A 109,777-nucleotide genomic window follows, 5' to 3' on the forward strand; every position below is an offset into this window, starting at 1 on the left:
AGCAAGATACAATTGATCCTCAATTCGAGAGGAGGATGAGGATCGATCTCTCCCAAATCTCTAGACGCCGCTAGAGCCCAAAGAAAACCTAAATCTACGAGATCTCAAATTTCAGCCAAATTCAAGATACTCAAACCCTAGAAAAAACATCTATTTAATGCATACAAATCAAAAGGAATTCCCTAAACAATCCCTACAATCAATTTCCCTCCTAAAATCCATTCAAAAACCTTCCTATTCGGGCGTGCGGCTGAATCGGCGGCGTGCGTGCGTGCGGCTTCCGCCTGTTTCGCGATCTTTGGCCCGTGAACCGGTCCCGCCTGGACCGGCTGGACCGGTCTAACAGTTTGAGAGTTGAGACGAGTAGTGCCCAATCGTAATTTTTTGCATCCAATTGAAATAGATGTGATTCTCCTAGTTGTCAGTGTCAAAGACGCTTGTTTGACAGTATCCTCAGCTCAAACAACTTTTTTTGAGATATTCAATGAAAGTAGATTGTCAGGTGGGCTATATATGTAGCCGACCCCACGTAGTGGGATAAAGGCTTGATGTTGTTGTTGTTGTCAGGTGGGCTATTTACTTTCATGATATGATCACCAAATCAATGGCCTAGTTGCCTTAAGATCATCAAAATGCTTGATGGTGTGCTGGGGTGTGGTAAACGGTTTGTTGGAGTTTTATCTCAACAATAAAGTTATTCTAATCTATTTGTTTATGAATTGTTTATAATAGTTGTTAATGTTGAAACTTACAATTTATTGCTGCCGTTTAACCGCTTCGTAGGCTTTGGATTGTGCCGTTGTAAGTTTTCATGAGGGGTATTCTACAATTTGCCGAGACTTCGATTTAAGATGGATGAAGCAATTAAGATTTCGTTTGCGACAGTTTTTTTACTGTTTATTAAAGCAGTTTTAATTTTTGTACTAAAAAACTACTTTAAGAAGCAATAAAAAAACTGTCCCAAATGAAGCCTAAGTTGACACCTTGGGAATTCAATTTGATCCAAAATTGCAGGTTTGTTAGATGAGCGTATTGGACTTGAAGGCCAACTAGATTCTTATTCAATTCAAGTTTATGCTTATGCGTAATTCAATGCTTTTGAATTTGATTTGGTTGGCTTAGTTGACTCGATAGCTATCTGCTAATAACACTCATCCATCCATGTTCATGTAGGTAGAATGTGTACATAAAGCTGAATTGTAGTCAGCCAACTGCAAGTATTATACCTTCAATAGTTCCTTGATGCCATGTCTTTGTTTCCACTGATGAACAAGCAGACCCATAATATTATTTTTTAACTTGCAGGTCAGGCAGACCAAATGGGCAACCCAAGTGGCTTCTTTCTATTATTCCAAATTATCCACTGCTCAATTTCATGTTAACTACCATAATCTATCTATTTGTGAGTAATCTAACCATTTGTTACTAAAACATTTATTCTATTTATCAGTCCATTTACCTCTTAATGAATGCATAAATATGATCAACTATGAGGGATCAAACTGCAGATATCCTATAGGATCTTTGAGCTTACAAACACACTAAAGACTGCTTTCTTACCCACGAAGGACAACAAGCGCCTTCTGCAAAATTTTCTTACTGGAGCTGCCATCTTCATCTGTTTGTATTCCATCTCATTCATTCTCCTGCAGATACCAATACCTGCGGTATGTTTTGAGATTAATTTTCCATTTTTTTCATTCTTTCTAATTACATATTCTCTCTTTTTGTTCTTACATGCTGTAGCTAATCGCAAATTCATTCTTGTTTGACTTAAATTCACAGGCATGACATCAAGGTTGTCATACTTTGATGAAGCTTTCATTTTTTGTGATGCCGATTGAAAATTGACGATGAATAATTTGGTAGATGAATTATTTGTCTGTATTCGCAAGGAACTTAGCACATAAATGAAGTGATTGAAGCTCAAACGCAGATTAATGGTTGGAATATTGGTTCAAGTTAGGCTTAAAATGGGCTTCAAATTTTAGGCGTAAATTATTTCTTGATGGTCATATACCCATATTTCCAAATGCGAATGCATGGTGATGCTAATGGTCAGTACCTCCTGTTTCTGAAACAGAAATCAAATCTATTGTATTCATTTGGTTGTGGCTGTTTAGTTGATATATTTGTTGGTTTCTGTAAAGTTTGCGAGCATCCAGTGTTCTTGAACAAACCTGCTTTCCTTATTTTGAAATGATTATTGTAGTCGTGAACGACTATGGATAAATTTGATGCACAGTTGTTTTCTGAGATTCCTATAAGAATCATCATTTTTTTATGTTACTGTACATTTTTTGCAATTCAGTTTTTTTATTTCTGGGTTGAACTTTTTAAGCCAGATCATTGTATAACATAGAAAAATGAGCTGAAGTAAAACCTGCAGAATAAGGGGATGTGATCCAGCAGGAGTAGCCCAAAAATGTATGGAAGAAAAACATGAAGGCAGCAATGGTACTCAAGTGTTATCATCAGCATTAAAGGTTAAGGTTTTATTTGTGATTGGTTTTCTTACCACTTTCTAAAGTAATTTTTAGATATAAAAATTTTTTGTTCTAGAAATTTTATATTGAAAAGTTACTTTAAAAAGTAATAAGAAAGTTATCTGGTTTCATTTGGGGCAGCTTTCTTACTTCTTTTTAAAGCAATTTTTTTTATTTGAAATTTGCTTTAGAAAATAGTAAGATAGATGTCCCAAATGAGGTCTAAATGCAATGATGTTGTGAATATTAAGAGTTCCCTGAGTAGCAATGATGTTATGAATGTTAAGAGTGCACTGGGATGGGAAGGGAAGGGAAAAGGGAGATTGAGAGTTGAATATCATGAAGTTTGGTTGAAAAACAAAATGATAGTAAATGTAATATAAAGTGAAATAATTTATTTTGAGTGTAAATCAAACTTCTCATATTTTGAGTGAAAATCGTTTATACCACAAGCTTGCTTGATTGTCATTATCGCAGCTGCCAATCATCGTGGCGGTAGCTCGCTGCCACCACGATTGCCCCGTTGCCTCGACCCTACCACCCGCATGCCTCGGTCAACACGACCACAGCACTCGCCAGTTGCTGCTGATCGTCACAATTTAGGACTTTACTATTTATTCTTTCTAATCAACCAAATAAAAAAAAATCATTCACTTGCATTTGTTTTATATTCATCCAAATAATTTAAAAGTATTATTTTTACAATGTATTCTTTTTTCAGCCAACCAAACAAACTCTAAGTGAAATGCACATATATGTTAATGTGATTTAAAATTTAGAATAATATATAAATAAATAATTAAATAAATAAAAAAGTAAAAATCCATAACATATATAAATGTTAGGTTTGTGGGCTGGGGGTTATGGGCCGTGGGCTATGAACATACCATGGACTCTAATGTGAAAAACGGCAGAACTTAGGTAAAAGTCCGCTCAGCTATCCTAGTGCGTCTAATTCCTTCTCCTTGCTTTTTCCTAAATAAAAAACGTAAAAATCAATAACATATATAAATGTTAGGTTTGTGGGCTGGGGGTTATGGGCCGTGGGCTATGAACATACCATGGACTCTAATGTGAAAAACGGCAGAACTTAGGTAAAAGTCCGCTCAGCTATCCTAGTGCGTCTAATTCCTTCTCCTTGCTTTTTCCTCTTTTTGCTGCCCCGCTCATCTTTTTCTCGGAACGACTGATCGGTCTCCAATCGTAAATTCTCTCTCCCAACTTTGTGGACAAGAAAAGGGTAAGTGCAAATCCATCTTGAGTTCCGAGTAACAGGAACAGTTATTAGAGAAACATCTGGTCGTAGGCGAAATCCTGCCTATATCGAGATGTACCGAGTTTTTCCAAAAAAACTCGGTACACCTCGGTATAGGCGGGATTTTGCCTACAACCGGATGTTCCTCTGCATCCTTACACCGGACCAAATAAAAGAGGAAGGAGCAGCTTCGGAAGCTAGGAATTATCTGCTGGAGTTATGAGTTTTCTAACTGATAAGGTGTTCTGGTCTTTTATTTTGTGTTGTTAATATAACAAATAAATTACATAATTATATGATTTCATAATTAATACTTAGCTTACAAAAATAAATAGCTATTCAAATAAGAATTTTTTAACTTAAATAAAAAATTACAAATTCTTGTCTCGATAACTTTTACCAATATAATTTATTATATTTGCACTTTTCATTTCTCATCAAAAAGTAATTTTGAGTATTAAAATCAAGAAAAAATCATAAATTATATGAACTAAAATGATAAAAAAAAACAGCTTGAATTTTAAATAAAATTTATATCATTAGAAATTAGCTTAGTTCGTGTATATCTAGATAAAAATTATATCATTCTACCCAAAAGAATCTTGGAAAAAGACTAAAACTGAACCAATATCTAACATAATATTCATTCCCTCTTCCTTTTCTAAGAAAGTTTTCATAATCAGGTACTTTATTTTATAATCTCATATTCAACAGAATATTACATTTTGTTTAAGGAATTAATATTACCTTCTACATTGTTGGTTTTCAAAACTCTTCAAAGAAATGGTGCATTACTCTTGGTGCGGATTAGAATATACGCGACGATAGAGTTAAAAACTTCCGTCTCAGTGTTGTACAGATATCTAGCACACAAATAAAGGAGAAATAACAACAACAAGATTTTTACGTAAAAAACCCTGAAAGGGGAAAAACCACAGGGCCACGCCCGATTGAAAGAGTTTTACTAGTGTTTGCTTGAAATACAAGAGGCTGACTCGTCCTTAAAATTTGGGACGATCATATTACAATGAATCTCTTCAGGATTGAAAATCAGTTACCACGTCGAGCAGAGTTTTGGCGTCACTTGGAGATCGGGTGGAATTTTGGCGTCCTTCGGAGGTCGGGTAGAATTCTGGCGTCATTTAGAAGTTGGGCAGAATTTCGGCGTCGGACAGAACTCTAGAGTCACTTGAGCGTCGGATAGAACTCCGGCGTCGCTCGGAAGTCCGGCAGGATTCTGGCGTCGGGCAGAACTCTGGCAGTGGTCGAGGAGGAGTTCTTCCCTCCTATCCTTCTCTTCTTCTTGCTTGAATCCCCTCTCATGAGAAATGAGTGGTCTATTTATAGATATTTTGGAGTGGTATGGTTTGTAAATAGGTGAGAGATCGGGGGTAAATAGGGAGTGGTTGGATGGACGGCCGATTTTGAGTCCCTTGATCGTGTACCATTCGTCAGACTTTTGAAGGTTTTAATGATGTCGGAATTTGGGGATCTTGGGCTCGTTGGATTTGTCTCGTTGAGCCGCTCGATTCGACTATAAGAACGTCATATTTAAAAACCGTTTGGTAACTCAAATTAGGATTTGAACTTTCCAACAACACTTTGGGTGCTTGATTTGGACTCATTTGGGCTCGAATTGAGTCGAATTTGGTGTCGTTGAGTTCGTATTTTTGAGACGCTCAGTTTGACTGTAAGTTTGCTGAAATCGAAGTTCAGGTGATTCCGGATTTAATTTTTGAAGTTTCCGGCTCAATTTTGCCTTGAGATTCGTGTCCGGTCAAAATATTTTTTTTTTTTGAGGATATATCAGTTGCCACCTATTTTTGGACGTCGAAGCTCCAGGAGTTCGAAAATAATTCTTATTTCTTCCTTTGCATTTCTTAGCACCATTGAGCTTGAAGTTACTAGTTCATGTTCCTGTGCAGAGTTTACATATGAGATTATATTACTGTTAATTGTTTGGGATTTATGTCACATCAATAATTTTAATGTTTATTTTTTATTTACTTAAAATTTCTATAGTGTGTAACATGCAAAAATGTTACTAACTTTATTTTCCTAAACTTTGTTAAGATTAGCAACATCATTTGCTTTATCCCAAGATCATTACAAAAAATTGCACTTCATATCGAGTTATCGAGCCTATAAACAAGCCGAGTTCGAGCCTCTTACTCGAACTCGAGCTTACGAGCCAAGCTCAAGCCGAAAATATAAAAATCGAGTCGAGTTGGAGCTCGAGTTTGAGCCACTTAAACAGTTGGCGAGGCAAGCTTGAGCTCGTTAGGACTCGAGCTAGACTCGACTAGCTTGCACCCATTTTCTTATCTAATTTATTCTTGGAGCAAGCTGCGCTTGTGTGAGGAAAGAAATAGGATTCTTATAGGAAATTCTTCTCAGAAGTGTACAGGTAAAATTAGATCCAGCTGCGGAGTTAAGACGCCAGTTGGGGCCCTGGCTGTCGTTTTATATTTTTTTTTTTACTGAACTCGATTCCTATTTCCTACCTCAAGCAGGGGAGAGATTATTCTGTGTGGTGTCCAAACACGTCCAGAGGCTAATCCGGATGCGCTACGTCGCCTAATGCATTGTGCATTGGATGATGTGGCATATCTGGATTGACCTCCGGATATGGGTGTCAATATTTGTCACGACATGAAAACACGACCCGGAAAATCCGAGTTGAACCCGACCCAATTTCAAAACGGGTCGGGTTCGGGTTCAAGAAATTGACCCCCGTTTGAACCCGGGTCAGTTCCGGGTTCGACCCGAACCCGACCCGTGACCCGAAATTGACACCCCTACCTCCGGACATGTCCGGACACCGCACGTAATATTTTTTCGAGGCAGGGGATGGACGCAGTCAGTTTCTTACTATTTACTACATGTTATATGTTTTATTTTTATAGGGAGGAGGGGTGATTTATGAATTTTGCAGAGTCAACAGAAATTCTTTTGTTTCTTCTGGCCTTCATGCGGATCTGGTTCCTTTTGGTCGATCTATTGTTCTTTAGCTTTGTTTTTGAAGTCTTTTTAGATTCATTTTTGAGTGAACTATGTTTTTTATAAAGCTCATGAAGCTAATTACCCTTTACATGTAATTTTACTTGCTGTAACCTCTTTTTGGCAATATCTGAGCTTTGTTTTTTATAAGTTATATTTGCTTTGCCACAATTTTTTATTGTTTCTTAAATTAATTTTTTAAAAATTAAAAACTTTAAGAAACATTAAGAAAGTCATGTCTAAGATTTTGTTGGGACAACTATCTTTCTGCTTCTTAAAGCAGCTTTTAAAATGTTTTAACTAAAAAGCTGCTTTAAGAAGCAAAAAGAAAATGGTTCCAAACAATGATTAAGATCTCGTTTGGGACGGTTTTCTTTTTTCTTCTTAAAGCAGCTTTCTTGTACAAAAAATAAAATTTTTGTAATAGAAAACCACTTTATGAAGTAGTAAGAAGCCGTCCCAACCGAAGCCTAAGTCTATAAATTAATAAGCTTATATCCTGCTAAAGATTCTATATTAATTTGCCTGTTTGCTGTTTTTTTTGCACGCGAACTTTATTCAGATATTCATTTTGTTAATATTTTATGAGAATTTAAATAAATTTGTGTACGAGTTTTTATATGAGAAAATGCATTTCATTAAAAAAATAAATATTTAGTATCATATCTATGTCAAATGAAGGCATTTGCCTTGTATTCAAATCTTGGGCCCAGTTTCTCAGTATCCTATTTAGATGATTTATGAAAATTCCATAAATCAGAAAATAAATCACGTGGTTCTTAAAAAAATAATCTAAGGCGCAATCTACATAATAACTATTCATAAATAATAAGATGATTTAATTTAGAATTATAAAAAATAATAATAAGTTGAATATTATCTTCTAATAAAAGTAATATTGTCTTTTGAGCATTGTTGCGTCCATGAGTATTCATGGAGGTAGAGAAATATCATATTTAACGTCTTAGCGTTGTACGAAAATCCGGCACGCAATCAGATAAGTGAGTGTGTAGCATTCATAGAAGACACCATGATTTTTACGTGGAAAACCCCTGAAAAGGGGGAAAAAACCACGGGGCCTAGCCCAATTTGAATGAATCCACTAGTATTGTAGTCGATTACAAATGAGGCCCTTCCTTGAGAGAAGGCCTTAGCTTGATGTCCATTTTATAGAGTACATTACATGATGTGAATACAAAGAATCACTTTTGACATGTTCGTTTGGTCGGGAGGACCATAGTCTGGTGATGGAGGTCAGAATGGACTGTAGTCGGTGGGCGACGTAAGTCAGAAGGACCGTGGTCGGCGGGCGATGGAGGTCGGAAATACTGTAGTCGGTGGGCGACATAAGTCAGGAGAATCGTAGTCGACAGAGGTTGGAATGACTGTGTCTGACGATGAAGGTCAGAAGGACGACGTTAGGTGGAAGTCCAATAATGGAAAGAACTCCATCTTCAGATATACGTCCAGCGAATATCCGATAACCAGTAGAAGTCCGGCCTCGGGTAGAAACTTGGCGAAGAGTGAAGGTCCGGTGTCGGGTAGAAGTTCGACGTCTGTTGGTGGACGAGGAGAACTCTGGCATCACTTTGGTGGAGTTTCGGCGTCAGGGGGGTACTCTGTCGTTAATTGAGAAGAATTTCAGCATCCCGTGGAAGTTAGGCAGAATTCTGGCATTCTCCCGAATATCTGGTAGAATCTTGGCGTGTTCGGGCGGCGGGAAGAACTCCGGCGGTGGTCGAGGAGCTGATTCTCCTTCCCCTTCTTTTCTTCTTCTTCCTTTCTTCTTCTTGCTCCCCCCGTTATGGAGAATGAGAGCTCTATTTATAGTTTTTCTGGAGTGGCTTGGCTTGTAAATAGGCGGGAGATCAGGGGCAAATAGGGAGTGGTCGAATGGACGATTGATATTGAACCCTTTGATCGTGCGCTGTTCGTTGGACATTTGAAGGCCTTAGTGATGTCGGAATTCGGCGATCTTGGGCTCGTTGGATTCGTCTCGTCGAACCCCTCGATTCGACTATAAGTTCGTGAAAACCAAAGACTGTTTGGTAACTCAAATCGTGGTATGAACTTTCCAATAGTGCTTTTGTTGCTCGATTTGGGCTCGGATTGAGTTGAATTTGTTGTCGTTGGGTTTGTATTTTCGAGACGATCAGTTCGAGTATAAGTTTGCTGAAATCGGAGTTCAAATGATCCTAGATCAAATTTTGGAAGTTTCCAACTAGCTTTTTGCCTCGAGATTCGTGCCCGATCAAGATAATTTTATGATGATGTATCAAGCATAATCTTGTAATTTATAAAGATTTGTCTTATATAATTTATAGAAAAAAAATTCAAGTAATTTTTATGCAAATAACTTATTTTCATATATAACCATATTGAATTATTTCTTTAACAAATTTTCATAAAAAATCTTTATAACCACTGAATTGTAATTTAATATTTATATTTGTAAATTTCTATAATTAATATAGGCATTTCATGGGAATTCATTTTTTGAATTTTGTCCTAAAATATGAGCAATTTAAATATTTCAATTATTAAATATATAGCAAATAGAGATACATATATATTCCAATATATCCACCACAAACCTTTAATTTGTAGTTCTTATTGCGCTAAGCTCCGCAATTAACAAAGCCTTCAAACATGAACACTCCCCTTTTACCAATAGCCCCTGCACCCTCACCTTCCACTTCCACCATCATCGCCCGCCTCACCTTCTTTCTCGTCCTCGCCGCCACCTCCCTCTGGGCCAACCACCAATCCTCCAATCTCCCCTTCTCCATCTCGGTCCCCACCAACTCTCCCTCTCGCCGCTTCGACCTCCTCTTCGCCTCCAATGGCCGCGCGTCCGCCGCCATCTTTCGAGCCGCCTCACTCATCGACTCCATCCTCTTCCCCAACCCCCTTCTGTACCCACGCAAACCCGTCCGCCAAATCTCGCTCCAGTTATCCCCCTGCAACATCTCCTCTGTTTCCTTCGATTCCACTGCCGAAAGCTTCACCATTTTCCTCAGCGCTGATATCGCCGCGGAGGCGCTGGCCGCCGCGGTGACGAAAGGGGTGGCGCGGGTTCTGCTATGGGACGGCGGAGGCGAGGCGCCGAGTGAGATGATTGAGGCGTTGGGAAATTATTTGAGCGCGGCGGTTGCTGGAGATTCGTTGGTATTGAGGGAGACTGGGAGAGAGGAGGGAAAGTGTTTGGGGGAGGCGGGGTTTGTGGAGTATTGTGAAAGGCAGATGCCGGGGTTTGTTGCGAGGCTGAATAAGGGAATGAGGGACAGGTGGAGTGAAGAGATGGTGGATGATGCGTTGGGTTTTCCGGCCACGAGAGCGTGCGCGGAGTTTCGCCGGCGGCGAGGTGGGGCCGGCGAAATGGGAGGAGGACGAAGTTGGGCGGCTTCTGATTAATTGTTTAATTTTTGTTTAATTGTATGCATTATCTAATTTGTATTAAATTAGTATCCCTTAATCATGTTTTTAATGGTAATCATTTTCGGGTGGGCCCACATATGTTTAAAGTTGGTTGAGCTCGGTTTTTTATATAGGAATGTCTCTGTTAGTGGTGCTTAAGCGTAATTTTAATCAGCTAAGCTAATCATAAACATTCACCTAATCCTAAGCTTTTATAAATTCAATGAAACCTGTTAGAAATTTACCGTTATGTCCTTCGTTCCAGCTAAGGGCATCTAAAAAAATAAAATTTTATTTATAACATCAAAAAAAAAAAAGAATATGCTGTGTATATTATTTCTCATCTTTATTTTTATATTTGTTGCGGACTGGAACATTTGCGGGGTAGAGAGATGAATTTTAACATTATAATTTTGTACGAAGATCCAACATAGAAACATTTAAAGAGAATGGGAGTAAGAGACATAAGAGACATCATGATTTTTATATGAAAATTGAAAAGTTCTAAAAAGGGGAAAAATCACGGAGCATGGCTATGTTAAAATGATTTTACTAGTGTTTGTAGTCAATTACAAATGGTGCCCTTCCGCGGGGGGAAGACATTGACTTAATGTATCATATATAATACATTACATAGTGGAGTTGGAAGAATCCATTGATAATGAAGCCATTCTCAAGAGAATGTTGTATGTTTATTTGGTTGGTAGAGCTGTATTTGGGATATAGAAATCGGATGGATCGTAGTTGGAGAGTGATGGTGGTCAGAGGGACCGTAGTAGGCGGGCGACAGTGGTCAGAGGGATTGTAGTGGGTGGGTGACGGTAGTTGGAGGGACCATAGTCTACGAGTAACGGTGGTCGAACGGACCATAGACCACAGTCGGCGAGCGGCGGAGGAAGGAGTCCCTGTAGTCGACGGGCGATCGTGGTCAGAGGGACCGTAGCCAGAGAGACACTATCATCGAAGGGACTATAGTGAGCGGACCACGGTGGTCTGAGTGATTGTAGTCGACAAGTGGCAGATGTCGGCAGCCCGGCGACGGTCCGGAGATTGTCGAGAGAAAGTATGGCGACGGTTAGCAGCTAGGTGGAAATTCGGTGGTGGTCGGCGGACATGAGGTAGTCCAATTGTGGTCTGGTAATGGTCGGGTGGAAGTTCAGCAGCGGTCAATGATTGATTGGAAATCTGAAAGTATTCAACGGCCGAGTGGCAGTTCGATCATGGCTGAGCAGAAGTTTGACAGTGGTGGGTAGTCGATGACCGGGTGGAAGTCCGGTGGTTTTCGGTGGCAGGGTAGTGATCTGAAGATGGTCGAGCGGAAGTCTGGTGCTAGTTTGTGATCGTGCTGAAGTTTGGAGGCGGTCTGTAGCTAGATGGTAGTGCAGCGATAGTCGAGCGGATGTCCGTCAGTGATCAATGGCTGGGTAATAATCCGTCAGCGGTCGGAGATTGGGTGGAATTCTGATGGCGATTGATGATTGGGTGGATGTCTGGCAGCGGTTCATGATCATGCGGTGGTCCCGTGACGGTCGACGGGCATTCGCTGGCAATTGTGCTTGAGCTTTTGAGGTCTCAGATCTCTCTTCAATTTGTAGTCAAATGTCCCTCTTAATGTAGAGAATTGGAGTCTATTTAAAGATTTTTTAGAGTGAAATGCTCGATAAATATGGAGAAGATATAGGGCAGATTTGGAGTGCTCCATCAAACAATCCATATTGATCACCTCTGTCATAGAGCGTTTTTCAAGTATTTATGTGCCAAAATGTTGTTATGATTAAGTGATTTTGGGCTCTTTGAGACATTTAATTTGACTACAAGTTTGTAGAAATTGGAGTTCAGATGATCACAAATTTAATTTCAGAAGTTTTTAAACTTTTATATGTGTCTTTCTTAAAATTTAATTATGTTTCTTTATATATAAAAAATATATTTTAATAAAATTTTATTATTGTTTTCTAATAATAATAATTTAATTTGTATATCATCCCAAAAAAAATGTACGACCCCACTAAAAATTAGAGCAAATCTGCCTCCCGACATAAAATTAGTTGTTGATATGAGATTTAAAGGAATTGAAGAGTTGGTAAAAAAAATTGTGGATATTAGAAAACAAATATTTACTTCTTGACATACTAATTTGTGAAGCTTATTATGATATCAATTACAATATCAATAATTAAAATGGTATTCTTTATTATGAAGATTATAATGAAATATTAGTATAATCATTGAAGAGAAATTTCAATAAATATTTATCTAATTATATCTATTGAAAAAATATATTTATTAGTGTTGATAATGATTATACAATAATATAATATGAAAATTTAGATAAAGATATTATGCATGAGTTTTTATTTGTAAATTTTAATTAACATATATTTTATATTTTCATATTAACATTCTAAAAAATAATTATTTTCTTAATGTTTAATAGGCGGAGCATAATTAATAAAAGATTAAGCAAAAGGAGCTAAGTGGAAAAGAAATTATGGGAAGGAGCAAAAACGACAATCTATTTGACACAGTTGAAGGAACATTTGATGTAGTACTGATTAACCTGTAATACCAACAAAAATGACATAACGCACATAGTAGAAAAAGTATAATTTTTTTGTTCAGATTTCCAAAACTAGCATTAATCAACGTCCCAACTTACCCATCAATCAAATATTTCATCGCAGGCATCTACACGAGACATTATTACATTCGGAGTCTGGACACAAAGAACGGTTCAATTTTGTGACTGTGAATAGTAAAAGCGCAATTATTGTTCGCCACTGCGATTCTACTATTCACAGTCACAAAACTAAACAATTTTTTATATTCGGACTCCGCACATAATAATCTCTCCGTCTACACAGCTTTACAGTACTCAGAACTTACAATTTAAATCTCTGCATGCTTGGTTTGGAATCATTTTTTGTCACTTTTTTGATGTTTTCTAGAAATTTATGTGTTAAAAAATTTGCCATAGAAAACAATAAAAAAGTGATCACAAACAAAGACTTCGGCATCGTTTGAGGCGGTTTTAATTTCTTATTGCTTCTTTTTAATTTTTGTACTAAAAATTTTTTTTATGAAACAGTAAAAAGTCGTCCTAAACGAAATGATTGTTTCTTTATATATTATGATGCATATTTTTAGTACATAAATTTTTTGAATTTAAAATATTTATACGAAAAAATTATTGCATAAAGCAATAAAAAAATCATCACAAAATCTTATTTCATCTCTCACTCTCTCAGCATCCATCAATCAATCAACTTTCTAAAAAAAAAAATCAATAAATCAATTTTCTCCATCTCAAGAACGGCCTCAAATTATTTGATAGGATTATGGAGTAAAATAAATGTAATAGTTAATTGATTTGAGTAGGGTTATTAGATACTTGAGATAGATAATTAGTGAATATTGGTTAGCTCTAATATTCTATAAACAGCCTTCATTTGAAGATTTAAATCCGCCGTGATTTGGAGTCGTCGATGAACTCAAATCTGTCATTTATGATTGCAGTCCTTTAGATAGTATAAACATTCAACCTTAGAAGAAAATTACAAGACATAATTGAATTAAAAAATAAATACAATTTACAGAAATAATGCAAACATTGAATTTAAGATAAGATGCACTACATACTTATCATAAACAAATTTAGGAAATATCATCAATGAAGGGAAATAGTTTTATAGTTTGTGTGGAATATGTTTGTGTCAATCAACCGGGTTGTACTGTTGTCTAATAGGAGGGCAAAGCTTCTTTTTCTTGGGTTTCGGGGCCTTGCACATAAAAGTTATAATTTCCTGTAGAAGCGCTGCAACATGGTAGAATGTAGCGCAATGGTGCTATGATGGTCACTTGGAGACAGAGAGTGGAGCTCTAAGGTGCTCCAAAACTCGGAGCAGCGGCACTGTAGGCTGTAGCGCTGTGCCAGGTTCGAAGACAAAGAGCGGAGAGTCACGACGCTCCAAACCTCTGTGCTGCCATGCTACTATTCTGGTTAAGTAATTTTTCTTCCCTCTTTTTTTTTTCACTTGAAGGATTGCATTTTTGGTGTATTGAAAAGTATATACTTATTTAAAAAAAAATGTGTAGAACGTAGAGAGAAGTGAAGAGAAAGAATGAAAGAATGTGAGAGAAATCTGTACAATTTCTCATAATTTTCATAGTTAATTACTTGGTATGATGTGGCTTTGCGATTTTTTTCTCGGTTTCAGATTTTTCACAATAAATCTTGGTTTTTTTGTTGTTGCTAATTTTCTTTTCTTCTTGTTTGATTGTATGATTTACTTCCCAACATGATTTAACATATGAATACTTGCATCATATAATATTGTATTTTGATTCAACTTTAGCTGTTTTATTCCTTCGTTTTATCTTACTTGGTTCTTAGTATTATAAGTAGAGGTTTGAGTTTTCTATAAAGATGGGGCAGCGCTTCTCTTGCTTGGGTTTTGGGGCATAGCACATAAAAGTTACATTTTTCTGCATAAGTGTTGTAGTATAGCATGGTAGAATGCAGCGCAACGGCATTAAAGTGTTCACTTGGAGATAGAGAGTGGAGCTCTACGGTGCTCCAAAGCTCAGAGCAGCGGCACTGTTGACTGCAATGCCATGTCAGATTCAAAGACAGAGAGTGGAGAGTCACAACGCTCCAAACCTCTGTGCTACTAGTCTGGTTAAGCAATTTTTCTTCTATTTTTTTTATTTCACTTAAAGGATTGCGTCCTTTGGTGTATTGAAAAGTTTATACTTAAAAAAAAAAGTGTAGAACATAGAGAGAAGTGAAGAGAGATAATGAAAGAGTGTGAGAGAATTATGTACAATTTCTCATAATTTTTCATAGTGAATTTGTTGGTATGATGTGACTCCAAATTTTTTCTTAGTTTCAGATTTTTCTACATTAAATCCTGATTTTTTTTTCTAATTTTCTTTTCTTTTTGTTTGATTGTGTGATTTACTTCCCAACATGATTTAACATATGCATACTTGCATCATATAATGTTGTATTTTGGTCCAACTTTAACTAATTTATTCCTTTGGTTTATCTTACTTGGTTCTTAGTATTATAAGTAGAGGTTTGAATTTTCTGTACAAAGATGAGGAAAATTGAATAAAGCTTTAAAATGTTTTCCTCCTAAAAATATATTCTCCCCCTCTTCCTTCCCTGCCTCAGTCTCTTCCAAGAAGCTCAAGAAGCTTCCTCCTTAAGAAGAAATTCCAACATACAAAATGGAGCTATGTACAAGAAAGGCTTCCAACGAGCAGGATATATTATTCTTTAAGATCACCAAATTAAATGCATCCATATTACTATCAATTATATGAGAGATTATTTTGTGCGAAATCTGAATGTATTCAAAGATGAATCCAGACGTGCCATATCACCAGATGCACTGGGCCCCAGTGATGTGGCATGCCCGAATTCGCTTCCGAACATGTTCGGATTCCGCACAGAATAATTTTCCCAATTATATACCCTCTTTCAAGTTGATCTTCCTTGTTCTGATGCAAAATAACCACATTCCCAGATCGTAAACGTTCATTAAACCTGCAACAATAACACCTTAAATAAATTAGAATGTAATAATATTTTAGTAGATTGTACTAGTTTTTAAAAAAAAAAAAAAAACTAATAAACTTGCTGCTAAAGGAAATAGTTTTTTCATCTATTTGCACAAATCCCAAAAAATATAATAGAAATTTACATATCTATCATTTAAATTTGTATACTATTTTAGTTTCTTAGTATATCAAAATATAAATATGAAAATATATATTTCGCTTCAAAAAAAATTAATATTAATTATATGTTTGACTCGTGATTAAAACATTTTGATGTTATATAAATAAATATTAAGATTTAAATATTATATATATAAATATATAAAAAATTAGGGGTGTCAATATTGGAAAAGCCGACCTTAACACGACATGGAAATTTCGGGTTCAGGTTAGAGTTTTCGGCCCGTTTCAAAAATCGGGTTGACCTGGAAACACATAAATGACCCGGATTGACCCGCTGACCGAGTTGCCCGCGTGACTGTCGGTGACTGTCACTGCCCGAGGGAAATCACGCGTCACCCCCGCTTTCCTGCGTTAGGCTGCCCGCCACATGACTGCGCCTGCCTGCTCCTGCCCCGCTTGCCCGTATCGTCGTGTGTTGTCGCGTGCTACGTCTAGGTCTCGAGGTCAGCGTCCAAGCCCGCGTGCGAGCGTGCTCAGCTTGCTGCGATTGCCCGCATGCCTGCGTCCAGGTCCAGGCATCCAGGCCACTGGCTTCCTGCCACCCACGTCCGACATCTCGCTTTCGGGTCGTGTCGGGTTGACCCAAACCTGAAGCGGGTCGGATTCGGGTCTAAAAAATCGACCCGTTTGTAAAAATGTGTCGGGTTCGGGTTGACCCGAATAGTGTCGGGGTTGACCCGAATAGTGTCGGGTCAATTTCGGGTTCGACTCGAACCTAACCAGTGACCCGAAATTGACACCCAATAAAAAATTATGTGATATGAATGTAAATCCCTAAAATGTTATAAATGTACAGACTGAAGTCATGAAAGTCCTTTTCGGCGAGGTATAATTTGAAGAGTTAAAGCTCTTTCTCCTACCTGTTGCCTGATGGATTCTTCGCCCCTCGAACTCCCCATTTTGGGGTATTTCATAACTTGAGCAGTGTGTTCAATGATTTCCCAGTTAGAATTTCATCCTACAGCATCCACTTTATTCAGTCAACAAGATCAGTTTATTGTCATGATTCTCTATAATGGATTAAAAAATCTACATGTGTAACATAAATGAGAACACCAAATACCTCATTCTTAAAAATTAAACCATAATCTTACAAATAACAAGCTTGTTAAGTATAATCACTTCTAGAACATAATTAAAATCTCTATTATATACAAAAACAACAACAACAAGCCTTTATCCCACTATGTGGGATCGACTACATGAATTCTTTTTCTCGATTGTATCTTATTAAGAATCAAATTCTCATTTAGATCTAATAAAGAAAGACAAAGTCTTTTCAAGTCTACCTCTATCTTTCTCAACATAGGTTAAATCTAATACATCTACTCTCCTAACTATGTCATCGGAAGGCCGCCATTTTATGTGACAAAACCAGCTAAGGTGACTCTCTCTAATCTTATCTGACACTAGAGCTACTCTAACCTTTTCATGTATATGCTCATTTCGTATATTGTCTCTAAGAGTAAAGTCACTCACCCACCTGAGCATCCTCATATCTGCTACACTTAACCTAATATTGTGCTTCTCTTTTAATGGCCACATTATGCGCCATAAAACATTGCAGGTCTAACCACCATCTTATAGAATTTTTCCTTAAATTTTAATGGTACTTTCTTAGTTTTCTATCACATAACAAGCCCGGTGGATTCCTCCACTTCATCCATCCAGCTTGAATTCTACTATTATATATATAAGAAATTTCATTTGTTCATTTGTTTGTAATTTTCATTTCTAATCAAGAAAGAAAAACAAACTATCTAAACCTTTATAATTAACAGTATCAAGTTAATAGCTTATATATAATTTTTCTTTTGAAATCATTTTTTTTTTTGAACATTTAGGTCAATGAAGGCCTAAATAAAACTCACACACATCATATACGTAAAACCTAAATCTAAGACCTTTTGATTGATAGTCAAAACTTTCGATCAACAGATTAAAGTGAGCTGCGTTTGAAATCAGCTTTGATTAATACCTTTAAAAAGGGATATTATTGCAACTAACCCCATATGATTACGATTCTGTGAAATCAAAGAGCCGACCCTACAAAGGGTTTATGGCCATCCCAATCGCTCTTCCTTTCAGCAAAGTTGGGCTAAGATAAGAACGACAAAGCTAATCTTTTTGGTCTTCAGTCCGGAGAAAGATTATATTGAGAAGCGTAAAGCGACTTCTATTTAAGCTGTAATCATATATACTCGCGAACCAGATATCATTGGAAATTATCTCCACCGAAAGTGTGGTGGGCCTTTATCTTATACAAAGAGTACTGGTTTGTAATGATGATTGTGAGAAAAGAGAGCAAGTAGATAAGTAGATTGATGATGAACAAATTTGGTGCAGCTCCAAAATGCACGAGCAAGCTTTTGTAACAGGCTATGGGATTTATAAATGGATATTTTAATTATTATTTTAACCTTCGTATTCCTAAAAATGTTAGTATTTATGAATGTATTATGAAAGAATATTATGTAAAGAATATTATGTTAGAATACTCAGTAATTGTGGGCTCCGAAAAATTCCAATTTTTTTTAGGGGTGTGTGATCCCGGGGGAATTTTCAGAAGGCATATTGGGTTTTTAGATAAGACACTACCCAGAGATTTCGCCCTCATTTGGTGAGGACTTTTTGATCTGAGTTCTGGTTTCCTATAGGCGCAAGCCCCTATAGTTAATTACCCCTCCCGATAGCGAGAGAGAACTTTCGATTAAGGCCGCCTTCTAATGAGTATTAGCAAAAACACAACAAAATGATAATAAAAGGGTAGCAAATCCGAATGATTCTCGCCGTCCGGTCTTCGCACATAATAATTTCTCCCTCTGATGATCTTGCTGGCTGCCAAACTGGAATGCCATGATTACAGTCATTTTTTGAACTGGACACTGAATTCCTTTGAAATTTCTTTCCCACTGGAGCCAAGGTGATCTGCCAGTACCTAAGGAGTTGCCAATGTTCCAGTTAGATGTAAAACGAGTATAACTTTTTTTTTCTTCTATAATGACTTGTTTTAAATAGCTCACCAAACCAATAATTCAGCACCAAAAAAAACTAAAAAAACACTTTTGATTAACACATTGATGATGACTTCACCAACTAGGCGCAAAGTTCATAGACATCCAACTCCTAATACTTCCTCCATGACCACGCAAGCAGCAAAGCAACCTTAAATTTATAACTAAGTCAAGCCTCGAAAGAGCACAAGCATCTAAGAGACAAGTGCACTCTTTCCACTTTGCTATTTTATATTATAATCAGGATCTAGTGGAGAATTTGGAAAGTGGAATTGAGAAAAGGTTCAGTGCGGCTGTTGTGGCCGTCACTTTTTTTTAATCTCGACTATTTTTAGCTCGTTAAACAGTGGAATACGTACAGAAAAGAGAGAGCTCCTCAGATCAACTATGTGAAAAGTTATGATGGACAAGCATACAGGTAGAGCTCTAGATATTGAACCCGACCCGAAAATTTCAGGTTTGGGTTTACCCGAATCCGAACCAGGTCGGATTTGGGTCTAGAAAACCGACCCGTTTGAAAAACCGGTCGAATTCGGGTTGACCCGGGAATGACCCAGAATGACACATAAACCGGTTTGCCCGTGTCCGGAGTCAGTCCGCGTCCCGCATCCTGCATCCCGCGTCTGCCCGCATTCCGCGTCAGTCCGCATCCTGCGTTCGGCGTCTGCCCGCGTCCGGCGTCTGCCCGCGTCGCACGTCAGTCCATGTCCCGCGTCCGGCGTCAGTTCGGGTCCCCCGTCAATCCGCGTCTCGCGTCAGTCCCGCATCCTGCGTCAGTCTGCGGGTCGGGTTGACCTGAACCCGAAGCGGGTCTGGTTCGGGTCTAGAAAATCAACACGGCGTCCGGCAAGGCGGCAACTGTAGTGGGCAGGCAGCAAGTATTTTTGACTTATGAGTTTTTATTTTTATGTTTTTATTTTTATTTTTTGTGGGGATTCGTTGAATGAATTTATGATTCGTCTAGATGCCCAAACTTTTCTCTGGTTGAATTGAAGCATGCTTTTCTTTATATGGTTAGGGGCAATGATAAATTGATAATTACGTAAGCAGTTTCTTGATCTTTCTTAGCGAAACGTGGGAGTTCAATAATGAGTGGATGATGAGCAACTTTCATGTTAATGTATGGAGGTGAATTACAATTGGATGCAAATTTTAAGCCAATGTATTATGAGGATAGAAATCATCATCTGCAAGGGCCAAAAAACATCAACTTAAAGCAACTTAAGTTAAGGATTATGAGAGCACTCAAGTATGATGCATCTAAGTTTTCTATGAACTTAGTTTGTCCAGCGCCTTTGGGCAATGAGTTTTTTGATACACATGTTGAAGATGGCAAGGTGTGTGAAGTTTTGTTATGCTATGTTGTTGTGGAATTTCTCTTCATGTATGTCGAAGTTTAAGAGATAAGTTTGATGGGAGATAATATTGATCCATGAAATTTCCAAATATATAATTCTTTGAGCCAACGTGAAAGAGTTGATGTGCTTATTGATATTTCAAGGCTCCAACCAAAAGAAGATCCTATTGAACAGCAAGTTCCATATAACACAGTTAATTGTCAAACATATTAATTTTTCATTGATTAATAAATAAAGATGAATGGATTTGAATGTAGTGATATACTGATATTGAGAATCAACAGAGGCAAGAAGATCCTGGCCCTTCAAAATAATCAATCACTTATGTTGATTATGATTACAATACTATGAGTAGTGGGTCCAACAAGCAACATGTTGATGATGCAAATGATCTTTTATAAGATTTTAATGATGGAGACGCAATAGTTAATGAAGATATTCGTAATGTCATTCAAAATTTCTCCTCGAGATCAGTTGGCATTGAGGATGTAATGATGGCCAATAATAACTATGCCAACACTTATAATCTACACAACAGTGGGATCAGGATGTTGAGTTTGAGTATGCCTCTAACGGGGTTGTAGTAGAGGATGAATTCTCAATTTCTCACGAATTAATCGAAGGAATGTGCTTCATACAAGTCTTATTTACAATTTGTCGTTCAAGGATGATCAATTAAAAATAATATTCAGTATGTTGTTATTGCATCAAATAGAAATAAATTTACGGTTGTATGTGCAAAGCATGATTGCTCGGTGTCTCATTGCCTTTGTTGGTTGCATTCCACTCTTAGTAAATGTTTAGGCAGCATATGAAAAATCTCATCTATCAAGCACCAATATCGATGTGCCACTCCAATTCTTAAAACTAGGCATAATCAGTGCAATTCGCAGTTTATAAATTTCGACATACTACCCATCATTAGAAAACAGATGGACATGAGACTCAGGGAAATAATAGGTCGAATGAAAGCTAAGTTCAACATAAAAATTTCCCACATAAGGTTTGAGATGCTCGGTGGAAGGCTATGAAGATAATTTTTAATAATTGGGAGGAGTCCTACCAAATTCTTAATTTGTTCATGAATGTTGTTGCCTCTGTTATACCACAAACAGTGTATACAATTCATCTAATAATGATCGAATTATTCATAAATCTCTTCTCCTGTAATTTTCACTAAGTACATGTTTTCAAAATTTAAAAAACGGGGCTTCAAAATACTTCATTTTCCTAACTATAGGCATAACATAGCTGGATAATTAGCCTTTTTTAAAGAAAGGGGACATGATTATTATTTTTTATTATATATATATATATATATATATCTCCTGCAGTTGGATTACTCACTAACTTTTCCTTCACCCACTTTTCGTCACCCAATCATCAGCTGCGTGCACCTCCAAGCTCCCATCCTCACGTCCCTAGTTTCCCTTACTCCAACTTTATTGTTGGTTTTGCTTGGGAAAAAATCTGGGATCCTGAAACCAGAAACCGGGTACAATAACTCTCTCAGCGCTCAGATATAGGCGTGACATTCAAGCTGCAAGAAAGAAAGGAACAAAAGAAGAAAATTTTTGTTTAGGAGAGATGGGCCTCAGACACGTCCGACGCCTCGTTTTCATCATGAATTTGCTCTTCTCATCAGGTAAGTCCTCCAAAGCTTCGCCATTAAGCCTTGGTAGTTTTCTGAACTCATTACCTTGAAGCTCCACGAGGTTGCAATTGTGCGGAACCATTCGACCGTTGCAGATTGCAGACGGCGGAGACAGCAGGCGGCGGACTCAAAGCTGTCGCCGCCGTTCAATGCAAAGCAGCATCCGCCATCCAATAAAAAAAAACTCTGGATCCACGTGAAAATAACTGAGGACGTAACTTTTTGTTATTAGCCAGTGCGTCAAACGTCGGCGCCAAATAATTTCTTCTATTTCTTAAGCAACTAATGTTCAAGTCGAAGCGTGGAAGAGTTCTTTTTCTCCCTTCTCGAGCAAATTTTCTCAACCTTTAAGGCAAATCTTACTAAACTACAATATTTTCTTTCTGCCAATGTTCTTCTCCTTTCCCTTCCCTTCAAGTATGGTAATGGCAGCAGAGAAACCTTTCAAAATCATTTAGCAGAGCTTGGCCTGGCTGATCGATTTTCTCAGTAGAATTGACCTAGTCAAGTGCTTCAACGTGGCAGGAAATTTGGCTAAAGAACCAGAAGATTCAAGTCGTTACATATCTACCGCTATGCCTCAACACGATATTGTCACCCCAATTCCAACAGTTCCGGCCATCAATCCATCAAACCCAACTGCAAGTACAAGGCCGACATATAATCCAACACCTACAGATTCGAATCCTTCAACTCCAATGATAACTCCATCAACAATGAATCCAAGCATGGGGATGCCCTCAACATCATTAGGACTGAGCTGGTGCATTGCAAGCCAGTCAGCTTCAGAAACTCCACTGCAGGTTGCCCTGGATTTTGCCTGCGGCTATGGTGGCGCAGATTGTTCACAAATTCAGCCTGGCGGAAGCTGCTTCAACCCAGATACAGTACGAAATCACGCATCCTATGCATTCAACGACTACTATCTAAAGAACCCAATACCTACAAGCTGTGATTTTGGGGGAACCGCAATAATCACAAATATTGATCCAAGTAAGTTTTTTCAAGTATCCTTGTTATAAATATGATTTTGAATGAGAAATGTATCCACCAGATGAATACTAAATTTTAAAAAATAAAAAGCTTCTGACAGTCAAAACTGTTTGAGCGAAGAAATCCAGACATTCAAACTTCAAATTTTACACAATACAATTTAGTTAAACACCCTACTTTTTTTTTTTTAATTCCTTTGCTGCTGCAATACTCCATGTTTCAACAAAGCTGTTACAACTTCAAATGCCTGCTTTCAATTAGGGGTGTTAATTTCGGGTCACGGATCGGATTTGAGTCGAACCTAAAACTAACCCGGCACTGCTCGATCTGACTCGAAGCCGACCCGTTTTTGCAACGGGTCAGTTTCCTGGATTAGAAGATATAATTTTCCTACACAATACGTAATGTTCAAACTAGTTTCCATAGTATCAAAATGTAAAAGGGAAAGCATTGATGCAGATTGTCATGAAACATAGGTTCTAACTTTCTTTAGTATAGAATACAATATCATTGTAATTAGGAAGCACTTTAATGGCTACTGATATTGCAAATAACGGTTGCAACTCCTGAGACCTTCAAACTCTTAACCTATATCATTTAAGAAGTTCACCATATTTACCAATTGGCCTGCACAAAAAGTTGAAGTTTCCATTGTATACAAAATGAACATATTTATGCATACCGGTTATGTACAAAATTAAACCATCCTGGTATATTTTTTCCATTTGGGATAATTTTTTTACTATTTTTTAAAGTAACTTTTTAGTATAAAAAATTTCTTCAACTAAGGTTTCGTTTGGAACAATTTTTTTAATGTTTTCTAAAGCAAGTTTTTAGTATAAAGCTAGTTCAAGAAATTTTTATAGTTGAAATTTTTTTATATTTTTTTAGTCCAAGAAGTTTTTATACTAAAAAAATTGTTTTAAGAAATAGTAAGAAAATTGTCCCAAATGAAGCTTAAATTTTTGTACTAGAAAACTATTTTAGAAATCAGAAAGAAAGCTGTCCTAAACTTCTAAATACTCTGAATGCAAGAATAAAACATGAACTAAATCTGATGGGTTATTTGTTCTCCCTTTGATTCAGGTACTTCAACCTGTCAATATCCCTCAACAAGGTAAATTTTCAATTTATAATCAAACATCCATACTCTTGAGATGAATATTTACTTTACTTATAGGCACTAATTCAAGATTTAAAAAAAGAGTCTGTGATGCCTCCGTACAGTACAAGCTATTCTGTTCTCAACACAACAAACCCATCTGGATCAATAGTCTTCGGATCATCTCCACCAGATTCCTCTGGCAGGGATCCCATGTTAGGAACTTTACAACTAGGCCTCACTTTTTTGGGCATAATAATGTCAGTGAGTTGATGATGAGCTACATGAACTTGGAAAGACTTGTTTGATGACTATGGTTCACTCGTGCAACAACAGATAGTACAAAGATGGCCAAAGAAAATGGTCGTCAACAATGACACATAGTTACATAAATCCAGTACTTCATCAATATACAGTTTCTTAGAAGAATATAGCATTATTTTCTCCTCCTTTTGGCTACTAGTTTTCTTTTTTAGTGTTAAGCAATTACGTTAAGAGTCATTTTGTTCCAGGATTGAAAACTTGAAGTGAACATATTGGGCATTTTGAGATATTTTGAAATTTTCACAATATAATATCATTACGTTTTGATTCATTTAGCCTGAAATCAGAATGCCTTGGGGGACAGAAGGCCCTTACCTCCTCTATAACGTCACATAAACCAAGGACAAGAAGGTACAAGATTCACCAAGTCCAGCGGGCAATTCTAATGCATTTGATATTGCTAAAGCCGTCCATGATGATTTGGTTCAGGCTGATGTAGCGTTGTATATATGGGCACTTTTAGTTGACCACCGTGGCACCCCAACCATTTGGAAGAATGAAAACCGGCAAATCTCCGCAAAAGTCGTGCAGATAAAGATTTGTGAGTATTCCAATTGAAACAAAAAAAATATTAAGCAGATGGAAAGGTAAATATGAGTTGAGAGATGGTCAGTCCTTTTCTAAAACATACCTTGGAAAATTAATGTCTGTTTGTTGAACAAGCAACGAAAGTTTCATGACAAATGAATAACATCCCATTGAGCATCGCCTTATGAGATAAATAATCCAGGTATTACTACTAAATTTGTTGTTTTTTTTTTAAATCTTCCAACCACATCTAAGAAGTTTTGATTAACCTCTATTTTGGAACCACAATGACATTAAATTGTGCTTAGGCTAGTGCCAGTTTACTTGATCAATAAAACTAAAAAGGGGTATTTATCACGCCACTGATTTGGATGGTGGAAACTTGTCTTTCCAAGAGAAACAAGAGATGATACACATTTGGAAGTTTATGAGAGGAGGAGAGAAAGTATTATGGCATAGTTACTCTGATTCTACGATAAGACAAGAATTAACTTTAGTGATTATGTGTGTGACTCAAGCATCTAACCCCTAATCAATCATATTGAGATGATATTTATAGTGATTTTTAGCACATTGGCTCATAGCTTCTTGAATATTAAGCCTATTGGAGCTAGGAAAGTTGTGGGCGATAAATCATGCAACATTTTAGTGAAGGTATTGAAGGGACAATGAGCATTGCATGTGTCAGTGTAAGAAGGAATGTTGGATTCAGAGCCTTGGTTAAGTTGAATCATGTGGCAACATAACAAAGTAAGTTGGAAATTGATGGTACAATTGCATTGGAGCAAAGTTAATTGCAAAAACAAGAAACAAATGTGGGCTTGCTGACATGTAGGGGTCATTTAGGAGTGGTAGGCGAACTAGCAAAGGTGTGTGCTCTATACTATGACAATTAATGTGTGGTATGGGACACATGAGTGTACTCAGGTAGCAATGCATTACAATAAATATAAGTATTCATTATGCAGCTCAATGTAGGGGATTTAGTGGGATCTTCAATAAATGCTAAGGAAAATTGAGTTAGAGGCAAGCTAGGCCCGCATCAGTGGGGTTAGTTCATGAATTCTTTTTCTAAATTGTATCTTCTTAAAATTCAAATTCACATTTAAATCTAATAAAAAAAGATCATTTCTAATACTTTTTAACTAAGTATTTTTTGATATAACTCTACCTTTCTTAACATAGTCCGGATCTAATACATCTACTCTCCTAATAGAGTCATTGGAAGGCTGATATTTTATATGAACAAATCATCTAAGGCAACTCTCTCTAATCTTATTTGCCACTGCAGTTACTCCAACCTTTTCGATTAGGATGATAGGTGTCACCAACTAAATTAGCACCTTATAGGTCTCCTCGTTTGTTTGATCTAATTCATTACTATGTGGGCATAAAATAGATGATAAGATTTGGGGACAAGTCAATGGAGCAATGTTGCGACAACAATGTAGGTGGGCATAAAGTTAGAGAATAGAATCTCACTCGAATGAACAAGGAGGAAAAGTTGACATAACGAGTAGAGAAAAAAATTAAAATCTAAAGGAATTTGGGAGGAGGAAAATCCATCTCATTTATCGATGAGGTGCAAGTGGAAGAGCAATAGAACATGCAGGTGGCAACTATAGCACCAGAGAAAATGAAATGGAGGTGACGGTGATGGCTAAGACTCGATGTGATCAAATAGAATTAGGCTTTATAGCTTGAGGTTATTTATTTATAAAAAAATGTTATCATTATATATTAATCCTCATGACATCTGTACTAAATTTTATATTTTAATCCTCTTGCAAAATTTCAGATTATGGAGGACTTCTAATTATTGTTTGGAGTGAATTAAATGTGTTTTCTGATTTTGCATTAAAAAAGGCTAATTTTAACCAAAAATAATAGTTGAAAAACTATAAATTACAATCTTCTAGTGTGTTTCATCATGCCTCTCATCCAAGTTTGTATGAGCAGGGGCGGAATTAGACATTTTTATTAGTGGTGACACAAATTAATGATTTTCAAATTACTCTTGATGTGTATTTAAAATTTTAATAAGTAAAATAGTTAGAAAAATATAATTATACACTGAACTTTTTTTAAAAAAAATTGAACTACTCAAAGTTTATTTTCTACTGTTTCTTCCACCCTTCAATCGATTATATCTGATATGTGCATTTAGTCGCTCTCAATTCATGCTACTTATAGCATTAAAATCTACTATTTAATAGCACCTCATAATTTCTCACTTCCTAATAATTTATAATAAAATTCATGTGATTATTCAAAAATGTAATTAATTATCAATATTGATGTTTGAAGTTATAGGTCTATAGTTCTCCGAGTCATCTCTAATTTATTTATTTGGTCAATTAAAATTAATAATATTGATTTTGTTAACTTAAAATTTTATATTCTATGTTTATATATATATATAGCCTTAGCTTTTAACATCAGTAAAAGTCCTGAATCAAGATGGCATGGACGGTGTAGGTGAGCTCAGCCGAAAGATGAGAGTAAAGGACTGAGAGCAGAGAATTTTAATCATGAGTGTGAATTGATTGTTATAGAAGGTGCAGGAGATGGAGGTGCGCTTTCAAAGGCTCATAATGATCTAACTTATATTAAAATACTCATATATAATATATTCCCTTTTCCTCAAAACACTCGTCACCTGTTCTCCTCTGCTCACACCGCCAAGCTGATCTTGGTGCCGACCTCCATCATGCGCAATTGACGCTACCGCCCGAGAAGCCAAGCCCCTTTATCACTGATAGCCTTCACTGCAAGCCCAAACCATTTCAACTGACTGTGCTATTTGTCTGGCTCTCCTTCAATTTCTGGAGGGCTAATGGGGGCACATGCTCCCAATGGCCCCCCAGCATGGCTCCACCCCTGTGTATGAGTATAACAACCCTACATTCTTAGGTATAATTATTTTCCTTCTTAATCCTTCAACACAATTTTTTTCTACCCATCAAATGGTACATTTTCCATTCTTGTTGTATATGTCTAAACAAAACTAATCCTTCATAGTTCTTCACATAAAACATTATTGACCTAACTAAAATTTTATAAAATTTATCAAGAAGTCTCCATGATAGGCTTTTATTGTATAATATTCATAAGAAACTTTTCCATTTTAACCAATCAATATTAGCTCTAAAATTTATATCTCCATCCATATTTTCATTCTTCTATATAAGAGAACAATGATACTTAAATATATCTTTCATGTATATCATTTTATCCTCTAATAATATTAATTGATAATTGTTAATAACATGCCTATAAAAACAACATATAAAATACTCACTTTTTATTCAATTTATTCTACGTTATTTTTCTCCAATGCTCTAATTTTTCACTTGTTCCATCAAGTATCTCATCGATTATACTTGATATATGCAAAAATCACCTCTGTGAATATCTTTTATAAACATCTCTATAACCAATACCAAAAGATATAGACTTGATATCAATTCTTGAAGTAATCCTATTATAATTTGAAAGTTTTTGTTCACTTCACAACTTTTTATAATATTAATCAATGACCTATCATATATATATATATATATGTAAACACACCTTTGACACATACATTTTTTTCCTTAATATTTAATGCCACCAAATCTTTTATCATGGTATTTGATCATATGGTTTATCGATATCAATAAAAATCTATAAAGATCATTTATCTTCTTTTTATACTTTTCATCAATTGCCTTAATCTTTTTATTATGAAATCAAATTATTTTTTAATTGAATTAATTGTTCCAAGTTTATGTTCCTTTATTCTCTTCCATAGCTTCATTATATAACTCATTAATTTGACTCATTTATAGATAGCATAATATTAAACATCTCTTTGTTCTTAATTATTGACAAAATGATTATTCTCTAGTCATTTGATAATCACTTAGTTATCATAATTTCATTAAAAGAACTTGTTGGTCAAACCACTATAATATCTTCCATAATTCTCCAAATCATAATAGTTATCTCATATGAACCAAAGGCTTTACATATATACATCTTTTTCGGAGAATCCATTTCACTTTTTGGATCAATGCTATTTTATTCATTATGTTTTTATAAAATATTTTTTTCTTAAAACTCTCATTTAGTAATTTCTTAGAGTTGCATCTCTATCTTTCCTTGATATATACATCTTTAACAAATATCTTATTATCTTTGCTTTAAATGCATTTAACATGATCAAAAACTCTAGATCTGTTAGCCATTGTCATATTTACTTTATATATCTTTTTTTTCTTCCTTTTTAGTATAAAGTCTATTGTATAAATCATAAAAAATTATAACTTTGTATTTGCTTACTGACTTTTTGCAAGATTATTAGTTTTCTTATAATCATTATAAAATTTAGTAGTGTTCAAATTCTACCCTTCTTTAAAAATGCATTTTTTAAATAATATTTTGTATCTCCTCAATCATCACAAAAGTCTCCTTATTAGTTATGATCCATTTTACACTCTCCTAAAACTTATTTAACAATCTTATCGATAGAAATAGTCATCTTATTCACATTAAGTTTGGCTCGACTAAAGAATTCTAATTTATTTCTCTCATTGATCTATCTCGAAAGATAAGAATTTCTCATATTTCTAATTCCAACACCTTATTCTAAGTCACATCCAATAAATAGTCATCTTAGTTCATTTATCTCTACTATTTTCAACACCTTATCCAATACTATCTCAACCTCATTTTAAACTTCTCAACATATAATTACTTATAACATTCCCCAATATCCTTTTATATTTCCTCTTTCTAATTAATTTATTGTAAACAAATAAAATTATTATTCTTCTTCTTTCGTTAAATCCAAACAAATCAATAGTTAGGAACCTTAAGGGTCACTAGTAGTATATTAGAAACTTGACTAATCTTTCACTTCCAATGAGGCTAATACTCTCTTGAGCATCTTATCGCAGCTGAAAAACCACTTCTACTCAACAAGAACAGTCCATCAGCAGGCTTAACCCCAAATCAAAGGTTTCCCATTCAGCAACTCCTACAAACAACTTTTACAACAAAAGCTCCTCACCGGAACTTGCAAACAACAAGAAAATTACAAAATGAAACCTAAATAAGGAATAAGTTTCTAATCCAGAAAAAAAAAAACTCTATATTTTATCTTCCAGGCATGAGGAGTTGGCTAAACATATTTGGATAGTCTTCCCTTTGGAGACTAAATCCACGATTTGTCTGTGGGAATTAACTTCAATCGCCATCGTACAAAAGATAATCTAATATTGTTAAATCTAGCAATTAAGTTGATTTGATCTGGTCAATTATCACTTGAGTTGATCTCATCCAGAACCAAACTGAAACAACTTGAAAATTCAGCTCTATTAACAACCAACATATAAGCATTAAAGAGTTTAGGAGGAACTCATCATACTCACACGTAAGGAACGGAAAAAATACCTAAAAGCAGGTCGCCGCGCATTTGCTTCCACCAAACCTCCGCCGTCGCCCAAACTGACTCTCAAATCACCAATCAATCCATCAACTGAAGTAAATTAAGAATAAATCTGAAGTCTATCCATTCCCGATTAAAGGAGAATGAAACACAGAAGGACTGGGAAGATGACCTCCCGTCTAGGGTCAAGTGACCGAACGCATAGATGAGTCCGGATATTAATAAAATATTATTTTAAAATTAGCGCAACTAAAGCGCAACTAAAACGCAACTAAAGTGCAACTAAAGCGCAACTAAAGCGCAACCAAAGCGCAAGTCAAAAAGCGCAAGCTGACGCAGCAAATTTTTATTGGATGTCCGAACTTATTTTTCTCATCCGGTCACCTGACCCAATAATTTGTCCGTCTGGGGCGAAGCCCATGGAGATGCGGAGCCGATAGTAAAAGTCAACTTCCCGGCGAAGACCAGAAGTGTGAGCACATGGCACATCATGAGATGGGCAAATTATTACATCCGGTGTTCGGATTCATCCAGATATCAATTTAGGCGCATCATATCACCCAAATACATTAGAGTTCGGTGTACTCCAATGTATTTGGGTGACGTGCCGAGTCTGAATTGGATGTCCGGACGTCCGATCAGTGATCGGACGTAATGATTGCAAATAAATACATTCCCGAGTTTAACGCAGAAAATGCAAATTTGAAAAAATCATGAAACCTAGTCCAATTAAAATGATTTCACTAATGTATATTATTGATTGCAAATAAATACGTTCCTCATAATTGAAAAACGTTGATGCAGTAAAGTCGACATGAATTGTCTAGAACAAATTTTATGTTGAAAGTTGAAATAGCCTTTTGTTATGAGAGTTATCTTCAATAGATCATTTATTATATGTTTGGCTATTCTTCTTTAAAGAAAGGTGACCAAAGGCCAAGTTTTTTGTATAAATCTTGATGTTGACATCAAGAATCAGAGTTAATGTCAATGTTGTTCATATAACTTATATGTGATGCAATTCTTTAAGCTCTGATTATTGATTCCAAAGATAAACAGATGAAATTCTTTCAATTTAGATTATGTGGTGTTACAATGATAATCTAATTCTTATGAATTTTATTCATATAGAAATGTTTGGGAGTTATAGATTTTAGAATATTGATTTAATTTTGAGCATAAATAAATGATGATATGGGAATAAATATATCAAAAATTTAAAACAAATGACAAAAATTTATGTGATTCAATGAGATTCACTTATACTATGATCATAGAAAGATCAAATATTTAACAAGCTTTATATTTTAAATTTATATCTTATATAAATAAAGATAAAGATATTATTTTATGTGGGTTAATGATTGATAGTCATATATTATTCAGATGATGGCTACACATAAAGAATAAAGCATTAATGTTGATGTCTTCTCTCTTCTCTTCGTCTCTTATTTTTTTGCTTTCTCATTGTTTGGTTGTGGTCGTGGGATACTTTGTGACAATTAATTCATTCCCTTTTTATAATTGCAGCATTAAATAACAAGTTTGAAGAATTAAATATGAATGAAACTTGAATTAGCTAGTCATCATCTTGACACATTAAATGCAAGTGAATCTTGCGTTAGTAATCTTATCAATTTTGAATGTATCATTTGAATTTGATAATCACTAATCAAAAATCAAAACCCAAAATTTATCAAAAATAATTCAAAAAATTTAAACGCCAAATTTAATTAGCATAGATATCACACGAACATTCAACGAACTCAAATGAAACAAGTATATAAATATTAAAACTATATACATAAAAATGTATTTAGACTTTAAATACATTAATTAAATTTAAATAATGTCGTGTATATATATATATATATATATATCTAGCCTCTTAAATGTAGGACTGGCATATATGATTAGAGAGAGTCATTTTAGATGATTTGATCACATAAAGTATCTGCCTTCTGAAGACCTTGTTAGGAGAGTTGATGTTTTAGATCCAAATAATGTAAAAAAGGTAGAGATGGATCTAAAGATAATTAATCAAAATGTATTAGAAATTATTATTTTTTATTAAATTTAAATGTGAATTTGAATCTTAATAGAAAGAGAAAAAAGATTTATAGGGGTGCCAATTCGGATCAATGGATTGGGTTCGGGTCGAACTTGACTTGACCTTGGTGTATATAACATTTATAATGCTTATATATAGCTTGTATAAATTTGTACAAAGTTTTTATAATTTATTCATAGTGTATAATACTTATGAATAGTATGTATAATGCTTGTACATAGTGTGTATAAATATGTACATGATGTGTATAGTACTTGTATGTAGCATTGAACGAAGTGTAGAATGCTTGTATAAACTTTTATATAATGTGTATAATTCATGTATATAGTGTGTGCAATGCTCGTATATAACGTGTACATAGTGTGTAAAATGCTTGTACATAATATATATAAACTTATACATAATGTGTTTAATGCTTATAAATAGCACATATAAACTTCGTCATAATATGTACAATATTTGTATAAACTTATACATAGCATGTATAATATACTTGTATATAGCATGCATAATGCTTGTACATAGCGTATATAAACTTGCACATAGTGTGTAAAAATTATGTATATAGCTTTTATAAACTTATACATAGTATGTATAAGCCTTACACATAGAATGTATAAACTTGTACATAGTATGTAAAAATTATGTATATAGCGTGTATAAACTTATACATGATGTATATAATCCTTATACTTAGCGTGTATAAACTTGTACATAATATATATAAACTTATTCAAAATTTATAATATTTATAAACTTGTGCATACTATGTAGAAGTTTATAATATTTGTATAAACTTGTACATAGTGTGTATAGTGCTTTACATAACATGTATAAACTTGAACATAGTTTTTATAATGCTTATATATAGTGTTTACAAATAAATAAATAGTGTATATAATGCTTGTACATAGTATGTATAAACTTATATATAGTGTGTATAAACTTATATATTGCATGTATAAACTTGTACATATTATGTATAATACTTGTACATTGCATGTAAAAACTTGTACATAGTGTATAAAATATTTGTACGCAGCATGTATAAACTTTTACATACTATGTATAATACTTGTAATACTTATACATCATGTACATAGTGTATACAATTCTTATTTATTGTGTGTAAAATGCTTATATATACCATGTATAAACTTGTATAAGTTTATACACGCTATGTATAAGGATTAAATGAGATTCAATGAGATTCACTTATACCATGATCATAGAAAGATCAAATATTTAACAAGCTTCAAAGGATGTATATTTTAAATTTATATCTTATATAAATAAAGATAAAGATATTATTTTATGTCGGTTAATGATTGATAGTCATATATTATGCAGATGATGGCTACACATAAGGAATAAAGCATTAATGTTGATGTCCCTTCTCTCTTCTCTTTCTCTCTTCTTTTTTTGCTTTCTCATTGTTTGTTTATGGTCGTGGGATACTTTGTGACAATTAATTCATTCCCTTTTTATAATTGAAGCATTAAATAACAAGTTTGAAGAATTAAATATGAATGAAACTTGAATTAGCTAGTCATCATCTTGGAGAGACTATTAGGTGCGGAGTGCGGACGGGGAGAACCGTCCGCACACAACTATAGGATACCCAGCTAGGTACCACTCGGTACTGCTGGGTATCATGTGCTTGTGCGGACGGTCCACACTCCGCACCTAATAATTTTTCATCAACTTGACACATAAAATGTGAGTGAATCTTGTGTTAGTAATCTTATCAATTTTGAATGTATCATTTGAATTTGATTATCACTAATCAAAAATCAAAGCCAAAATTTATCAAAAATAATTTTAAAAAATTAAACGCCAAATTTAATTAGCATAGATATCATACGAACATTCAGCAAACTCAAACGAAACAAGTATATAAATATTAAAACTATATACATAATAATTTATTTAGACTTTAAATACATTAATTAAATTTAAATAGTGTGGTTTATTTTTTATTAATATAGCCTCTTAAATGTAGCTCCAGTGGCATATAAGATTAGAGAGTTATTTTAGATTATTTGGTCGCATAAAATATCGTCCTTATGATGACTTTGCTTGAAGAGTTGATGTTTTAGATGCGAATTATGTTAAAAAATATAAAGATGGATCTAAAGATAATCAAAATGTATTATAAATTAATTTTTTATTAGATTTAAATGATAATTTGACTCTTAATAGAAAAATAAAAAGGATTTATGTTAGGGGTGTCAATTCGGGTCAACAGATCGAGTTCGGATCAAATCCGAGTTGACCCGGGCGTAAATGGGTTAACTCGAAGTAGTTTTACAGATGTGTCGTGATTTTCAAGCCGGACCCGACCCGCGCAGGTTACGGGTTGACCAGACTCGACCTGTAAACCCGACTAAGTTTTGTTGTCCGTTTGAATCCATCGTCGGGTAGATTGCTCCAACCCGACTCGCGAGTGCAGGCTTGTTGCTTGCAGTTCCTTCGATGAGCACAAGTTGACGAGTGGGCCTTGGCGTCTTGCCCTAACGGCCAAGTCGTTGTCCATCGAGGACCCGAGGCCAATTAACAACTAGATAGTGGTCGATTGGTCGAGGCATCAAGCGACGAGCGTGAGTGGCGGAGCATCATGTGAGCCCATGACAGCCGTCCGACGATTCGACGTCTAAGTGCGGGCAGGGTATTCCGCATTTGCTAGTCTAGGCTAGGCCTGCTAGAGGAGAAGTGTGGTTCGGCGCTGGCAGACGCCAGTCGGTGGCAGCAAATGAACGGCAGCAATGCCAGCGGCTGCAGTTGGAGAAGTCCGACCTAAACTTAAACGGGTCGATTCGGGTCAAACTCAGGTTGCCGGCTTGACCCAAACTCGACCTAAAATATAAACGGGTCCAAAGATATGACCCAAACCCGACCCCTTTCTTTATCGGGCCGACCAAAATCTGGAATTTTTCAGTCGGATTCAAATTGGGTTATCATACCGTGTCAAAAATTGACACCCCTAATTTGTGTAATTGATCACATATATTGATACGTTATCATGAAATTATCTTGATTGGGCACGAATCTCGATGCAAAACCCAACCCGGAAACTTCGAAATTTAAATCTGGAAGCACCCAAACTCCGATTTCAGCGAGCTTACAGTTAAACTGAGCGTCTCAGAAATACGAACTCAACGACACCAAATTCAACCCAATCCAAGCCCAAATGGGTCCAAATCAAGGACCCGAAGCGCTGTTGGAAGGTTCAAATGACAATTTGAGTTACCAAACGGTCTCCGATTTTAACGAGCTTATACTCGAATCGAACGAATCGACGAGACAAATCCAACGAGCCCAAGATCCTTGAATTCCTACATCACTAAGGCCTCCAAATGTTCAACGAACGGTGCATGATCAAAGGGTTCAATATCGGCCGTCCATTCGACCACTCCCTATTCGCCCATGATCTCACACCTATTTACAAGCCATGTCACTCCAAAAAATCTATAAATAGACCCCTCATTTCTCATGAGGGGGGACCGGAGCAAGAAGAAGAAGCGAAGAAGAAGAGAAGGGGAAGGAGAATCAACTCCTCCTCAACCACCACCAGAGTTCTTCCCGCCGCTCGAACACGCCGGGATTCTGCGTGATATTCGGGAGAACGCCAGAATTCTTCCCAACTTCCACGTGATGCTGAAGTTCTTCCCAATTAACGACAGAGTTCCCTCCTGACGCCGAAACTCCGCCAAAATGATGTCGGAGTTCTCCTCGTCCACCAACAGACGTTTCTTAGCCGAACTTCTACCCGACCCCGGACCTTCACTCTTCGCCAAGTTTCTACCCGACACCAGACTTCTACCAGTTATCGGACTTTGGCTGGACGTTTATTCGAAGATGGATTTCTACACATTGTTAGACTTCTACCTGACGCCGTCCTTCTGACCTTCATCGTCAGACACAGTCCTTCCAGCCTCCGTCGCAAGACAACGATCCTCCCGATCTCCGTCGCCCACCGACAATGGTCCTTTCAACCTCCGTCTCCAGCTGACTACAGTTCTCCTGACTTACGTCGCCAGCCGAATACAGTCCTTCCGACCTCCGTCGCCAGCTGACTACGGTCCTCATAACTTACGTCGCCCGCCGACTACAGTCCTTCCAACAAAGCGAATACGTCAACAGTGACTCTTTGTATTCCCAACATGTAATGTACTTCATATAATGTACATCAAACACATGCCTTTCTCAAAGGAAGGGCCTCATTTGTAATCGACTACAATACTAGTGTATTCATTCAAACTGGGCTAGACCCCGTGATTTTTTCCCTCTTTTCAGGGGTCTTCCACGTAAAAATCTTGGTGTCTCATAAATGTTAGACCCTCTCTCTTTATCTGATTGCGTGCCTGATTTTTGTACAACGCTAAGACGTTAAATCTTATATTTCTCTACCGCCGCGAATACTCCTGGACGCAACATATATATAGTGGGATAAGGACTTATAATTTTTGTTGTTGTTGCGCCTTAAATATTTATACAGTATAAATATTTTTTAAAAAGTTTTTCTTTTGAAAGTATAGTTATTCTCCTCATATATGTATAATTCATCTCTCTCTCTCTAGTCTCTAACATTTGGCTGCCATTCAAGCACGGTCTCTTTGCCTCAGCTAGCTCGAGCTGGCAAGAGAACTATGCGGGACAGGCGACGTTTACGTGGATCACATGTGACATCTACGCCCACTCTCCCCACACGCGCGACCCCATTCGTCCCACAGGAATCGTACATTATTGTGTAATTGACTTGCAAACTGTAATCTCAGGTATAGGTTGGAACAACTGTAGTAATTTTTTTTAATTATTGAAAATAACTAAATATTATATATATATATATATATATATATATATACTATTTTACTACACACTCATGATTTCGACTGTCTTTATATATGTTTAGAGAGAGAGAGAGAGCTAGCGGAAGAGATAGTGACTAGTATAGGACTGTGGCTACCCAAATATTTATGAAAGAAAAATGAAAACCTAACGTCATATTTTTTTTTACATGATATAATCGTATACATAATGATGCGGAGCATCTTAGTTATAGTATTTCTTAGGAGTAGTTTATTTACGTACTTTTGTTATAAATTTGTTACTAGTTTCTAGAATGTTCTTAAAAATGTTCCTCTTGACTAACTTATTACAAGTTTATAGAATGATCTTATTAGCCTATAAATAGGTAAAGTATTGTAGTAAGAAGGATAATGATGAATATTATCTCTTCTTGAAGCTTTTAAGCTTTGTGTTTATCACTTTCATGAAAACCTCCCAGCTAGCTGTATGTAACCTATGTTCTTGAAGAAGTCCATAACTGGAACCTGCAGATTAGTAGTAAAGAGCACAAGCAAACGAGATAACAAAATAGATGGAAGAATCAGGAAGAAGATGAAACCGATTTCCTTAAATAGAGAATCATCCTTCTTACCAACTCTGCTACAGTAAAGCTACTATATAATATCGGTTAGTTACAGGAGTGCGGCTCAGATCATTAGAGCAGAGATCAAACGGGTAGGATTTAAAAGGGCTCTGCCATACAGCAGCAATAGTGTAAAGGCAAGCCGTAATATTGAGCATAAGTAGTATATCTTATCATTTCTCCTTATCAGTTCTCTTAAAATCCAAGCGCTTCAGTGTCTCTTATATGCTGGAAATGCATGCAGTGCATATATGTGGGAATATTTCAGTACTCAAAGATAGTTAATAAAGTTCAATTAATATTCATAAAACCATATGCTCGGCTATTAATCAATCCTCATAATTTCTACCTAAGGAAAGGAAATCCTTTTTTTTTTTAATTTTTAGGGAGTATGTATATATAGGCGGTAGACATGAATCTATGGGTATAATTAAGTGGAAGAGTTTATATTATCTGTATATTATCAGTGTTCCTCATCACGTGTAGGGTTTCCTCTGTTTATTAGCTGTCTGAAACAACGGACAACATCGAGCATTTGCTCTGCCCGCAAAAGGTATGTGCAAGTCTCTCTCTCTCTCTCTCTCTCTCTAACATTTGGCTGTCGTTCAGGCATGGTCTCTTTGCCTCAGCTAGCTCGAGTTGGCAAGACCGCAAGAGAACTACGCGGGACAGGCGACGTTTACGTGGATCACATGTGACATCTGCGGCCACTCTCCCCACACGCGCGACCCCATTCGTCCCACGGGAATCGTACATTATTGTGTAATTGACTTGCAAAATGTAATCTTAGGTATAGGTTGGAACAACTGTAGTAAATTTTTTTAAAAATTATTTAAAATAACTAAATATTATATATATATAATAATTTTTTTAAAAATAAGTAAATATTATATATATATTATAATTATTTTTTAAATAACAATCATACATTAATAAATTTGATTGTAAAAAATAATTTTTCTCTGAAAAAATATAGTCGTCAAAGGAAGGCATGATTATAATACGAAGAAATAAAATAGTGAGAAATCTTATAGTTGAATGAAAATAATTTAATTTAAATTTTAAATAATTAAAAATCTGAGATAACATAATTTTAAAATACTGAATCATTAACTTCTTTCTTATTTAATGTTAGTTGAATGAAAAAATTAAAAATAAAAGTGCTATTTGGTATTTATAAATAATTTGGGGGGTAAATTAGTAATAATTATTTGTCTTTAAAGCCAAGCTAACAGTTCTGACACCAAGATGTACACGCATCACGACTGCCCTGGAAATGAACAGGTAACCAACCATGATTAGCACTAATCCTCCATCTTTATACTTAATTTCTTTTTTTAAAAGAAATTTGAGGGCTTAATCCAATTTCATTAACAGAAGAAAAAAATTACAGGATAAAATAAGAGAATGAAACGAAAAGAAGACAATTTGAAAAGACAAAAAAAGCTGAGAGAACCTTAAAAACAAACAAGTGAGGGAAATATAAGGCTTAGCATGCGTCAAATACACAATTGAAAAGAAACCTCAGTGGTTGCCAGCACGATCATGCCAGGGAGGCGCTCCAAAAATGTCCAAAAAGCATTCATCATCGCCCTAAAAAATGCCCTCAAAGGCCACCAAAGAGGCAAACCGACAACAGATACTTGGGAGAAAGGTTTAGCACAGCAGAAATCCTCTCAGCCACTGAGCATCAAACAACAGAAATAGTAACACCAAAAAAACCGCAAAAACAAAAGTCAATATAGAAGGGGTAAAAGTATCACAACCCAACCCAATCAGAATATGTCCTATTGTACGGAGTTATGATAGAAAAATTTAAGATCTAATTTTGAAATGTTTCAGATTCTCTTACAATATTCATTTTAAATAAATTATAAACTACATAGCCACTTAAATATTCAAATATTGAAAATAAACTCATCAATAATATTTCTTTTATTTTATCAAAATATATCTACACTATAGAGAAATACCTATATAAACATAGATTTGATCATGAATTGCTAATTAATAGTCTCATTCTCTTTCCTAGATCCTGAGACTTGGAAGCAAAAACACAGTGAGCTATAATAGCTCAGCAGGCCACACAATTCAATATAAATTTTTAAAATTTTTATTAAATTTTGTTGAATATTTAAAAACAATTAACAGTAGTATAATAAATCACTATATTGAGAAATATAATATGAGCATAGCAATAATTCAATTATTTAAATAATATTATTTAACAAATAAATAAAGTGTAGTTCATATCATAGAGCAGTTCATCTCACATTATTCATACTTAGACAAAATCTCAAATGTTTTTGGCCTCTTATGACTCCCTTCTATGCTTATAGCATCATAACATGCCCGTATGCACTAGAATATTACTTATAGCCACTAAAACATGCCTTACGGGCACTAGATTATTCTCCTGACACATACATAATTTCAAAGGATTATAGCCCATTATAGCTCACATTAGATGTTTTTCAATCATATAGGCATATATTTCATCACATTGTAGCAATTAAAGCCAAATTAATCATATGTCAGAATTGCACAATATTCTATAATGATAAACAATTAAACTTCCTACTGAGCAAATTTTCACAATGTCAGAACATAACCAAGTTATAAAAAATTGTGTAAAACACTATTTTAATATTTTCATTGTACTATTACCTTATTTTTTATGTCTAGATTATTTTTTTATTTAATTATATACCTAGTTAAAATTTTTTTAAAAAAATTCATAATCATGATCTCTATATGATATAAAAAATTATGTAGTGTCAGTGCAAAGTTATATTCATTTTTTGTTAACAAAAATATGAATTTAAAAATTATATATTTTTGAAAATTGGGATGGGCATCATGTAACTTAGCTCGATCTGGACAACTTTCTGAACTAGGTCGACGACTGAAAGTGACCCGAAGCGACTACAAAATCCTCTTCTCCTCCCCAAATCTTCTTCTTGTAGCTTTTTCCAATCTGGTCAAAACATGTCAATCTAGATATTGAACCTATAGGTGCCATCATCGATATTTCAAAAGCCAGATTTCAGATCAGAAAAAAAAAACAAAAAAAAAAAAACAATAGCATCTCAGACTTTTTCCAAGTAGCTTCTCTTTCAGCATTATTGTTCCACTAAACTTTAAGCATAAAAATATGTTTACGTCTTAGCTTTCTGACATCATAGGCTAAAATTATCTATGGTTCTTCCTTGTAGCTCTGATTTTGATGTATCTCAATATCTTCGGCATATATCCTATTTCTAGAATCAAATATCTATTTTTCAGAAGTCACACGTGGAACACGTGAATTTCTAAAATATGATCTAACAATTATAACATTTAGGCAGCTTTCTTAATCTTTTCAATAACTTCAAATGGTGCAATATACATTGGACTCAACTTACCTTTCTTGCAAAATCTATTAATACCTTTAATCGATCAGATCTTCACATATACAACATCTCATACCTGAGATTATAGAGCCCAAAGTTTAGCATCAAAACACTATGATTGACTATCATGTATAATCTTCAATATGTCTCTGATTAAACATATCTTTTCAATAGCATCATCAATTAAGTCTGACCCAATCAAAAGTACCTCACCCACCTTTATCAAAGTCAAAGGAGTTTTATACTTTATACCATACGGAGCTTCGTATGGAGCCATACCTAATTGACTGGAAATTGTTATTATAAGTAAACTCGATCAGAGGAATGCGATCTTCCCAACTGTCACTAAAATCTAAAATAGATAGTCTTAGAAAATACTCCATTTCCTGTATAATCTTGTCAGTATGTATATCTGTCTACAGATGAAAAGCTGTACTTAAATGTAATTTAGTTCCCAAACTTTGTTGAATACCTCTCTACAATCTGGAGACAAACCTACCATCATTTTCAGAGACTATAAGTAAATCTGTCTATAGAATTAGACTATCATATCAGAATAAACTGCGCAGACTTCATTTGTCGATCAACAACAACTCAGATAACACATGTCCTTGTCTCTAACTGAGAAAAATCATAGCAAAATCCATAGTCACCTCTTCCTACTTCCACTCTGAAATAGGTAACATTTGCAAAAGACCTCCCAATTGCTACCACTCTATCTTCACTAAAATTATAATTTCTTAAAACATATTTTCTAATTTAAGTAACAAATTAAGGGAAAATTGACTTTAAATGCCCTATAATGCTCGATATTAAAAAAATATGTATGTTTTTTAATTTCTTAGAAAAATATGTCCAAAAGTTCATTTAAAAAAAAATCCCTTTTTATAAATGCAGAGCACACATTGAAGTATATCTTAATAAAATTACTTTGAATTGATTTAAATTGAAATGGTAGTCAATTTCAATTATAATACATTCAAATCAAATTCAAATATAGGCTTAAAAGCTCACTAAAGCAAGAATCGCAAACGCAAGGTATAATTTCATAATGGGATTCACCAAAGCTCATAGATAGGAGCGATGGGATCAACAAAGCCGTAGCTGATGGATGGGAATGGCAAAGCTTTAGATGTAATTAATATGTTCCATGCTATGTATTCCTATGAACACCTATATGTTCCACCGTTTGAGCTCTACCACCTAATGAAAATGGAATGGAATGGTTGAGCATATGTGAATTCATTTGCCACAAAAGGAGGCAACATTTGATGACCAAATGATAGCCCTACGACTATTAAGGATAATGCCATTTTCATTGCCAACATCAAGAGAAGCAATGGTGTCGTGACTAGGAAAGTCGCGATATTGGATTTTCCGATGAGAGCACAACAGTTAGACAAATGACATTGAGAGACTTACTATGGATGGCATCGAGGGACAACACAAAGTTTGATCGAATATAGATCTAATTTTATTCGAATTCGGCTTAAACAAAATTCAAATTCGATTCAAATTTATCCGGAACATTCTTTGATATTCACTCTGCCTGTACAAAAGGATAACTAATCTCGCTGAAATAAATTTTTTGATATATTTCATCAAGAATTAAAATAATGAACATGTTTGTAATCATATAAAACCAAATTTCCTTAAAGCAAGCACGCCCTTTGATGAATAATTTACTCATTTTATTAATTCATTTTTCATTGTAAGTCCAAATTATTTAAATTTGTAATAGATGTTGCATAGATTAAGGCCATTGGCGACCAGACCTCTATGCATTTTAAAAAAATAAATTAGGTGCGAATAACAAATTAACATGCAAATAAACTACGGATATAATACTTAAATATGTATAATATTTTAATGGCTTATTTGTTTAAGTGTTATTCACACCCAATATTTTATTAATTTCAAGGCGACTACGTGCCTTACAACATAATAAAATAATTCACAGCATTCATTAACTCTCTACCACCACATTCAGCATAATAATTCAGCAAATGAATTTCATCATCTCCAGTTTGAGTTTGAATTTGCGTCAAGTAGAATTTCAGTCATATTTGATTTGAGTTTGAGTTTGAATTTGATTAATTAATTGAGTTCGAGTTCGAGCTCTAGCTTAAACTTTATTCAGCGAGTTCGAGACAACTCACAAGTAAGCTTATTTATTATGAAAGAGAGAAAATATTTATGATTCAGATAAATATTATAACAAAATGATAAAAAGAATGAGACATTGAAATAAAATTAATAAAGAATCATTTAATACAAAAAAGTTAGAAATAATTTTAAAATATTTTTAACAATTTTGTACTTAAAATCTTGAAGTTACATTAATATTTTTTTAAACGATCCAACTTATGAGCTAATGAGTAGAGTCATGACTAGCTCAAGCTGACCTCATTAGCTCATCGAGTTCAACTCACGAGTCTTTTATCCAGTCGAGTCAAAACAGGCTTGATTAACTTACACTCGTACGAAAGATCACATGACATTGATGGCGGGTGGAGGAGAGATTATTAAATGCGGAGTGCGGACGGGCACGGGGAGAACCGTCCGCACAAGCCTTATTTCGCACTAAGTACTGGCACTCGGTGCCGCTGGGTACTGCTGGGTACCGCTAGGTACCCATATTTGTGCGAACAGTACACACTCCGTACCTAATAATTTTTCGTGAAGGAGACCGCAATGTGATGGAAGATCTTTAGAAAAGTTGAATCGAAGGCTCTCATGCTTTCCCTATGTTAATAAAACATAATTTTCATATCATTATTTTCCACAAAATGATGCATTTATTAAATATAATGCCTTAAACTACTAAATAATTACAAATGAATTCACTACACGTACAGCTCTTGGCCTCTCTTTAATAGGTCGCACAGCTTGCTTGATAAGACGTGCGAGGCTCTTCTCCTTCTTTTTCGAGAATTTCGTGCGTTGCTTTGCCCAAGAAATTGCCTTCTCAGAGCAAGTTTTCATGATCTATATTGCGTTACGGATCTGGCTATCTGTCTATCAAGGAGGTGCTCTTCCACTCAAAACCTATTTTACTTGAAATTTTTTCAAAAGACTAGAATTTGGATTTGAAGGTTGTAATATATATATTAGATAACTTTGTCATTTTAAAAAGAATATTTTAATTTCTTTTTCTCTTCTTACCAAAATAGAGACAGTACTATCATTTCAAATGAATTTGTAGATATAATCAATAGAGTAAGCTTGGGTCTGAGTTAATTGAGCATTGTATCTCGCATATGCCTTTCTAGTACCCCAAGATATATAGTCAGTGGGTTATGACAATAGTGGTTGTACCTAGTAGGCCCCATAAAGGAGCTCATCTGATGATCATCAAATTCAACTCGTCAAAAAGCGGAGAGGGCGGTCTCTCTTCATGGAGACAATTAAAAATCCCTGCAACTCGCCTCATGAAGGAAGGTTGGTCATCAAAATTACTCACCCTCATCTAGGGCGAGTACCTTAATTTATGCTTGGCAATCTTAACTACATGAATGTGAAACCCTTAAATTTTCAATTTATGTTTGAAATTTTTTTTTGTGCTGTTAGTACGGGACGAACTGAAGAAATGTTGAAAATCTGTATGGTTAGTACGGACGAAATGCTAGCACGAACAGAGAAAATATGCATGTTCGTCTGGACGAACCTGGGTTCGCCGGGACGAACCTGGGTTCGCCTGGACGAACCGAACAGAGAGCATCGTCCAGGGACGAAGAAAATTGGAATTAATTTTCGTCTGAACGATTTGAGTCCAGAGGAGATCGTCCCGGGACGATCGGGACATCGTCCTGGACGATCCTGCTTGATAAATATCTGAATAGTGTCAATTTTGAAGGGAACGCAAGCCGAGGAGAGAGAAAACCGTGGAAAGAGGAAGAAAAGTGGATTTTTGAGCGACTTCGACTCGTTTTCGTCCATCGCCGTAGTTGGAAAAGTTGACCGACTCGAGGTAAGGCACATTAGCCTTTCTCAATCTTCAGAAATATGATTTTTGACGGATTTTCTGTTTCAAATTCATTTTCCGTTAGCGAAAAACTGGTATAACTTTGCACCGGTAAAACTTTTACCGCGTAACTTTTGGTATGCTTTTGAGATGATGTTTTTGCACGTTTTGAGTATTTTCTGGAAGATTTTTACATTGTATTTTGAATTCTGTGATGTTTTAATCGAATTACGAATTATCTGGATGTTGAAAAATATTGCTTCAGTATAATGAAAGTCTTACAATTATGTTTTATACTATATGTGATAATTTGGTAAAATTTTGAATTTGTGAATTTTGTAAAAATTCTGTATACTGCCGTTATGCCGCTCACGAATTTTTTGAAGTATTAGATTTTTCTAATTTGAATGTTTTGATGTGCTGTGATATCAGAAGGGAGTTATAAAGGGCCGAAATCCTTTGTGATTCCGTTGTCTTGGTCCGGGAAATATGAAAACAAGTCCTGTTCTGAAAATTATGTATATCTGTTATGTTCTGGTGCTTTAAGCACAAAGGGAGATATAAGTGGTCAGAATACATTGAGATTCTGTCAGTGTTAGGGAAGGGAGGCATAAGGGACCAGAATCCGTTTAGATTATGTTAGGATCCGAGAATCTAATATCTGTTATGTGAAATGTGATTTTATGATTTGAATTTTGTTATGTACGATTTCGTTTGTTTTGTATGATTCTATTGTTTTGTACGATTTCGTTGATTCTGCAAAATCTGACTTGAATATTCTGCTATTCGAAATAAATTCAGTTCTTCTGTATCAGCTGTTTGATTCTAATCAAGTATCTGAATTTCATATTTCATTTGATTATACACGATTTCTGTGATTATCTGAATTCTGTACGGTTACTCTTTTGATGTATTTTCTAACGTGAATTTCTGGAGATTCTGATTGGCTGGTGTAGTCTTGCTGAGATGTTAGCTCATTCTTGTTATTTGCGTGGTTTTCAGGTTCTGGGAAAGGGAAGGAGGTCTTGGACTAGCAATTATGTGTCTAATCTGAGATTAGGTATTTTGTACTTTTGATTTTTGTGCAGTCATGACTTTTCTGTTATGTTCTTTCTGTCTGTAGTCATGCATTGTATTGTACATGATTCTTTTGTTGAAAGAAGAAAATATGGATGAATTGTTCTGTATATTTGGATGTTTATAGTAGCTTTGTGTTTTATGTATGTTTGCTATTTGGAAGAAAGTCTGAAGCAAATTCCAAAGCTAGATCCTGGATTTTAAATTTTTGTCGCGGCCCGACGCGAAGGGATTCATTCTGGTCGGGTTGGGTGGTGACAATGAAAGTGTATGCTCACGAGTTCTCAGCCCACCCTACTACGACCATAATTATATACCTCATCTTCTTAGCAATAACAACTCACTCACATTCCTTTTATAAGGTGATCAAAGTTTACATGATAGGTTGCTGGTGACTTGCTCAATACTCACTTAATACACATTCAACATTAATGGGCTTGCTTATGGACAATTGAAACTATTGGTTTAGCCTTAAGGCAAATCAACATATTCATACAGAGCTATTCTCCTTCTAGGTAGTTGGAGGGCGACACATGTCTAGGATAAAACGTAGTAAGAGTTTGTAAAGTATTATATTTTTTATTTCCTTAATAAACTTAGGATTTCATGTAGCCATTATATCCCTATACATAAAAGGTGAAGGTCGGGTATTATTCACATATAGATTTGAATCCAACAAGCATAACCAAAAATATCAAAATCTTCATATTTGACTATTATTATTATTACTATTATTATTTTTGAGATTGAGAACATTTTTTATTGAGATTTGGACACAAAAGAGTTTCCATAATTATATATAATACACTAATGATTTTATAAAATAACCATGTTATTAATAATAATGGTATCCATACAATTAGGCCTAATATTTTATAAATAGCCAAATTAATACCTTAATTTATTAATTTAGTTCATATTTAATAATTTTATTTGTTGGGAAATTTCTGTATGTAAGTCCATATATTTATATATATAAGTAAAATATATACATTAGATGCTCTCTAAAATTGAGCCAATTAAATTCGTGATCTATTTAAGAATTAAATTATTTTTTGGCTTAAGAATTAAATTTCTTTATCTATTTTTTGGGAATTGGAGCATCAACCTGCTACCACCCTCTTAGGAGACGATTGGCGATGCAAGTGATTTCTTGGCTGACTTAGAAGAGGCACCATCCCAGAAACCTCATGACCTGTACTTATTGAGCCCCACTTAAGAGGTGCTGTCACTCAAGGAGATTTGAACACGAGTTGAGGATACCCAATCGTACTCACCCACTTAATTTTTTATTTAAATGACTAAATATGCGTGACTATCATCAAATATACTAACTCGTACGGCACCATGCTATGTCAGCTGTCACGGCTACTGCTCCTCTATAAAAAGGAGCCGTTGCACAGGTACAGTCACTAATGACCAATTTAATTCTTATTAAAGAGTTTTAAATAAGAATAAAACAAATAATCTTGTCGGAGGTGAAATAGTAATTTCATTTGAAGACCCAGCAGCTCAGTTTTGAGCCATAGTGGGTTGACCTGTTTTCTCTCAGCCTACCACACCACTCCGCATTTATTACATATTGTTCTATTCAACCTAAATTTTAATTAATAGATTAATTTCTATTTCTCTATTCGCTAATCCTACTCTAAATACCCTCCCTGCCCCCACTTGCTTTGCTTTGCCTTTACTGCTCCCATCTTCTCTCTCTCTCTCTCTTCTCGCTATCTCAATCTCCGGTTTCCTCCAGAGCAAAGGAAACTTCATCTTCTTGTATTTGTTGGTTCCTCATCTCTTTCTTTTATCATGGAAGCGAAATAAGCTCACCAAACTATCCCTTTCTAAGCATAGAAAAGGTATATTTTTTTGGCCCCTTCCATTTTCCTTCAAACAATCCTCTTCTCCGTTTTTGCCTTTCTAGATTGCTATATTTTACCAGTATATGTATTATTTCCAACCATTGGTCTCTGCTTAGAAACGACGCTTTCTGTAGTTTTGCATCTTGGGCTTTCATTGCTGGGTAGTCTTTGAGATTTTGTTGAGTCAGGGCTTGTTTGGGGAGGGGCTCTGGGTTTATTCTTTCTTCTGTGAGATTTATTCGATAAAAAAGGTAGATTTGCTCTTTGATTTGCAGTTTTTTGTAATGTAATTCAAGTTTTTTATAGTGGCTTCCAAATCCAAATTTCAATGTGGGGTTTTCTTATACCATTGTTCCCATTTTACATACAAGATTTCAGATGGCGTGATATTGTGTTCTTTATTGTAGTTCTTGTCTTCCTCAGGCCTTACTTTTTTGTTTGCTGTAATTATTTGTAATAATAATGTGGCTTCCAGGCAAAATCAAGAGCAATGATGTGGTCAATTTAAACGTTTTCTTCTATGATGTTATTTCAAAATATGTTTTTCGCTGTTACAATTTCAATTATAACTTGAATATCTCCATCTATTGTCATTTGTCAAACCTAGCATTATCAATATGTTCATTTTAGATATGGGGGCTGTGAAAGAAAAAAAAAAATTCTTTACGAGAAGTTTGTCCTGGTTAAATTGGAACTGCAAAAGAGTAATGTTATTTGAATTTCCTATGTAATTATCCTTACCTTGGAAGCTACGATATAGTCTCTTATATATGTTTTTTACAATGACAAGCTGTTTAAAATCATTGTTATTAGAGATCTACGTTTCTGTTTGAATTTGAAATGCATATTAGTATTTTTTTTTTCAGTTAGCTAAACTTCCTAAGGCCTTCTCCCACCGAACTCCAAACGCATGAATGACGTCGCTCGCGAGCTCCAGCCGAATGACAAAACTCCCGCTATTTGGCTGCGGGTGAACAGTGGCGTCACACTGTTCACCTATGCTATTTTTCTGTCTCTACTGGATTGCGGAAGAAACGCGCAAAAGAGGAGAAAGATGGTTACCATGCAAAATGGAGTTTGATTAGAGATAAATCATGGCATTTTTTAGTTTCACTGCATTTTGTAGTGAAAAATAAGATTTTCGGTTGGAGTTGTCTTAAAGTCTAGCTGCCACTATTGACTCTATGTTATGTAACTTACCAATGAAAATTCTATGTTGAATCCTTAGATGTTCTTATTTTGTCCACACGAATGCCTCTTAATGCCAAATGATGTGACTTCTCCTGTTAATGCAGGCAAAAAAAATGTCATCCCAAGATGGTCTAAATGCCAAATTAAATCATAAGGCCTTTCTTGGTCTGAAGCTGTGGGTGGTGATTGGTATCAGTTGTGCTGCTTTGGTAATATTTGTTCTCATTATCCTATCCATATTCTTGTCCCGGAGGAAATATCGGATAAACCTTGACAAGTTTCCACACACTCAAATCCCCGACATTTCTAAGGAAATAACAGTTGATAGGGTTGCTGGTACCACTTTAGCACAGAGTTTCAATGAGCGTGAAGGGTCCATGCTTGCCTATCATGACAAGTTTAGTGACAAGGATTCTAGAAAAACGCTTGGTCCTCTGACAAGCAAGTCAAGTGATGGTGATAACTTGAGCCAGTGCAGTTCAGTTTACCATGATAAGGCTGGAAGTTCATATTCTGGGGATGAAGTTAGCTCTGGAGCCGCACAGAGGCCACGCTCGCCATATGATGGGATTGTATCAGCTTCTCCTTTGGTTGGGCTTCCTGGATTCTCACATGTAGGATGGGGACACTGGTTCACTCTAAGGGATCTGGAGTATGCCACAAACCGCTTTTCGAAGGAGAATGTTATTGGGGAGGGTGGGTATGGGGTTGTATACCGGGGGCGTTTAACAAACGGAGCTGAGGTTGCTGTTAAGAAAATACTCAACAATATGTGAGAGTTCCTTGTGACCCTGGTAGCATATTCTTGAACATCATCACCATCATCACCATCATCATCATCATCATAATCATAAGCTTTATGACTATTTGGATTGTAAGGCATATTCTTGAACTAGGAAGCTAAAATTTTGGTCCTTTGATGATGTGTTTTTCTTGCTGCAGGGGTCAAGCTGAGAAGGAATTTAGAGTAGAGGTGGAAGCTATTGGCAATGTTCGACATAAGAATCTTGTGCGACTTTTGGGTTATTGTGTGGAAGGGATTCACAGGTTAAAATTGCTATTTATCTTGTTATTCTCAAGTATGGATGTAATTTAGTTGAATCAATTCAACTTGTCATGATAGATGTCTCGTGAGGGGCATTGTCATGCCAATGGGTTGAGTTAAAGCTAGGCTTTACTCTACTCATAGGCTATCTCATTTTAGGAAAATAATGTGAGATTTATTTATAAATTGAATTTAAGAGGTTTTATAAGCTAAACTATCAAAGAAAAACCTAAAACCCTATTTCTCATCTATCATTCTCTTAAGAGGTTTTATAAGCTAAGTTAAATAATAAAAATAAAAAAATAAAAAAAAAATAAAAAAATAAAACCATAGGAAAAAATCTAAAACCCTCCTCATTCTCTTAAGAGGTTTTATAAGTGTAGGAGAATTATATCTTCTAATCAACAGGCCTTTGATCCGAGTCATAAGCTTCCTATAGATTGACACATAAGTGGTAATGAATCTAGCAAAGTGACACTTTTTGCTTCAGTTGTTTGCTTAGACTTAGAGCGTCCACCTATTGATTCCATGTTTGTAACTGGACTATGTGTGAATCTTGTTGTTTAATCATGTCAAGCTTTCTCTCAAATACAAGTCTCTAATGATTTATAATCATAACTGTAGAGATTTTCAATAGGAATATACTCAAGTAAGAACACCTGCATGCTCTTTAGACTGATTAGGGTAACACTGTGATGGTGCTTTCGATTTTGAATCCCTCGATATTGTTATCACACATTTACAAATGTAAGTATGGCCCTGCAAAACCTTCACCAAAGATTTCTAAAAATATGATAAGTTTATGTTAAGAAATGTAATTCATCATGGAAGAGTAGCCCTTCTGAGAAGCATTCGTTAAGGCAAAATCACTTCTATAGAATCAAATAAATATGAGTCAAATCATATGAATGTTTAATTCTAGCTTAGAAAATTTTGTTTCGGAAAGCCAATGAATTTAGTTAATTTACTTGGTCAAGAGTGATACTTTGAAGCTATGCCAAATTTTATGCTTGTCACTCTAAGGCTTTGTTTGAGACGACTTTTTTATTGCTTCTTAAAGCAGCTTTCGAGTATAAAAATTTTTAACTTTTATACTAGAAAGCTATTTTAAGAAGCAGTAAGAAATTTGTCCTAAATGAAGCCTAAGTCAGCATACAAAACTGATCACCTGGATGAATCCTAGCTTATTCAACAATATGATTCGAGCTCTTGAAAGTGGCACACTTTATTGACATCCTACCATGAAGCCTAAAATTTCTGTGTTTTATTCATTTAATTAAATTAAATTGTGTTGAGCGGTGAGTGACATCAAGCTTCCACTCACATTTGTTGTTACTATTAGTGGTAATTTTCTTATCATAAACTGTCATCTCCACTAAATTAAGTTTTGAAACTGGATCATTTTGTAGGATGCTTGTTTATGAATATGTGAACAACGGTAACTTGGAACAATGGCTTCATGGAGCCATGCGCCAACGTGGAGTTCTCAGCTGGGAGTCACGCATGAAAGTCATCCTAGGCACATCGAAGGCGTAAGTGATTGCAGTTTTGATTTCTTTTGAGATCATTAATTGGCTAAACTAAGGAATTGAATGGACCACAGACTTGCTTACTTACATGAGGGCATAGAACCGAAGGTTGTTCATAGAGATATAAAATCAGGTAACATTCTAATAGATGAAGAGTTTAATGGCAAGGTTTCTGATTTTGGATTGGCCAAGCTTTTGGGTTCTGGCAGAAGCCATATCACAACAAGGGTGATGGGAACATTTGGGTAAGCAATTTTTTTTTTTTGTTGAGTCGTGCTGTTTTTGAAGAGACACATAAACATAAATTTACATTTTTCAATTGATTTATGGTCTAATGTTTTTGGTCTAATGTTTTTGTGATTACAGATACGTTGCTCCCGAATATGCTAATACCGGACTGCTAAATGAGAAGAGTGATGTTTATAGTTTTGGAGTACTACTTTTGGAAGCTGTGACTGGAAGAGACCCTGTGGATTATAGCCGACCTGCAAATGAGGTATTGACTTGTATTCTTGTTTGCTAGGCAAGGTATTGCCTCTTAAATCCGAGGAATAATTTGATCATAATCACATTTCTTGTCAGTATAGTATAATGTGTACTTTCAAAGCAATACACGTATCAATGTAGTTCAAGCTTCGGTTCATGCTTTTTCAGTTGCATTCATCTCATAAACTCTATTATATCATCTGGGATGGGTATAAATGAATTGAATATGATCGAGCTGTTTTTTGTTCTGCTTTTTTTTTGGTAATTATCGAGCCAAATGCCAATTGAGCTCAACTTTGTGAACGTTCAAAAAAATCTTGTTCAAGCTTGACTTGTTTGTTATCAAGTCGAATATGAACAACAAGATAAGTCAATTATCACAAGATGCTTTGATAAATTATTAATGGATGCCACTAATTGCATGAGAGAAGGTTTATATTTTTTAGTAACACATCTTCTAAGCATAGAATTTAGAACCTGATTCAATATTTTAGAAGTTTATTCATATTTATTCAAAATCTTATTGATGAAAAAATATAATTTGCAGAAGCATCACCAGAGTGAGAATTAGGGGTGTCAATTTCGGTTCATGGGTCGGGTTCAGTTCGAATCTGAAACTGACATGACACTATTCAGGTCAACCCGAACCCGACCCATTTTTGTAAATGGGTCAGTTTTTTGGATCCAAATCCGACCCTCTTTGGGTCAGGTTCAACCCAACACGACCGAATGACTTGGGGCCGACCAAAAAATGTTAGTTTTCGAGTAAAAAAACGGGTCAATCTCCGCTTTTTCGGGTAAAAAAATGGGTCGAAAATGGGTCAGTCTCCGATTTTCGAGTCAGTCTCGGATTTTCGGGTCAAAAACGGATTTTCAGGTCAAAATGGGTAAATTTTGGGCAAAGGAACAACCCCAATCTGACCCAATTTTTTGAAAACGGTCGAATTGTTGAACCTGAACCTGACCTATTTTGGGTCTGGGTTGACCCTAACCCGGAATTTTTGAGTCGGGTTCGAGTCAGGTTTTCGGGTCGTGTCAAATATTGACACTCCTAGTGAGAATGATGTAATTGAAGCAAACACAAAAGAGCAAGGGAAAAAACACCACAAAAGTTGGAGGTTTAAAATCAGGATTACATTAGTTATGTTCAATTGCAGTTTCAGTTTCTATTGGAGGTTTAAAATCAGACTCAAACTCACTCTCTAAAGAATATTCATAAGGTTAAGTTTCTTTGATAAGACCGTATTTCATTATGCCTAATTTTTGTGTTTGTGCATTTTTAATGAGCTTTGGAGGAGAGATAATTTCTCTTTAGGGGCTTTATTTATAGGTGTGTTGGTCATAACTCATCATTTTTAATTTACCCCAAATTTTAATGATATGGATGATGTTAATGGTTTTTAGTAAATTGTAGCTTAAATCATCCTTAATCTTCTTATGACTAGACTTTCAATACAACATCTAGTGGAAACAATATATTTTATTGAGACAACCCATATTTGATTACAAGATATTTAAACTTATCATAATATAAAAACACCATAGAATTACTTTGTTTATAACTCTTATAGTGCTTGAGGTTGTTTGTTTCAACAATTAACTTCTTTAGATCAAACAAATAGTAATATTGTAAGGAATATTCTAAATTATTGGTCCATTCTAAATAGTATTCTCTAAGTTTATGTTCTATTATTATCTTCTATGGTGTTATTATGTATGACTTGTAAGTTTGATTTCTATATAATTAGCATAATCTTGAGCATCTTTGTATTTCTTAAATATTCGTATCAAATACTGGTTGTTTATTCTTATGGTTAGATATTTTCAAGCTCAAATTATTGAGCTGGCTCTTTTTTAATTCAATACACAAATTGATTGTTCAAAGCTGAGCTTGTGTGCTTAACCCTAAACCCTAAACTTGAGCTAGTTATCAAGCCAAAAATGAGCTGTTTGAGAAGATCAAGCTGAATTAACAGCCCTAATAATCTTTAATGACTGCTATATAGTTTGTGAATGTAGGCTTACCTGAACCTTGGGATAATACTGCTTGTGTAGGTAAATCTTGTGGAGTGGATCAAATTCATGGTCGGCAGCAGGAGATCTGAAGAACTTATTGATCCAAACTTGGAGGTCAAACCTTCATCCAAGGCTCTTAAAATGGCCCTCCTGGCTGCTTTAAAATGTGTTGATCCTGATTCTCAGAAAAGACCTAAAATGAGTCAAGTTGTAAGACTGCTTGAAGCTGAAGAGTACCCATTCCGTGAGGTTGTAGAACATCGATCCATTATAATCTCTCTTGCACTGATGATAACCTTCCAGATCATAACATGTAATTACTAATCATCGCCATTGGATATTTATACAGGAAAGAAGAAACCGTCGAAGCCACATTGCTGCTTCCATGAAGGATTCTTCAAGCTCCGCTGATCTGGATAAGAAGCCTGAAGCATCAGAGACTGGAGAGTGACGATGAATTTGTTGCTTTGGAGCATTCTCTCTATGCTAACAATCCTTGAATTGTAGGCTCTTCGGATTATTCTTTGTAGGGTTTTGGCTCTTAACCTAATTTTGCTGCCATTACCAGCTTGTGGATTTAGTTGGAATGTAAGAATACCGATAGTGAATTCCAGCTTTTGTTGTACAGTTATTTCAGATTTGAAGTCATTGGGATTTCTCTCTTGTTCAAATGCATGGATGCATTAGAAGCACTTATTTTCCTATCTGTCTTTTTAATGCTGATGATTTAAATATGTAGCCTAATTACTAATTATAAGTGGATTTATAAATTTTAATTAAAAGTAATATGAATAATTAGATATTCTTGAATTTGTTTGATTTAAATATTAATAAGAAAGTGTTAAAGTTATCCAGTTTTTATGTGATTTTTTCATCATATTAACAGATTTGATAATATATATAATTTTAAAAATGTATATAAAATATAAAGAAAGTCATCAAATAAATAGTTAAGTTATTATTAAATGAATATTTCATAGAATTCTTAACGAGCTGTTTGGTATAATGCTTCATGTTTAAGGGTACTTTTGGCTTTTGCGTTAAATGACATGACGCTGAAGGGTTTAATTTATCTTTGAAACGATAGGTCAGGATTTGACTGCTGACAACATTAATCATCATTTTTTTAAAATTTAGGTTAATTAAGTAAAATTGGCATAGCTAAAACTTTTGACCAAATAAGCTGAGTAGTCATCACCTTCACAAGGTATCTTTAGAATTTTAATAGATTAATATAAAAATTTAAATTTGGATTGACTTATTTAGTAAATTGGTTGAATTCAATCGTGCATTATAACATATTTATTAAATGGGCTGAGTTTAAGTTGACTCGCCAACCCAATTTTAATTCAAAATAACCTGTTTAACATTTTTTTTTTTAATTTATTTATTTGCTTGTATAATTTTCTTATTTTTGATCAAATAATTTAAAATATGTGATTAACAAGTTTATATATATATATAAAAAATATAATTTAAACAAGTTATTAGGCCGGATTTGTGTTACTAGCAAGTTAGATTTTGGTTCACCTCTTTGACTCATTTATTAAATGGGTCAGGTTCGAGTTGATTATATTTAGGTCAGGTCAATTTTATGTTAGGATCCAGGCCTAACCCGTTGACCTATTTTGATACCTCTTTGACCTATCTGGGTCTTCATCTTCTGATAGTTTTCCTGACCTCAAACATACAACTTTTCGTGGTTTACCTGCTTTGTGGGTTTCGAAGGAGGAATTTTGTGCCCTAGTCGACCGTTTTAAGTTTGTTTTAGTTAATTTTTTTTCTTTCTCGTCGTCCTAGTCTTACGTCGATTATGAATTTTTTTTTCAATCTTAAGTTTAATAGTGAATTATTGATTACTTTATTGGATCAATCTCATGCTCATATTTGATTTATAATTGCTTCATGAAACTGATCAAATGGTCTCCCTTAGATGTTATTGGTGCCGAATCTCCCATTTGGATATCCTTTCCAAACTTGTGCCCTCACTTCTTCTCCCCTCTTATCCTTCATGGCTTTGGGCTGTTATTTGGTAGATCATTGAAAGTGGATAATTCTACTATTTTGGGCTCTCGTCTATTTGTGGCTCGGGTTCTGGTGGAGACTGATATTACCCAAACATACACGAATAAAGTGTGGCTCGGTCTTGATAAATTAGGTTATGTTTAGCAAGTTGTGATGAAGGATTTTATTTCTTTATGTTATAAATGTAAACACTTAAGGCATTCAAATGATGCTTGTCGCCCTTCATTTGTTAATGCTCCTATCTCGATCAATGATGCTCCTTCAAAACTGACTCTTTCTAACCCTATTTATGCTTTGGGGGTTAATGAGGAGAATGCCCTTCATTTGGCTGGTGGGGTAGTTCCGCTTGTGGATGATATTGGTCCTATTGATATTGTTTCTAATTTGGTTGGTCCGTCAGTTGATGCTTTGCCTCTTATTAATCAATGTTGCATTCATGAGGGTGGTGTGGATGCTTTTCCTGCTTCCCTTCCTCTTGCTTCTAATGTGGTTGAAGATGATTTTTCTAGGGGTGAATGTTTAATTTCTAATCATATTGTTATTGTTTTGTTGGGTCCTGGGGCGACTGGTTTGGTTGGGGAGGGTGGTAATTCTTTAGAAGTGGGTGTTATTACCACTACTTGTTTGGAGAATACTTTACCTAGCCCCATCGATTCCCTGACAGTTGATGTTGGTGTTGTTGAGGCTTGTTCTATTAGTACTCCTGACTCTAATGTTGATTGTGGAGCTACGGTTTGTGATTTTTGTGATGGTGGAGCTGTTGTTTTTTATGATCATGTATGTTGGGTGCCTGGGGACAATGGGGTTGTTTCACCTGTGGGTGAGCTTAATATTGCGCCTAGTGACTGAGAGGTTGTTCTACATGTGAGTGTGTTGGTGCTCATTGTTCGAGATGAGATTTGTAATGCTTTGGCTGATCCCTCTCATTTTTGTGATTCTTTTCCTGATGGTTTTGATTATGTTGCTAAGGATTGTTTTATTGATGTGCCACTTTTTCAAGTGCCAATTTCTGTTATGTTTAGTGATGCTTTATTAGTCCATCTAGTGTGTCAATCGAGGGATCATGAGGTGATGCATGGTGATTGGTTAGATGTGGTAATTATTATGATGGTGGGGGAGAAATTAATGTGAAAGAATAGGATTCTCGAGATAATTATGATTTAATTATTCTCCAAATTGCTAATGATGGTTTCTCTAATTCGACCGGTACAAATAGACGTCGTAAATCTTAAAAGAAATGATTTTCTCTTTGGATTTGGACTTATTTATCATTATTGGGATATGCTTCATTTGGGTTGGCTTCTATCTTTGGTTTGTGTTTTGTGGTCTGAGCAATTATGTGGTGACTTTTTGTTCCCACTTGGTTAACTATGGCTTGTTGGCAACCACTGGTGGTGCTTGCTCTTGCTCTGTTTGGTGGCATTTGTATGGATTATGAGATTTTGATTGGCCCTTTGGCGTCGTGTCTGTTGTTACTTGTTTCCTCCTTTGGATGACCCTTGTCTAGCTTCAGGGTGGCATAGATAGTTTCTTGCCAATGACTGAGCTCGGCTGGCTTTTGCCTGGCCTCTCATCTTTTTTTATGATTGTTGCTTTGTAATTTTGGTTTGGTCATTTGTTGGACTTTTTTGTATCTTCCTTCTAGTTTTTGGAATATAACTTTTTTTTTTGTTAAAACAAATAGATGATGTTGATTTTAAAATAATAATAATAAAATAAAAATAGATGATGTTGATTTGATTTTTAAAATTCGAAATGATTTTAAAAATAAATATATATACTTTGATTAGTGCTATTAGCTTTGTCTTGTTTAAGATGATTGTATGTTAGATTTATGTTTATTCTAGACATCATAAAAAGATGATTTGATAAGTTTTTGTTTTATTGGTTGTGCTTTAGTCACAACAATAATGTTATCCTATCACATTGCATTTTTTTTTTGTCAACCTGTGGTAGTATTTTGACAGGCATTTGATTACATTTTGTCACCTATTCTTTTGAATGAATAACTAAGAATCATTTGATTTATTTAAATCAGAAACATGTATTTTTTTCGCTTTCAATTGCAATCAAATGTCTTCATTGTTGGATGTGATTGATTGCCTCAACCATCATTTCATAGTAATTTAATTTGGATAGTTACACAGCTCATCTTGATATGTTCGTTGGAATCTTTGACTACAAACCAAAAGGTCTTAGGTTCGAATCCTACGTATGTGATGTGTGTGAATTCGCCTAAATTGACCTAAATATTCCAAAGAAAAAAATTTGATTTATTAGTTTTTCTTTTATATTTTTATATAAACTACATCATCTTCATCAATTTTTTCCTCTAAAATTTGGATTGTAGATGTTATGATTAACTTATTTCCTCTAAATAAAGAAATGCCTTAAAAGGTCAACACAAGCTAATTAATGTAGTTAATAATAGATGAACAATAAAATGTTGATGAAAAAAATATCTCAATGGAAGATAATTTTTTTTTCAAATATGATAAAATACAAGTGGGCAGAGAAGAACGATGAATTGATTTATAACACAAAGTTGAAACTATAATACAAAGTTAAATATTGTTAGGAATATAAAAAAAAAAATCTATTTTTTATATCCACTAGGAACTAATTTAAGATGTTAATAAGTTAGCCTTTCAAATGACTCATTCTTATCTGCATTAATGTGCACAAGAATATGATGAGCTCCTACTAGGATTAGGTGTAGAGGCTCTATCAAGTGATTTCTTAATATATATATATGTGTTGGTTGCATTTTTATTTATAATATATTTATTGATTTTAGTTAGCATAATTGTGTATCTATTTGGGGCTTGTAGAGGGGGGTTGCATGATTAATATTTCTTTGTAATTGCATCTTCCTCATCTTTGTCATGTTGTGATAGAAAATTATAAAATATTTCCTAAATAAGAGCCAAACTTTATTAAAATATTTCATCACCATAAGATAAGGTTAACTAAGGCTTCATTTGTGATGATTTTCTTATTGCTTGCTAAAGCAGTTTTTTATTATAAAAATTTTAAGTTCAAGAAAATTTGTACTAAAAAAGCTGTCCCAAATGAATTATAAGTTGATTTTCTCACAACTTCACAAACAACTTTATAAAATCCTAAGTTATTAGAAAGCAGTAAAAAAGCCGTCCCAAACGAAGCCTAAGGCTTTGTTTAGGATGATTTTCTTATTGCTTCATAAAGCAGCTTTTTATTATAAAAAATTTAAGTTTAAAAAAATTTGTACTAAAAAAGCTGTCCCAAATGAATTATAACTTGCTTTTCTCACAACTTCACAAACAATTTTATAAAATCCTAAATTACTACAGGTAATCATAATAAATAATTGGACATTTTTTTATATAACTCATTTATATTTGTTCGTTTAAATAATTGAATAAATTTGAAATTTTTTAAAAACTCAACAAAATGAACATTGATTGGTTTTTTAATTTCATGCTCGTGCTTAACAAGTCCCTCACTAAGAACATGACAAAATATTATTAGATTAATTTTCTTATATATACATTCAAGAAATTGACATAAAAAATAATAATTATAAATCATATATTAATAAGTGAACAACATTATTATTGATTATTATTAGTTTATTTGATTTTTTTTCAATATTCAATGTTTATTATATATCTGTTATTACAAAAAAAAAAAAATCAAATTCTGATATAAATTATCTCAAAATATATTCAATGATTATTGAAATGATACTCATATAATTTCCATTTGAGATAATCTCGCAAAAATTTTTTTTTTCTGCTGTAACTTGAATAATTAGAGAAAACCAACATCCAAATTGCTATCGGCACCAAAATATTTTCAAATGAAAAGAGGACAAAATCACAAATTTTGAGCAAGTCTGATTTGATTAGTTCTTTAACATGCTCTTAACCAAAAACCTTTAAGTGAACATGGAACAATAACAAAAAAGCTACAGCTCCTCCATCGATCACACAAAACCATAGGAACAAATTTCCAATTCACCAAAAACTACTAAATTCTTTTTTTCACTGCAGAATTAGTATTCTTAAGAGAAAGTCAGGCATAAGAACAATGATCAAAACCTGCAGGAAGAAACAAAGGAGAAGAAGATCAGAAAGAGCTTTTCCTCTGAATCTCTATTTCAAAAATTGATTTAATTCTTACTTGGATCAGTAGTGGTGATCAATCCAGAGTTGCTGAAGTAGCAGTTCCAGTAGTTCCTACCCACGGCTTGGTAGTAGAGGTTCATTGCTATGGAAGCATGGGATATGAGGGTGTTTGGATAAGCACAGTCCCTCTGTAAAATGCTGCAGTCCACCTGAGAGCAGGAATAGTTGAGGTTCGCGCTCAAAGTAGCATCGTTAGAAGAAGGCTTCGCCACACACCAAGTTTTCTGGAACAATTTATATCAGTTGTGTTAGACATGCAAGTAATCATGCCCAATTTAATCGCGATATTTCTCTCACACTTATTATAGAGAATTTTCTTACTAAATTTCAATAAAAGAATGTCTAAAAAAGACACGAATTTTCATTTTTGAAGCATTCCTTGTTAACAAAGTTCAAAAAAGAATTCCTAAGAGATCTTCTGTCTCTTTCACCAAACTTCTAATTTATGAATCCTAGAGCACTTTTCTAGTTTTTAAGCTGGGCTTTTGAGATTTACCTCGGGCTGTTCGGTGCATTGAGCTCCACCTGCAGAAGAAGTTCATAACTGTTAGAATTAGCTTGAAGTGGAGAACCAAATGCATTTTATAAACCTCTGATCAGTACAAACAACAAAGTAATGAATTCACATAATTAATTCCGAGCAAAGATGATAAATTTCCAAACACTGTTAGACAAACTTTATTACTAATACTCCAGCTTATAAAATTATCTCCTGTCCATGCAGAATTAACGAAGTTCCATCCTTGCAGAAACTTACGAGAACTAAATGCTCAAAGCTTATTATCCTATCCTAACATAGAAGAACGAAGAAAGAGAACCTGAGTAGAGTAAGAGCAGCATAAGCGGAAAAATAATGGAAGCTTCAACTTTTCTTGCCATAGCTCTATCTGAATGAAAGATCGAGGAAAAAGGAAAAGAATTTAGAGATGTATCAGTAATGTAATCGAATTGTTTTGAAACAAGGTTAAGTATTTAAAGACAGAATTTTGAAACGGAAACCTCAACGGTTATTTTTTCCTTCCTTCTACCCGCCGCTGATGGTGCAAACAATAGAAGGCTCTGTGTTGAATTTCTCCTCTTGATGAGGAAAAGGAAGAGGATAATATATAAGCACGATGAGGCAGCGACTGACGTGGCCTGCCGTTAATGTTGCTGCTTATGTTATGGATTATGAACGGTTAATTTGTTTTAGTATGTAATTAATTTGCACTTTTGATCTTCCAATGGCTACGATTGCAGTTTTTTTAGATCCGAAACACCAACGGTCAGAAATATGAATAGTTAGGAATAGGACTTTAGAGAGACTCTTCTTTGGCAATATAACACTAATTACAGTAATATGGGAGTCTGTTGAAATTTTGACTGCCTTAATATATGGAAAATTATTACGTGCAGGTCCCTATTCATTCAGCGACCAACAAAAATACGCGTTACTTTTTCGGGGGTGACGTGGCACATTTTTATTGATTGCTGGATGAATCGGGACCCACACGTAATAATTTTTCGTATATTAATCAAGGGATGAAGATTTGTGTCTCATAAATGATTTGGTTTTAATTCATAAATAATATATTTTCATATATATATATAATTTTTATATTTATATTATTATTTAAATAATCACATGCATGAATGTGATTTCATCATCAATATAATGTCATTGATTTTCGTCAACATTAAATTTTTTTTTTTAAAACCTATAAGGGATGTTGCATCGAATTCTAAGTATTAGAATTTGAAAGATAAAACTATTTAATGAATACATTATAAGGAGATTATGCATGTATCTGATATGTAAGGATTTATGAGAATGTCAAGAGTTAATTTTAATTAGAAAATTGTGCTTGCATTGAATAAATTTTTCATAACTCTTCATTTATAACTATATTTTACCTAGAAATAATTGATAGATCGAAGTTCTATTATTTGTAGATCTATAAATTTGTTTATATTTAAGCTTAATTTAAATATATATGAATTTTGGTATGTAGGGTCAAAGAAAATTGGAAATATATAGATATTTTAGAGCAAGTTAGGACAAAAGAGTTTTTTAAGGGGGGGGGGGGGCAAAAGTAATTTTTTAGGTGAGGCAAAAAAAATTTTTTACTCTCCTATAAAAAAATTTATTTACTCTCCTATAAATTTTTTTTTTTTTGAGGGGGTCAATTGCCCCCCCCATAAGGACCATATGGTTCCGCCATTGGATAGATTTAGGTCAAATTAAATACTCTGCATATTACAAATTGCATATATGGTCAGTAAGAGATTGAATTTAGTTTAGAACTTCATTTATATATAAAGTTTAGTGAAATTTTAATAAGATTAAAATATTTTTCAATTGTTAGTTATAGTAGAGTCTGCTGCTTATCACATATGCATATCATAAGCTTATCACTTATGACCATCTCACAAATTATTGATAATTCAATGATTTTATTTTCAACTTTTCATATCAAGTCTAGTAATCATCAAATACTACAATGAATCAATAAGTTATCTGGATAGTGTATGATTTTCAAAGACTCATATGCACTTGGACCAAGGTTAGTTTAAGTGGAATGTGGGAAAGATCAAGCTTATAAATCGACATGCCCGATTTTTGCAGAATTTCTTATTTTTTATTTTAAAAATAACTTAAGTTTGTTATTATTATGTAAATTCCAAGTAAATATGGAAAAAAAGGTCATTCCTCTTTAAGGTGGAAAGTGAGTCTATAACTCAATGATGAATTTGAAAATGTTTGGTGAATGATTGTAATTAAGGGGTTTATCATCAACATAAATTAGCAAAAAGATTTTTTTTTGCTATCATTACCATATGTGAGATATGAGGGGTTTGAAGTATTGAAATTGAAACATTTGATAAAGAGAAGATTAGAAAGGGAACAAAACTATTTCCTTTGCATTTATTTCAAACTATAAATTGATTTGTGAATTTAGCAGACGTGTGTTTGTTATTGAGTGTCAAGAGAGCTAGTCAGCCACATAGTTAAAATTTGTCGTGGATATAAGCAATTGAGACATCTAGTTGAAGAACTTGTCATTCATAATGAAAAGCTCAATGAATAGGATTAGAGTCATAGGTATTTTTGTGACATGACTATATATTTGTAAGTAGTTGATTCCATATGATTGATTGAATCATTATGCAATAGATATGCTTTGGATTGATCTACTTCATCATTAGATTTTACCTTTGATTTTATACGTACAATGCCACCCAATAATTTTTGATGAGAGGTGGTGACTAGACAGGGGACAAATTAAGTCCCCTATTGATGCAAGGATAGAACTTATTAATTAGACATGGCATTTCACTATTGAATAGATTTTAATACTAGTATGCCAAGTGAGAGTGAAAGTTGGGAGGACTTGTTGATGAAATTGACTATGCGCACTAATTTTATGTTTATTGTCATAAATCTAGTTTACAAGGGATGTAGAATGGATTCTACCAGAGGAATGGTTGGAACCTATTGGGGAGTGGCTATTGGTTTTATGAGGAAGGTGGCTTGGAATAGTGGTGATACATTATTTGAAATTGTCAAATTGGAGATTGGTGAATTGGGGCAATTATGATGGGAGAAAGCTTCAATGGAATTGGAAGTGCGAGGATTTGATGTGGGGGATAGAGATTAGTATGGGAGTTATGTGAGAGAGGTGGTGATTGTATTAGATGTTGGTTTTGATTTTTGGTTTGATAGATTTGTGTAAGGATATGTATTTTCCTCATAAATGATATGGTGGGAGATGAGAATTTTGCTTGTTATGGGATCATAAAAACAATATCATTTGCATGAGGAGTATCCTTCATAAGAGTGAATTGAATGATTTTTTTATAATTTATTATGCATAGGAAAATCCCAAGAAAAATGGGACGAGTTGTTGATAAACAATACATAGTATTTAAAACCAGTAAGAGAAGGAACCAATGAGATTCCTCGAACATTTGAGTGTTTGATGTATGCATTGTATTCCTTGCAAAAGGTAATTTATGACTTTTAGCTAAGTTTAATGACGAGCCAAAAATAGAATTAAAAGGGATGCATAGAGATTTATATTCCTTGGTGAGGTCTGAGAGAATCAAATTATGGGTGTGATTGAGATAATTAGACCTCCATGATGTTGTAAATGATTGAGCATGAAGAGCTTATGGAAAAGATGTAGACTTGTAGGAAGATAATAGATAGAGACTATTATACCTTCTACCTTTGAGGATAGATTGATTAATTGAGTTATGCTTAATGATATGTCCATCTACATCAAAAGAAAAAGAGCATTTATTGCCAACTATCAATTTACAAATGGAAAGAAGGTGATGAAAAATGGTTGGGATGTATATAATATTGTGACGAATAAAGCTTATGATTGGAATTAAGAGAGGGCATATTACTTTGTCTACTACTGATGATAGGAAGAGAAACTTCAATATGAAAGAACAAGAAAAAATCATAAAAAATAACACACAATAGTCAATATTAGGTGAATCAAATTTAAAATAAATCAAATTGGACTGATTAAGACCTAACACCCTTTACTCCCCAAGACTAAGACTTCATTTGGGATGGATTTCTTACTGCTTTCTAAAGCAGCTTCTAAGTAAAAAAAAAAAATTAATTAAAATAATTTGTAATAGAAAGCTGCTTCAGAAAATAATAAGAAAGTCATCCCAAATGAAATATAAGCTAGTTAAACAAAATTATATTAAATAAGCCATTAGCCACAAGATTTAGCATTATAGCTTAGTACTCCATCATCCTCTAGACTTCATTAAAATATCCTTATGAGAGGATTGCGTCAACTTCAACCTCATCTTGTTTTATGTGAAGAATGGACCTTTTTCTTCCACATCTTATGAAGAAGATTATATATTTTGAAGAAATTTTGAGGAGGAGCTTAATATACATTTATGAAGAAATAAGGAGCAAATTGTCAGTAGATCGGTGAGTTGTCAGTGCTGCATAATTTTTTTTAGAAGTAGAAAATCATGTGGTCAACGGAAAGGTTGGATTTTAATTTCTTTTTAAATGACTCTAATTAGGGATTGAAAAACTAGTTTTGATGCTTAATTTGGTGAAAAATATGGTGTAAAATAAATAAAATATATTTTATAATTATTTAAAAAATTATTTACTTGAGTGTAAATTAAATTTATGAGATTATTTTTTATATTTGGTATATGACATATAATGAATTACATGTAAAGCGTAATGATGTTGGTCATCAGTGGCAACGGTAATAGTTGTTGGGGATATTGGCTAGTGGTGGCAGTTCCCAATAGCGAATATAGCTATCTGTGATAGTGCGAAGGTTGTTGATAAGAGTGGTGGCAATCGTTGGTGATTGTGGTGACTCAAACAATCAAATTTGGAATACACCAAAAATGGCTTAGTGTTTGTTTGTTTTGATTAAAAAAAATGCATAGTAGAATAAACATAGTGTATTGAAAATACTTTTGACTTATTTGGTTGAGTACACTACAAATGCATGAGTTTACTTTTTTTTTTTTTTAATTTGATTTGAAGGAATGCAAAACAAAATAGCATTGCATTTTGAATAATAATTAATCAAAGGTGGTCAACGGTAACGGTGATAACTGTCACCAGTGATGGTGGCAATGACAATGGCAGTGGTAGTTGGTGATGTCCAATCACAATTGCAGAAGAAAGAGGCAGAGCATATAGTGGTATGCATCATGCAATAGTCTGCAACAATGATGGTTAGAGCTTGTCGATGATGTGTGGCAGGCGTTGATAGTGGTCGAGGGTGGTGAGCATCAATTCATTCAAATTAAAATTTGAAATTCACTTTAAAATAAAATAAATTATAAATACAATGAAAATGAACTAAATTATAAATTCCAAATATATTAAACTTTTATACTAGATTTATTTTTCATACAACCAAATAATAGATTTTTCAAGGAGTACTTGTAAGAGACTTGATTTCAAATTCATCAAAATATTATTTTAAAATTTATTTTCATAAAATTAAATACTTACAAATTTAAAATTCTAAATTAAAAATAATTTACAATAAATATCTTTTAAATCAAACCACCTAAATACTTACAAATTTAAAATTCTAAATTAAAAATAATTTACAATCAATATCTTTTAAATCAAATCACCCACAAATAACACATATAACTCACCTGGCGACTCACTAGAGGTGTAAGTGAGTCAAGCCAACTCATAAGCTAATTCGGGTTTGCTCAATAAATGGCTCATAAGCGGGGCTCAATGAGCTAACGAGTCAAGCTTAAGCTAACCCTAGCTTGACTCATTAGCTCACGAGCCGACTCGATCATTTAAAAGATATTAATACAAAAAATACTTAAAATATATTAACATTCAAAATTTTAAATACAAAGTTATAAAAATATTTTAAAAATATATTGCACTTTCTTATATTAAGTAATTTTTTATTTTTTCTTTTTAATTATTTGAATCATAATCATTGTCTCTTCTTTTTTTTTTAATAAATGAGCCAGCATTTGAGGCGTTGGCTCGAACTCATAGAATAAAGTTTGTACGAGCAGCTCAAACTCAAGTCAGAGGTGACACAAGCTCTACTCACCGATTACACATCTACCACTTACCATGAACCTTAAGTTCCAAGTTGTTAGAATGCCCACTTATTAATTATTAAAAAAGTTTATGCGTGAAGTAACATATTCGGTCTAAGGTGCACCTTAGAAAAGCATTGTATTAGTTACACTCTTCGGCTTCATTTGGTTGGGCGTAATTACGCATTTTCATGTTAGAATCGAGAAAAACGGTTGTTATTTTTTGTTTATTTAGACCACTTTTGTAAAAATTATTTTCGTAAAATTCCGTATATCTGTTGATCTGAGAAGAATTTATTTTTTTGCTTATCCGTTCTTAGAACCTCCCTCTAAAAAGGAAAAAAAGTCATGGGGGAACCAAACGAGCCCTTCCTATCAAATTAGTTGGATAATGCGTTTCTTTTTCAAATTGGCCCTTAAAATTAACTGCCATCTAAGGACTGATTTTCCTTTCACGTTTTCATAGGCCATACCCTAATACTGAGGGGAGTGAATGCTTCAATGGAAATGAAAGGGTTGGTAGCCTGCTTTTTTTTTTTTTTGATATAGAGAAGCAGAGAGTAGAGTGAGAATGTGGGAAAATTATTACGTCCGGCGTTCAGATTCATCGGATTCGTCTCCGCCACATTACCCGGACCCCGGTGCATCCGGATGGGTCTGGGTGACGTGGTGCGTCAGGATTCGCCTCCAGACTAATCCGGACGCCGGACATAATAATTCGCCGAGTATGAGAGGATTAAGAAATAAAATGAATTAATGCTCTTATAGCTGACGACACCAAAGCAAAGAAGCCTAAAAAAGAAGATAAATGAGGTTAAGAATTATCAGTTCATCAAAGCATGAGATTGAGATGAGAAAAGAATTGTTAGGATGACTTAAGACATTGAGTCTACGATTATAAATGGGCTGAGTATAATCTGAGCTATTTAATTTTGATCATATGACCATGGCTAGTAGCTAAAAAATAATTGATAAGTTAAGGTTTTAAACCCCAACAGCAAGCCTGCCTAGCCCTCTTTACTTCCATAACCGAGAAGTCAAAAAAAAAAAAAAAACCTACCTAAACTAGCAATACTACATTTTATATAAATTTATAAAAAATTATAATAAAAAATAATTTCAATCAGATTTCCAGCATTCTCGAGTTGTTCTATTACTCAATAAGAACAAAATTAAGGTGGATCAAACAACTTGGCCCATGGCTCGACTCACTTCAAGGCCAGGTCAATGAGAGCCAAAAATCAAATTATTTTCTTAAGATATGTGATTTTTGAGCTAAACTCTCAGTAATGGTTAAACCACACAAAGTATTTGACTTATTGTGAGTTATCTAGATATTGTAGGTAGGGGTGTCAAATTGGGTTTCGGGTTGGTTTCTGGTTGAATTCATAATTGGCTTAGATTTAAACGGGTTGACCCGAACCCGACCCGTGCTAATGGGTCGAAAACATAAACTTGGACGCGACACATTGATTTACCGGGTTGGCCCGACTGGGCACAGTTTTGTAAACCCTGAACACCTTATGCGTTGGTGGCGAGATGACGGGACTAACATCGACCAGTCATGCAGGATTGCAAGACTGCGCGCGGGACTGTGGGGCTCGTGTTGGCGGCAATGACGTAGTAGGTGAGGGCAGCATGGGACAGCGAGGCTCGCGTCGACCAGTCGTGCGGACTGCACCTTGCAGTAGACGACACTTTTAGCACCGACAGTGGAAATGTGTTGAAAACATAGACCCGGACACGACACGTTGATTTACCTGGTTGACCCGACTGAGCACAATTTTGTAAACCCTGAACACCTTATGCGCTGGCGGTGGGATGACGAGACTCGCATCGACCAGTCATGCAGGATAGCAAAACTGCGGAACTCGCATTGGCGGCAACGACGTAGTAGGTGAGGGCAGCGTGGGACAGCGAGGCTCGCATCGACCAGTCGTGCGGACTGCACCTGGCGGTAGACGACACTTTTAGCACCGACAGTGGAATGACATGTTGACGGACCAGATAGTTGGCTGACAAATGCATGCAACTCGACAGCACGTATGGGACGAACATGACTATGGCATTTTTTTAAATGAGTTGAAATCGGGTTGATTTTGGGATTCCGAGTCAACTTGAACCTAACACATTTTAAAATCGGGTCGGGTCTAGCCCGAAATTTTCTGGTCATATTCGAGTCGCGTTTTTGTGTTGTATTAAATATTGGAACCCTTAATTGTAGGCTTAGATATGTGTTGTGTGTGCGAGTTTATCTTAATTAACTTAAATGTAAAAAAAAACTAAATCTTAAAAAAAAAAAGAAAAAAGATTAAGCTTGCACTCCACCAATCACCTCTTTAACACTCGGGCCCACTTTCAGGTGACGGCCACTGCCACACGGCACCCTTCACCATTGCCGCTAGCAATCCGGGTGTTGGGGTAACCTCCTCAACTTGTTGCTTGCAAGCAACTGAGCAAACCGTTACAACCTTCCCCACCCAAAACGGAAACGGAGTAAGGCCGAAACGTCTCTACCCGGTGACTTTACCACCTCAACAACCAGCCACGAGAACCACCTCCTGATACTTAACGGAAAAAAATTACGTAAGAATATTTGAACGTAAATTACGTGAAAAATAAATTTATATCAAAAATAAAATAAATCATAATATCATATATAAATATTAACTTTAATTTCATTTAAAAAAAAATTAAGCTCGTCATTTACGCATTAAAGGGTTTTCAATTTAGGCCGTATGTTCGAAAGCACCTTTCAATACTGTTTTTTTTTCTTATAATTACTTGTCAATACTGCAAAAGCTTATAATAGAATATAAATAAAAATAAAAAACTATCTTTGCAATAAATTATGATAATACATTATTAAATCAGTTCTATTGACGTGAATTAAAAAAAAAGAACGATATGTTAAACAAAATGCAGGTCGACAACACGTCTCTTAAAAAAAAAAAAACTAGGAATTAATGAAGATGCTGAGCAGATCTGATGAATTTAAAAATTGAATGAAGGGTGACCTGGTGAACTGGTGTGGCTAACTTATATGTTTTAATCAGATATATGTGCTTAGTTTATGGTCGAATTGGGTCTATCAGACCGATTAAGTTATCCGTTCAACGCTAAGACGCAGAATTAAACATCTATCGCCGCGTATTTTCTAGCCCGCAACAATAGTCGAATTGGGTCTATTAGACCGATTAAGTTAATCAAGTAAATGATAGTTAAGTTGTCATGTGAGAAACTGGAACGAAAAAAGTTGTGCATTTATAATCGGTTCGTTTTTTACGTAGCTCATCTTGGTTTATTGGTTGGAAGATTTGTCCATCAACCAAAATGTTTTGGGTTCGAGCCTTTGTGCGAGTTTATATCAATTGGCCTGCCTAAATGTTCCGGTTTTGATTTGATTTTCGTATTCAGTTTGTATTTGTTACGTGCAACAAAATTCATGATAGTAAAGTATGAAGTTGTGTATTTTAATTTTGCATGATGATCCCACTCACAAATCGTAGATAAAAGAAGCATATGAAACGCCAAAGTTTTTATGTGAAAATTTCGATAAGCATTGATTATAAAGACTACATATCTCCAAATTGGATAGGGCATCTCACAAAAGTATCAGTTATTGGTGAAAAATATAGCAAAGTCAATTAGGGAAGAAAAGCATTTTGACTATTGTGACCGAGTGGTGACAGATCATAAATGGAGGTTGATAAGCAATTTTCTGACAAATGTGGTTTGAATACAATAATGATTTGATAATAAAGTTCGGGCAACAATGGTTTGACGACGGAGGTTGGGCGTAGGCGGTTCAATAGAGGTTGTTTGATGATGGTAGTTCAGTGGTAGTCCATCGGAGGCGATCAAACAATGGTTCGATGGTTGTGGTTGGGCCGAGGTCTAATGGCTATGGTCCAACAATGACCATCGGATTGTGGTTCAATAGTTGTGCTTAGGTGGATCTCTAAGATTATTTACTACTCTTAGATCTCTTGAATCTTAGGCTAAGGGGTCCTCTATATGTAGAGAGTTGAGGCCGGCCAATTCATATATTTTGAGAGTGGCAAGCCCTATAAAATAATTAAAATATGAAACTCTTCATTGAACAATATATATCGATTCTCTTGATCATAGGTCATTCTTTTAATATTTAAAGACCTTAATGATATAAAAATTAAGTACGCATAGGCTCATTGAATTCATCTCGTTGAGATATTTAATTTGACTATAAGCATGCAAAATCCGGACATCATTTGGTCCTCCAATTAATATCTCAAAATGTATTGTAAAGCTTTACGTGCTTGATCTGGACTCATTTGGACTCGGATCATATCACTTTTGATGTCTTTGAATTTGTCTCGTTGAGCCAACCAGTTTGATTGTAACATTACCGAAACCATGGTTCATATAATCTGCACTTCAATTTTGAAAATTTTCAAGTTTAATTTGCATTCAGATTCATTTCTCTAATAAAGTTATGATTAGTTTTTACAAACAACTAAATCAACTGATTTAATTTGGTTTGATTATGCTTGAAGTTTTATAAAATCTTAACAGACCAAATTGAACCGATTAAGCGTATTATATATAATTATACTTTTTTTCTTACCAAGCAACGATCACATTAAATTCGGTAGAATCATAACCCTTAAACATATAAATATTTTAATGATCAATTAATCTATTAGAAATAATAAAATCAATCCGAATTTAAATAATTTTAAACTTCTTAAAGCTAAGATAGATCAAATTAAATCAAAATAAATTGAAAAATTAATGGTTAGATTTATATTCTTAAATACAAATCAATTCAATTAAATTCTTTTTAATTTAGTTTATTAATTTGACATTTGATTTTAATTTTAAATTTGATTTTAGTTTTAAATTTGGTTAATTAATTTGACATTTGATTTTAAAAACAAATTAATTTGAGATGCTCATGCACACCTCTTAATTAATGAGAGATTATTACAAGCGAAGTCCGGACGAGAGAACCGTTCAGATTCTGTGAGGGTTCACAGCAAATACATAAATTATTTTTTATGTATTTATTATATATTTGTTGTGTACTCTCACATAATTTTAACGGTTCTACCATCTGGTTTTTGCACGCACTAATTTATTCTAATTAATTGGCACATATATAGTTTTTTATTTCTCATAAATGTAAAGCCCTATCATTATCATACACCTGTCGCTTAGTGGTGAGGTTTTAGAGGCCCATGCTAAAGATAGTAGGATTCCAGTAAAATAAAATCACTAATATGTAAGTATTATATTTGGACACAATGTAAATAATTATAATAAAAAAAATCTTAGCTGGCTCATTTTTTTAAAATAATAATAATCAACGTTTTGAAAACCGGACCGGACAACGGACCGGAAGAAGGAGAGGTTCAAGGTTCGACCGATTCGACCGGTTGAACCGGGGTCGAACCGGATGACGTAATAAATAATAATATTATTAAAAATTATAAAATGAATGAAAAAATTTCCTCTAATACATTCACTATACATTTCATATTCATATCACGGACGGTTCAAACGGAGGTCATTTTAAGTCGCATCGACTCCTATATAAAAACGCCAGACTGGACTGGTGAGCGCCACCTTTCTTTCTCAGCTTCGGTTCGGTGCATTGGCATCGTCGCGGTATCTGTGAGTTTTCATTCCAATGTAAGCTTCTTTTCTTATGTTTGGCTGTCTTTTTTCGTATGGATTATGGTAATATTTAGAATTTTGTTGATTAATGGTCCTGTCGTCCTCTTGGTACGTTTTTTGTAGCTTAATTTTCTCAGGGATTTGTTTTTGAATCCCTAGTTTTCCATGGGGAATGCGCGTGAGATGCCTTCGGTATTTGTTGTTCTAACGGTTGTCCTTCTTCCTCTTGTTCTTCCGACCTCGGCGGAAGGACTGGTGAGGATTGCGCTAAAGAAGAGGCCGTTGGATGAAAGCAACTTTCTTGCAGCAAGGCTTGCTAATGGTGAAACGAGGCCTCTGAAGTACGACAGTCTGGGTATTGGGGGGGTTGAGGACGGGTCGGATGAGGATATCGTAGCATTGAAGAATTACTTGAATGCTCAGTATTATGGAGAGATCAGCATCGGCACGCCCCCGCAGAAGTTTACAGTTATATTTGACACGGGAAGCTCGAACCTTTGGGTTCCATCGGCAAAGTGCCACTTCTCGGTAAGTAAAGGTCCGTTTGGGCACTGCTTTTTCTAGCTTTGCTTTTTTTTTTTTAATTCTAGATTAGTATTCTCAATTGCTGCTATAGTTTTGCTTAACTATAACTTTGTTGTAGTTCTCTATAAGAAATGTTTGTTTTCAGAAATAACTTCTTTCAGTCAGATCTGGTTGCTAGGAGAAATCTTCCTTCCGGCTTTCTTTAGAAAGGAAAAAAATTATAACAGCACAGTAACTTTCAAAAATTTTTTTTTTTCCTACAACAATTTTATGGATGACTTTACAAAGGTTCGGTCTCGGCTGAGTCGCCCCAAATGGACTTACTTTTTAAGGTCTCTTGGGGCAGTTTTTTTTATACTTTATTTTTTTAAGGCTGCTGTCAAACAAACTGTTTGGTTATAATTTTTTTTATTGCTTTTCTTATATAGTTTAGGTGATAAGCTGTTTTTTGCATCCAAAATTTACAACTGTAGCTACATGAAAGTTATAATCATTTTTTTTAATTTATATATCCATAATATAATTTTTTAAAAAATTATTCTTTTACAATAAATTTATGACTATTTTTACAAACAACTGCAACCATCCTCACCCTTAACCTCAATATGAGATTTCTTAGTTTTGTTGTATTCTGCTCTCAATTTTTAAGCAATTAATTGGAATGTATAATTACAACTTTCTTTCTGGCTAAATAGAATCCTAAAATTTCTAATCGGTGAACATAAAGAAGAATCTATTGCTATTAATTTGGACTTCTTAGTATTCGTTATTGTTTGTTGTGTAGGTTGGCTTAACTAATGTTTACTATTTCCATTTTTTCACAATTTGCAGATTGCTTGTTTTTTCCATTCAAAATACAAGTCAAGCAATTCAAACACCTACACTGCTAATGGTTCGTCTATTCCTCATGGTCGCTTTCTTTATTTTAATTCTTGTAGTTGTTGAATTGTTTTAATTTGCCATAGACACATGTTTGCCTTTTTTCCTGTTGCGGGCTGAGAAATTCGTGGAGGTAGAGTAAAAATATTTTACATCTTACCGATGATCCAAATTTCAGCGCGCAAACTGATAATTGAAATGGTAGAGAAATACCATAATTTTTATGTGGAAAACTCTGTAGAAGAAAAAAAATCACAGAGCCTTACCCAGTTGAAATGATTCAATAATGCTTGAACATGTTACAAAAGCCGACCCGTCCTCCAACTTGAGGAGAGTGAGAATATGATGTATTGGAAATGGACCAAATTTCAAATGGGTACTCCTAATCTTGATTGAATGATAAATATTAAGAATTTGATAGAAACAACCGAGAAAATATTCGGTAGAGGTTCGATAATGGTTAGGGATCCGATGATAATCAGCAGACAGACAGAAGTTCGGAGTCAATCGACGGTCCGAAGTCGGGAATAGATCCAGTGGTGGCCAACAAATGAGCGAAAGTCCAGCAACAGTCAGATTTCGGGAGGAGATCTGGCAGTGGCTAACGAACGAGCAAAAGTTCGACTATCGTTGGTAGTTGGGAAGAGATTCAATGGCGGAAGTCAGATGACGATGATCAAACAAATAAGCACTAACAAATCAAGTTGAAGATGTAATAGCTTGGTTACAAGCAATGACTCACCGCATATGACAAGTTTATATCCCATTCAGAGGTAACAAACAATATGAAGATCAATGAGTAATCAGAAGACTCGTGATAAATCGCTAAACACATGCTTATGAGCTAATGTTAGCAAGCTACAATCAATCTAAAGGGGGCATATATCATAATGATTTACAAATCACCTTAATCATGGATAACATATTCATGAAGAACATGAAATGAATGTCAATTCTTCCCTTTCCCATCAATTTTTTAATATAAAGGGGTGAGTACAATAAATGATGTGATACATTCATGAACAACATACACACAAAAAGATGTGCAATAGATATACCACTATGCAGTCATCGTCAGCATACAATCAAGTGTATCAAATCTCAAAGTAGTGAACAATGAGGCCCAACATATAATGTTTATGATGATTCCTTCATACGAATGCATCATATAGTCCACAAGCAAAAAAGACAGATATACAACAAGAACTATAACCCCACCTATGAGCTACTAAAAAGTTCATCATGTACATAATATACTGTCCACAAGTAAAATACAGAAGAGCCACAACAAATGCAAATACCCATCGAAAATAATGAATGACCAGCTAGCTCGTAGCAAATAAATATCCAAATGCTGCTCATTGATAAGCAAAAATTAAAGCATTCAAATAAATATCAATGAAAAAATAAGAGGAATATGGAATATCAACAAATAACAAATGTAGCATCTCGTGGTCAGCATTAATACACAATTATCTATATGAACTCTTGCTATCAAAGATGGTCAACTCGTGGGCACCACACTAAGAAAAACGTGTATATGCGGTTTTTCGGTGCGCCACAAACGCCGAAGAAGGAATTTTGATGATTACCCGCTTCGTTGCAAGCATCACGACGAACTTCCTCCCCCACACTAACAAAAGCGTGTATAGGTGGTTGTTTCGTCGCGCTGCAAGCATCGAAATCGGGTCTCGGAGTTTTAGGGATAGGAGGGTTATACCTTTGCATTCCGGCGGCGATGAAGATTTTTACAAAAATGCACAAAGCACTTTCTCCTTCTCTTTTTTTGTGTTTTCTCATTCTCATTTTTTTTGTTTTCTTCCTTTTCCTTCTTTTTTTTGGTCAAAATTCATCAATACATTTTCTTTTAATAATCATTATAGACATATACAATAATTGTTCAGTAATCACCCAAGCAAATAGCAATATCAGATTGCAATACCTCTTATACTGAGAGAGATGGGCTTTTAAGGACTTTCTGAGTCGAGCATTTCCCTGATAACCATTCAATTTCAGTCCCAATTGCTCTCTCTAGTGAAGGATCGCCGTCATCAATCATATGATAAGTTTTAGTTAGGACAGAGTTCTTAAAGTAAGGATTGGAATTGAGCTAAATTCAAGCCTGAACCCTTTTAACTTGTTGTTTCTAACTTGGATTCCATTAGGTTTAATTGGACCAAGCTTATTGAATTCCTCTTCAAGTTGAGAGACAGTAGAACTCAATGGAGAATTCTTTATGCATATTAAAAAAAAAAAATCCCTCAGCTTCCAATTCTTGGGCATTGCTGTTTTCTCCAACAACGCCATGTACAACAGCTTCTATTAGTATAAGCTTACCAATGATAGTTTCGGTTCTTGGGCCCATCATGAGAACCTTGTTTAGAATCAGCTTGACATTAACCTCACAGTACTTCAGTTTTTTTCGGTAAAGATGGAGTCACCATTACTAACTTTAAACTGGTTCGAACCAATCTGAAGAACAAATGCAAAGAGGAAGCTCGCGCTTGAAAGCTTTGATCTTCTGGCTTTCTTCCTCCAGCAGGCTGACCAAATCTTTCAGCTTCATCTCATTCTTCGAAGAGAAGCCTTCCAAAAAGTTTTAAATATCCTTGGAAGATTATAAAGAAAAGCAACAGCAAGCCTCTCAGGATAGTGATGTTGCAAGACATGCGCTATCTCTCATGCCAATTTAATTGAAACTAAATTGCTCAGAGCATCTCCAATGGAACGGCTGTTTGCCGTTCTTCCGTCCTCCAACTGAGCGGCAATTCTTATGTGATTTTATGGCGGATGAACAGTGCGACGTGAATATTGGCTTTGCACTGTTCATCTTGGCCATTTTTATGCCTCCACCGAACTTGCAGAAGAAACGTGCGAAAGAAGAGATGATGGTTGTGGGGCAAAATGGAGTTCTATATTGGAGATGAATCCCGGCATTTTTTTAGTTTCATGGCATTTTTGGAGTGAAAAATGAAAAAGAGATTTTCGGTTAGAGATGCCCGAGACCATCCTCCAAAATCTATGAGCCACACATCTGCTCTTGACCCTCAGGTAGATTGAGAATTGCATTCTCAAAGAGATAAATCAGATGACGGAGTTGATTATTATGTGACGAGGTGTTCTGTTTTCCAAGCCTCAGCACAAGAACAGTCCTGCCATCCTTGTCCTGATAAGTTGCTCTATATACCTTTCAAGTTTTGCCTTCCATAGCAACTTTTTTGCCAGTGAATTTCTCGGGCTTATATACTGCTCTCCACTTGAGAGTATCTTCAAGCATTTTCTTTGATTTGTAAACCTTCCAGCTGCGAGCTACCAAATATCTTTTGAAGCATGCATCAGAACAGAATTACTCGCTTCTTCTAGATATGGGGCCAGTTGCAGATTTTAACTCATTAATCTTGGCTTCTCGGTGTGTAGGATCATTCTCATTGGTATGAGAGTGTTGCTTTCTACGAAACATGGTGCTTGTTTTGGCGCAGGCGTCTTGGAGTTCAATTGGGTCGTGGCCGGCGTTTGGCAGTTCTCGCGAGAGAGGGCTGTGGTCGGTCGTTCCGAAGTGCTTGACGGTGTTCCAGATGTTGGATTGTCTCTTGGTCTCCCCCTCTCCATTTCCTCTGTCAAACAAAAGCAAAAGGCGGAGCAGAGGGGCTGGACGATTGGAGTTCAGTCAGTAGCAAGATGTTTTTTAAATAAACAGGGAGATATGAGATTTGGCTACAGGAAGGTTAGGGAGCTTCTAAGCGTGATTAACTGTAGGAGGCGGACAAGGATTTGTAAGCTATTGTGGGGTTGACGGGAGGAGGTGCTGGAGAGGAGTAGATGCCTTGAGGTTAGAAGTTTTGGTGGTCGGCTGGATTAAGGAGTTTGAAGAGAAGAACAGAGGAAGAGGCTTGAGGAGCTGAAGTTAGTGTGCATGAAAGCAGCAAGCCCTGATATTCTTCTATTTCATTTTAAGGATGATGATGAGCTGCTATTGATGTTGCTTTGCTAAATTCACAGGATTTAGACGCATAATGGGCGGATTTTATGGGATTTAGACAGGGATTCAGAGCATATTTTCAACACATAAGAGGTAAGGTATTAATTGTGATTGGATTTTAATATTTTTTTTGGGACATTTAGGTCATTTAAGGCAAACTCATACACACAACGCATACACAAAGACTCGAATCCAAGACCTCTTAATTGGAAGCATAAGCTCTCAACCAACAGGCCAATGTGAGCTGTGTGGATTTAAAATTTGACTTTGCTAATTTCTCTAATTTTCTTTATATTAAATTAAATGTGAGGGTCCTATCATCAATAATTTTCTATTTGAAGTGAAGTGAACGAGTCAGTCAATCAAAATCATCTTGATTCGCACGTAATTCCTAAAATGTGCACAATCGTCTCGTTTTACGTGCCAATTTCATAGAACATAAAAATTAGACAAATTAATAGTGCATTAAGGGTATTGTCGATATTCTGATCGTAATGGCGCAGTCCGTTTCGCGATCAGACGTCATTTGGATAGTGACGAGGGTGATTTTCCTCAAAATTCATGTTGTTGCCTCGGGATCCGTGCCACCAATCTGGATGCTTCAAATTGAATAAATAAAATGTAGTTTTCATAGGTTGTCAACATTCCGGATACAAGGACGAAGTCTGTTCATTTATCCAACGTCGCTTGATCAGCTTCGCGCTTTAATTTTAGGTGTCGGTTATCCTTTTGACCGATCTCATCCGATTCGACTATGAGGGGTCTCGACCTAGCAGAATTCGATGTTCTGATCGCAATGACACTGTCCGTTTGGCAATCAAAGGTCGTTTGACCCTTCAAGTGTGATTTGGTGCCAAGGCGCGTATCGCTTTATTCGTTAGTTTGGGTCCTTTCTCACATGATTTAAGGTATAGGGGTCAACAGGCGAATGCAAGTTCCTATGAACAGTTGTAAAAGACCCGTCATATGCTTAAAACCGGTCCTCTACCCTCAAAAGCAGAGGATACATATTAAATACAAATTTTCAAAGATTCATTATACACCCAATCTATTGTCCACAAGCAAAATACAAAGTGAATACATCAAATACGAGTTCCTATAAGCTATTGTACCCACTGTGTACACAAAATGTCATCTATGAACAAAATGCCAGATGACTCCAACAAATGTAAATGCCTACGGGCTACTGAAATAGACCCGTTATACATTCAACATGCTGTCTGTGAGCAAATATGAAAGAATCACAATAGATGCGAGCATCTATAACTTATAACTGATAGTAGGAGATTCATTAGTACACTATAATCTATATATAAAATACACAAGTAGTGCCGACAGTCTACCTGTATGAAATGAGCAAATGGCTATAGAGTAATGCCATGCTACACCACCAAATCTGCAACATTCGTACAAACATACGTAAGACATCTATGGGATTCTACATAGAGCATTGGGGCACACACGAATGCTGATCATTTGCACATTTGATCAATGCTCCACATGCACTACAATTTCTATACATACAAATGTAAAGAAATGCATGTGTAATCACATACCCGTATGGGCTCCGGCGAGCGTGTCATGAGTGTACACATGTCGTCTAGGGATGTTGTATGGGTCAGTGAATGAAGTCAAGATCGAACACGATCCTTCTATGCATGTAGATAGTAGTTGACACAGATTGAACCATCAAATAAATATAGGATCACGTTATCGATCGGGATATTTGTTTTGTACGTTCATGTTAAGCCTTCAAAGCTGATGAACAGAGAAAATTCACCAACAAAGGCATGAAGCCTATGATGAACCCGATCCTCTATCGGTATGTTGACTGAGTAGACAAAGTTCAGTCAACAAAATACAATTGACCATATACCTTGATGATAGTCGTGTTGAATATAGATTTTAACTGGAAGGGTTAATTCCAATTATTCAAATGTCAACCAAATGCCCACAAAATTTAAAATCTAAAAAAAAACACCAAAAATCATAATATTCAAAAATGAAATAATCCATCAAACATTTAAAGTAAAATCATCCACCCTCCGCAATAGTTTATCTAGGTGAACAAATTGAAAAATACTTCATCTCTCAAAGAGATAGTGTCTAGTCGAAAATATTACTAGGATTCATTCTCAAACAGTCTCATATTAGTAAGGATGTAACACATGTCCTCTAACAAGCAGTTTTGCCGCCAAATGGCATTGCATGTAAACGGTTATGACCGGGGCACTCTGAACTGGGTAGTTTTGACTCCAAATGGCACTACTAAATTATTGTTATGGCCAGAACCCGTATACTTCCCAATGACATGAAATTATTGAGATATGAATCAATATGATATAATCGATAGGGCACAAGACCCTCTGTTAGTTAAGGTGGATTCAAATTTGTCCCCTTAGACAAACATCCACCCCGGTCTATAAGGTACCTTTGGACGAAACAACCCATGGTTGACGACAAGGATCTTTCTATCAGATTAGGTTGGCTACCTCCTCTGACTAAGTAGATCAAGGACCACGATGGCCTAGGATGACGAAACCATGAGATCTTGATCGGGTCCATCATCTATTCCCCCACCATTAGCTTTAAGTGCAAGATGGTGAAATCTTCAATTTTAAATATCAAATTTTCAAACCCTTGAGCCCATGCTGCTACTATATGCTAGATAACACGTATCTTCTACATATCTGATTGACGACTAGCCTTAATCAAAAGTTTTCTCTCATTACTAGGAGGATTAATTAACTATAGGGGCTTGTGCCTATAGGAAACCAGAACTTAGATCATAAAGGTCTCACAAAATGAGGGCGAAATCTCTCGGTAGTGTCTTATCTACAATCTCAATCTACCTTCACAAAATTTACCCCAGAACTTAATCCGTTAAAACTCCCCTGAAAAACAACGGGGAGGCTGGGGCCGAATTTTTAGAGCCCACAGATTTCTGGCGACTCTTTTTGAGTTTGCACAATATTCCATTTGAGAGTTTGAACATGCAAATCAGTAATCAATAGATCAATTCATATCAGAAAATCCATACAAGTCAATATCAATAAAATCTATAATGAGATCATAAGGACAATACTGTACACATGTAATTCAATACAATAGTCTTACTGAACAAGTACAATCATTGTCTATTAAGGCATTTTTCAAGTCGATAATCCATAGTTCTGTTGTAGAAATCCATAGTGCTGTTGTAGAAATCCATAAATATATCCGTTGGTTCAATAAGAGTCGTTACTCTGTGCCCGTCGGTTGCCCGTCGGCATAATAATCTCCTTATGACTCCCAATCGTTAAATCAATGATCAATAGAGGATATCGCCAAACCCTTTTTAAAGGAAAGCCCGTCGGCCCACCATCCTGTATAGGTCAAATCAATCTCCAACCAACGATTCAACCAGTCTTCATTTGTCTTTCAGTAATAGTAATATATATTCAATCATATATCCACATTCATATGCATATTCAATCATCAATTCAGAAAATCAGAAGTCGTACGAGAAATCGGCGGCATAACGACAGTATACGGAATGTACACAGAAATCACAAATTTAGAAATTCACCAAATTATCAGAAATCGAATAAAACAATGTTTCAAAGCTTTACTTGTACTGAAGCAACATTTTTCAACAGTCAGATAATTTTCTATTCGATAAAAATCGCACATAACTCAAAATAACCGGTAGAAACTTTACAGAAAATACTCAAATCGTGTAAAAATATCATATCAGAAGTTGTGCGGTAAAACTTTCGTCAATACAAAATTATGCACGTTTTTCGATAACGGAAATACAAAACTGAGCACATAATTATCAAAACTCGAAATCTTCAAAATCAGAAATAAGATTCAGATTCCTTACTTCGAGACAAACAAATCTTTCAACTGCGTCGTCGGACGAAAAGCGCTCCGCGGCCCCCAAAATCAAGCTTTCCCTTCTCTTTCCTTCTCTTTCTCTCTCCTGCCTTCTCTTTCTCTCTCTTCAAGTGAATAAAAAATATCTCAAATCCGATACTTATCAAGCAGGATCGTCCAGGACGATGCCCAGATCGTCCCGGAACGATCTCCTCTGGACACAGATCGTACAGACGAAATTAATTCCAATTTGTTTCGTCCCTGGACGATGCTCTTGGGTTCAGTTCGTCCCGACTGTTCCAGGTTCGTACAGACGAAACATACAGATTTCTTCACAATTTCTTCGGTTCGTCCCGTACTAAGGCCAGTTTGTCCGGGACTAACAGCACTAAAAAAAATCAGCTTCGGAGGGGTTTTACAATCTATAACATATAACTGATAGTAGGAGATTCGTTAGTACACTACAATCTATATATAAAATACAACAAGTAGTGCACGATAGTCTACCTGTATGAAATGGGCAAATGACTATAGAGTAATGCCATGCTACACCACCAAATTTGCAACACTCGTACAAACATACATAAGACGTCTATAGGCTTCTACATAGAGCATTGGGGCACACACAAATGCTGATCATTTGCACATTTGATCAATGCTCCACATGCACTACAATTTCGATACATACAAATGTAAAGAAATGCATGTAATCACATACCCGTATGGACTCCGGCGAGTGTGTCATGGGTGTACACATGTCGTCTAAGGATGTTGTATGGGTCAGTGAATGAAGTCAAGATCGAACACGATCCTTCTATGCATGTAGATAGTAGTCGATACAGATTGAACCATCAAATAAATATAGGATCACGTTATCGATCGAGATATTTGTTTTGTACGTTCATGTTAGGCCTTCAAGGCTGATGAACAAAAAAAATTCACCAACAAAGGCATGAAGCCTATGATGAACCCGATCCTCTGTTGGTATGTTGACTGAGTAGACAAAGTTCAGTCAACAAAATATAATTGATCATATACCTTGATGATAGTTGTGTTGAATATAGATTTTAACCGGACATGTTAATTCCAATTATTCAAATGTCAATCAAATGCCCACAAAATTTAAAATCTCAAAAGAAAAAAAAAACACCAAAAAATCATAATATTCAAAAAATGAAATAATTCATCAAACATTTAAAGCAAAATTCATCCACCCTCCGCAATAGTTTATGTAGGTGAACAAATTGAAAAGTACTTCATCTCTCAAAGAGATAGTGTCTGGTCGAAAATATCACTATGATTTATTCTCAAACAGTCTCCTGTTTTTTAAGGACGTAACACGTGTCCTCTAACAGGCAGTTTTGCTGCCAAATGGCACTGCATGTAAACGGTTATGACCGGGGCACTCTGAATTGGGTAGTTTTGCCTCCAAATGGCACTACTAAATTATTGTTATGGCCAAAGCCCGTATACTTCCCAATGACATGAAATTATTGAGATATGAATTAATATGATATAATCGATAGGGCACAAGACCCTCTGTTAGTTAAGGTGGATTCAAATTTGTCCTCTTAGACAAACATCCACCCCGGTCTATAAGGTACCTTTGGACAAAGCAACCCATAGCTGCCGACAAGGATCTTTCTATCAGGTTAGGTTGGCTACCTCCTCTAACTAAGTAGATCAGGGACCACGATGGCCTAGGATGACTGAACCATGAGATCTTGATCGGGTCCATCATCTATTCCACCACCATTAGCTTTAAGTGCAAGATGGTGAAATCTTCAATTTTAAATATCAAAATTTCAAACCCTTGAGCCCATGCTGCTACTATATGCTAGATAACACGTATCTTCTACATATCTGATTGACGACTAGCCTTAATCAAAAGTTTTCTCTCATTACTAGGAGGATTAATTAACTATAGGGGCTTGTGCCTATAGGAAACCAGAACTTAGATCATAAAGGTCTCACAAAATGAGGGCGAAATCTCTCAGTAGTGTCTTATCTACAATCTCAATCTACCTTCACAAAATTTACCCCAGAACTTAATCCGTTAAAACTCCCCTGAAAAACAACGGGGAGGCTGGGGCCGAATTTTTAGAGCCCACAGATTTCTGGCGACTCTTTTTGAGTTTGCACAATATTCCATTTGAGAGTTTGAACATGCATTATGTCCTCTTATATGAGTATTGCAGATCAAATGGTGTGGTGTCGTACTAGGGTCATTTGCCCGCTGCATACAGTTAGACTGTCGTGCACTACTTGTTGCTTCCTACAGGTGGATTGTAGTACACTAACGAATCTCCTGCTAGTTATCCATAGATAACTGCATTCACATGGTGCTTTTGTTCGTGGTCATTACCTTACATACAAATCTTTTAGTGCCGACCAGAGGTATTTGTATTTGTTATAGTTATTTTGCCTTTTGCTTGTGGTTGACACACCAGACGTACAACGAGTTTTCTACAGCAGATTGTAAGCACTTACATTTGCTATAATCACTTGGCATTTTGTTCTTAAATGATGTTTTGAGCATATAACAGATTTCCTACAAAATCCCGTGGACATTTGCATTTGTTATATATCATTTGCCCTTGGCTTGCAGAAGATCAGTTTATTTGTTGGTCATTAAACAGAGATTGATCGTAGGAGTGTTCTAACAACTACGACCTACTGTTGGCTAACACATGTAGGTGTGTCATTATGCATATAACAAACATTTCACTATTGTTAATGGGTATTCGCATTTGCTACAATCTTTTATCCTTGCCAGCTCTTCGCTATCACCCATGGTCAAGCTGTGTTGATGCATATCTTCTACTACTGCTTGTAGGATACCGATGTATTCACTACATGAATATACCGGTGTTTACCACATGCTGCGTTTGCATGTTTGCAAGAGACTTTGTTGTTTTCAAATAGGTTGCAGGGAATATAAGTCTTCCAATACTGTTTACAGACACCTGTATTCATCACAACTCTTCTACATTTGTTAGTAAATAGCAAGTTGTGCATATAACGAGTCTTCTATAACAATTTCTTGGTATCTGCATTCGTTGCATATCAACCATCATTTACTTGTGAGGAAAATCAGTGTATTTTCCTGACGTTGAATGGTTATTGGCTACGAGGGTGTCATAACACTCACTGCCTGCTGTTGTTCATCACCAGCAGGTATTGCAAGTAGATTAATGAACCCATTTGCAAGCTAATTGGCATTTATTTTGAACAAGCCATGTTCATTATACTCTTCCCAAGCATATTATGTTGGCGAATTACTGTCTTCTTTGTATGTCAACAATCAGATCCACTAACACTCTCCTTGTAATGCTTCCAACCTTATGTATATAGACTCGTTAGTTAACTAATATGAACACTGCATGTTCCACATTGGCTATGTATAAGTAGAAGATGCTACATGCCATCAAGCTATGTATTCATCTTGCTTGTTGCTGGTGAGTGAGATGTAGAGAACTTATTCATCATCAGTCATTGCCTGTAGTTGTTCATCATCCACAAATGATTGTTGTTTGTTGATATTTGCATTCCAATTGAAGTAACAATTCCTTATGTTCATTGAAAATCTTGTATTGTTAATTATAAGCATGTCATTGCATTTCTCCATTCGATCCTTGCTTACAGATATGTTACATTCATTGCAATAATTTTAAACAAGTTAAGTTGAAGTCCACAAGTCCTTTATTTGATTGTTGATGTTCATTATAAGGACACAGGTCTTTAATTAGTAGGCTTCTTCATGAAGAAAGAATTGTAACTGTTTTTGGATCTAGCAAGAGAAGTTCTTATCATAATTGGGAATAGTTCTCATTTGGGCTTCTATAATAGAGATGAGAAAAGATTAATTGAAATAGAATCTCATCCATATCTAGCCTTTATCTTTACAGTAGTTGATTGTATTTTTTTCTCACCGAGACAAAGTGGTATGTTTATCTATATCTCAAATTCTATATAAAGAGTAATCCTTTATATACTTTTTTAAGAAGTTTAGTTGATTATTTTATTTTAGTGCGACTTTGTACGTAGACCTATTTAAGTAGAACACATAAATTTTGATGTTTTGTTTTGTGATATTAAATTTATTTTGCATACTTTCTAGTTTATCCCACTCACTCTTGGATTGAAGCACTCTCTTTCCTAACTTGAAATATCTTCAAAGTAGAAATAGCAATTTTTTAATGCAATGTTCAATTCTTTACGCATCTAACATTTGTGTTTGTCATATGGTTGTTTGAATATCGACTTGTTATAAACAATTATGCCAAATTGGATGGGACTTTTGTGCATGGTTTAATTTTTGTAAATTTGTATCAACTTTCAGAACTAAATCAAGTGAATTTGTTTATTCTTCTAATTTAACAAAGCATAATTTATTCTTGATAGATGATCCCAACCTTGGCATCAGGGATCAACATAATTGATTGCTTGAGTTAGAAAAGTTAATCATCTTTTATGCATTTGTAATAATTTCAAACATGAATGTATAATCAATAAGGCTTATCTTCGGATGCATAAATGATGCATTTTCACATTAGTGCTGCGAACCTTGTTTGTTTCACCTCTTCAAACCTCCCTTTCCATATCATTCACTGAAATTTTTTTATTTTGAACCTCTTTTGCGCATGGAAATAACGCTATCAGGTCTTGCTGCTCAATGGAAATAATGCTGCTCCAGGCCTACTGTTTCTTCTTTCTTATAGTCAATAAGTGCTTTCTATGACTTTTCAATCACGTGTTTGTTCAGGGAAATCTGCTGCCATTCAGTATGGGACTGGAGCGATTGCAGGTTTCTTGAGTCAGGATCATGTTGGTGTTGGTGAACTCCTCGTGAAAGATCAGGTTTGTAATGTAGAATAACTTGTACGTATATAAATATTACTTGTGCCAAGGAGGAGATTTTGATGTGATCGATTGCAGGTTTTTATTGAGGCCACCAGTGAACCAGGTACAACTTTCTTGGTGGCAAAATTTGACGGAATACTTGGTCTTGGATTTAAAGAAATATCAGTTGACAATGTGGTACCTGTTTGGTAAGCTTTTTAGTTTTTGGGTCTGATTAGCTTTGTTTTTCCACTGGTTTTTACTTCTTTATGGAGCTTGAGTATGCTTTTAGTGAAGATGGCTGGAATTTGATTGATTGTAATCCATGATGCTTGCTAAATGTTTGGTGGTGCCTTCTTTACTAGCTACAGTTTCAGCAGAGTTACACTAAATAGAATGATCAACTTTTGAGCCTTATTATGGCTTATTTCGGTATTAATGAGGACATCTTGAATATTGTCTACCCAGAGCTATTTCTGCGTGCTTGCATGTATGTTCATTTACTGAACAATTCCTTGCGCTCTTATCTTAAATGTAGTACATGCCTTCGTTTCTGGCCTTTTCCAAACTGCTGAAGTTCATGGTTGTAAAGAGCGCTTAATAGCTCTTTTGGAATTTTCAATAATGAACTTTTTCTTGATAAACTAGCATTAGTATTGCTTTAAGGGAAGCATGAAGTAACCATGCACCATTACTACACTAGTTAGTGATTACTGGTGGCTTAATTTTTTTTTAAACTTACATGTTTAATACAAATTTTGAAGCAAGATTGATCTAACGCTTGCATGAATTCTGAAGCACTATAGAATGTATTTACAAATATCCGAGGGATGCTTGTTTTTTTGCAATCAGGGGCGGATCCGACTTAATAGTTTGCATGCCTCCTTAAAACGCCTGAACCGAACTCCACTGTAGTCTCCGATCACAAGGCTTCAACCTACTCCGTTCTTGACTAGTGCCCTCACTCGAGTAAGCTACCAGCTCAATTATATTTCTTCGCAGCAAACCTGTAGGTATCTAAAGTTAAAACCTGCAGCTCAACTCCTCCAACCGATCTCACACAACCTTCCACGAATTCCTTCCTTGTTTCTCTGTCAACCTGCTACCGTCTACTCCATTTTAATCAGAATTTTGTTTCATTTTTCTTCTGTATTTAAGGACAATAGCCGGGCTCTTTATATTCTTCACATTACTTGCAACCAATAGCAAGAAGACAAAACTTCAGAGTCGCGTGAACTCTTCCACTCCTATAGCACTCATTCAATTCCTTTTACTTACTCTCACTACAAGACAAAAGTCTTTGTATTCTTACATAAGGTAAATAAAAAGGTGCAACATGTCTTTCTGTCATCTCTCAACAAGGCTAATCTCCTCACCAATGATGCTCCATCATCTGTTATTTGCATTGATGTTTATTTTAATGCTAATCTTTTTTTTTTTTTTGGAACATTTAGGTCATTTAAGGCAAACTCACACACACAACGCATACACAAAGACTCGAACCCAAGACCTCTTAGTTGGAAGCATAAGCTCTCAACCAACATACCAAGATGAGCTGTGTTTTTAATGTTAATCTTAGTGTAGTTTTTTTTTTATTAATAATAGTATCATTAGTTACCACTTCTACAACACTCATTCAATTCCTTTTACTTACTCTCACTACAAGACAAAAGTCTTTGTATTCTCACATAAGGTAAATAAAAAGGTGCAGCAAGTCTTTCTGTCACCTTTCAACAAGGTTAATCTCCTCACCAGTGATGCTCCATCATCTGTTATTTGCATTGATGTTTATTTTAATGCTAATCTTTTTTTATTGGGACATTTAGGTCATTTAAGGCAAACTCACACACACAACGCATACACAAAGACTCGAACCCAAGACCTCTTAGTTGGAAGCATAAGCTCTCAACCAACATACCAAGATGAGCTGTGTTTTTAATGTTAATCTTAGTGTAGTTTTTTTTTTATTAATAATAGTATCATTAGTTACCACTAATTATGTTTATATTAATATCATCATTCTCATTAATATTAGCATAAATATTAGCGCCATTGCTAATGTTGTTGTTAATGCTACCATTAGCTAACATTGATATTATTATTTGCATAACTATGATCATTAATATTAAATACTATTATTAATAATTATATTGATGTCATTTTTTTCATTATTAGTTTGTAATATCATTCTAGATATTCAAAATGCATGCAAAAAAAAAAAAAAAAAAAAAAAAAAAAAAGGAAAGAGATGTTTGTTTTTTGTGCATTTCATCGCCACCGCCGTCCAACCCGAAGGTATTATTTTCTAACTAAAAAAAAATCCGTTCTCGAGGCTTGCGGCGAGCCGGCAAACCCCTATGCGCTCACGTAGCGTAGTAGGGAGAGAAACTGGTACGACGCTCGTAACGAGATGGGTAATCCAATGAGTGTTCATGTAGCATGAGGGGGACAAAGAAAACTAAGTACCTCCAAACGCTCACGTAGTGCAGAGGGGGGAAAGAAAATTGTGCTCTTTTAAACACGTACCTAAAGACCCTTAAACGCTCATGTAGCAGGCGGGGATTAAAAAAAATACAACCGCGGTGTCATTTGACACCTACCTGAAGCGCTCAAGTAGCGACGAGAGGAAGGTCGCCTCTTGGTTTTTCTCCTAAATGGGGGAGACGCCGGTAGGCTGCGAAAATTCTATCTGAAGATGCAAGGGACTTGGACAAAAAAAAAATGGAACTTAATTTGAACATAACTTGAGCATAAAATCAAACTTAAATCAAGTTTAATCAAATGAAATTGAAATGAACCATGATTTGAACATAGCTCAAGGAACTTGACATTGAACAATGAAGTGAACTCAAAATCAAATTTAAACTTGATTCATATCAGATGACAAGGACATAACTTAGGAGACTCGAATGAATCGAAGAGGGTTATATTGAGCCTGAATTTTATTTGAACATATGGAAGACTTTCTTTGAACTCGAACCTAACCACAAAAGATTTGAACTTGAATTGAGTTTGAACTCAAGAAGACCACAAACTACAAAGAACACAATTTGGACTTGGACTCAAACTTGCTCTTGTAAACTTTGAACTCAAGCAAAGACTTGAGTTGGACCACGGGGAACTCGTACCTGGTGGACATGAACTCGAACTTGAAATGAACACTTGTGGACTCAAACTCAAAAGAGCAATGCATGAAGCTCAAATAAAGTTGAACTTAACTTGGATAAAATAACTTGAAACTTGGACATGAATGAGATTTATCAAGGAATTAAAATCCAACATTCAAGATAAGATTAATGGATCTTAAGAATGACACAATAAAAAAAGGAATTTCATTTGAACATAGAATATTGAAATTATCATTTCAAATTAAGATGTAAATGGATATATGTGAGACTCGTGAATCAATTGATTTATAAGATTTCATCCATTCATATGAATAGGAGACTTGTGTTGAACACAATGTCAAACAATTGATGCAAAAGGTATGTTGAAATTGTCATCCACACGTAAGTCCCTTGTAGACTAAAAGTTGTGTTCAAAAGCAATGAAGGTCGTATGATCTCTAGTATTATTCACTCACAAATGATGATAAAGGTTCATGCAAATTGATTGGCTTGAACAAATCTACAAGAAGCATACAACATGTGTCGGGGTGTTCATGAAGTCCATTATAACATAAGGAAGAATGAACGCTTTTACCACCTACAAGAGATTACAACTCACCAAAGTAGATGTAGTAATATCTTGCAGTTCAAATGTAAGCAAGAACTATGAATATATTACAAACAGATGCACTGAACTCAGCAAGCAGAAAATCAGAGGGAAGGTATAGTTTGGTTGCAAGCGAATTATACAAAATCCCTAGTAGTTAAATTTCTTACCAATGATGACAGTTGGTGTGCAAATTCATGTTGATCATGTAAGCAAAGGCAGGTGGAATGCAACAAATACAAGCACCTACGGGTTAAAGCAGGAGATTCGTTAGTGCACTATAATTTAATTACATAAAGTAGTAAGTAGTGCACGACAGTCTACCTATACAAAGAAGCTAATAATTCAAGCCACAAGCTGCTATGCCACACCACCAGATCTGCAACCCGTATACAAACAGACAAAAGGTGTGTATAAGTTTCCAAACAAAATGCCAGATTCAAACGGTGGTGACCCACACAACTGAGCAGTGTTAAATATCTAATATACAAAAGGGGTAAATACAATTATAACACCCATATGGGCCCCGACGAGCGTGTTATTGGTACACACGTGACGTCTAGAGATACTGTGTGGATCAATAAATTTAAACCTGATCCTTCTAAGCAGGTAAATAGGAGTCGACAAGGTTCGGTAAATAATTAAAAAATGTCCTCAAACACCCGCATGGGCCCCGACGAGCATGTGAGATGTTGTGCGGATTAATAAGTGAATCCAAGTTCGAACCCGATCCTTCTATACAGATCAATAGGAGTCGATAGGGTTCGAACTATTAAATAAATATACGGTTGAAGCGACCGATATATTTGTTTTAATATATTAATATTAGGTCTTAAAAACCTATAACAATAAGAATTCACTAACAAAGGCATGAAGTCTATGAAACTTGATCCCCTATCAGCAAGTTGATAGGGTCGATAAAGTTTAATGAAAGGGAAATAATCTCGTACACCCTGATGATGGCCATGTTGAATGCAAAATCTCAACCGGAAGGGTCAATTTCAAATATTTCAATAATGCCATCCAAATTCCCATCAAAATCCAAAACTACACAAAGTCCAAAATCCAAAAATCAAAAAAAAAAAAAAAATCTTAAAACTCTAAGATATTTAAAATTGAAATCCAACCATAAAACACTTAAAGCAAAATCTATTCACCCTCCGTAACAATTTGTCGAGGTGGACAAATTAAAATTTACTTCAGCTCACATAGAGCTAATACATGATTGAAAATATCACTAGAATCCATTCTTAAATAATCTCCTTCTAGTAAGGACGTGGTACGTGTCCTCTAACCGGCGATTTTGCTGCCAAATGACATCGCAGGATAAATAGTTATGACACGGGGCCCTCTGAACCGAGTGGTTTTGCCGCCAAATGGTACCACGAAATACCGATTATGGTCAGAGCAATGCTCTCCTTAATGACATCAAATTCTTGAGATATGAATCAATATGATATGATCGATAGGGCACAAAACCCTCTGTTAGCTATGGTGGATTCAAATATGTCCCCTTAGACAAACATTCACCCTAGGCCTACAAGGTACCCTTGGACGAAGCAACCTATGGCTGCCGACAATGATCCTTTTGTCAGGTTGGGTCGACTACCTCCTCTGACTAAGTAGACCGGGGACCATGATGGTCCGGGACGACGGAACCATGGGATTTTGATCGGGTCTATCATCCATTCTTCCACCATCTGCTTCAAGTGCAAAATGGTGAAATTTCTAATTTTAAAATATCAAACCTACAAATCCTTCGATTCTCAAACCCATGTTGCTACTATATGTCAGATAACATGTATCTCTATACGTATCTGATTGACAACTAGCCGTAATCGAAAGTTCTCTCTCAAGATCGGGAGGGGTAATTAACTATAAGGGCTTGCGCCTGTAGGAAACTAGAACTCAGATCATAACGTCCTCGTAAAATGAGGGCGAAATCTCTGGGTAGTGTCTTATCTACAAACTCATCTGCCTTCCAAAATTTATCCCGGAACTTAAATCCATTAAAACTCCATCGTCAAAGAAAAACAATGAGTCGAGGGGAGGCTGGGGCCGAATTTTCGGAGCCCACACACATAAGTCAATAATAATTTAATTTTTAAGTAGATCACGAATTTAAGTGACTTAATTTTAGATAGCAAATAATGTATAATATTTAATTTATGAATATATATATACACACACACATATAAAAATTTTCCAACACTAATTACTTGGATTATTTACACTAATTATAATAATTAATTATGATCACATATTTACAAGTTTAACTTCATCGTCAATACTTACCATTAAAATTCTATTTGAGTTAATAGACTTAAATCTTAAAATAAGTAATCAGATTTAGGATTTAACTTCTTTGGAATTTAATAAATTTGAATTTACAATATTTTCTAAATACTACCTCAGTTAAATCCTACTTGCAGCCAAACAGCTTCTTAGAATATATGAGAGTGCTTAGAAGTCCAACTGCTAATCCTGGAGAAATAGTGGCTTAAAATTATTGAACTCTGTTTTTGAAATTTGGAACATTCTTTAATGAGCCCTGTCAATCTATCAGTGTGGCGTTTTAGCAATCAATGCACTAATACTCTACCATTTTTCTATATTGAAAAAGATTGGCCTTTCTGAGAACCAATTGTTGGGGATGAAAGTAAAACACAGCACCCAACTAAACAAGAAAAATAAAAATACAGTGGAAAGCGTAGGATACTAGGATTTAATGTGGAAAAATTCAAAATGAAGAAAAAATCATGGAGATACATCACACTAAGGAATCCACTGTGTAAATTGGGAAAAATAAGAACAAATCTCTCTTCTCTCTTGCTCTCTCCTTGCTTCTCTATATTCTTCCATTATTCTCTTTTTACAAAACACAAGAGAAAGTCAAGTAACACCAAGTGATGCCACCCTAAGAAAAACGAGAAAGAAAACTGTTCAGGCCACCTTGAAGCGTTGTGATGCCAGTTTGGAGCGCTGTGGCGTTCAACCTCTGACATTTGGTCTGTCTGATAGCTCTCCGGCACCGAGAATACATTGTTGTGGTACTCTGCTCTCTATCATTTTTTCCAGCAAACTTTGTAGCATTGGGGTGCTTGGGAACGCAGCGCTAGGGCGCTTGGGCACACAATGCCAGGGCGTTGTAAAAAAAATTGGATGCAAGACACCTGAACCCAATCAGGGGGAGGACCCCCCCATGTGAACATGACAAACTGAGTTGGTCCGTGACAACAGTACAATCCGATTGACCAACATAATCAAATTTCACACAAAACTAACTCCAACTTTAGAAATATGTAGTTATAGTACACGACAATTGTTAATCAAGTCATGCGCACAATGAGTGAGTAGGGAGATCCCTTTGGTGACGGTGCTTAGTGCTCACTGAAGTTTTTGGTCATTTGCAGACATATACGATTGTAATCTTCGGTCAGCAAGGGTTGCACTAGGTTTCAGTAAGGATGAAATAGCGTTAAACACATAAGTTTTGCCTTTTTGCCTTGTGTTTACTGAAAGTGTTAAAGGTTTTCTGACCAACTAGTAATAATTTCATGCAGGTACAACATGGTTGATCAGCATCTTATTGAAGATCCTATTTTCTCTTTCTGGTTAAATAGGAACTCAGAGGATGGTGATGGAGGTGAAATAGTGTTTGGAGGTTCTGACCCAAAACATTACATAGGTCAGCACACATATGTCCCTGTGACTCTCAAGGGATACTGGCAGGTGGAGCCTTCAGTTGCCGATTTAATTTTTATTTCAAAATTCAATGTCCTATTAATCTCATTTTTTTGGATGAGGCTAGTGATGATGATGATTCATGCCTTAATTTCTTTTTTTTCTGATCATTACCTCTATTAAACCTCTATTAAACTATGTTTCTGAAATCGTTTTGCAGTTTAATATGGGAGAAGTTCTTATTGGTGGTAAAAGAACTGGTAGGCTGTCAAACTTGCTAAGGACTCAATTCTTTTGCTTTTTCTGCGAGATGCTTCTAATTTGTTGCTATCTTCATTGGGTTGTCAGGATACTGTTCTGGTGATTGTGCAGCTATAGCTGATTCTGGTACTTCTCTGATTGCTGGACCAACAGTAAGTGATACAAATCTGTGCTTTTTACTTTTTGTTGCACTAGTTTTTCCTTAGGCTCCCATTGGTATTTCTTCTTTTATTAGATTTGATTTGTTGATCCTTTTCTTAAATTTTTTCTTTGTGCAAACACATTTCTGTTCAAGGTGGTCTTGTGTAAGTCATGTTTGAATTCAGTTACTTGTATTGGAACAACTTATTTTTTTACTTCTGCTTTCCCATTTTCTGTCAATGATTGCCGCTCACCAAACGCAGGAGGTTGGGGTGTGTTAGTGGTGGTATGGGATGGTGCCGACCTGAGGGATGGATTTTCTCAATGTTGGGCAGGGTTTGGGAAGGGGAGTATGGTTTATGGGGAGGGAAATGTTCATAGTTTATTCTAAGTTTTTGTGGAGATTTAATTCTTCCAACCCGTTTTTGATCAAATCCCTGAAAATCTTCAATTCGAGATAAATCTGGACATAATTTTTTGTTAAGGACAATTCTCAGATTTTCTAGATCTCTGATAATATTTTTTTCAGATTAGTTTTGCCTAAGCTTATGCTTAAACCTAAAAATATTTTTTTCTTTTCCCACTGCCTTATGAATTGTATGAGGGATGTCATTAGTTGCATGCGCATGCTTTCAGGCTCATCAGAAGCCAACGATAGAGTGTTTGGCTGGTAACAGTTGAAGGTCAACTATTACCATGTAATTACATATCGAATTTGTGGATCTCTTTGTGTGTTCATGAATGAAGCTAAATCTTACTGAACCACAACATATATCTCCTTTGTCCTATTTTGGTGTCACTCTTGTTAACTTATATTTCTTTTGGTTCGATCACAGTTGTTATTGCTCAGGCGTGCACTTTACCAAATTATTTGCATTATCCTGATTCTTAGATCATCTTTTATTTCAAGGCTATGTTTTTGCACCTATTCCAAATCCATCCACCTTGTTGTCTAAAAGAAAATGGCCGTGTATATCTCTGCCTACGAGTTGCATGTGTCACCAACACGATTAATTATTTTGTGTGGATGCCGAATGCCGTCCAGAGACCAACCAGAATACGTCACGTCACCCATGTGCTCGGTACCGCGGCTCGGTACTGCTCGGTACCGCTGACGTGGCGCATTCTGGTTGATCTCCGTACCGCGTTCTGCATTTGGTCTCCGCATAGAATAGTTTCTCCACCCACGCAGGAGGTGTTTGTGCATGCTTGGGCATATACATGATTTTGTTTGCATGTATGGTAGAATGTGGATGCTTGCTCATGCATATTTACATATAAGCCTATTTGGGCTGTAATTGTGTTTAGTGTTTGGAAAAATTGTCTTTGTCATGTCATAGTGAATGCTGCTATGTCCCCTTCAAAATGTAGGGTCAGTCTCATTCTTTCTTCCATGCTGCTATCTACAAAGATATATTGTAGGCCCTCTTGTTTACTGACTAGGTTTGCTTTTATGCAGACAATTATCACAGAAATTAACCAACAAATTGGAGCTGCTGGTATTGTTAGCCAAGAGTGCAACACAGTAGTTACTCAATATGGTCGACAAATTTTAGATCTGTTGGTGGAAGAGGTATGAATTAATGTTCTTATTTCAGATAAATATTTACATTTTCTTTGTTTAATCTGCATCATTTTACATGGTTGCAAGCTAGCATGTTCTAATATTGATTTACATCGCAGGCACAGCCAACGACGATATGCTCTCAGATTGGTCTCTGTACCATTGATGGGATTAATGCAATAGGGTGAGAAATCAACATCTGGCATGCTCTTTAGAACTCGTCTTCATTTTCACTGTTTTATGTTTTATGGTTTATGTTTTCTTTCTAATACATTAGTTTTGGTAAATTCCCTTAAATGAAGTGTTGGTATTGAGAGTGTGGTGAAGGACAATGGGGGTAAATCTTCCCTTGGTAGGAGTGATGCCATGTGCTCTGCTTGTGAGATGGCTGTTGTTTCGATGCAAAATCGGCTTAATCAGAACCAGGCACAGGAACTCATATTGAACAATGTCAATCAGGTGAATGTTGTTTTTTTAATTACTTTGAGAAAGAATGCAAAATAAGTATATACGCTAAAAGGTGGAGTAACTCCTGTGATATATAAAATTAGAGAGAGTCATCTTAGATTGTTTGGTCATATAAAATGTTGATCTTCTGATAATTTTGTTAGGAAAGTGGATGTGTTAGATCCAACCTATGTTAAGAAAGAAAGAGGTAAATTTAAAAAGACTTGATTAGACATTATTAAAAATAACTTTTTTTACTATATTTAAATGAGAATTTAATTCTTAATAGGACACAATAGAGAAAAATGATTCATGTAATCAAACCCATATAGTGAGATAAAGTCTTGTTGTTATTGTTGTTGTTGTTGTTGTGTTATGCTAATATATTTTGAAAAATTGCAGTTGTGCTACCGACTGCCGAGTCCTTTAGGAGACTCCTCTGTTGATTGTAATGCCATCTCTTCCATGCCAAGTGTTTCTTTCACGATTGGTAGCAAGACATTTGACCTTACAGCTGAGCAGGTAATCCTATATGTTGGCACTATTTGTGTTCCGAGCTGTCATTGGCTGATATTTTGTACAAACCTCAGTTATGATAGTGAAATTTCCTCACAAGATTTTTTTTTTTAATTTATTTAAGGTACATAAATTTACTACCTGAATGTACTTTTTTAAAAATTCTAATGCATTGAGCATTTTGTTTCTTCATTTGGATTCTTTTTCAGTATATTCTGAAGGTAGGCGAAGGAGCTGATGCCCAATGCATCAGTGGCTTCACAGCCTTGGACGTGCCCCCTCCTCGTGGCCCACTTTGGTATGTTCCTTATCTGCCTTCCTTCCCTTTGCGTGTAGAGGTTAGTAAATGATCCAGTTTGGTTGCAAAATATTTTGGAACAATCTCTAAAAGAAATGAAATCTAACCATACTGTTTGATTTTTGGATTAAAACGAGGAAACTAAAATGGCTATGATTCAGATCAATTCAATTTCTGTTAAATCAAATTGATTTTTTTTGATAAATTTGATTTGATTTAGGCTTCATTTGGGACGGCTTGCTTATTGCTTTTTAAAGCAGCTTCCTAGTATAAAAAAATTATTTTTTATACTAGGAAGCTGCTTTATGAAGCGAAAAGAAAGCCGTCCCAAACGAAGCCTTAGTCTTACATATATTGATAATAGAAAAATGATTTATAAGGTTAGAAATCAACTTTTTAATTCTCTATGGATGAATCAAGAAGCATCATATATGAACTCATTCGTTTTTGCTCAACTTCTCTGTATTTTTTTTATTCTTAAATTCAAACCAAACCAATTGGTTTATGCAAATTTGCAACCAAACTGAAAACTGACCTGACCGAAGCTTTATTTTGGACGGCTTTTTTTATTGCTTCTTAAAACAATTTTTTAGTACCAAAAAATTAATTTTTGTAACTTTAAGAAGAAGTAAGAAAACTGTCTCAAACGAAGCCTGAATATATAAATTCTTCGTTTGATTCAGTTTTCTTAATTGGGAATTCGCTTGATTTACTTTGGAACTGATGTATAATGTCAGCTACTAAGTTCCTATGGTTTAATTTGGTTGCAGGATTCTGGGTGATGTATTCATGGGTGTCTATCACACAGAGTTTGACTATGGTAACCTTAGGGTTGGATTTGCCAAAGCTGCTTAAGATGCAAAATGCTAATAATACTCTTAGAGATGCGTTGAAGATAAGAGAAATAAAGCATTGTTCCTTTCCCAATCTCAGTGCTGCAAAATAAGAATTGTAAATGTGCTTTCTGATATCAGTGAGAACCTTAAATTATACCTTAGAAATGGATGGTAATTTGATGCTAATCATTGTTGTAATTTGTTTATTGGTTTATTATCTTGTTTATAATAGTGATGATAAAGTCATGCTTAATCATCTGATACACCAATTGAAGAGCATATATGTGGTTGATGCACTATAAAATAACAATTTTATAAACTACTGAGGCTACTTCTGTTGCTGTAATATTTAATTCATTTCAAGCTCTTGGCTATGAAGGTTGCTTGAGCCATTACACAACCAACAGTAATGTCTAATTTTGATTTATTGTGCTAATGATCTTTTGCAACTAAACCATGAACTGAAGACATTAATCATGCATAAAGACTAATTAGAGTTAAGCTCAGGCATTTTTATTCTATAGAGTTTGATTACAAGAGAGAAAACTAATTAAGATTCTTCCAAATATTTTTTTGGATTTTTAGACTGAGATAGACTTTTATTGCAAGAAAGAAAATTAATTAAGATTAAAATCACTACCACCACCCTTTTTTTTTTTTTTTTTTTTTTTTTTTTTTTTTTTGGTATTTATGAGTTGCCATTAGAATTTTTGTGTCCGAGAATATTCACAGTGATAGATAAATATAAAGCTTAACGTCTTAGCTTTGTACTAAGGTTTATCACACAATCAGATAAAAGAGAGGATGTAGTGTTCATAATAGGGCGAATTATTACGTCCGGTGTCCGAATCGTCCAGAGGCGAATCCGGATGCGCCACATCACCCGGACCCACCCGGATGCACCGGGGTTCGAGTGATGTGGCGTGTTTGGATTCGCTAGACATAATAATTTTCCTCATAAGAGATACCAGATGTTTTATGTCAAAACCCCTAAAAAGAGGAAAAAAATCATGGGGCCTGACTTAGTTTGAAAGAATCTACTAGTGTTTGCAGTCAATTACAAATAAGGCTCTTCCTTAAGGGAAGGCCTTGGTTTGATGTAACAAATATGCATCATATAAAGTGCATCACATGGTGGGAATTGGAAAATTTAGTATTGACACATTTGTTTAGTAGGCAAGACCATAATCAGCGGGTGACGGAGATCAGAAAAGACTGCAGTCATGTGACGGTGGTCGGAAGGATCGTAATCGGTGGGCGATGAAGGTCAGAAGGATTGTAGTCGATGGACGACATAGGTCGGAATGACCGTAGTTTGGCGATAGAGGTCGCTAGGACCGTTGTCTGGTTATGGAGGATAGAATGATCGAAGTAAGCAAAAAATAGATGTTGAAAAGACCGTAGTCAGGTAAGAGGACCATATTGAGCATGTCATAGAGGTAATAAGGATCAAAGTCAGCGGCAGGCGCATTGGTTAGAAAGACCATTGTCTGGTGACAGAGGTCATATGACAGAGGTCATAAGGACCGTAGTTGACAAGCAACAGTGGTCAGAAAGACTATCATATGGTGACAGGGGTCGGAATGATTGTAGTCGGTGGGCGACAAAGATCAGAAGGATTGTACTCAGGTTGAAACAATGGTTAGAAGGACCGTTATCTGGTAATAGAGGTCTGAAGGACCGTAGTCGGCAGGTGACAAAGGTCTGAAAGATTGTAGTATGGTGACAAAGGTTGGAAGGATTGTAGTCTATGGGAGGTAGAGGTCATAAAGACTATTTTTTGGTGACAAAGATCGGAAGGACCATAGTCAGTGGGCGACGGTGGTCATAAAGATCGTTGTCTGGCAACGGAGGTAAAAAGGATCGTAGTATGACGAAAGAGGTCGGAAAGATCGTGGTCTGGCGATAAAGGTCGAAAGGATTGTAGTTGACAGGTGATAATGGTTTGAAAGACCGTTGTCTGGTGATGGAGGTCGGAAGGATCGTATTCAGCAGGAGAAGGAGGACAGAAGGACCGGTTGACTGTTGGCAGTGGTCACCAAGATCGTTGTCCAGTGATGGAGATTGAAAGGACAGTAGTCAGAGGGTGATGGTGGTCATAAAGACCGTTTTATGGCGAGATATGTCAATAATCAGTGGCTGGGTGTAAATCCAACGTCAGTTGGTGGTCGAGCGGAAGCCCGACGTCAGTCAATGTCTGGGTAGGTGTAATATCAAAAAAAAATCTGCTCCAGGATCGTCCAGGACGATCTGGATCGTCCTGGGACGATCAGTGGAAATTCTGCTCCAGAATGTGCCCAGATTTGCTCCAGGTGATTTTCTGTACGCATCGTCCATCGGGTCGTGACAGTAGGTGCCTGAAATCACTTGACGACCGGGAAGAAGTCGAACAATAATTGGAAGCCAGACGAAAATTCAGCATCAGTCGGTAGCCTGATGGAATTTTAGCGCCAGTCAGATAACGATCTATGGTCCGTCGGTGGTAGGAGAAGGTTGGTGGCAAGAGAACTCTAGTTTCTCTCTCTACATTTCTTGGGTCCCCTACTTCCCTTTTTCCTCCTTTAGAAATGAGTGATATATTTATAATTTATTAAGAGTGACATGACTAGTAAATAGGAGGGAGATCAAGGGTAAGTTTGGAGTGGTTTAAATGGACAACCGATGTTGATCCCCTTAATTGTATACTATTTACTAGGCATTTGAATATCTTAATGATATCATAATTCGACGATCTTAAGCTCGTTGGATTTGTCTCATCAAGTCGCTCGATTCAACTATAAGAATGCACATTTGGAAATCGTTTGATAATCCAATTTATAGTCTAAACTTTCCAAATGCGCTCCAGGTCTTCAATTTGGACCCATTTGGGCATAGATTGTGTCGAATTTGGTTTCATTGGGTTTGTATTTTTGAGTCGTTCAATTTGATTGTAAGTTTACTAAAATCAGAGTTCGAATGTTCCCAGATTTTATTGCGGAAGTTTATATCATGATTTTGCATTGAAATTTGTGCCCGGTCAAGATAATTTATTGATGATATACCAAGAATGACTATTCATTACTAGTCATTCTACTTTACAATATATTTTTAATTATTTATGTGGGCTTTTTTTCTTTTTTCATTTACTTCAATATATTTTACTTTTTTGCCATCCTCATTAACCTTTTTTTTCCAATCAGATCTTTAGATTTTTTTTTTTTTAATTTCCCTTTAGAGAATAATGTATATCTTTAGATTGAGTAGTATCATAGTTGTGACCTTTCAAATCTGATTGGACTCCAACACCAATGATAATTTATTAGAATTTGTTTTAATTTTTTTTTTTGAATCATTGATCTATATATCAAATTGATCTATCTTGTGCAAAGTTGATTTTTAGAATAGTTTTATCATTAAGTCAATCATTCTCTTGTAATTTCATTCTTCGTATTGAGATTAAGATTTTGTTTGGTACACATGTCGTATTAAAAAGCAATAAGAAAATATGTTCCAAAGGGAGGTTAAATCTTGAATCTTTTGATTTATTGATAACATTTATCACCATGTCGATGCTCGCAACTTCAAAAGATACAAGGTTGAGAAGGGGGAAGAGCTTTTACACTCTAAGACTTTCAAAAAGAGAATATTTAAGGGATTACAAAAGAATAAAACTTATGAATAAAAAAAGGTTAGAATTGTTGCGTCCTGGAGTATTCGCGGCGGTAGAGAAAAATAAAGTTTAGCATCTTAGCGTTGTACAAAAATCCGACATGTAATCAGATAAGAGAAATGATCTAGAATTTATGAGGCACCAAGATTTTTACGTGGAAAACCCCTAAAAAAGGGGGGAAAACCACGGGGCCTAAACCAGTTCGAATGAATCCACTACTATTGCAATTGATTACAAATGAGGCCCTTTCTTGGAGGAAGGCCTTAGGTTGATGTACATATTATAGAGTAGATTACATGGTGATAATACAAAGAATCACTGTTGACGTGTTCGTTTAGTCAGAAGGACCATAGTCTGGTGAGGGAGGTCAGAAGGAACGTAGTCGGCTGGCGTCGGAGATCATAAAGACGGTTGTCTGGCGACGGAGATCGGAAAGACTGCAATCAGTGGGCGACGTAAGTCAGGAGGACCGTAATCGGCTGGCGACGGAGGTCAAAAGGACCGTTGTCGGTGGGTGACGTAAGTCAGAAGGACCGTAGTCGGCTGGAGACGGAGGTCAGAAGGACTGTAGTCGGTGGGCGATGTAAGTCAAAAGGATCGTAGTCAGCGGGCGACGTAAGTCAGGAGGACCGTAGTCGGCAGGCGACGTAAGTCAATAGGATCGTAGTCGGTTGGAAATAGAGGTCAGAAGGACTATTGTATGAGGACGAAGGTCAGAAAGATGGCGTCAAGTAGAAGTTCAGCAATGGACAAAAATCCAGCATCGGATAGATGTCCGACAAAAGTTCGACAAACGGTACAAGTACGACATCGAGTAGAAACTTGGCGACGATCGGAGGTCCGACGTTGGGTAGAAGTCAAACGTCAGTTGGCAGCCGAGGAGAACTCTGGCGTCACTTGGAGTTCGGGTGAAACTCCGGCGTCAGTTGGACGTTGGGTGAAATTCCGGCATCACTTGGAGGTCGGGCGGAATTATGATGGTGGTTGAGGAGGAGTTTCTTCCCCCCTATTCTTCTTTTCTCCATTTCTTTTCTTGCTTCGGTCCCCTCTCAAGAGAAATGATGGGTCTATTTATAGATTTATGGAGTGGCATGGCCCGTAAATAGGTTAGAGATCAGGGGCAAATGTGGAGTGGTTGGATGGACAGTCGATATTGAATCCCTTAATCGTGTACCGTTCGTCAGACATTTGAAGGTCTTAATGATATTGGAATTCGGCGATCTTGGGCTCGTTGGATTCGTCTCGTCGAGCCACTCGATTCGATTATAAGCACGTTACGTTTGGAAACTGTTTAGTAACTCAAATTGTGGTTCGAACTTTCCAACGCGCTTCAGGCCCTTGATTTGTACTCATTTTGGCTCGCATTTAGTCGAATTTGGTGTCGTTGGGCTCGTATTTCCGAGATGCTCAGTTTGGTTGTAAGTTTGCTGAAATCGGAGTTCATGTGATACCGGATTTAGTTTTTAAAGTTTTCAGCTTAATTTTGTCTCGAGATTCATGCCCGATCAAGATAATTTTTTTTTATGATATATCAAGAATATTCAGATTAAAATTTAATGATAAAATTTAAAATTTAATCACGTTATTCTTCTGTACCAATTCCTCTGATAATATGATCAATCAACATAATACACCCACTTAGCACCTTCCACATATCTATGGTCCCAGCTCCAGCCACGTGCAATAGCCACCTCATCAAGCTGGTCCCAGTACAACTGCGTGAAAGGAGCAAGTGAGAAAGACCGGCACGGCCATCGCTGATCTGGCAGGTCCACGCAGATAGTCAAGTCCACGTGAGCCGCACCATTAGTTGCGTGCGGTCCGGTCACCCCCCCTCTCAGCATTGTTAATGTTACCCTTTCTCCAATCGAAGCCGGAGCCCGGAGGTGAGACGGTCTCACCTCCACGACTCCACACCAGGCTCGCCGATGCGATCGCTCAGCGCAGTGGAATTGATCTCGCGAGCGGTTCGACCACTAATTGACTGACTCCCTCAACCACCGTCTTCCCGCCATCTCCGGTCTCCAGCCCCAACTCTTCCCGCCGCGTGGCGGCAGATGCAAACCCCACATGGATCCTAAGTCTCCGTTTCCTTTCTTATATAAATCAAACAACGAAAGATCACAGCAACAACATTCCAATTTCTTCTTCTCCTTCTTCTTCTTTACTTATTCTTCTTATCCTTTTAAGTTGATACATGGAGGATTGTGGAGGAGGAGACCGGGGAGGGCATATTTTGGACTTAACGGGTCAGTTCGCAACGGGAGTTGACTCGCCGATAAGTCTCAGCTCACCGGCCGGTGATGGCCGGAGAATGGTGGTTGAAATGGACTTCCTTTCGCAGGAGAAGAGCTGGGCAAGGCCTGCACCGGAAGTAAATGTTCCAAATCTAAGCATCAAAGAGGAGGACCTTACTATCAATGTAATTAAGCCGTTTGAATGAGCTCATTATTATTATTATTATTATTTTATTTTTTGTGTTGGTCAGGTTTAATCATTGACTTCTTGTGTTCTTTGGTATATATAGACTGGGCTTCACCTTTTTTCCGCAACAGAGCAGTCGACAGTGGAAGATGTGATATCGGCGACGATGTCTGAGCAGAACAATGATGACGTAGGAAAGAGCGAGGTTGGCATTACAAAGCTTAAGAGTCTTAGAACAAATAATTCAATCAATTAGGTTTTTTGGATGCCCTGTCTGCACTGCTTTTATCTACAAATTTTGCAGTAAAGATCGCCTTCTCAGTTAATAAAATTGTTATTGAAGAACTCGAAACAATTTCATATAATTAATATTGCTCCCAGCTGTGGAAATACTGTGCTCATTCATTTTCTCCTGCTTATCACGCGCAATAATATATAATAAACAAGAGAATAGTATAAATTAGTGCGTCATAGCCGTTAGATCTTTATATTAGTGTGCCATTCTGACATAAAAAATATTGTCGATCAGATGGTAGCAATGAAGGCCAGAATGGATCGACTGGGGGAAGATAATCAAAGGCTTAGAAACATTTTGATTCAATTGAACCGCAACTACAATTCTCTTAAAATGAAATTACTTGCAGCAATGCAGCAAGATAACAACAGAAATGGAGGTACAACTGTGGCTAGGCAGTTCATGGACCTTGGCCCTGGGTTAAAGGCACCGGCGGCGGGGATAAATGAGGATTCTTTGACGGAGAGAGTGAGCCATAGGTGGTTGGAATCGCCGGCGAGCGAGTTGGAGGAGGCAGGTCATCATGACTATCTTCTCAAGAAGAAATGTTGCGGTGATCATGACGGAAAGGGGATTGTTTACATGGACCGTGCGATCAGGCGCGATGGCAGAAGCGGCGAAGGAATGTTCAGAGAATTGAGACCTGACGGAGGTGGGCGTCCAAACCAAAAGGCTATGCTGTCTTCTACTTCCAAGAGTTCTGAGCAGCAAGTGGGTGAGGTTACTATGAGAAAAGCTCGTGTTTCTGTTAGAGCCCGCTGTGAAGCGCCCATGGTAAGTATCTATCTACGTGCTTCTTAATTTTGCTTATCTTTTTTAATCAAACTTTTTATTGGGATATATAATATCAAAATTATTTATGAATAATTTTTTTTTTCATAATTAATTATGTAGTCTTTAGTCAAATCTGTGAAAAAATTAACATTGGTGGGGTGAAAATATATGTATTTGATTACAAATATTTGAATGTCTAAATGATCTTTAAATGAATTTATTTTCTGATGTAATTGAGCCATCCATTAAAAAAAGGATTCTTTCAATTAATGGATAAATGATTCTAAACATTTGAGAAATTATTAATGCCATTAGTTTAATGAATGCTAAAAAATGAGCAATTTATATAGGATTAGAGGTCATTACACCGAAATTAAAATAGAAGAAAAAATTTTCATCTCTTTATTTCTTTTTTTAGATTTCATTATTGTGATTTTCCAAGGAAAGATCAAAGGTGTTCCATCTATTTCATTTTATGAAAGCTTCTTTTGAGATAGTTCTTTTACTGCTTTCATTAGAATATGCTTTTTGAATTTTGAAACTATTGATCATTATACCTTTTGGTGAAAAAAAATAATATACAATCTACTTATCATGAATTTTGAAACTAGAGCATGTCGCTATTAGCTTATCTCAAAATATTTGAAGGAATCATAACAAACATTAGTTAATAATTGGATCATGACGGCCGATACTAATCGTAAATTCTTTGTTCTAGGTACTCTTTTGCAATGTTGTTGCGATCAACATATATTCGGAGCAAATTTGAAGCTTAGGCTTAGTTTGGAACCATTTTTTATTGTTTTCTAAAACAACTTTTTAGTGCAAAAATTTCTAATTCAAAAAAAAATTTAACAAAAAAAATGTTCTACAAAGCATTAAGAAAGCTATCTCGAACAATGCCTATTAATGCTTTTGCGACCAACATCTCTCACAAAAATAATAGTACAAATAGTTTTCTAATCGACTCTTTGTTGCTTACAAGTTGAATAAAAAATGCACTTTTTTTATTAGATTTAAATGTGAATTCGACTCTTAATAGAACACATTGGAGAAAAGAATTTTATGTAGCCAAGCCCATATTGAACGTGAGGAGGGACTTTAGATTCATATACAAAAATAGATACACACGACCATATGATTCTTCGTCAAAGAAATCATATCATGATTGCTTTATGAAGGTCACGAAATCTCCAAGGAACCGTCCACCATTGAGTGGAATGGCAGAATTCTAAACTGAAATATTGTGAATAAAATTATTATTTCTCCATTGTGCGAATTGAATGGCAGGATTTCTTAACTTTCTCTCTCTAATCATCTTGGTAATTAATGGAAATAATCACACAATATTATACGTACGTAACTAATTAACGATAAATTGAAATTTTTTTATTTAGATCGCCGATGGATGCCAGTGGAGGAAGTATGGGCAGAAGATGGCGAAAGGAAACCCATTTCCCCGAGCATATTTCAGGTGTACAATGGCTGCAGACTGCACCGCTCGCAAACAAGTAATTACTTGAGAATACTATGAGTTCTTTATTTTATTTGTTTATTTATTTAAATATATCTGTTTCTGATCTCTATATATCATTACGAATAAAACATTGATAATCTATAATGTATGAATAATAGTTAATAAAAAATTCTTATAATTATTGTGTGCTTGAAAATTTGTGATGATAAAAATAATTTTTTTACCAAGTTCCAATACACACAGATAACAAACAAAAGAAAGTGGTATTCACTAAAATATTTATGAGTAAAATGCAAAAAGAGAAAAAACTATAGGATATGGCCTAAATAAGTAATCCAATACAAAGATATATTACAAGAGTAGTATACTCTTCTCCTTAATGTGTAAGAAAAGGATTATCAAGTGTGTAATATAATTTGTATTTCTATGAATGTGGGAAAATGCTGGAGATGTAGTAGTTAAATGGTGTTAGTCAGACAATAATTATCGAATAAAAGTTATGGGATGATGATATTTCGGATAATGATAATCACAGGATGATAGTTACATGATATAGTGGTTGTCAGATGATAGTAAATAGATTATGATTAAGCGAAGGTGGTCAAATGACTATTGTTGGGAGATGGCAATGGATCGAGCAATGGTAGTAAGGTGCATGTGGTAGCTAGTAGTGTGTCGACCTCAAACATAGGGGTGTCAATATTTGACATGACCCGAAAATTTGACTCGAATCCAACCCGAAAATTTTGGGTTAGGGTCAACCGAACCCGAAAAGGATCGATTTCGAATTTAGCAAATCGTTCAGTTTCAAAAATCAGGTTGTGTTCGGGTTGACCCAATAACACGAAATTGACCATTTTTGACCTGGAACCCTGAGATTGACCTATTTTTTACCCGCTTTTGAATCAAAAATTAGAAATTGACCCATTTTTTTACTCGAAAATTAGCAATTTTTTGTCTGTAATGAGTCATTCGGGTCATGTCGAGTTGACAGATAACCCAAAGAGGGTCATGTTCGGGTCGAAAAAACCGACCCATTTGCAAAAAGCTGATCGGGTTCAGATTGACCCGAATAGTACCGTGTCAGTTTTGAGTTCGACTCGAACCAAACTCGTGATCTGAAATTGACACCCCTACTCAAACCTAAACTTAAGTTTGGTGAGAACTCTAAGATCTCATCAAACTCAAGTTTAGGTTTTCTTCATATGGAGATTGTGATCTATTTATTGATGCAACTTATCTTGGTGTATTGATTAAGAGCTTTGACTATCAATCAAGAGTTTAATGTATGTGATGTGTCTATGAATTTGACTTAATTCATCTAACTGTCCAAAAAATTGTTTATTGCAATTTTATAATTGTCATTTAATTAAACTATGATTTCAAAATTATGTTCCCGCAGGTCCAGCGATGCGCCGAGGACCGCACGATCCTCATCACCACGTACGAGGGTAAGCACCACCACCCTCTCCCGCTGGCCGCAATGGCGATGGCTTCCATGACCTCCTCTGCCGCCTCGATGCTTCTTTCCGGCTCCATGCCCAGCCCTGACGCCGCCCTCATCAATCCCAACTTGTTAGCCTGTGCCGTCCTCCCCTGCTCCTCCACCCTCGCCACCTTCTCCGCCTCCACCTCCACCTCTTTCCCCGCCGTCACCCTCGATCTCACCGGCTCCCCCGCCTCCCCTCTCCCTTGCCACAAAACCGAATATCCCGAGTTCCAAATCCCGCAAATCTTAGCCCAATCGCTCTGCAACTACTCCAGTTTCTCGGGGCAGCAAATGCCGGCTGGCGCCGGGGATCAGAAACTACTATCGCTTGCCGAGACGGTGAGGGCAGCGACGGCGGAGATTACGGCAGATCCTAACCTTACGACTTTGTTAACGGCTGCGATTAAGTCTATTATTGGCAGCGATGGAGATGGGGGTGGAGCTCGGCAGGCAGAGAGTCCTGTGGCTGTTAGCAATGATACAGAGCTACGAAGTGTTTAATTAGTTTTATTTTTAAATCTTTGCTTCTCTGAATAATTTATTTCTTGCTGTAATTAGGCATAGGAGGTGAGAATAGAGAGGTACACCGTGTGAGTTATTGTGAGGAATTGTTATGTGAAATTCTTCAAAGATTTTTTTTTTTTTTTCATAAATTTTTTTATGTACAAGACAAGATAAACTAAGGGTTTATTTGGGGCAATTTTCTGATTGTTTTATTTTTTCAAGCAACAATTATAAAATTATTTGACTATCATTTTCTTGTTGCTTTCTCATCATTTTTCAAATATTTTTATGATAAAAAGCTATATTTTACAATCATGATAATAAATTTATTTTCTCTATAATAATTTCACAATCACCATTATAAAATGCTGCAACTCTCCAAAGCAAGCCTTAAGACTTTATTTAAGACAGTTTTCTTGTTGTTTTGTTTTTCAGATTCAAACCACAATTTTTATTTGACAATTATTGTCACTGTTTTTAAAAATCTTTGTGTTATGAAGCTATTTTCTCCTGCTTCATTTGAGACAACTGTTTTACTACTTTCTAAAACAGTTTTAGAAATACATCTACTTTTAAAAATGTTGTATTCTCTAAATCAATTTACAATCCTGTTTATAAAAATTAAAGTAATCCTCAACGGTCTCTAATGGTCATTATCCATCCATCAACTAGGCTTGGTGTTTCTAATATTCTGCTTCGGCCATATGTGTTCTAAGAAGGGCAAATTATTACGTCCGGTGTCCGGATTCGTTCGGACATCAATCCAGACGCGCCACGTCATCAAAATATACTGGGACCTAATGTATTCGGGTGATATGACGCGGCTGGATT

General features: G+C 35.6%; 8 protein-coding genes and 1 long non-coding RNA gene across 14 annotated transcripts in view; 7 read left to right on the plus strand and 2 right to left on the minus strand.

The window, feature by feature from the left end:
* LOC110093788 (protein REDUCED WALL ACETYLATION 1) overlaps positions 1 to 2,289 on the plus strand; it is a 37,940-nt gene extending 35,651 nt beyond the window's left edge. Inside the window, exons 14-16 of the mRNA XM_020818780.2 lie at positions 1,306 to 1,402; positions 1,509 to 1,667; positions 1,786 to 2,289. Coding sequence (XP_020674439.1) covers positions 1,306 to 1,402; positions 1,509 to 1,667; positions 1,786 to 1,791 — 262 coding nt within the window. The 3' untranslated portion in view covers positions 1,792 to 2,289. The remainder of the gene's footprint in view (positions 1 to 1,305; positions 1,403 to 1,508; positions 1,668 to 1,785) is intronic.
* A 7,101-nt stretch (positions 2,290 to 9,390) lies between these two features.
* LOC110093805 lies at positions 9,391 to 10,155 on the plus strand. Its single transcript, XM_020818802.2, has one exon. It carries the CDS (start codon positions 9,391 to 9,393, stop codon positions 10,153 to 10,155), a length of 765 nt encoding a protein of 254 aa, XP_020674461.1.
* Positions 10,156 to 15,272: 5,117 nt separating this feature from the next.
* On the minus strand, positions 15,273 to 30,498 carry LOC110093793. Of its 3 annotated transcripts, XR_003701019.1 has the most exons (4): positions 30,316 to 30,498; positions 24,667 to 24,863; positions 18,713 to 18,844; positions 15,273 to 15,709 (listed from the first exon to the last, which is right to left on the minus strand). It is a non-coding gene; the product is annotated as an uncharacterized LOC110093793 (long non-coding RNA). The 3 variants fall into 3 exon arrangements; XR_002302750.2 differs by lacking the exon at positions 15,273 to 15,709 and having other exon boundaries at positions 18,622 to 18,844; XR_002302749.2 differs by lacking the exons at positions 15,273 to 15,709; positions 18,713 to 18,844 and having other exon boundaries at positions 24,078 to 24,863.
* Positions 21,763 to 24,622, plus strand: LOC110093792 (major pollen allergen Ole e 10-like). The gene is made up of 3 exons (XM_028695575.1): positions 21,763 to 21,923; positions 22,458 to 22,925; positions 24,012 to 24,622. Exons 1-3 carry the CDS (start codon positions 21,866 to 21,868, stop codon positions 24,044 to 24,046), a joined length of 561 nt encoding a protein of 186 aa, XP_028551408.1. The 5' UTR covers positions 21,763 to 21,865; the 3' UTR covers positions 24,047 to 24,622.
* A 17,437-nt stretch (positions 30,499 to 47,935) lies between the features above and the next one.
* LOC110093798 (probable receptor-like protein kinase At2g42960) lies at positions 47,936 to 55,042 on the plus strand. The gene is made up of 8 exons (XM_020818792.2): positions 47,936 to 48,101; positions 49,400 to 50,067; positions 50,238 to 50,342; positions 51,750 to 51,872; positions 51,944 to 52,114; positions 52,236 to 52,365; positions 54,411 to 54,620; positions 54,721 to 55,042. Exons 2-8 carry the CDS (start codon positions 49,409 to 49,411, stop codon positions 54,820 to 54,822), a joined length of 1,500 nt encoding a protein of 499 aa, XP_020674451.1. The 5' UTR covers positions 47,936 to 48,101; positions 49,400 to 49,408; the 3' UTR covers positions 54,823 to 55,042.
* A 5,410-nt stretch (positions 55,043 to 60,452) lies between these two features.
* On the minus strand, positions 60,453 to 61,444 carry LOC110093781 (major pollen allergen Ole e 10-like). Its single transcript, XM_028695567.1, has 4 exons — positions 61,384 to 61,444; positions 61,062 to 61,090; positions 60,561 to 60,789; positions 60,453 to 60,478 (listed from the first exon to the last, which is right to left on the minus strand). The coding sequence occupies exons 1-4, from the start codon at positions 61,442 to 61,444 to the stop codon at positions 60,453 to 60,455; spliced, it is 345 nt and encodes a 114-aa protein (XP_028551400.1).
* An 11,257-nt stretch (positions 61,445 to 72,701) lies between these two features.
* On the plus strand, positions 72,702 to 98,520 carry LOC110093802 (phytepsin). Of its 4 annotated transcripts, none has more exons than XM_020818796.2 (14): positions 72,702 to 72,805; positions 72,914 to 73,318; positions 74,147 to 74,207; positions 86,797 to 86,891; positions 86,970 to 87,082; positions 94,151 to 94,319; positions 94,492 to 94,531; positions 94,620 to 94,684; positions 96,133 to 96,246; positions 96,357 to 96,421; positions 96,540 to 96,696; positions 97,087 to 97,206; positions 97,410 to 97,498; positions 98,269 to 98,520. In XM_020818796.2, exons 2-14 carry the CDS (start codon positions 72,956 to 72,958, stop codon positions 98,351 to 98,353), a joined length of 1,536 nt encoding a protein of 511 aa, XP_020674455.1. In that variant the 5' UTR covers positions 72,702 to 72,805; positions 72,914 to 72,955; the 3' UTR covers positions 98,354 to 98,520. The 4 variants fall into 4 exon arrangements, with proteins under 4 accessions (XP_020674455.1, XP_020674456.1, XP_028551410.1 ...); XM_020818797.2 differs by having other exon boundaries at positions 72,758 to 72,805; positions 72,950 to 73,318; XM_028695577.1 differs by lacking the exons at positions 72,702 to 72,805; positions 72,914 to 73,318; positions 74,147 to 74,207 and adding exons at positions 77,054 to 78,097; positions 78,194 to 78,266.
* A 5,568-nt stretch (positions 98,521 to 104,088) lies between these two features.
* LOC114579828 lies at positions 104,089 to 104,663 on the plus strand. Its single transcript, XM_028695569.1, has 2 exons — positions 104,089 to 104,405; positions 104,511 to 104,663. The coding sequence occupies exons 1-2, from the start codon at positions 104,181 to 104,183 to the stop codon at positions 104,661 to 104,663; spliced, it is 378 nt and encodes a 125-aa protein (XP_028551402.1). The 5' UTR covers positions 104,089 to 104,180.
* A 273-nt stretch (positions 104,664 to 104,936) lies between these two features.
* LOC110093807 (probable WRKY transcription factor 31) lies at positions 104,937 to 108,943 on the plus strand. Its single transcript, XM_028695570.1, has 3 exons — positions 104,937 to 105,476; positions 106,874 to 106,987; positions 108,356 to 108,943. Exons 1-3 carry the CDS (start codon positions 104,937 to 104,939, stop codon positions 108,941 to 108,943), a joined length of 1,242 nt encoding a protein of 413 aa, XP_028551403.1.
* Positions 108,944 to 109,777: the final 834 nt, after the last annotated feature.

Source organism: Dendrobium catenatum, unplaced genomic scaffold (assembly GCF_001605985.2).
Source record: "Dendrobium catenatum unplaced genomic scaffold, ASM160598v2 fragScaff_scaffold_659, whole genome shotgun sequence".
NCBI lineage: Eukaryota > Viridiplantae > Streptophyta > Magnoliopsida > Asparagales > Orchidaceae > Dendrobium > Dendrobium catenatum.

Bases quoted from the DNA above. Each gene is read 5' to 3' on its own strand.
- LOC110093792 (XM_028695575.1), top strand. From the start codon at position 21,866: ATGGGCCTCAGACACGTCCGACGCCTCGTTTTCATCATGAATTTGCTC. The intron at 21,924-22,457 runs GTAAGTCCTCCA...TCAACGTGGCAG, and splicing joins GAATTTGCTCTTCTCATCAG to GAAATTTGGCTAAAGAACCA. The intron at 22,926-24,011 runs GTAAGTTTTTTC...CCTTTGATTCAG, and splicing joins AATCACAAATATTGATCCAA to GTACTTCAACCTGTCAATAT.
- LOC110093781 (XM_028695567.1), bottom strand. From the start codon at position 61,444: ATGGCAAGAAAAGTTGAAGCTTCCATTATTTTTCCGCTTATGCTGCTC. The intron at 61,091-61,383 runs GTTCTCTTTCTT...CTTCTTCTGCAG, and splicing joins GCTGCTCTTACTCTACTCAG to GTGGAGCTCAATGCACCGAA. The intron at 60,479-60,560 runs GTAAGAATTAAA...TTCTTCCTGCAG, and splicing joins GATCACCACTACTGATCCAA to GTTTTGATCATTGTTCTTAT.
- LOC110093805 (XM_020818802.2), top strand. From the start codon at position 9,391: ATGAACACTCCCCTTTTACCAATAGCCCCTGCACCCTCACCTTCCACT.
- LOC110093807 (XM_028695570.1), top strand. From the start codon at position 104,937: ATGGTAGCAATGAAGGCCAGAATGGATCGACTGGGGGAAGATAATCAA. The intron at 105,477-106,873 runs GTAAGTATCTAT...TTTTTTATTTAG, and splicing joins CCCGCTGTGAAGCGCCCATG to ATCGCCGATGGATGCCAGTG. The intron at 106,988-108,355 runs GTAATTACTTGA...ATGTTCCCGCAG, and splicing joins ACTGCACCGCTCGCAAACAA to GTCCAGCGATGCGCCGAGGA.
- LOC110093798 (XM_020818792.2), top strand. From the start codon at position 49,409: ATGTCATCCCAAGATGGTCTAAATGCCAAATTAAATCATAAGGCCTTT. The intron at 51,873-51,943 runs GTAAGTGATTGC...AATGGACCACAG, and splicing joins ATCCTAGGCACATCGAAGGC to ACTTGCTTACTTACATGAGG. The intron at 52,366-54,410 runs GTATTGACTTGT...CTGCTTGTGTAG, and splicing joins ATAGCCGACCTGCAAATGAG to GTAAATCTTGTGGAGTGGAT.
- LOC114579828 (XM_028695569.1), top strand. From the start codon at position 104,181: ATGGAGGATTGTGGAGGAGGAGACCGGGGAGGGCATATTTTGGACTTA. The intron at 104,406-104,510 runs GTAATTAAGCCG...TGGTATATATAG, and splicing joins AGGAGGACCTTACTATCAAT to ACTGGGCTTCACCTTTTTTC.
- LOC110093802 (XM_020818796.2), top strand. From the start codon at position 72,956: ATGGGGAATGCGCGTGAGATGCCTTCGGTATTTGTTGTTCTAACGGTT. The intron at 94,320-94,491 runs GTGGAGCCTTCA...ATCGTTTTGCAG, and splicing joins CTCTCAAGGGATACTGGCAG to TTTAATATGGGAGAAGTTCT. The intron at 96,697-97,086 runs GTGAATGTTGTT...GAAAAATTGCAG, and splicing joins TATTGAACAATGTCAATCAG to TTGTGCTACCGACTGCCGAG.